This window comes from Carcharodon carcharias, chromosome 27 (genome assembly GCF_017639515.1).
Source record: "Carcharodon carcharias isolate sCarCar2 chromosome 27, sCarCar2.pri, whole genome shotgun sequence".
In the NCBI taxonomy this organism is placed as follows: Eukaryota; Metazoa; Chordata; class Chondrichthyes; order Lamniformes; family Lamnidae; genus Carcharodon; species Carcharodon carcharias.
The window spans coordinates 11,353,496-11,475,391 of NC_054493.1; the positions used below are offsets into that span (position 1 = coordinate 11,353,496).

At 44.1% G+C, this 121,896-nt stretch overlaps 4 protein-coding genes and 2 long non-coding RNA genes across 7 annotated transcripts; 5 read left to right on the forward strand and 1 right to left on the reverse strand.

Moving 5' to 3' along the window:
* Positions 1–4,053: 4,053 nt before the first annotated feature.
* LOC121270620 lies at positions 4,054–8,992 on the forward strand. Its single transcript, XR_005941584.1, has 3 exons — positions 4,054–4,107; positions 4,576–4,687; positions 8,579–8,992. It is a non-coding gene; the product is annotated as an uncharacterized LOC121270620 (long non-coding RNA).
* A 17,946-nt stretch (positions 8,993–26,938) lies between these two features.
* On the forward strand, positions 26,939–30,831 carry LOC121270582. Its single transcript, XR_005941577.1, has 2 exons — positions 26,939–27,053; positions 28,283–30,831. It is a non-coding gene; the product is annotated as an uncharacterized LOC121270582 (long non-coding RNA).
* A 20,760-nt stretch (positions 30,832–51,591) lies between these two features.
* LOC121270579 (gastrula zinc finger protein XlCGF7.1-like) lies at positions 51,592–52,373 on the forward strand. The gene has a single exon (XM_041175952.1). It carries the CDS (start codon positions 51,699–51,701, stop codon positions 52,371–52,373), a length of 675 nt encoding a protein of 224 aa, XP_041031886.1. The 5' UTR covers positions 51,592–51,698.
* A 14,720-nt stretch (positions 52,374–67,093) lies between these two features.
* Positions 67,094–70,328, reverse strand: LOC121270575 (zinc finger protein 737-like). 2 transcript variants are annotated; one of them, XM_041175946.1, is made up of 2 exons: positions 70,231–70,328; positions 67,094–69,614 (listed from the first exon to the last, which is right to left on the reverse strand). In XM_041175946.1, exon 2 carries the CDS (start codon positions 69,273–69,275, stop codon positions 68,421–68,423), a length of 855 nt encoding a protein of 284 aa, XP_041031880.1. In that variant the 5' UTR covers positions 69,276–69,614; positions 70,231–70,328; the 3' UTR covers positions 67,094–68,420. The 2 variants fall into 2 exon arrangements, with proteins under 2 accessions (XP_041031880.1, XP_041031879.1); XM_041175945.1 differs by having other exon boundaries at positions 70,279–70,301.
* Positions 70,039–90,268, forward strand: LOC121270169 (zinc finger protein 664-like). The gene is made up of 3 exons (XM_041175472.1): positions 70,039–70,206; positions 75,196–75,341; positions 89,023–90,268. The coding sequence occupies exons 1-3, from the start codon at positions 70,039–70,041 to the stop codon at positions 89,924–89,926; spliced, it is 1,218 nt and encodes a 405-aa protein (XP_041031406.1). The 3' UTR covers positions 89,927–90,268.
* Positions 90,269–91,987: 1,719 nt separating this feature from the next.
* Positions 91,988–110,359, forward strand: LOC121270581 (zinc finger protein 850-like). The gene is made up of 3 exons (XM_041175956.1): positions 91,988–92,584; positions 93,766–94,906; positions 109,227–110,359. The coding sequence occupies exons 2-3, from the start codon at positions 93,873–93,875 to the stop codon at positions 110,242–110,244; spliced, it is 2,052 nt and encodes a 683-aa protein (XP_041031890.1). The 5' UTR covers positions 91,988–92,584; positions 93,766–93,872; the 3' UTR covers positions 110,245–110,359.
* The last annotated feature ends 11,537 nt before the right edge of the window (positions 110,360–121,896 follow it).

Sequence of the window (121,896 nt, forward strand, 5' to 3'; positions counted from 1 at the left end):
GCCTCCACAACTCTCAGGGGTAAAAATTTCCAGACATTTACTTCCCTCTGAGAGAAGAAATTCCTTCACATTTCAGTTTTAAATGAGTGTCCCATTATTCTGTAACTATGTCCCCTTTTTCAAGATTCCCCCACTAGTGGAAACATCTTATCAACATCTACCCTGTCAAACCCCCTCAGAATCTTGTACGTTTCAATAAGATCACCCTTCATTCTTCTAAACTCTAATGAATAAAGGCCTAACCTGTTTAGCCGTTCTTGATAAGTCAACCCCTTCATCCCAGGAATCAGTCTTGTGAATCTCTTTTGTACTGTCTCCAATGCCAGTATATCCTTTCTTAAATACGGGGACCAAAACTGTACACAGTACTCTAGGTGCGGCCTCAGCAACAGCCTGTAACAAGACTTCTCTATTTTTAAACTCCAACCCCCTAGTAATACAGGCCAAAATTCCATTTGCCTTCTTAATTACTTGCTACACCTGCATGGTAACTTTTTCTGTTTCATGCACAAGAACACCTAGATCCCTGTGTGCTGCACTTTTTTGGAGTCTCTCTCCATTTAAATAATAGCCTGCCTTTTGACTCTTCCTATCAAAGTGCATGACCTCACACTTTCCGACATTAAACTCCATCTGCCAAGTTTTTGCCCACCCACTCAACCTGTCCATATCCCCTTGCAGATTCCTTATGCCCTCATCACAACATGCCCTCCCACCTATTTTTATATCCTCAGCAAATTTGGATACATTGCACTCTGCCCTGCCTCCAAGTCATTTATAAAGATAAATAAAGTAAATAATTGAGGGCCTGGGACTAATCCTTGTGTCTTTCCACTAGCTACATCTTTCCAACCTGAAAGGAAGGTTCTGAAGTGCAATCAGACTGCACTGTTTGGCATTCTTGGTCATTCGCCTTAGCGCTGCACAATGTTTGTGTCGTATAATGGCTATCATGTTTACTTCACACACAGGATGATCCTGCGTTGAAACAACAGAGCTGGCAATGTTGGGAAGATATTCCCTTGGCACTTTAAGGACCCATTGACAACCTAATGTGTGACAATGCATGGTGATGAGCGGAAAGCAATGATGGCTTCCTCTCTGGATGTTCTGGCACAAAGATGAAAGGCATGGAATTGAAGATGAGCTTTGTTTCCCTGTGCACAGATACTGATATGCTGAGTTTTTCCAGTAATTTCAGCTTTTGCTGGAGATGCCAGAGGTACTTTGGATGGCAATTAAATTATGTTTTGGTTGAGATTTCCTACTTCTGCCAGTTCGTTGGTTTAGGAATGTGATTCTCACTTTGAGTGATTCTCACGAAGAGTATGTGAGCAGTCCTGGCTTCAAATCCAGAGCAAACACTCTGGTATTGCCTCCTATAGGCCCTGTTACAGATTGTGCTTTATTCATATGTATGTGGTGCATGTGTTATGCTTGGTTTCCTGGGGTTTGGTTTTGTGAACCTGAGCACACGCTGCAGGGAATCTACCGGCACAATCTGCAGGCAAGAAAATTAAGGTACATTTTTTAAAGGTGTGACCATGTAACTAGACGTTCACTTTATTCCCATTCACCAATTCAGGCGAGCCCAGGCTGGCGGGTTCAGATAGCTGGCATCATGTCTCCAATTGTAATCCTGTCTGAGACAATAGGAGGACTGACAGAACTGGAAACCCACAGCTTCCTTCTCATTTGACCACAGTTTATTTGTATTCTAGGAATTACACTCAGCAGAGTGTGAATCATTTCACCCTCTTCAGCATTCCACTTAATAGGGGGTTAAGGCTCAGGAAAGCCAGACATGCCTGAAACCAACTGCTGGGCAGCAAGTATCAAAGTGACAGTGTCATTTGTGAGTGTATGTTGGGTGGAAATTTGTTAAGAGAGGTAGTGTTTGAGCAGATGTTTGTTTGGATAGAAATGTTTGATGTTAAGCATCTATATTCACTTCACAGGGATGTGAACCAATTAATTTACAATGCCAAAGTGGAGAATTGAAATGACCAGTGATCCAGATCTTAACACTGACTTCCCGGTCCCCGGCCTCCCGTAATGTTCGAAAGCAGCTCAAGATACAGTCAATGAACAGCACCTCATCTTTCGACTGGGCTCTTTACAACCTTTACACTCAGACTGAGTTCAACAATTTTCACTGCAAATGCGTCCCCATTTTGTTTTCCTTTGTATTTGTTTTTTTTTTTCTCGTTTACTGTTTCTTTTTTGTTTTCAGATGGCACTTGTTCATTATTCTGCCATTGACAGGTCCTCCAGGCGTTTCTTTGTTTCACCAAATGCTCTTACAGAGAGCTGAATGGCCTCATTCTGTGGTGTAATAATTCATGAGTATATCTTTACCTCACCCTGAGGCCATGCACCACAAACTGTTTTGTCATATAAGCATTTAGGCAGTAAGGTGCATGCAAAGAGACAGGCAACTGTGCCGGAGTGAGACGGAGACTGAGTGAGTGGTGAATTCGGCTCACAAAGTAAGTTCTGGTAAGTCCTTTTCAGGTTTAACTATAGATTAAGAATCAAGACCTGACATAAGTAAGTTATGTTAGCTTGTTAAGTAGGGAAATGCCTGCAGTAGCAGCTATCTGTCAATCACCTGAAAGCATTTGGTTCAAATGGTGTTGATTATTGTTGCAGGAAGCTAAACTAGCTAGTGATTCATCAGAGGGTCTATAAAAGAGACAGGCTTTTCAAACCACAAAGTCAGTATGGAGTGTGCTAGGAAACAGGTGACTATGTCAGAGTGAGACGGAGACCAAGTGAGCAGTGAATTAGGGCCACATGGAAATTCTGTGCATGGGGAAAGAGGTGTGGTTTACATAGGAATTATTCTAAGTTGGGAACAGGAGCAGCTGAGCAGAAATATGCCTGGGTGTAAACCTCACCTTCGGAGCTGAGTTTCAAAAAATAAATTGAATAGTGACATCACAGTAAAACAGTAAGTTCATTGGTTGTTAGGCAATGTCTTTAAACAGCCGTAAATTAGAGAAACCTATTACTTTTGAAGAAGTAGCGACTTGGATTTGAGTAAGAAACAGTAGGAATAAGAGGAGGTCAGGGCCCTTAACATGAATTAATATAAGTAAACCAATGTAAAATAAGGTTACGACATGCCAGGGCAGCTCGGTCGTGTGGAATGCATGTCCTGTAATATGTGGGAAGTCTTGGACACTACTGAAATTCTGCAGATCCTGGAAATCTGAAATAAAAACAAGAAACGCTGGACAAACTCAGCAGATCTGGCTGCATCTGTGGAGAGAGAAACAGGGTTAACGTTTTGAGTCCATATGACTTCTTCACAAGAAGTGGAAATGATTCACTTGGCTATCATATTCGCTGACACAACAACACAGTGAGACCTGAGAGAGACCATGCAGATACTGCATTTGTGCCAAGGGATTCACTCGCTTTGCCCTCCTGTTAACACTCCAGATTTAAATGCTCAGAGGCTTTGATCCAAAATTCCTACATTCCTACTGACAACACGGAGTTTGAATTTTCTTTGCATGGGAAGAAAAGTCACTTGTTCACACTGCCGACTGAGACTCCAGTGACTTCACATCTAACAATAGGGGTTTGTTCTGCTGTTAATTATACCCGGGAAGGAACATTGGTGGAGGGCCAGTGCACTTTGGTTGCCGTACTAATTGGCTTAATAATTTTATGTCTTGGTCCTGCGGCTCCATTCAGCATCAGATCACAAAACATAAGTTTCCATTGAACAAAATCACAGTTCAATAGCGGTCTGCTTGCCCAGCATTCGCCGCGGGATAGAATGTGCCCTTTTTAAAATTCATTCACGGTATGAATATTTTTAACGCCATTGTGAGATTTGAATTCTTGATCTTGGGGTTACAAACCCAGTACCATAACCACTTGGCTATTTAGGGCAAGCTTATTCACGGTATGAAGGTGGCGCTGGCCCGGCCCGTATTATATCTATCGTCCAATTACCCTAACAAGAGGTGATCCTTGCGCAGGCGCAGTACCGGGCAGTGTAGGAACATGCGCAGTGTGAGCTCAAACTAGAGCATGCGCAGCACCGGCCGCAGCCGTTCGAAAGACTGAGAAATGCCGGAGTACAGGGAGTCGGTGAGTGAGAAGGAATGGAAGCGGCGCAGTTATTGGGGAGCTTAATGAACACCCAGTGGAAGCTTGAAACCGTGAATAAGAAGCTACTGGTTCTGTGGTCGAATCGAACGAGGCGGCGGCAGGTGGGGCCTGCTCTGCCTTTGGAGAGAGGCCCGAGTAAATGGCTGCCATTTGTATGTGGGGGTAATGTGCAGTTGTGCTGCTATCGTGAGCAATGGGCATGCGCCGCTGCCATCTTTCTAGGGGCAATGTGCAGCAATGCGTATGCGCAGTCTTCTGTCCCTGCCCGCAGGAGGAATGTTGTGAATTTCTATCCTGGACCATCAGGGATTGGTTTTGGAAACTCCTTTGCCGGGGTTTAGAAGCGGAGAATTTACACGCAGCAGACACAAGCCAAAAGAAATATTTGTCTCCTCTGAATGCCTGTCCTGGACTGACAGTCATGGATTTTGGAAATTTCTTTTCCAGGGTATTAGAGGCAGAGAATTGACTGACGGGAAACTCAAACCAAACCACATCAAGATCTGACAGTCATGTGATTCATCAGGACCTGAATATCATCAAACTTTTAATGTGGAAGGTAAACGGTTTATCTGTTCTGCCTGTGTGCAAATATTTAAAGTAAGAATAAGAATAATTTACTGGGGGAAAGCCAACTTCAGTGGGGTAAGAATAGATCTGACCAAGGTAAGTTGGAATTTCAAAGAGACTGGATTATAAAAATAGGGAAGTATTTCTAAAACTATACAAGGCACTAGTTAGATCACACCTGGAATATTGTAAACAGTTTTCATAATAACTAGGAGCAGGAGTAGGCAATTCAGCCCCTCGAGCCTGCCCTGCCATTCATTACGATTATGGCTGATCTCATTTCGGCCTCAACTCCAATTTCCCACCCTCTCCCCATAACCTTTCAACACGTTGCTAATTAAACATCTGTCTATTTCCTCCTTAAATTTGTTCAGCGTCCCGGCATCTACTGCACTCTGAGGTAGTGAATTCCACAGATTCACGACCCTTTGAAAAAAGTAATTCCTCCTCACCTCTGGTTTAAATCTACCACCCCTTATCCTAAAACTATGGCCTCTCATTCTAGAATGCCCCACAAGGAGAAGCATTCGCTCCACGTCTACTTTTTCTACCCCTTTAGCATCTTATACACCTCAATTAGATCTCCTCTCATCCTTCTAAACTCTGGCGAGTATAGGTCTAACCTGCTCAGTGTCTCCTCATAAGACAAGCCCCGCATCTCTGGAATTAATCTAATTAAATTCTTATGAACTGTCTCCAATACAACGACATCCTTTCTCAAGTAAGGGAACCAAAACTGTGCACAGTATTCCAGGTGCGGTCTCACCAATGCCTTGTACAGTTGCAACAACACTTCCCTATTTTTATACTCTATTCCCTTAGCAATAAAAGCCAAAATTCCATTTGGCTTCCTTATTACCTGCTGTATTTGCACACTAGCTTTCAGCGATTCATGCACGAGGAGATCCAAATCCACCTGCACTGAAGGATTCTGAAGTTTCTCCCCATTCAAATAATAAGTCACCTTTTTATTCTTCTGACCAAAATCGATAACCTCACAGTTATTCATGTTAAACTCCATCTGCCAACTTCTGGCCCATCCACCTAACTTGTCCATATCCATTTGTAAATCTCTTATTTCTTCATTGCACCTTACCTTCCCACCTATTTTGGTGTCATCTGCAAATTTAGCTATTGTACCTTCTACCCCTGAATCCAAGTCATTAATATAGATTGCAAATAGTTGGGGCCCAAGGACTGAACCCTGTGGCTGTGTAGTTACAGCTTGCCATCCAGAAAAAGACCCATTTATCCCAACTCTTTACGTTCTGGTGGTTAGCCAATCCTCTATCCAAGGTAATATATTACCCCTAACTCCGTGTGATCTTATCTTGTGTATTAATCTTTTGTGCAGCACCTTATCAATGGCCTTCTGGAAGTCCAGATATACTACATCTACAGGATCCCCAATATCCACTTTGCTTGTCACATCTTCAAAGAAATCTAGAAAATTAGTCAAACACGATTTACTCTTTATAAAACCATGCTGACTCTGATGGATTGCATTTTGACTTTCCAAATACCCCATTACTACTTCCTTAATAATGGATTCCAACAATTTCCCAACGACAAAGGTTAAACTAACTGGTCTATGGCTTCCTACTTTCTGCCTCGCACCCCCCCGCTCCCCCGCACTTTCTTGATTAAGGGCATTATATTAGCATTTTTCCAACCACTGAAACCTTTCCAGAATCCAGAGAATTTTGGAATATTATAGCCAATGCATCCACTATCTTGGCTGCCACTTCCTTTAAGAGCTTGGGATGTAGGCTATCAGCTCCTGGGGATGTGTCACCCTTTAATCCCAAGAGTTTGCTCAGTACTTTTTCTCTAGCGATGGTGATTGTTCTAAGTTCCTCCTTCTCTATACCCTCTGCACTACCTGTTAGTGTTGGGCTGGTACTTGTGTCCTCCACTGTGAAAACTGAGGCAAAATATTGATTAAGCGTTTCTGCCATATCTGCATTCCCCACTATTAATTTCCCAGTCTCACCCTCTAAGGGACCAACATTCACTTTAGCTATTCTCTATCCTTTTATGTACTTGTAGAAGCTTTTGCGATCAGTTTTTATATTTTGCACTAATTTTCTTTCATAATTTACCTTTGCTCTTTTTATTTTATTTTAGTAACCCTTTGTTGATCTTTAAAAGTTTCCCAATCTTTGTCCCTTTATCTAAGGAAAGATATGCTGGCATTGGAGGCAGTCCAGAGAATATTCACTAGGTTGATCCCGGGTATGGAGGGATTTTCTTATGAGAAGAGATTGAGAAGGTTGTGCCTGTGCTCATTGGAGTTTTGAAGAATAAGAGATGACCTTATTGAAACATATACGATTCTTAGGGCTCTTGACAAGTTAGGTGCTGAGAGGTTGTTTCCCCTTGTGAGAGAGTCTAGGACCAGGGGGTATAATCTCAGAAGGTTGCCCATTTAAGACAGAGATGAGGAGGAATTTCTTCTCTCAGAGGATAGTATATTCAAGGCTGAGATAGACAGATTTTTAATCAGTAAGAATATCAATGGTTATGGAGAAAAGGCAGGAAAGTAGAATTGAGGATTCTCCGATCAGCCTGATCTCATTGAATAGCGGAGCAGATTCGATGGGGCGAGTGGCCTACTTCTGCTCCTATGTCTTATGGTCTTATGAATCAAAGGTTGGCAGGTGAAACTGTAACTGAGCAATGGACTGCCTTTAAAGAAGAGATAATACTGACAGAAAGACATATTCCCATGAAGGGGAAAGGCACAGTAAATAAATCCACAGCCCCCTCGATGAGAAAAGAGATTGAGATAAAGGAGAAAAAGTGTGCTTATGACACATGTCAGCCGGATAATAAAACCAAGAAGCAGGCTGAATAGAGAAGGTTCAGAGGGATTTGGAAAACCAAATACAAGAAGCAAAGAGAGAGCATGAAAAGAGACTGAAAGCTAACATGGAAATAAATCAAGAAGTCTTCTATGGGCATATAAACAGTAAAAGGTGTTACAAGGAGGAGTGGGGCAATTAGGGACCAAAAAGATGACTTACACATGGATGCAGCATGCATGGATGAGGTATTAAATGAATATTTTGCACCTGCCTTTATCAAGGTAAAATATGCTGCACAGGTGATTGTGAAAGAGGAGATAGTTCAGACCCTTGTGAGGTTTAAAATTGATAAGGAGGAGATATTGGATCGGCTGTGTGATAAAGTTGACAAAGGCCTGGGAATGGATGAGATGCATCCAAGGATACTGAGGGGAAATAAGTGGAAATTGTGAAAGAGCTGGCCATAATTTTCCAGTCTTCCTAAGATTGAGTTGCTGACACAGGGACTGGAGAATTGCAAATGTTACACCTTTGTTCAGAAAAGATGTAAAGAGAAGCCCAACAACTACAGAGCAGTCAGTTTAATCTCAGTGCTGGGGAAGCTTCCAGAAATGGTCATTCGGAACAAATTTAATAGTCACTTGAGCAAATGTGGGTTAATTAAAGAAAGCCAGCATGGATTTGTTAAGGTAAAGTCACATTCAACTAAGTTGCTTCAGGTTTTTGATGAGGTAACAGAAGCCTATGGAGACTGGGTCACTGAGTTTATTCAAGAAATAAATTGATCATTTTTTTGATATTAGGGGCATCAAGGGGTATAGAGAGAAAGCGGGAATATGGCGTTGAGATAGAGGAACAGCCATGATCATATTGAATGCTCTGAGTTTCTATGTTTCTAAAGGACATTCGTGAACCAGTTGGATATTTTGATAATCCAGCAGTTTTCATGGTCACTTTTTCCTGGTGCCAGCCCCATAAATTACTAGATTCATTCAACTCAATTTCACAACCTGCCTTTGTGTTTTCGTGGGTTCTCTCTCACTCCCTTTTTCTGTTTTAAATAAATTTCACAGGGTATTAGGTGGAGAGGATTTGCAGTCGAGCAGCTCAAACCAATCATCACACCAGGATCTGACAGAGTTGTCCAATTTATCATAACCTAAATATCATTGAATTTTGAACATGGAAGGAAAAAGCACCATTCACAGTGGAGGGAAACCGTACACGTGTTCTGTTTGTGGACGAGGCTTCAACCAATCATCTGACCTGGCAAAACATAAATGCAATCACAACGGGATGAAACCGTGGAAATGTGCGGATTGTGGGAAGGGATTCAAATCCCCGTCTGACCTGGAAAGTCATTGGCGCACTCACACTGGGGAGAAACCATTCACCTGCTCCAGGTGTGGGAAGGGATTCACTCGTTCATCCTATCTGCTGACACACCAGCGAGTTCACACTGAAGTGAGACCTTTTAAATGTCTGGACTGTGGGAAGTGCTATAAAGGTTCCATGGAACTGATGTCCCATCAACATGCTCACACTGATGAGAGACCATTCAGGTGCTCTCACTGCGGGACTGGGTTCAGGCGCTCATCTCAACTCACTGTACACCAGCGAGTTCACACTGGGGAGTGGCTGTTCATCTCCCCTGAGCGTGGAAAGGGATTCACTCAGTTATCTATCCTGCTAGCACACCACCGGGTTCAGACTGGGGGGGGGGCGACCATTCATCTGCCTTGAGTGTGGGAAGGGATTCACTCACCCATCCAACCTTCTGAGACACCAGCGAGTTCATACTGGGGAGAGACTGTTCACTTGTTCTGAATGTGGGAAGGGATTTAAGCAATCATCCAACCTGCTGACCCACCAACGAGTTCACACTGGGGAGAGACCATTTACATGATCTGAATATGGGAAGGGGTTTGCTTATTTCTTTACACTGCTGAGACACCAGCAAGTTCACAAGTAATGACAATGACTGGATTTTGCTGTTAATCATATCCAGGACTGAACTATGTTCTTTGGGCTCTTTTTTGGTGATAATAAACTGCAACCCAGTTATGGGGACTAATATTGTCGATAAAGATCAAATAAATTAACTTTGTGTTAAAAACAGTGTCGATTCTTTTTAATATCTCCAACACAAGTTAGTTCTTTTTGAAGGGCTCTCCCTCTCTGCTGTCTCCTCCATCCTCACCCCCAACAAGTGTGAGGAGATCATGGAGCTTCTTTGTCACTAAAATTGAGAAAATTCGATCAGCTGCCTCTGCTGCTTCCCTCCCGTCCACTAGATCATCCGTGATGCCAATGCCCTTGCTGACCCCCAGCCCATTTCTAACTGCCCTTTCCTCTCCAAAATCCTTGTCATCTCCCAAATCTATGCCCATAAACCCTGGGACTCCATGTTTGAATCGCTCCAATTAAACGTTTGCTCCTGTCACAGTATTGAAACAGCTCTTAGCAAAGTCACAAATTGTATCCTACGTGAATGTGACTGAGATTAAACTATCTCCCATTGTCCTTCTCAGCCAGTTTGCAGTCTTTGGCACCATTGACCAAACCACCCTCCTCCAATGTCTCTCCACTGTTGTCCAGCTGGGTGGGATTGCACACTCCTGATTCCTTTCTTATCCGTCCCATTGTAGCCAGAGAATCACCGCAGTGACTGTGATTGTTTGAATTAGATTTTTACATAATCACTTTGTAAGTGATCAGCTGTCAGTGAGCTTTGACAGAAAATTGTTCCATTACCATCCTCACACTGACTGTATCTTACAGACCAAATGATTCTATCTATCCCAGCCTTTCTGGGGAAGATCACCAGAGAAGAGTGAAGACATTACAGTGCACAATCCAAGCTCAGAGTGATACAAACATCTGACAAATCCAATCACAGTGCTGAGTATAGCATAACAACGATGTATTAGTCTGCTGCAGGTTTATCAAGAAAGATTGATGATTATCAATCATAAGAAATAGGAACATTATCAGAACATATTTAAGTGTGAACAAGAATTCATCTTTGTTGTTAAATATTAACTGAATATAACACCTTACAGCTATGTGACATTAGCTCTTCCCTTCTACAGTCTAAAAATCGACAGAATCTTCCACTTGCTTCCATTTGCAGCCCTGATGGTTCAGAAAGCTTCCCTCAAACACGCACATTCCGGCTGATTGATGTTGATTTGTGTAAGATTATTGGTTCAGAGTCAATGCTTTCCCAGGCTCGAAGACCGGTGACCAAATGTTAACCAAACAAACCATTTTGTTTGAGAACCCTGTCCGTAGTGTCAGTGAACTGAAGGGCAGCAATGGGTAAAGAGATGATTATCATCTAATTGGAAAGCTGCCTGCCAGCTTCTCTGGTGGTTTGGATTCAGCACTTTTACTGCCGTGGCCTGGGTTCTTTCTTGGTGCTGTGTGGGCTGTCAGCATGAACCAAAATCCCATATGAAATGAAACTGGGTCTGGCTGCATCTGTGGAGTGAGAAACTGAGTGAATCTCGCAGCTGGATGATCTTTCATCAGAGCTGGAAAAGTCAGAGATGTAACAGGTGAAAAACAATGCAGAGGGAGGGAGTGAAAGGGCAAGATGGAAGGATGTGATCAGTTGCAAGACATGAGACATAGAGATGATGGTGCAGGGCTAAATGTGGGTGGAAATGGGACAGATTTTAATTTGTGCCGTTCAAACTGGCATAAATATCCCTTCAGAACAACCAATCACAGCGGCTCTTTCAAAGCAGCACACTGGACTGAATGGCCTCTTTCTGTGCTGTAACTTTCTATAATTGGTTCATTTTTATCCCCACTCCGACTGCCTTCACAGTCATTCGATCATCTTACAACCCATTACAGCAAAATCCACCTTCCTCCCTCTTCTGACCTCAGGAGACTGAGCAAATTCAGTGAGAAGTTTTCTTGTCATTGAGCATGAGCATGGGATTTGGGATCAGATCTGGAAGGTTTTTATTCCATTTAACCGATAATTAATTTACAGACTGTCAGTTAAAGCCAGGAACAATCAGTATGATTCTAAACTATGTGGGGAAATCCCAATGAATTTTAAATCCATCACCTTAACCAGCCAGCCACTACTACAGTCCACACATAGACTCTAATGATGTCTGTCTAAAATCAGAGAATAGTTACGAGAAAAGGAATATCTGGACCTGTCTGTGCCTCTTCCCCCACCTTTCCCTGGTCACCCTGTCACTTAAAAGCACGGGACAAGAATCTATCCAATTCACTTTTGAATACTTGATGACTGAGCATCCACAGGCATCTGGGGCAGAAAATTTCAAAGATTCACCAGACTTTGAGTGACTCACCTCAGTCCTAAGTGGCCGACACATCATCTGGAGAATGTGAGCCCAGTTCTAGATGCTCCAGCCAGGGGAAAACAGCTTCTCAGAATATCACACTTTGCAAAAAGGAACAGAGGGACAAATGTCACAGACACAGACAGAGAGAATAAGGCATGTCCCAGGAATGATGCAATTTTTACTCACACTTAGATAAGTAAACTTTGATATTGCTTCTGGATGGTTTTGAACCTGAGATTTACACAGAAACAAGTGAAGGCCTTGGCGTTTCGGAGAAATGGAATTCAGCTGCTATTATCAGGAATGCTGTAGAGAGATGTAATCATAAAATGGCATAGCACCATGTATCCATACAATGGCATAAGAGGCCCTTCCATCATCTGATCTCTGTCTCCTTTTTAAAGGGCAAACAAATTAATTGCAATTTTCTTCTCTTTCAAAAAAACCTGTGTTTTTTCTCCTATTCATTTAATTTCCCAATTCCCTTTTGAAAAAGGAGTTTCTGCAGAATCTATGCCTAATTTGCCTTAATTCACAGGGTTTCCCTGACCCAATGACATGAAGATTTAGACTTGGGTTCCGAATATACTTTGATCAGAAAAAATAACTTTTGTAAATTCGACAAGAGATCAATTGCATAATTATATCATGTTCATATGGCAAACATCTCATTATTTCCGAGTTAATTTATACAATCTTATTACTTTTGCTCCACAACCCGTTAATCGAGGGTGTTATATTACAGAGGAAAATGATTGTCAGAGTTTAATAGAGCCCTGCCAAGATCACATGTTCAATACTTTGTTTACTTTATTTGCTTTAAAATATTTTTGTTCTTGGAACAAAATGTTACACAGATTAATATTTGTGCAGCAAACAGGGCAGTGCTCCACTACCAGAATGTTTGGAGGATCCCAATGGTTAGACTGAGAGGCCATGTCACTTGTTGCAGGAAGACAACTGTTGGTTTCACCCTGGTGCCTCAGCTTGTTTAGAATTTCAAGATGTAGAAGTGTCCATCCAGCAAATGTCTTAGGCAGCATTGCTTTCTGCTTAATCATTAGGAACACCTTTCTCACCCTCGGAGGGCAAAATTCAACAAACTTTGCTTAGTATTTGTTCCGATAATCTCTATTTAATATCAATATTTTATCTGATATTGATGTCCTCATTTGTATTGAAATCTCTGAAATATACAGCAACATCGAATTGCAAAGATGACTGCTGGACAAAAGAGCGCCAGTAATCAGGTAATGCAAATCATATGGTGCTCATTTGAAATTGAACACAGTTAGCTTTTAAACAAAATCCAAGAACTTTACTGGGAACAGTTTTGAGAATGATGCTTTAATTATATTTGATCCTTCTGTGTTCCAGCTGAGAAGCTTTCTGGCGCATAAATCACGTCCATGTAGAAGACAGGAAGGAAGCCAGCAGATCTGCACTGCACCTCGGTTTCCACGACTCCCTCGGTCGCTTTTCCTGATACTCTATTCTGAAGACCGATTATTTAAAGGAAAGAATCTGTACGAGCTCTGCCATTTCCTCTTGTTCAATTACAGCATCATTTGCGTCTGTCTTTATGAGCACACTTTACTATGAGACATCTTAGAGATGGTGAGCAACAATGTTTATCTGCATCAAAAACCCATTAACTTCTGTTGTTGACTGAATGAACTGCTAATATGCATGCCAAGTGAAACCAGGCAGGAACATTATCCAAGCTTGCTAATTTAGAGTGAGGAAAATTTGCATAATTCATATTTGCTGTTCCCAGTTGTAGAGAACAGAAAGTCCAGAGTTTAGTTCAGAACTTCCTTCTCCCTAGGTCTGTTCTACCAAGCTGTGTCCATCTGAGTTACATTGATACAGATTCACTCACTCAGTCAGTGATTGGGTCTGACTGAGCTACAACAACAATGGCTGATATTTATCTTGAGCTTTTAACATAATAAAATGTCCCAAGGAGTTTCACAGGAGCCTAAGAACATATTACGTCAGATGACCAAAAGCTTAGTTAAAGAAGTTAAGGTGGGTCTTAAATGAGGAAAGTGAAGTGAAAATGTGGAGAGGTTTAGGGAGGTAAGTTCCAGAGTTTAGTGTCCAAGCAGCTGAAGGCATGGACACCAATGGTGGAGCGATTGAAATTGGGGATGAGGGACATTATATTTAAGTTCATTCATTGGATGCTGGCCTCACTGGCCAAGGCAGCATTTATTGCCCATCCTTAATTGCCCTTGAAAAGGTGATGGTGAGCTACCTTCTTGAGCCTCTGCAGTCCACAGTGCTGTTAAGGAGGGAGTTCCAGGATTTTGCCCCAGCAACAGTGAAGGTATGGTGATATATTTCCAAGTCAGGATGGTGAGTGGCTTGGAGGGAAACTTTCAGGTCAAGATGTTCCCATGTGTTTGCTGCCCATGTCCTTCTGGATGGTGCTGGTCGTGGCTTTGGAAGGTGCTGTCTGAGGAGACTTGGTGAGTTTCTGCAGTGCTTCTTGTAGATGGTACACACTGCTGCTACTGTTTATTGGCGGTGGAGGAAGTGAATGTTTGAGGATGGGTTGTCAATCAAGTGGGTTGCTTGTGGTGGGTGGTATCGAACTTCTTGAGCGCTGTTGGGTCTGCACTCGCCCAGAGATCTGGTAATGGTGCTCCATGTATTTACATATTCAGTTTTGTTGTCATTTTCTCCTTTCTTACTGCAGATTATTTCAGTTCTCAAACCTTCAGTTACAAGTCCCAGCTCCCCAATCCTGCCACTGAATTTCCTTTCTCACTCCACTGTGCTGTTCCTTCAAATCAACCCTGTTGTCTGTCCTGAATGAATCCATTTCACTAACAAATGTTGAAATGTTTGCTCCATACCCACAGGGTTTCATCTGGTTAAAGCCACAAACACAAAGGTCCAGTTTTCTCCTGGAGTTTGAGACAAATCGGCTTTGAAAATGATGCAGAGGTTTCAGCCAATGAGGGAGATCCGGGCGCAGCCCCGCCCCTCATTTGCTCCGATTGGTTGGAGGATCAGCCTCTCCCACTCGGACCTCGACCCCTCTTCCTATTGGTCCAGACCTTCCGTCAATCAGTCCCCAGTTCCAGTGAGCTAGAGCATGCGCAGTGCGGGTGATGGCGGACAGTTGAGGCGGTTGTGTGGAAATTCTCAGCCAGTAAATTACTGCCGGGCGGGTCATGAGGGAGGGAGACAGTGGGATGGGAGGCTTCATAAACACCAGTGCGGGGCTTCTCCCTCCCGGGAACAGGCCCAGGTTAACGGCCGCTATCCTGGGTCAGCGAGTGGAGGATGGTTCACATCAGAGGATGGGGGAGGGGGGACAATAAATAAGAGGTTACACTTTGGGCTCAAATCAATGAGGAATCTGATCTGTGGGAAGGAAGGAAACCCTGGGAGATGGGCGGGGAGGATTCAGAAACACCCGCTGGAGGCCCCAAACCCCCAATAACAACCTGCACTGGAATCCTTACTTTCTGTGCCGCCATCTTGCTGAAGCAACAGAGAGTGGGCGGGGCTACTGGGTCCCAGTGACCAGGAGAGAAAATGATTGATTCATTGATTATATTCTCACTCTGCACAGAGAGGCTTGAGAACTCAACCTAGCCAGAATGGAGGGAAGGAGAAAACTGGCAGTTGGGGAAAGGAATATTGGAGATGGTGTGACGAGTTTGGCAGGCTGACCAACAAAAATTAAAGGACACCCTGCCATTTGAGTCGGTGGGAGGGTGTTGGGTGGGGTGCTGACAGAGCTGTTGGAACACAGAAACACTAGGGGACAGGGTTCTGTGCAATGAGTGGGGTCCAATTTAGGGGACAAACAGTGCGCAGCACCATGCGGCCTAAGATAGTTGGCTTAAATACAGGGAAATCCCATAAATTAAGGGATGGCTGTTCACTCTGAGGTTTGGACTCCAGTACGAGGAGGAGGATGAGGATTTCCTGCTTTGCAGGAAAAAGTGAGGAAAACAGGTTCCATCAAAACTAGAATTGTCTGTTCAGAATTTCTATCCTGCACTTACAGTGATGAGTTTTGTAAACTCCTTTTCCAAGGTATTAGAACAGGTGGATTTACAGACAGGGGGCTGAAACTGAACATCACAACATGATTTGACAAAGTCACTCAATTCATCTTTGAATGTGGAAGAAGAAATGTTTGTCTGTTCTGTCTGTGGGAAAAGATTTCAAACATCAATGTGACTGGAAAAGCACCGAGACACACGCACCCGAGTGAGAGTGTTCCGGTGCACAAACTGTGGAAAGAGCTTTAGCCAGTTATACAGCCTGAAAAAAAACATTACACTGTTCACAGTGAGGAGAAACCATACACATGTTCTGTGCGTGGATGAGCTTCAACTGATTGTCCAACCAGGAAGGAGACAAACATACTGGCATCATGGAGAAACCGTGGAAATGCGAGGACTGTGGTAAACGATTCAATTCTTCATCTTGGCTGGAAATCCATTGACGCATTCACACTGGAGAGAAGCCGTTTAGCTGTTCTGTGTGTGGGAAGGGATTCACTCGGTCATCTGGCCTTCGGTCACACCAGCGAGTTCACACTGAGAAGCTATTCAGCTGCACAACCTGTGGAGAGAGGTTCAAGTCTTCATCCATCCTCACTGAACACCGACGAATTCACACGGGTGGGAGACCATTCACTTGCTTCGTGTGTGGGAAGGGATTCACTCAGGTATTCGCCCTCGAGTCACACCACCGAATGCACACGAAGGAGAATCCATTCAGCTGTACTTCCTGTGGAAAGAGCTTCCAGCAGTCAATCGACCTCAATGAACACCAACGCACTCACACTGGGGAGAAGCCGTTCACTTGCTCCATGTGTGGGAAGGGATTCCGTTGGTCATCCCAACTGCTGACACATCAGCGAGTTCACACCGGGGACAGACCATTCACCTGCTCCTTGTGTGGGACGGGATTCACTCAGTCACAACACCTGCTGAGACATGAGCGGGTTCACAAGTGACTGCAGTGATTGGATTCTGCTGTAATTGCTGTTGTTAATCACATCCATGTCTGATAAACTGACAATATTTGGGTTGTTTCTGCTGTTGTTAACAACCCTATAACTGGCTGCAGTTTAATATTCTGGAGATGTCATAATGTCTCATTTTAAAATTGCCATCTCCAACCTTTCTGCTTAATTCAAGAATTCTCACCAGGAATTAGCTTGCAGTAAAATTAGGAACTTTTGCCACAATCCTAAATTGATCTTTGGTGCAAAATTTACAATTCAATGTCTGAGAGGTTCCACTGATTAACATCACAAATTAGAAAGTGCTGATTAATCCTTGCTAACAATTCTTACCGATTGCCACATTCTTCACAGTGGCACCTCCATTTTGAAATTAAATTATCAAGGAACATGAAACAAAACAGCAAAATATTTTACAGACACATCAATAATAGCTTTATCAATCAACATTGATATTGATAAAGTTTGGAAGTTGCTGAATTCAATCATTTCTGACACAGCAGCAGCAACAACATTTGGTAAAGGTGGAACCCACAACAAAGACTAGTTTGAGACTTACTCAGCAGAGATGACATTTGACATTGAAGCAAAAAGCAAAGCCTACCTGATGCACAACATAAACCCAACAGCTGGAACTGCATAACTTGAAAGTAGCCAAGACAGTTGTGCAAAAGACAGGGAGATGCAGTGTAAATAAACACTGGATCAGCCTACACCAAGAAATCCAAACTGCCTGTGGAATCTCAGTGCTATGTATGATGGGATCAAGAGAGCGCTTGGTCTGACCATCACCCAAGCTGACTCCCTGAAATTGGCAGATGGTGAAGAACTCACTGCCAGAAGTCCTGCTGGGTTGAACACTATTGTGAGCTGTACTCCCATGAGACAGACACCTCCCAGTCTCTGTTTGACTCTCTCCAGCAGCTTCTTGTCATGGGTAAGTTGGGCAAGAAAATTTCATCACTTGAGTTGGAAAAGGCCATTGATTGCTCAGAAAGCAGAAAGGCACCCGACAAGGATGGAATTCCAACTGAACTGCTCAAGCATGGAAAGTCTCATTTACTGCCATACCTTCGTGACCTCAATTCCACAGGACATGCATGATTCAAAAGTCAGCATATTATGCAAAAACAATTGTGGCGAAAGAAAATGCAACAACTACAGGGCCATCTCACTCCTTAATGTCATAGGAACGACCTTCGCTGGGATGATGCTTAAAAGACTTTATCTACTTGCTGACTGAGTGTGTCCAGAAGCACAGTGTGGTTTCTGTGCTGGCAGATCCACAGTGAACATGATCTTCTCCATATGCCAGTTACAAGAGAAAGTTCAATTGGTATTTAATCTAAAATGCTGCCAGCTTCTGTGCTGAGACAAGTGAAATGTTATAAATACTGTGTGAAAGTAAACCTTTAAGTATGAATTACAATTGACTCGTAGCATTGTCAAAGGCACCGAAAAATTGGATTCCTCAAAGATCAGCTTTAGCCTTGAAGTTATGTTTCAGAGATCACAGGCTGTGGGAAGCTCCATCCTCTTTTACTTTTTGTGGTCTAAGGAGGTTGAAGTTTACCTGTGAAAGCTGATTTTATTTGTTTTATTTTTCTTCAGTTTTATTACAGTCATTTGGAAAGGTGCCTGAAGGGGAATGAAAAAAAAGTAACATTGGACAAAGCTGAAAAAAAAAACAGAATTGGAAACGGAAAGTTTAAGATGGTGTTTGGTTCGTCTTTGACCTGAAAGGAAAAATTCTGTAAAGTCAACATAATTGTGCACAATTTGAGAATGTTTGCTCCAACCCCTTTGAAAACAAGCAGAGGAGTTAACCCTCTCCACTGACAACATGATGATGGTTTGAACTAAAGACTTTGCCTTTTAAAGATTTGGTTTCATCCCAATTGTTATCTTTCAAGACAAAGTGCTTGAGGAGGAGAGATAGGGGAGTTATCTCCAAACTGATTGCAAATACTTGTGTATCTGCTGTACAAATAGCATATTATGTGAATATTGAATTGGACAGTAAAGTTTCTCCAGGGCTCCTGAATAAGATAGAATGTTAATTGATGGGATGTCCCAGCTAGAATAAAAGATAAAGAAAATCACAACACCAAGTGGGAATTGGAATAACTCACCCTGGATATAGTTCAATAGAATAGATCAATCTGGTATCCCAGTCCATTCTCGTGAAAGTCAGGAACATATGAATGAGACTCATAAATTGATAGCTTTCTCTTGGAGATACTTGTATTCTTCCCTCTAAACTTTTTTAAAAACCTGAATTTGATAGTCCAGCCATTACGTGAGGCATTGGAACTTGCAGGGCAAGTTAAGTCAAGATCTTCAGACAGAGGACCACCACCACAACCTTTTGGCAGGATTACCTGAAAGCCCAAAAGTGACTTGTATCAGATGGTCCTTGGGGCATTATACTGGGATACCGCTTTGAGTGTGCAGATGTGATACGTTATTGTGGTGTAATTAACATGCAGAAATGCATGGTGAACCTGCACTGAAGACCAGACCCCAGATTCATGTGGTCAGTATGAGGCAACATTTTATATCATTGAGGTATTGACACATAGTCCATAGAGAAACTGCCCTTAAACAATCAGGATAGAATTAAACACACTAGTATCTATCGGGGGAGTAAAATTAAAGTGAAGAGGGATTTTGAATATGGATTTAGAAAATATCCACAAGGTGGATGGCAGTGAACAGAGAGCTGGAGAATCTTTAAACTCTATGCATGAACTTTTGTTTGAACCATATGTATTTATGACATGCCAACATCGTTTTGTGAAAGGGAAATTGTGTTTGACAAATTTACTAGAGTTCTTTAAGGATATAACAAGCAGAGTTGTGAAAGGGGAACTGGTAGATGTAGTGTATTTGGATTTCTAGAAGGCATTCATTAAGGTGCCACATAAAAGGTTATTGCACAAGATAAGAGCACGCGGTATTAGGGGTAATGTATTAGCATGGATTGAGGATTGGTTAACACACATGACAGAGAATTGGGATTAATGGGTCTTTTTCAGGTTGGAAGGATGTAACGAGTGGAGTGCCACAAGGATCAGTCCAAGGGTGTCAATTATTTACAATCTATATGAATGACTTGGAGGAGGGGACAGAGTATTGTATCCAAATTTGCTGATGATACAAATATAGGTGCGAGGGCATGTTGTGATGAGGACATAAGGAATCTGCAAGGAGATATAGACAGTTTGAGTGAGTGGGCAAAAACTTGGCAGATGGAGTGTAATGTAGGAAAGTTTGAGGCCATGCACTTGGTAGGAAAATTCATAGGGCAGACTATTATTTAAATGGAGAGAGGCTCCAAAAAAGTGTAGCACAGAGGGATCTGGGTGTTCTTGTGCATGAAACACAAAAAGTTAGCATGCAGGTGCAGCAAATAATTAAGAAGGCAAATGGAATTTTGGCCTGTATTGCGAGGGGGTTTGAGTTTAAAAATAGGGAAGTCATGTTACAACTGTACAGGGTGTTGGTGAGGCCGCACCTGGAGTACTGTGTAGTTTTGGTCCCCGTATTTAAAAAAGGATATATTGGCCTTGGCGGTATTTCAAAAGAGATTCACTAGACTGATTCCTGGAATGAGGGTTGACTTATCCAGAACGGCTAAACAGGTTAAGGCTTTGTTCATTAGAGTTTAGAAGAATGAGGGGTGATCTTACTGAAATGTACAAAATTCTGAGGGGGCTTGACAGGGTAGATGTTGAGAAGATGTTCCCACTGGTGGGGAATCTTGAACTAGAGGACATAGTTACAGAATAAGGGGACACTCATTTAAAACTGAGATGCAAAGGAAATTCTTCTCTGAGAGGATAGTGTTTGTCTGGGATTCTCTACTTCAGAGAGTTGTGGAGGCTGGATCACTGAAAGTACTTAAAGCTGAGCTAAATAGATTTTTAAAATATTGGGGAGTTGAGGGCTATGAGAAGCTGGCATGAAAGAGGAGTTGAGGCCTGGGGCAGATCAGCCATGATCTTATTGAATGGCGGAGCAGGCTTGAGGGGCCAAATGGCCTACTCCTGCTCCTTTTTCTTTTGTTCTTAATAATTTAGAATTTTTAAAAAAATATTCTTCACGGGATGTGGGCATTGCTGGCTAGGCCGGCATTTATTGCCCAGCCCTAATTGCTGTTGAGAACTGAGTGGCATGCTCAGCCATTTCAGAGTTAACCACATTGCTGTGGGTCTAGAGTCACATGTAGGCCAGACCAGATAAGGACTCAGATTTCCTTTCCCGAAGAGCATTAGTGACCCAAATGGATTTTTTTACATCAATCCTCATTAGACTTTTAATGCCAGATTTTTGATTGAATATATATTTCAACATCTACCATGGTGGGATTCATACCCGGTGCTCAGAGCATTACCCTGGGTTTCTGGATTATTAGTCCAGTGACAATACCACTACACCACTGCAGGTGGGGAGGATGAATCGAAGTCGATAGTTATCACATTTACTGGAAAAGGTTTTAATATTTATTCTTGGTGGCAGCTCAACAGTTTGGTTTGCTGATTCTGATCATTCTTGTAGCTTTAGTGTGTTATCTACGGTATGTAATCAAGAAATTGAGAAAACAAGCTCATAGCTTAGGAATAGCTGGGATAGCTAGAAATCAGCTGTGAGGAATCAATAAGAACACCTTCGGTCTGTCTGCAAGCATGACCCAGACCTCCTTGTCACTTGCCATTTCAACACTCCACCCTGCTCTCATGTCCACATGTCCATCCTTGGTCTGCTGCAATGTTCCAGTGAAGCTCAACGCGAACTGGAGGAACAGCACCTCATCTTCTGACTAGGCACTTCACAGCCTTCCGGAATGAATATTGAGTTCAACAATTTTAGATATGTACTCTCTCCTCCATCCCCATCCCCTTTCCGATCCCTCTTTTTTCCAATAATTTATATAGATTTTTCTTTTCCCACCTATTTCCATTATTTTTAAATGTATTTCCATCCATTGTTTTATCTCTACCTTTTAGCCTATTTCGATCCCTTCCCCCCACCCCACCCCCACTAGGGCTATCTGTACCTTGCTCGTCCTGCTCTCTACCCTTAATGTCACCTATCAGCACATTCCTTAGATAATATCACCACCTTCAACACCTCTTTGTCCTTTTGTCTATGACATCTTTTGACTATCTCCCCCTATCACTGGTCCTCTATCCAGCTCTACCTGTCCCACCCACCCCTCCCTTAAACCAGCTTATATTTCACCTATTTTCTATTTTTACTTAGTTCTGTTGAAGAGTTATACAGACTTGAAACATTAACTGTGCTCCTCTCCGTAGATGCTGTCAGACCTGCTGAGTTTTTCCAGGTATCTTTATTTTTGTTAAGGATATTCTCTTCTCAAGGTGTGGCGATCTGTAAAAAAAATTATTGAACATTATAGGAATAGCTCCCTCCCTCCCTTTCTCGCTTATGAAGAAAGATTCCATAGCAGCTTTCTGGGTGACAAACACAGGACAGACCTGAACTCTCTGCCAAGGACATGTCTCCAGCACAAGCCCTGAAATGGAACATTTCTAACTCCGATACAATTCAATCTCATGCCCATTCGTAAACCATTTGTCTGTGTTAAGGTTCAAACAGGCTCTCAAGCAGAAAAAACACTTTGTACAAGTAAGAGGTTTCAAAGTGATCCACACTCTGGCTTCAATACCCCCACACTCTGGTTTCAATACCCCCACACTCTGGTTTCAATACCCCCACACTCTGGCTTTAATACCCCCACACTCTGGCTTCAACACCCCCACACTCTGGCTTCAACACCCCCACATTCTGATTCCCACCAGTGAACTGTTTAGAGGATAAAAGCAAAATACTGCAGATGCTGGAAATCTGAAAGAAAAACAGAAAATGCTGGAAAAGCTCAGCAGGTCTGGCAGCATCTGTGCAGCGAGAAATAGAATTAACGTTTCGAGTCTGTATGACCCTTCACAGGACAAACCTGTTCTCTCTGTCCAGAAGAGACTGTTCAGAGAAGACTGAATAAGAGATTTCAAAGCGACACATTCTGGCTTCAACACCCACACTCTGGTTCACACCAGTGAATTGTTCAGAGGAGACTGCAGTTACCAGCTACAGAGACCAGCACTCACTCTGTGTCATCTGTTTGTCCCGAGGGACCAGTAAACCATTCTCATCTGCCACAAATTGTATGTTTTTTTTCTTTCCATTATGCATCACTTTCAAATAGTTGCTTCTTAATAAACCAACTGAAAATCACATACCGAGCTCGAGCCCCTTGTTTTTTGGGTAGACTGTGACTCCGGGATCAAAAATCTCCCTGACCACTGCATGCAGTTCCGGTCACCATATTATAAAAAAAGATATTAAGGCTCTAGAGAAATGTGTAGGTTTATATATCAGGAAAGTACTCGCAGACTGGGTCTCCTCTCTTTGAGAAATGAAGGCTCTAAAATGGTGTAAGAGTTTGATAGAGAGGATACAAAGAGAATGTTTCCACTTGTGGGGAGGAGAATGATGAGAGACCATCAATGTCAGATAGTCACCAAGAAATCCAACAGGGAATGTAGAAGAACCTTCTGCATCCAGAGAGTGGTGAAAATGTGGAACTCACTCCACAGTGAGTGGGTGAAGTGAATAGTACAGATGTCTTTCAGGGGAAGCTTGACAAGCATTTGAGATTTTTATGGCTCACTCAGGATTTTCTTCAAAAAGACGTGAACCAATGTAGCAACAGGAGATATTTTGATGGGTGTAAGAGTGTGTGTTTGGATGTCTGTGAGTGTGAATGCTGCTTCTCATTAGCTGCAATGCAAACTTTCCTCTCTCTGAGCAGATAATGTTGCTTGCCTTAGAATCCCATCAAGTGATTTGAGTTTCAGTTCATTTATTGAAAACAGGGACTTTCCCTGTTCTGAGGATGGCATTGACATTGGATTGACATCCAAAGTTACCTATTTTACTGCAGAAACACCTTCAACTGGAAATTTATGAATTAGGAGGAAAGATCCCAGAGAGTGGTTCTGCACAGTACACTGCAGGCCCAACCGCTCAATCACTAAACTGTGTACGTTCCTGAAATAATCCCTGCTGACTGTCCTGAATGAATCCATTTCAACAACAAATGTTGAAATGTTTGCTCCACACCCACAGGGTTTCATTTGTTTAAAGCCACAAACAGAAAAGTCCAGTTTTCTCCTGGAGTTTGAGACAAATCAGCTTTCAAAATAAAAATACCTGGAAAAACTCAGCAAGTCTGGCAGCTCTGTGGAGAGGAACACAGTTAACGTTTTGAGTCCGTATGACTCTTCAACAGAACTAAGTAAAAATAGAAAAGAAGTGAAATATAAGCTGGTTTAAGGGGGCAGGGGAGTGGGTGGGACAGGTAGAGCTGGATAGAGGGCCAGTGATAGGTGGCGATAGCCAAAAGATGTCATAGACAAAAGAACAAAGAGGTGTTGAAGGTGGTGATATTATCTAAGGAATGTGCTAATTAAGGGTAGAAAGCCGGACAAGCAAGGTACAGATAGCCCTAGTGGGGATGGGGTGAAGGGAAGGGATTGAAATCGGCTAAAAGGTAGAGATAAAACAATGGATGGAAATACATTTTAAAATAATGGAAATAGGTGGGAAAAGAAAAATCTATATAAATTATTGGAAAAAAGGGGGATCGGAAAGGGGGTGGGGATGGAGGAGAGAGCTCATGATCTAAAATTGTTGAACTCAATATTCAGTCCGGAAGGCTGTAAAGTGTCTAGTTGGAAGATGAGGTGCTGTTCCTCCAGTTTGCGTTAAGCTTCACTGGAACAATGCAGCAGGCCAAGGATGGACATGTGGGCATGAGAGCAGGATGGAATGTTAAAATGGCAAGCTACAGGGAGGTCTGGGTTATGCTTGCAGACAGACCGAAAGTGTTCTGCAAAGCGGTCACCCAGTCTGCGTTTGGTCTCTCCAATGTAGAGGATACTGCATAGGGAGCAACGAATGCAGTAGACTAAATTGAGGGAAGTGCAAGTGAAATGCTGCTTCACTTAAAAGGGGTGTTTGGGCATTTGGATGGTGAGGAGAGGGGAAGTAAAGGGGCAGATGTTGCACCTTCTGCGGTTGCATGGGAAGGTGCCGTGGGAGGGGATTGAGGTGTAGGGGGTGATGGAGGAATGGAGCAGGGTGCCACGGAGGGAACAATACCTGCGGAATGCCGCCGGGGGGGGTGAAGGGAAGATGTGTTTGGTGGTGGCGTCAATCTGGAGTTGGCGGAAATGGCAGAGGATGATCCTTTGAATGCAGAGGCTGTTGGGGTGATAAGTGAGGACAAGAGGGACCCTATCATGGTTCTGGGAGGGAGAGGAAGGTGTGAGGTTGGATGCGTGGGAGATGGGCCGGATCCGGTTGAGGTGGGTGGAAAACCTCGGTTAAGGAAAAAGAAGACATGTCAGAGGAACTGTTTTTGAAAATGCCATCATCAGAACAGATGCGATGGAGGTGAAGGAACAGAGAATGGGATGGAGTCCTTACAGGAAGCGGGGTGTGAGGAACTGTAGTTGAGGTAGCTGTGGGAGTCAGTAGGCTTGTAATGAATATTGGTGGACAGCCTATCACCAGAAATTGAGACAGGTCAAGGAAGGGAAGTGTCAGAGATGGACCATGTGAAAATGATGGAGGGGTAGAAATTGGAAGCAAAATTAATAAATTTTACCAGGTCCAGACGAGAGCATGAAGCAGCACCGAAGCAATCATTGATGCACTAGAGAAAGAGTTGTGGGAGGGGGCCGGAGTATGTCTGGAACAAGGAATGTTCCACATACCCCATAAAGAGACAGGCATAGCTGGGGCCCATGCGGGTACCCATAGCCACACATTTTATTTGGAGGAAGTGAGAGGAATTTAAGGAGAAATTGTTCAGTGTGAGAACAAGTTCAGCCAGACGGAGGAGAGTAGTGGTGGATGGGGATTGTTCGGGCCTCTGTTCGAGGAAGAAGCGGAAAGCCCTCAGACCATCCGGGTGGGGGATGGAGGTGTAGAGGGATTGGACGTCCATGGTAGCGAGGAGGCAGTTGGGGCCAGGGAACTGGAAATTGTTGATACGAAGTAGGGTGTCAGAGAAATCACGGATGTAGATGGGAAGGGACTGGACAAGGGGAGAGAGAATGGAGTCAAGATAGCGAGAAATGAATTCCGTGGGGCAGGAACAGGCTGATACGATCGGTCTACCAGGACAGTCCTGTTTGTGGATTTTGGGTAGGAGGTAGAAGTGGGCCATCCAAGGTTGGGAGACTGTGAGGTTGGAAGGAAGATCTCCAGAGGAGATGAGGTCAGTAACAGTCCTGGAAACAATGGCTTGATGTTCAGTTGTGGGGTCATAGTCCAGGGGGAGATAGGAGGAAGTGTCTGCGAGTTGACACCCAGCCTCTGCAAGGTAGAGGTCAGTGCACCAAACAACAACAGCATCTCCCTTGTCAGCAGGTTTGATGACAATGTCAGGGTTGGACCTGAGAGAACGGAATGCAGCAAGTTCAGAAGGAGACAGGTTAGAGTGGGTAAGAGGAGCAGAGAAATTGAGACGACTAATGTCACATTAACAGTTCTCAATGAAAAGATCAAGAGAAGGTAAGAATCCAGAGGGAGGGGTCCAGGTGGAGGGTGAATACTGGAGACGGGTAAAAGGATCTGTTGAACAGGGAGAGGACTCCTGCCCAAAGAAGTGAGCACGGAGACGAAGGCGGCAGAAGAAGAGTTCAGCATCGTGCTGAACCTGAAATTCATTGAGATGAGGGCACCAGGGTATGAAACCAAGTCCTTTGCTGAGCACTGAACGTTCAGCATGGGAGAGGGGAAGGTCAGCGGGTATGGTGATTACACAGCCTGGGCTGGGATTGCAAGACGCGATGGGGACAGAGGGACAGGCAGGGGTGGAGGGTCCTGGATGGGTGTTGGTGTTGATAAGTTGTTGGAGCTTGCGTTCCTTTGCACATGAAAGAAAATGATGCGGAATTTCAGTCAATAAGGGAAGTTCCGCCCCTCATTCATCCTGATTGGTTGGTGGACCATCCACACCAGCTTGGTCCTCCAATGCCGCCCCTTCGCCATATTGGTCCAGAGGTACCGTCAATCAGCCGGGCATTGTGATCTGGAGCATGCGCAGTGCACTTATGCACGGGACGTGGAGCCGCTGGTGAGAAACTGCCGGAGGAGCGGAAGGGATGGAGCCGGAAGAAAAGTGTAGGTCCCAAACCCGCCCTCCCCACAGTAACAAACAGAGGCAGTCGTGTCAAATGTAAAGCGGATGAGAAACAGCCGAGTGTGGAATAGTAATGGAGCCGGTGGGTTTGTACCAACCCTTCACATACCCCGGATGGAGGCCTCAAATCCCAGATAAGAAGCTTCCTCTCTCGTGGTTGTAGCAAAAAATAGCGATTGTTCCTCGGTCACAGGCCCGAGTTAACGGCCGCCATCTTAATAAGGTCAATATTGAGCAGGGCGCATGCGCAGTCATCCCCTGTCCCTGTCAGCAGGAGGAGAGGATTTTGTGAACTTCTATCCTGGACTCACTGGGATGGGCTTTCGAAACTCCTTTCACAGGGTGTTCGAAGGGGAGGATTTACACACAGCAAACTCAAACCAAAAATGAGGTTTATCTCTTTTGATAGAGGTTTTTAAAATTCGGAATGGGGTGGTCTATCCAATACTGGGAGCCTTCTTCAGCTCTCTGCCCAAAGGCAGCTCTGACTGACAGCCTCACGATCTCCATCACGGGTTGGGGAAGGAGGCAGGTCCAGAATCCACCCCAGTCAGAATGGGGATTTAATCCTGTACTGTTGGCACCAATCGGATCCACACTAGTCATCCAGCTGCCCATGGAATCCATGTTGTTGTGGCAACAGACACTTATACATGCACGTTGTCACCTGGAGCTATGGATAGTCATGGGAGAGGCTCCAATTTCTTTCCATCTCATGCAGCTGACCAGAAACCTCTCCCATTGTTATTGTTTGCCATTGGTATATGTTGGCAGGATTTACAGGTTGACACTCAATCTGTTTGGCTGAATAATAAACGCACCACCCTTGGCCATCAAATCTTGGGGTGGGACTTGAACCTGGAGCTTCAGGCTCAGAGGCAGGGACACTTCCACTGCACCACAATCTCCTGAAAATACAATAGAGACTAATAAATCCGACAGGGAAATAGGAGATCTTTCTTTCCTCAGGCAGTAGTTAAAATGTGGAACTCCCTACTACTGGAAGTGGTTGACACAAATAACTTAAGATGCTTTCAAAAGGAAACTAGATGAGAACATGAGAGAAAAGATAAGCTGAAAGGCTGAGATGAGGTTGGCAGAACAGCAGGAGACTCGTGTGGATTGGAAACTCTCTCAGCGACTGGATGGGCCAAATGGCCTGTTTGTTTAATGTATATTATATGTAATTCTTTGTAAACTCATCTTACAGGGTGTTAGAAGAGGAGGATTTGTAGTCAGGAAAAACAAAACAAACCTCATGTCAAAACCTGAAAGTCATTTGATTCATCAGGATTTGAAGATTTGTACATCTGAAGGGATTTAATTGACTGCCTCAGCTGGAAACTGGTGAGAGGCTATTCACCTGCTCCTCCTGTGGGAAGGGATTGATACAGCTGGTAAACATGCTGACAAGACAGCTCACAATAGTGAGAGGCTGTTCACCTGCTCTGTGTGGGAAGAAATTCATGTGTTCATCCAACCTGCTGGCACACCAGCTCGATCACTTTGATAAGGAGCCTCTTCAATGTTCTGACTCTGAGAAAAGCTTTGAAATCTCCGAGGAACTGACACCAACACCAGCAAGTTCACACTGACAAGAGACCGTTCAGCTGCTCCCACTGCGGGAAGAGGTTCAGGCTGTCCTCCCGCCTCGCGGAGCACCAGCTCCTTCACATCTACAGGAGGCCGTTCAGCTGCTCTCCCTGTGGGGAGTCGTTCAGTGAGTCAGTGCATCTCACTGAGCACCAGCCAGTTCACACCAAGGACAGGCCGTTCAGCTGTTCCCAGTGTGGGAAGAGATTCACTCAGTCCTCCCATTACACTGAGCACCAATTGGTTCACTCAGAAAAGAGACCTTTTAAATGTACTGAATGTGAGAAGACCTTTAAAAGAAGCATTAATCTGCTGAGATACCAGTGTATTCACACTGGGGAGAGGCCGTTCCTCTGCTGCGTCTGTGGGAAGAGATTCACTCATTCATTCCACCTTATGATACATAAGCGAGTTCACACTGCAGAGAGACCATTCACCTGCTCCCTGTGTGGGAAGGGATACAGTCGGTCATCTGAACTTATGATACACAAGCGATTTCACACTGGGGAGAGACCGTTCAGCTGCTCCGAGTGTGGGAAGGGATTCACTCGTTCAACCCACCTTTCAATGCACAAGCGAATTCACACTGGGGAGAGACCATTCCCTTGCTGTGTGTGTGGGAAGAGATTCACTCAGTCATCCACCCTGCTCACACACGAGAGTTCACACCGGAGAGAGACCGTTCACCTGCTTCGTGTGTGGGAAGAGCTTCCCTCGTTTGAGCCTCGTGTTGGTACACGAGCGCATTCACACCGGGGAGAGGCCGTACATTTGCCCCGTGTGCGGGAGGGGATTTACTTGTTTACACCACCTGCTGAGACACCAGCCTGTTCACACCGGGGAGAGGGCGTTCATGTGCTCTGTGTGTGGGAAGTGTTTCACTGAGTCGTCCAGCCTCCAGAAACACCAACGCATCCACACTGGAGAGAGACCGTTCACCTGCTCCATGTGTGGGAAGAAATTTGTTCAGTCATTTGATCTGGTGAGACACGAGTGAGTTCACACCAGGAAGAAGCTGCTCACCTGCTCCATGTGTGAGAAGAGATTTACTCGCTCATCCAGCCTGCTGAAACACCAGCAACTTCACATGTCACCGACAAAGTTGGATTGTGTTGTTGCTGCTGTAGATCATGTCCAGGACTGAACCTTTTCTCCTTTCTAATTCCAGATTATTTCAATTCTCAGACCTTCTGTTACTCTCAAGGACAATTCCTAGCTCCCCATACCTTCCCGAGTATTTTCCCTAGCCTTGGGATCCAGGGAAGGTATTGGTAACACACGTGGGATCACTAAACACAAAACCCAATCTATTATTCACTTTCAGGTACTGGAATTAGTGTGTGTCCCACAGCATCTCTCTCACCTTTGAACATCACACCTGTAAAGGAGGTTTAATTTAGATCCTCATAAACTTAACAGGAACCAGCAGACTCTGTTAAACTGTTAGTGTGCTCCTGTATTGCTCTGTATTTTGCCTGTAATGGAAAATGCCTGAATCCTTTGTCCCAGTGGAACCTTTGCTGTTATGAAATGTGGGAGAATATTAATGAGTCTCTCATCCTTGCCCATGTCTGCTGCAATTGTGTAGACAGTAACACAGCCTTGTGCTCACACCCAGAACAATGCACAGATATCCTTGTGTTTATGGTTTGAGCAGGGTCAGATCACGGATGTAATGAACAATTATAAATATCTCCAGTGTAGCTGCAGCTTTTTAGATCAGAGCTGGGGAGAAGAGAGCTCTGAATCCACTGTATTATCTGTTCTCTGGATCAGGTAACTACATTTTTTCAATATAACTGTTTTATTCAAGAAATACATTCACAGCTCAAAGACTGAATTGTAACTTACAGCAAGAAAATTCATAAAATTTAATATAGATATATAATCTAGTTAAAAACATGGGGAATATGTGACAATCTGTCATAACAAAAATCGGCAAACAAATGCAGCAAGTAACAGGGAAGCTGTGAACGAGATATTAGAGGAAGGAATATTGAATTAAAATTATGTTAAAATTACAGACCAATCCACCATTCCTATATTACAGGCTCTGAAGTATATAAATGATGACATTTATAATTACTTCATAGAGGATTGGAACCATGTAAGGAATTACTCTGTCTGTATGATTGCAGTGCTGTTAATAAAGTCAGGAAAAGACAATCTGATGTTGTGAGATTGATTATCTGGTGTCTGAAACCACAAGATTCAACATTTAGAGTCAACAAGATGAACAAGGAAACACATCACAGCCCAATACTCCAGCTCGATATTCCCAGGAGAAAGTCTGTTATCGAACACCTCGAGTGGACAGAACAGAGGAAGATCCCAAATGTAAGAAACCCTCCAATCATTTGTAAATATCTTTCAAATGTCAACAGGTTCCAAATGTCAGTCTCCATTACATTGAAGTTAATGGAAGGTGAGAGCAGTTGAAGGTTCCATATTGAAATGCACCTTCTTGTTATTGCCTTACATTGGTAGACCCAAGAATATCACACAAACATTTTAAATCCTCCTACCATAATTATCACAGTCATTTTCAGATTGGAAACTTAAACCTGCTGTTTCACTCTCAATCAGGAACAGATCACAGTTTTACATCAATCTCTAATTTGACAGCACGTGTCCAGCATTCACAGTTGTTCTTCCTGACTCTAAACCCAGTTGTAAAGCTAGGAGCTCCGAACCATGGAAGAGAGCGGCAGGGACACATTTCTTACACACCTCAGGATTAACCCATAAGTTCAGTCCTGGATGTGATTAACAGCAGCAATAAGGACACAACACAAACCCAGTCGTCACTAGTGGACTTGTGATAGTGTCAGCTGGTGGGATGAATCAATGATTCCCTTCCCACACATGGAGTAGGTGAATGGCCTCTCCCCTGTGTGAACTCGCTGGTATTGCAGCAGGGTGAATGCCCGAGAGAATCCTTCCCACACACAAAGAAGATGAACGGCCTCTCTCCAGTGTGAGTCCGTTGGTGTCTCAGCAGATCACTGCTGTTTTTAAAGCTGTCCTCACAGTCAGAACATTTAAAAGTTCTCTTATCAGAGTGAACTCGCTGGTGTCTCAGGAGGTTGGATGAATGAGTGAATCCCTTCCCACACACGCAGCAGATGAATGGCCTTTCGCCAGTGTGAACCCGCTGATGTTTTGTGAGATCAGATGATGTCTTGAACCCAGTCCAACATTGACAGCATCTGAATGGTTTCTCGTCAGTGTGAACACGTTGATGGCGCATCAGTTCCCTGGAACTTTTATAGCACTTTTTGCAATCTGGGCATTTAAAAGGTCTCTCATCAGAGTGAACTGGCTGGTGTTTCAGCAGGGTGGATGAATCGGCAAATCCCTTCCCACACTTGTGGCAGGTGATCGGCCTCTCCCCAGTGTGAACTCGCTGGTGTGTCAGTAGGTTGGAAGAACTGGTAAATCCCTTCCCACACTTGGAGCAGGTGAAGGGCCTCTCCCCAGTGTGAATCCACTGGTGTTTCAGCAGGGTGGGTGACCTAGTGAATCCCTTCCCACATTCAGAGCAAGTGAACGGTCTCTCCCCAGTGTGATTTCTCTGGTGTGTACGTAGGCTGGATAACTGAGTGAACCCCTTCCCACACTCAGAACACATGAACGGCCTCTCCCCAGTGTGAATGCATTGATGAATTTCCAGGTCAGATGGGTAATTGAATCCCTTCCCACAGTCCCCACATTTACACGGTTTCTCCATGACATGGGGGTCCTTGTGTCTCTCCAAGTTGGATGATCAGTTGAAGTCTCGTTCACACAGAAAATGTGTATGGTTTCTCCCCACTGTGTATGGTGTGCTGTTTCTTCAGACTGTTCACTGGATTGCTCTCACTTGGATGTGTGTGTCTCGGATATTTTCCAGTCACACTGATGTTTGAAATCTTTTCCCACAAACAGAACAGACAATCATTTCTCTTTTCACATTAAAAGTCTGATGATATTCAAGTCCTGATGAATTGAAAGACTCAGATCTTGAAATGATGTTTGGTTTGAGTTTCCTGTTTGCCAATCCTCACCTAACAATACCCTGTAAAAAGAGTTCACAAAAGTCATGATGTCAGTCCAGGATAGAAATTCAGAACAGACAATTCAAGTTTCTGTGTAACATGTTTTCCCTCAAAGCTGTAAAACCCCATCCCACAACCCATCTTCCCTGTGCAGATTCCAGTTAAGTTTCTGTCCTCCTTTCCCAGTTTTCTCTCTCCCTCTCCTCTGGCTGGGTCCAGTTCTCCAGCTCTTGTGTGCAAACTGAGAATAAAATCAATTAATCAATCATTTTCTCTCCTGGTCACTTGGACCCTGAAGCCCTGATTACCCAATGTCCCCTCACCAAGATGGCCAGGGAGGCACCCGGCTGGCTGAACAAGACCTGCCCTCCTCTCTGAAATGGCAACCGGTAGTCTGGGTAACCTGGGCATGTCACCAGGAAGGGAGCCCCACCTCCCATGTCTGCCTATTTCTTAGGCAGTCGATCTGGAGCAAAACAAAAACAGAATTACCTGGAAAAACTCAGCAGGTCTGGCAGCATCGGCGGAGAAGAAAAGAGTTGACGTTTCGAGTCCTCATGACCCTTCAACAGAACTGGGTGAATATAAGGAGAGGGGTGAAATATAAGCTGGTTTAAGGTTGCGGAGGGGGGGGGGGGGGGGGGGGGTGATCTGAAGCAAGGATGACTTGTTTCCACTCTGGTTTGATGGGTTCTGAAAAGGCTTATAAGTCCAATGCCTGATCTGCAGACACTGCTACATGCAGGACAGGTAGTGCCTAAAGGGTTGGGTAGATGGATGATTTGGAGGTTTGTGCACTCTCTCAATTGCCTCAACTTCACCTCTGTGTGTTCCCAACCAAGTTTCTCAATGTATTCAATGCCTTCCCAAATGAGCCTTCTCCGTTTTAACCAGTCACGATCCATGAGTTGGTGGGGATATCTGATCTCTTCAAGGGTGTGTTAAGGAGATAACAAGAGTGTTTCTGCTGACCTCCTGAGAGTCTCCTGCTGTGACTTGAGTTCCGAGTACAGCAGTTGCTTTGAGTGTCTGGTGTCAGGAATACGAACAACATGTCCCACCCAGCAGAGCTGGTTTAGAATGATCAGCGCCTCAGTGATGGGCAAGTTGGCTTGGGAGAGGACGCTACTGTTGGACCGCCTTTCTTGCCACTGGATTTGGAGGATCTTGTGAAGGCATCGCTGGTAGGACTTCTCCAGTGCTCTGAGGTGCGTGATGTAGGTTGTCCAAGTCTCCAAAGCGTTTAGGAGCACAGGGATCACTGCTGCCCAGTAAACCAGAACCTGAGTCTCGGGTTTGACATCCTGGTCCTCAAATACTCTGTTCATCATTCGGCTGAAGGCTGAGCTGGAACATTAGAGGTGATGATGAATTTTGTTGTCCATGTCTGCCTTCATTAAGAGGAGGCTCCCAAGATACAGAAAATGGTCCATATTTCAAGCGTTCACCTTTGTTCTTCAGCGATGGAGGGGGGAGTGGGGTGGGGGTGCTGGTAGGTAGTAAAAAGATAATGGGAGATCCAACAACTCATGGACACCAACATGTGTGGTTTCATCAGTGCTGTCAAGACAATCTATGACCGAAGCACTCAAGGTCAAGGGCCAACCTCCCTGAGAGCCAAGCATGGAGGAAGCTCATCAAGGACAGAGAGTCAGCCAGTGCTCACTGGAGAGAATATTCTGAAGAGCTCCTCAACCAAGACACTGCCTTCCACTTGAATGTCCTCAACTCCACTCCTCAATAACCGTCTGGCTCAGCCTCAGTGCTGTCACATCCAGTACGAAAATGAAAAAACAATTGACAGCTGAAAACAACAAGACTTCTAGAGCAGATGGAATCCCTGCTGAAATTCTGAAACAGGGTGGTGTTACACTCCTGGCATGGCTGCACAACCTCATATCCCTCATCAGCGAAGAGGAGTCCATGTCGGGGAATCTCTGGGACACTGCGATTGTGACTATATTCAGGAAGGGAGATAAGTCCATTTGCAGTAATTACAGAAAAGTCTCCCTGCTGCCTGCCACAGGGAAGATCATTGCAAGGATCCTCCTCAATCACCTCTTAATGGCCAACGAGCTCCTTCCAGGTTCACAGTGTGGTTTTCCCCCATCAAAAGGCACCACAAACATGATCCTTACTGTGTGGCAAACCCAAGAAAATTGCAAGGAACAGCACCAACAGCTGTACTTGACCTTTTTTGTCATCACAAAAGCCTTTTACACAGTCAAACTGTGACGTTTTATCCCGTATCCTCTTTGAATTTGGCTGTCCTCAGAAATTTGCCACTATCTTCTGCCTACTCCACAATGACATGAAAGCCGTGAATCTGATCAACAAAACCACCAGACTGTATCTCAGTGAAGACTGGGATCAGACAAGGCTGTGTCATTACACTAACCCTCTTCTCCATTTTCCTCTCTGCATTTCACCTTGAGCAAATTACCCATGGGCATGGAGAGCAGATGGAAAACCTACACCACCTTCAAAACAAAACCAGAATTAGTCCAAGCTCAGACATTGAGCTCCAGTGTGCCGATACCAGATTTTTATGTTAAATCCACCCAACTGCCTTGATTCCATGACCGTTAATACTCTCTTGCTTCACAAGTGTCCAGCAATGTGTTATTTATTTTCAATTGTCTGAATCTCAACAGAATTCCAGATTTCCACTATATTTTCTGTGAAGTGATTTCTGACATTGTTCCTGAACAGCCGAGTCTCAGTTACACAAATAAATATCACCAATTTGTGCATTTAAATGCTAACAATTATGTTACGCTTAAATAATTACACAACAAAATTTAAAAAATACATAATGTTACTGGATGCTGGAAATCTGAAATAAAAACAAAGTTCTGGAAATTCTCAGCAGGTTTGGCAGCTTCTGTGAAGAGAGAGAAATAGATTTAACATTTCCAATCCAATATGATTCTTCGTCAGAACTGAGTATTTCCAGCATTCTGATTTCATTTTAAACACATAATTGATGTAAACTTTATTGTCCTTAAAGGTATCTGGATGTAAATCTGATTTCAGACCTTCCTCTGAACAGTTTTCAAACTGACTCCAGCTCATTGTCCTTCACTAAAGACCCGAATGGAAAACACTCAGCACAAGATGGCGGCGGCCGGTTGCCCGGGTAACCCGGGCCTGTCGCCGGGGAAGAAGCCCCGTCCTCAACCTCCCTTCCTTCGCCAAGATGGCTGCTCTGTGTCCAGCTCCCTGAACAAGGCCCGCCTTCCTCTCCCAAGATGGCGGCGGCCGTTACACTGCTCCCAGTGCGCTGGTGCAGTGTGGTGTGCACTCTGAGCATGCTCAGTGTCAGTCATGGTGACTGAGTGAGGAGGAGCGGACGGTTCGGGCGGCGGGAGGAGATTGTGAGCACAGGGTAGGAATGGACACCGAGGCTGGACTGGGAACTGGAGCAACTTCTGGGGTAGGCCCCAGGCCCCGTGTTTACCCCGCGGTGACAGGCCCAGGGGGAGGGAGCGATGGAGCCGGCGGCTGGACGGGGAGGGTTTGGAAACACTTTGTGGATCCGCAAACCCTGAGGAATAATTGTCAGCTCCTGGTTTGCAGCTGCGGGGCTTCTCCCTCCCGGGAACAGGCCCAGGTTAACGGCCGCCATCCTGGGTCAGTGAGTGGAGGATGGTTCACATCAGAGGATGGGGGATGGGGGAGGGGGGACAGTAAATAAGAGGTTACACTTTGGGCTCAAATCAATGAGGAATCTGATCTGTGGGAGGGAAGGAAACCCTGGGAGGTGGGCGGGGAGGATTCAGAAACACCCGCTGGAGGCCCCAAACCCCCAATAAGACTCATTGATTTTATTGTCAGTCTGCAGACAGGAGCTGGAGAACTGAACCCAGGCAGAGGAGAGGGAGGGAGAAAACTGGGAGTGGAGGAAAGAAATGGTGGAGATGGGTTTGGATTTCAGTCCAGGAAGGAGGGAGAGTGTGTGGGACAGGAATTTACAGCTTTGGGGGAACAAGAGAGGAAGAAATGTTCCATAGAAACTAGAATTGTCTGTTTTGAATTTCTATCCTGGGCTGATAGTGATGACTTTGGCAATCTCCTTTTACAGGGTCTCCCGTGCTCACAGCAAAGCCCTTTTACGGTGTATTAGAAAGGGAGGATTTATAGACAGGTAAATCAAACCAAACTTAAATCAAAATTTAAGAGTCACTCTGTTCATCAGAACTTGAGTATCATTGGCCTTTGAGTTTGGAAGGTGAAATATTTGTTCTGTCGGAAAAGATTTCAACCATCAGACTGACTGGAAAACCACCAAGTCACACACAGTGAGTGTGTTCCAGTGCACTGACCGTGGAAAGAGCTTTAACCAGTTACACAGCTGAAAAAACATCTCACCATTCACAGTGGGGTGAAATCACGCACATGATCTGCATGCGGATGAGACTTCAAATGATCATCTAACCTGGACAGACACAAGGGCACCCACACCATGGAAAAACTGTGGAAATGTGAGGACTGTGGGAAAGGATTCAATTACCCATCCCATCTTGAAATTCATCGACGCAGTCACACTGGGGAGAGGCCGTTCACCTGCTCCGTGTGTGGGAAAGGTTTCATTCAGTCACAACACCTACTATCACATCAGCGTACTCACTCCAACAAGAGACCTTTAAAATGTTCTGACTGTGAGAAGAGCTTTAAAAGCAGAAACCACCTGATGCAACACCAACACACACACACTGGAGAAAGACCGTACATCTGCTCCGTCTGTGGGAAAGGATTCACTCAGTCATCCACCCTGATGAGGCACCAGCAGACTCACACTGGAAAAAGGCCATTCACCTGCTCCGTGTGTGGGAATGGATTCATTCAGTCATCCACCTTGCTGAGGCACCAGCGAGTTCACACTGGAGAGAGGCCATTCATTTGCTCTATGTGTGGGAAAGGATTCACTCGGTTAAGCACCCTCACTTCACATCAACGTGTTCACACCAATAAATGATCTTTGAAATATTGTGAATGCGAGAAGGGTGAGTGAGATGCAGATGCACCAACACATTCATGGTGGGTAGAGGCTGTTCACCTGCTGTGTGTGTGGGGAGGGATTCCCTCAGTCACAACACCTGGTGAGGTGGCAGCAAATTCACATGTGATTACAGGAGTGGGATTCTGCTGTTAATCATTTTTTAAAAATTCATTCACAGGATGTGGACTTCGCTGGCTGGGCCAGCATCTATTGTCCATCCCCGGTTGCCCTCAAGAAGGTGGTGGTGAGCTGTGTTTGTTTGTTATTGCTGATGTTAAACTCCAACCCTATTATAGAGCGTATTAATATCCTTGATGAATGTGAGATAAATCTGTTTTAGTGGAAATGCACAGAGTGTTGTGTTCCATATTTCTCCAATATAAGAGGAGATTAATGAATGTCCTGTTGCCAACTGCTTCATTTTTGGGGCCTTTTCTCCTTTCTAACTCTAGATTATTTCAGTTCTCATAACTTCAGTTACTCTTATGGACAAGTCCCTGCTCGTCATACCTTCCAGAGTGTCTCTCCTAGCCTTGAGATCCAGGTAAGGTATCGGTAACACACCCAGGATCACTAAACACAAAACCCAGCCTGTGAATCACTTTTAGCTTCTGGACTTCCGTGCATCCTACAGCATCTCTCTCACCTTTGATGTGTGAATAGAGCATCAAGTCTATAAAGTCTGTTCTGAAGAAGAGTCATATGGACTCAAAACATTAACTCTGTCTTTCTCTCCACGGATGCTGTCAGACCTGCTGAGTTTTCCAGCAATTTTTGTTTTTGTATCAAGTCTGTAAACTTGGTTTAAATTGAAATCCATTCAGTAAATATATTTTTACAGGAGCCTGCAGGCTGACGAGACTCTGTTAGGCTGTCAGTGTGTTCCTGTACTGCTCTGTATTTAACAGGAGCCTACAGGCTGATGAGACTCTGTTAAACTCTGTGCGCTCCCACACTGCTCTGTATTTTGCCTGTAATGGAAAATGACTGGATCTTTGTCCCAGTGGAACCTTTGCTGTTATGAAATGTGGGTGAATATTGATGAGACTCACATCCTTGCTCATGTCTGCTGCAATTGTGTGGAAAGGGGATGTGTAAAGAGCTGGACTTTGTTTTGAGATGTGAACCAAGGAAACAATATCTCTGTGTGATAGTGACACAGCCTTGTGCTTACACTGAGAACAATGCATAGATACCCTTATGGTTATGCTTTGAGCAAGGTCAGATCAACAATGTAGTGAACAAGTTAAATATTGTTATCTCCAGTGTAGCTGCAGCTTGTTAGATCACAGTTGGGGAGAAGAGAGCTCTGAATCCACTGTATTATCAATGTTCTGCAGATTGGAGAACTGTTTTTTTTAGTATCATGGAATTTTATTCAAGAAATGCATTTGCAGCCCAAAGGCTGAATTACTGTGTAACTTACATCATAAAATTCATACATTTCCTAAGAACTCAAGTTAAAAACATGGAAACGTGACAATCATGTGTTAATAACAATAGACAAACAAATGCAGCAGGTAACAGGGAAGAGATACTTAGAGAAGGAATATTGAATTAAAATTATATACACCATTCCTATATTACAGGCTCTGAAGTATATTAATGATGACATTTATAAGTATTTCATTGAGGATTGGAACCGTGTAAGGAATTACTCTGTATGATTGCAGTGCTGTTAATAAAGTCAGGAAAAGACAATCTGATGTTGTGAGCTTGATTATCTGGTGTCTGAAACCACAAGATTCAATATTTAGAGTCAACAAGATGAACAAGGAAACACATCACAGCCCAATACTCCAGCTCGATATTCACAGGAGAAAGTCTGTTATCTAACACCTCACATGGACAGAACAGAGAAAGATCCAAACTGTAAGAAACCCTCAAATCATTTGTAAATATCTTTCAAATGCTGACAGATTCCAACAGTCAGTTTCCATTATTTTGAAGTCAATGGAAAGTAAGAGAGGTTAAAGGCAACTTCTTGTTGTTATTGCCTTACATTGGTAAACTCAGGAATGTCACACAAACTTTTTAAATCCTCGCACCATAAATATCGCAATCATTTTCAGATTGGAAACTTAAACCTGACGTTTCACTTTCAGTCAGGAACAGATCACAGTTTTACACCAATCTCTGATTTGACATTTCCAGCATTCACCATTGTTCATCCTGACTCTGAATCCAGTTGTAAAGGAGCCATTTGTTCCGTGTCTAGGATCTCCGAAACATTGGAAGAGAGTGGCTGGGATACAATTCTCACACACCTCAGGGCTAACCCTCAAGTTCAGATCTGGATGTGATTAACAGCAGTTGTGACAGCACAATCAAGTCCGTGCAATCACTTGTGAATATGCTTCAGAAGGGGGATGTCTGAATGAATCCCTACACACACACACAGCAGGTAAAAGGCCTCCCAAGTGTGCGTTCATGTGTCTGCAGGTGTTGTGACCAAGTGAATTCCTTCCTAATTCGGAGCAGATGAATGTCTTCTCTCCACTGTAACTCTGTTTTTGTCTCATGAGATCAATGCTATATTTAAATCTCTCCTGACAGTCAGACATTAACAAGTTCCATATTAGACTGAATAAGCTGGTGTCTCAGCAGGCTGGATGAAGAAGCGAATCCCTTGCCACTCTCAGAGCAGGTGAACAACCTCTCCCCAGTGTGAATATGCTGGTGTTCAGTGAGGTGAGATGATTGCCTGAATCCAGTCTCACAGTGAGAGCACCTGAATGGCTTCTCATCAGTGTGAACATGTTAATGGGATATCAGCAATAACAGAATCCAACCCTTGTAGTCATTTGTGAACTCACTGGTGTCAGCAGGGTAGATGACTGAGTGACCCCCTTCCCACACACGGAGGAAGTGAATGACCTCTCCCCAGTGTGAGCATATTGGTATTTTGGCAGATCATTGCTGCTTCTAAAGCTCTCCTCACAGAACATTTGAAAGTTCTCACATCAGAGTGGATAAGCTGATCTCTCAACAGGCTGGATGAATGAGTGAATCCCTTGCCACTCTCCGAACAGGTGAATGGCCTATCCCCAGTGTGAGTGCTCTGTGAATCTGGCATATCCCCAGTGTGAATATGCTTGTGTTCAGTGAGATGAGTTGACCGCCTGAACCTAGTTCCACAGTGAAAGCACATGAATGGTCTCTCCTCACTGTGAACACATTGATGACCTGACAATTCCTCAGAACTTTTAAAGCATTTTCTGCAGACAGAGCATTTAAAAGGTCTCTCCCCAGTGTTGACCCACTGGTGTTTCAGCGAGTTGAATGAATTAGTGAATCCCTCTCCTCATGCACAGCAGGTGAACGGCCTCTCCTAGTGTGAGTGCGCTGGTATCTCAGCAGATTCTTTTGACTTTTAAATCACTGCTCACATTCAAACCATTGGAGAGGTCTGTAATCAGTGTGTCAAAAGGTGGGCTGACTGAATGAATCCCTTCCCACACTCGGAACAGGTGAACACTTCTCACCAATGTTACTTTGTTGATGAATATCCAATTCAGATGGGTAATTGAATCCCTTCCCAAGGATCCCACATTTCCACAGTTTCTCCAGGATTTGGAAGTCCTTGTGTCTCTTTCCGTTGCATGTTAAGTTAAAGTATCATCTACACACAGAACACGTGTACGGTTTCTCTTCACTGAATGATATGATATTTTTTCAGGCTTTGTAACTGGTGAAAGCTCTTTCCACAGTCAGGGCACTGGAACACTCTCACTCGGGTGTGTGCTTCTTGGTGCTTTTCAGGTGACACTGGTGTTTGAAATCATTTCCCACAGACAGAGCAGAGAAACATTTCTCCTTCCACATTCAAAGGCCAATGATATTCAGGTCCTGATGAATCGAGTGATTGTCAGATCTCGACATGGTGCCTGTGATGACTTTCTTGGTAGGAACTCCTCCCCTTCTAACCCCCTGTAAAAGGGGTTTACAGAAGTTATCATTGTAAGTGCAGTTTGGAAATTCAGAACCAATAATCTTAGTTTCTATGGAATATTTTTCCCCTTTATTTCCCGCAAATCTATAAATCTCTGTCCCACACACTCCTCTCTCTCTCTCTGCTCATTGTTCCAGATACAGTCTCCAGTCTCTTTTCTCCTCTCCAGATTCTCACAAATGATTGATGGGGTCGGATTCCGCTGTTATTGCTGCTGTTAATCACATCCAGGACTGAACCATGTACATTCTGGCATTTGGGGTTTATTTCTTATGTTTATGCCCCTATAAATGGTCATTTTTAAAATATTTGTTCATGAGATGTAGGCATTGCTGGCTGGGCCAGCATTTCTTGCCCTTCCCTAATTGCCCTTGAGAAGGATGATGATCACCTGCTGCCTTGAACTGCTGCAGTCCAGGTGGTGTAGGTACACCCACAGTGCTGTTAGGAAGGGAGTTCCAAGATTTTGACCCAGCAACAGTGAAGGAATGGTGATATATTACCAAGTCAGGATGGTGAGTGGCTTTGAGGGGAGCCTCCAGGTGGTGGTGTTCCCAGGTGTCTGCTCTCCTTGTTCTTTTAGATGGTAGTGTAGATTGTAAATGGCTGAGGGCCCAGCACTGATCCCTGTGGAACTCCATTCGTGACATCTTGCCAGTCTGAAAAAGACCCATTTATGCTTACTCTCTGTTCCCTGTTAGCTAACCAATCCTCTATCCATGCTAATGTGTTACCCTGTACACCAGTGATCTTCACTATTTTTCAAGCAAGGGTCACTTAAACAAAAAATCTGCAACGTGAGAGTCATGTCGACTACTTTACTAAATTATCGTTGCTTACTACATGATGTTATGAAACAGAGTAATGCATGTAACTAAAACAAAATCATATATTGTACTTAATAATAAATATACATGTATTTATTTAAAGTTGTGGTTGTGTTCCTGAAAATCACAACTTCAACTCAAACGACTTTAAGTGGATAATTGGTTCCCAATGGAATCAATGTTAAAACTGTAGTTAGGTTCTGTGGGAATTTCCTTATCAGGAAATAAAACAAATATTGAAACATTATACCCTCTAAGTTGCAATGTTCTATATTGCTAAATTCCTACATTGGTAAATGAAATCGCTTTTATATTTTTCAACTTATTTTATTTTGATTGTAAAATGTAACTTTTTAATTCAGTTACCTCCTGCCTGCCACCACCCCAGCTTCCTGAACCTCCTGCTCTCTGATCCTCCTGGTCGCTGCAAATACATTGGAATACTTGGATGCACAAATCTCGCTGCTTTTCTATTCACACTGGTGTTTGAAATATTTGCCCTCAGATGGAAGAGGCAAACATGTTTCTTTCTAGACTGATAATATTCAGATCCAGATGAATTGAATGACTGTCAGATTTTGACATGCTAATTGTTTTGAGTTTAATGTCCAAAATCCTCCTCCCTAATACCTGTAAACGGAGTAAACAAAAGTAATCACTGTAAGTTCCGGACAGAAAACCAGAACTGATAATTCTAGTTGTCAAAAATATCCTTCTCCCTCTCAAACTATAAATCTCTGCCTCCCACACACTCCCTCCACCCGATTGTTTGTAAACCCAATTCATCCTACTATCCCTCCTCCTGCTTTTTCCCATTTCGCTTCCTCTAATAGGCTCAGTTTCATACTCACCTCTTGCCCTCCCCAATATGTCACCCAGGTGTCTAAATCTTTATTCCTGAAATTAACAAAGTGCTTTGCTAAGGGGGCGTCGCAATCAATCCCACATTTACTTTGTTGTCACTGCGTCCCCACGCCCACTTGTCATCCCAGTCCCAGGAGTTTGGCGACCGGGCTCCGGATGGGTAATGGCGGTCGAATCTCCCAACATCGCCCGCGCTTTGGAAACTGATCTATCTGCCACGCGGGAGGGCGGTCCAGGCTTGCGCATGTCCAAGGCAGCGGGGAAGCTGCGCATGTGCAGTGGAAGGCCCGCTCTTGTCTTCCATGTAGTGGTATTGATCAATGGAAAATGTTGAAGGACCGGAAGGCCTTTGATCTTCCAGCCAATCAGAGCGCTGGCTTTGTGTCGCTGCAGATTGAGATTCACAGAGCCTGAAACCTCCTCTTGTGTCCAACATCCGTGAGTAAAACACTTTCTCTTCTTCCTCTTTTCTAATTCTGGGGGTAAATTGTTGACTTACGGGAACTCATAGAGTCGTAGAAGTCCACAGCGCAGAAAAAGGCCCTTCGGCCCATTGAGCTTGCGCCAGCCAAACAAGTACCTAATAAGTACTAACTCAGTTCTGTCGAAGGGTCATGAGGACTCGAAACGTCAACTCTTTTCTTCTCCGCCGATGCTGCCAGACCTGCTGAGTTTTTCCAGGTCATTCTGTTTTTGTTTTGGATTTCCAGCATCCGCAGTTTTTTGTTTTTATCTCTGTGTTGAAGTACCCATTCTAATCTCTCTCTCGCTGAACTTACTGCACTCCATTCTCTCAGGTCCAACCCTGACATCGTCATCAAACCCGCTGACAAGGGTGGTGCTGTTGTTGTCTGGCGCACTGACCTCTACCTCGCGGAGGCTGAGCGTCAACTCACAGTCACTTCCTCCTACCTCTCCCTGGACCATGACCCCACCACTGAACATCAAGCCATTGTTTCCAGGACTGTCACTGACCTCATCTCCTCTGGGGATCTTCCTCCTACAGCTTCCAACCTGTTAGTTGCCCAACCTCGGACGGCCCGCTTCTACCTCCTACCCAAAATCCACAAACAGAACTGTCCCGGTAGACCAATCGTGTCAGCTTGCTCCTGCCCCACAGAACTCATTTCTTGTTATCTTGACTCCCTTCTCTCTCCCCTTGTCCAGTCCCTCCCCACCTACATCCGTGATTCCTCTGACATCTTGCGTCACATCAACAATTTCCAGTACCCTGGCCCCAACCGCTTCCTCTTCACCATAGACGTCCAATCCCTCTACACCTCCATCCCCCACCAGGATGATCTGAGGGCCCTTAGCTTCTTCCTCGAACAGAGGCCCGACCAATCCCCATCCACCACTACTCTCCTCCGTCTGGCTGAACTTGTTCTCACACTGAACAATTTCTCCTTCAACTCCTCTCACTTCCTCCAAATAAAAGGTGTGGCTATGGGTACCGCATGAGCCCCAGCTAAGCCTGTCTCTTTATGGGGTATGTGGAACATTCCTTGTTCCAGTCCTACTCCGGCCCCCTTCCACAACTCTTCCTCCGGTACATCGATGATTACTTCGTTGCTGCTTCGTGCTCTCGTCAGGACTTGGAAAAATTTATTAATTTTGCTTCCAATCTCCACCCCTCCATCATTTTCACGTGGTCCATCTCTGACACTTCCCTTCCCTTCTTTGACCTCGCAGTCTCAATTTCTGGTGATAGACTGTCCACCAATATCCATTACAAGCCTACCGACTCCCACAGCTACCTTGACTACAGCTCCTCACACCCCGCTTCCTGTAAGGACTCCATCCCATTCTCTCAGTTCCTTCGCCTCCGTCGCATCTGTTTCGATGATGCTACCTTCAAAAACAGTTCCTCTGACATGTCCTCCTTCTTCCTTAACCGAGGTTTTCCACCCACGGTCATTGACAGGGCCCTCAACTGTGTCCGGCCCATCTCCCGCGCATCCGCCCTCACGTCTTCTCCTCCCTCCCAGAAACCTGATAGGGTCCCCCTTGTCCTCACTTATCACCCCACCAGCCTCCGCATTCAAAGGATCATCCTCCGCCATTTCCGCCAACTCCAGCATGATGCCACTACCAAACACATCTTCCCTTCACCCCCACTGTTGGCATTCCGTAGGGATTGTTCCCTCCGGGACACCCTGGTCCACTCCTCCATCACCCCCTACTCCCCAACCCGCACCTATGGCACCACCCTATGCCCACGCAAAAGATGTAACACCTGCCCCTTCACTTCCACTCTCCTCACCGTCCAAGGGCCCAAACACTCCTTTCAAGTGAAGCAACATTTCACTTGCATTTCTCCTAACTTAGTCTACTGCATTCGTTGCTTCCAATGCGGTCTCCTCTACATTGGAAAGACCAAACGTAAACTGGGCGACCGCTTTGCAGAACACCTGCGGTCTGTCCGCAAGAATGACCCAAACCTCCCTGTCGCTTGCCATTTCACCACTCCACCCTGCTCTCTTGCCCACATGTCTGTCCTTGGCTTGCTGCATTGTTCCAGTGAAGCCCAACGCAAACTGGAGGAACAACACCTCATCTTCCGACTAGGCACTTTACAGCCTTCCGGACTGAATATTGAATTCAACAACTTTAGGTCTTGACCTCATCCCTCCATCCCCACCCCCTTTCTGTTTCTTCCCCCTTCCTTTTGTTTTTTTCCAATAAATTATATAGATTTTTCTTTTTCCCACCTATTTCCATTATTTTAAAATATTTTTAAATCTTTTATGCTCCCCCCACCCCCACTAGAGCTATACCTTGAGTGCCCTACCATCCATTCTTAATTAGCACATTCGTTTAGATAATATCACCAACTTCGACACCTATGTGTTCTTTTGTTTTGCTGTCTGTGACATCTTTTGATGATCTGCTTCTATCACTGCTTTTGCCTACAACCACACCACCCCCCCTCCACTTCTCTCCCCCCACCCAACCCCACCACCTTAAACCAGCTTATATTTCACCCCTTCCTGGGATTCGCCTAGTTCTGTCGAAGGGTCATGAGGACTCGAAACGTCAACTCTTTTCTTCTCCGCCGATGCTGCCAGACCTGCTGAGTTTTTCCAGGTAATTCTGTTTTTGTTTTGGATTTCCAGCATCCGCAGTTTTTTGTTTTTTGTTTTTATACCTATTCTAATCCCATTTTCCAGAACTAGGCCGGCTCTGGTACGCCATGGCATCCAAATACATCTTAAATGTTATGAGTTTCAGGCAGTGAGTTCCAGATTCCCACCACCCTCTGGGCGAAAAAATTCTTCCTCACATCCCCTCTAAACCTCCTGACCCTTACCTTAAATCTATGCCCTCTGGTTATTGATCCCTCCACCAATGGGAAAAATGCCTTCCTGTCTACCCTATCTATGTCCCTCATAATTTTATACACCTCAATCATGTTCCCCCTCAATCTCCTCTGCTCCAGGGAAAATACCCCAGTCTATCCAATCTCTCCTCATAACTAAAACTCTCCAGCCCAGACAACATCCTGGTAAATTTCTTCTGCACTCTCTCTAGCGCAATCACATCCTTCCTATAATGCGGATTCCAGAACTGCACACAATACTGAAGCTGTGGCCTAACCAGCATTTTGTACAGTTTCAGCATAACGTCACTGCTCTTATATTTGGCTAATAAATGCAAGTACCCCATTTGCCCTCTTAACCACCTCGTCTACCTGTCCTGCTACCTTAAGGGATTGGTGGACATGCACACCAATGTCCCTCTGATCCTTGGTACTCCCCAGGGTCCTACTATTCATCGTGTATTCCCGTGCCTTGTTTGTCCTGCCCAAGTGCATCACCTCACACTTATCCGGATTAAATTCCATTTGCCACTGATCAGCCAATCTGAGCAGCCTGTCTATATCCTCCTGTAATCTGAGGCTATCCTCCTCACTATTTATCACCCTGCCAATTTTTGTGTCATCCGCAAACTTACTGATCAACCCTCCTATATTCGAGTCTAAATCATTTATATGTACCACAAACAGCAAGGGACCCAACACCGATCCCTGTGGAACCACATTGGACACAGGCATCCAGTCACAAAAACACCCCTCGACCATCACCCTCTGCATCCTGCAGTCTTTAAAGGCTTCTAGAAATATATAAAAAGGGAAAGAGTAGTGAAAGTGAGTTTCAATCACTTAGAGGGTGAAACTGGGAAATTAATAATGGGAAAAAAGGAAATGGCAGAGTTTTTGAACAAGTATTTTGTATCTGTCTTACCGTAGAAGACACAAAAACATCCCAAGAATAGTAGAGAAGCAGATGCAAGAGGGAAGGAGGAAATTAATCTCTAGAGCAAAAGTACTAGGAAAACTAATGGGGCTAAAGGCTGACACGTTTCCAGGATCTGATGGCCTGCTTCCTCGGGTCTTAAGGGAAGTGTTTGCAGAGATAGTGGGTGCATTGTTTCATCAGCTTTGAAAGTGCCCTCGACTTTGGAAAGGTCCCAGTGGACTAGAAAACCACAAATGTAACACCTCTATTCAGGAGAGGTGGGAAATAGAAAGCAGGAAACTACAGGCCACTCAGTTTAACATCTGTGATTGGAGAGCCAATAGATGTCTCATATTTGGATTTACAAAAGGCATTCAATAAGAGGCCACATAAAAGGTTACGACACAAGATACGAGCTCATGGTGTTGGGGGTGATATATTAGCATGGAAAGAGGATTGGCTAGCCAACAGGAAATAAGGAGTTGGGGTAAATTAGCCAGTTTCAGGTTAGAAAAGTGGAGTCCAGCAGGGATCAGTACTGGGGCCTCAACTATATACAATACATATTAATGACTTGGATGAAGGAACTGACTGTATTATTTCTGGTGATACAACAATATGTAGGAAAGCAAGTTGTGAAGAGGATACAAAGAGTCTGCAAAGGGATATCGATAGGTTAAGTGAATGGACAAAAAAGGGGCCGATTGTGTATAGTGTGGGGAAAATATGAGCTTGTTGGCTTTGGCAGGAAGAATAGAAAAGAATATTATTTAAATAGAGAGAGACTGAAGGATGCTGCAGAACAGAGGGATCTGGGTTTCCCTGTGCAGAAAGTGCAAAAAGTCAGCATGCAATTACTGCAAGTAATTAGGAAGTGTCATGAAAGTATCATATTTTTCCAGAATATTAATGTGGGATATTGTAAAGTAGACTTTTGTTTGTGTGGATGGTTCTGTCTGTGTGACTAATTTAATTGAATTAGAGATGGATAAACTGCAAGGTTGAAATTATCAAGAGTTAGGTGTAAAAAGGTCACTTGAAATGCTAATGAGTGAGCTCGGGTAAAGTCAGCAGATATGGTACGAATGAAATTTGCATTCTTAGTTCAGGGGAAAAGTTGTTGGATTTTAATGAGACGTGATAAGGTTTTTACGACTGGCAAAATAAATAGAACAAGATTATTACATTGATTTTTCCTAAAAGTGCTGAGCATAATGATAACAATTTTTATTATGGGAAAAGTAGATTCCAAAGACATGGGGGAACAATGGGATTTAGAAATCTAATAAGGAAAATATATTTAAAGAAGAATGGAAAGCTGTGTGGGGGCATGGCTGTGCGAGAACTGAAAGGTACACCATGTAAAACAGAATTGGGGAAATGCCAGTTGGGGAAATTTGCAGAAGTCTGCTGTTTCAGTAACCAAAATTGTGTTAAAAGCCTTTGGAATTCCACTGTAGAGTGGGTGCTCGTGGTAACCTTGCTGGATTGTCTCAACAAATTTATAATCTATTTTGGACTGTTGCCTTAAAGGGGGTGTGTAGTTGTGAACAAAAACAAAAATACCTGTAAAAACTCAGCAGGTCTGACAGCATCTGCGGAAAGGGATGCAGTTGACGTTTCGAGTCTGTAAGACCCTTCATCAGAACTAAGACATATAGAAATTAGATGAAACATAAGCTGGTAGAAGGGGGTGGGACAGGAGAGCTTGAAAGAGGGCCAGTGATAGGTGGAGGCCAAGAAAAGACTGCCAAAGATGTCAGAGACAAAAGGACAAAGGGGTGTTGATGGTGGTGATATTATCTAAAAGATGTGCTATTGGGATATTAAGGGAAGCCAGCTAGTGGCAGATGGCCCGAGTGCGGATGGGGTGGGGGGAGGGGATCGAAATGGGCTAAAAGGTGCAGATGAAACAATAGATCAAAATAAATTTAAAAATCGGAGGGAAAAGAAAAAAATAGTTATAAAAAAAATGATAAATTATTGGAAAGGGCGGGATTGGAAAAGGGGTGGGGATGGAGGAGAGAGTTCATGATCTAAAATTGTTGAACTCAATATTCAGTCCGGAAGGCTGTGAAGTGCCTAGTTGGAAGATGAGGTGCTGTTCCTCCAGTTTGCGTTGAGCTTCACTTGAACATTGCAGCAGGCCAAGGACGGACATGTGGGCATGAGAGCAGGATGGTGTGTTGAAATGGCAAGCGACAGAGAAGTCTGGGTCTTGCTTGCGGACAGACTGAAGGTGTTCCGCAAAGTGGTCACCCAGTCTGCATTTAGCCTCTCCAATGTAGAGGAGACCGCATTGGGTGCAGCGAATGCAGTAGACTAAATTGAGGGAAGTGTTGGTCTTTATTGCAAGGGGAGTGGAAAGGAGTGTTTGGGCCCTTGGACGGTGAGGAGGGGGGAAGTAAAGGGGCAGGTGTTGCACCTTCTGTGGTTGCATGGGAGGGTGCCGTGGGAGGGGGTTGAGATGTAGGGGGTGATGGAGGAGTGGACCAGGGTGTCCTGGAGGGAACGATCCCTGCGGAATGCTGCCAGGAGGGTGAAGGGGAGATGTGTTTGGTGGTGGCATCATGCTGGAGTTGGCGGAAATGGCAGAGGGTGATCCTTTGAATGCGGAGGCTGGTGGGTTGATAAGTGAGGACAAAGGGAGTAATTATGAGTTGTATAGTTGTGAGCCTGGTTAATTAGGAATTTTGGGAATTGTTATATTATTTAACCATGTAACTTTTAATCTTATGTATGTATTTTTATTCTTTGTTAATAAATATTTTCATTTAATTTGTAAAATTGCTAAAGGGGTTAGTGGACTTATTACTTCTGAATTCAATGCACAAACCTTCTCATAATTAATACAAATTGCAAAATCATTGTGATAGCAATGCTGAGCTTCCCCTGTGGATTTGGTCAGCCTGGCAAATACCACCTGCTGTATCATAACAGAAGGCAAATGGAGTGTTGGCCTTTATTGCAAGGGGTGTGGAATATAAAAGGGAAGTCTTCCTGCAGCTGTACAGAATATTGGTGAGACCACACCTGCAGAACTGTGAACAGAGGAGGGATATGCATTGGAAGCAGTTCACGGAAGGTTTTCTAGGCTGATTCCAGGGATGAAGTGGTTGTCTTACAAGGAAAGGCTGAGCCAATACAGAGGTAATCTTATTGAAACATGCAGGTTTCTGAGGGGGTTTGACAGGGTGGATGTTTCCTCTCATGGGGGAATCTAGAACTAGAGGGACACAGTGTAAAGATAAGGGGTCTCCCATTTAAGACAGAGATGAGGAGGAATCTCTTCTCTAAAAGGGTGTTTAGTCTTTGGAATTCTCTTCCACAGAGAGCAGTGGAGGCTGGGTCATTGAATAAATTCAAGGCTGAGTTAGACAGATTTTGATTGAAAAGGCAGTCAAAGACTATGGGAGACAGGCAGGAAATTTTAAGTTAAGGCCACAATCAGATCAGCCTTGATCTTATTAAATGGAAGAGCAGGCTCGATGAGCCAAATGGCTACTCCTATTCTTATTTCTTATGATCTCTCTGTCGAGGACAGGAAGCAGTGAGTGTTGATCAGCATCAATTAACACCCTCAGGAGACTTGGGAGGGTGCATAATAGGTACAGCAGAGTGCAAATGGAGGGAGAGTGCGGGGGACAGGGATTTACTGATTTTGGGGAATGAGAGAAAGAGGTGTTTTCCATAGAATCTAAAATCATCTGTTCTGAATTTCTGTCCTGGACTGACAGTGATGACTTTTGTAAACTCCTTTTACAGGATTTTAGAAGGGAACAAATTGCAAACAGAAATCTCAAATCAAACATAACATCAAGATCTGACAGAGTCTCTCAATTCATCAGGACCTGAATATCATTGGCCTTTGAATCTAGAAGGAGAAATGTTTGTCTGTTCTGTCTGCTTCAAACCATTTTAAACATCAGTTGACTGGAAAAGCACTGAGATACACACACCCCAGTGCACTGATTGGAAAGAGCTTTAACCAGTTGCACAGCCTGAAAAAAACATTGCACCATTCACAGTGAGGAGAAACCATAGACGTGTTCTGTGTGTGAATGAGGCTTCAACAGATCATCAAACCTGGAGAGGCACAAGGACACTGGCACCATGGAGAAACCGTGGAAATGTGGAGACTGTGGGAAGGAATCCCGTTCCCCATCTGAGCTGGAGATTCATCAACGCATTCACACTGGGGAGAGGCCGTTCACCTGCTCAGAGTGTGGGAAGGGATTCACTCATTTAAACAACATGCGGACACACCAGCGAGTTCACACTGGGGAGAGGCCATTCACCTGCTCCGTGTGTGGGAAGGGATTCACTCACACCTGGAACCTGCGGACACACCAGCGACTTCATACTGGAGAGAGGCCATTCACCTGCTCTGAGTGTGGGAAAGGATTCAGTCGGTTATGCAGCCTGCAGACACACCAACGAGTTCACACTAGGGAGAGGCCATTCACCTGCTCTGAGTGTGGCAAGAGATTCACTCAGTTATCCCATCTGCTGACGCACCAGCGGGTCCACACTGGGGAGAGGCCGTTCACCTGCTCCGAGTGTGGGAAGGGATTCAGTGAATCATTCACCCTGCTGATACACCAGCGAGTTCACACTGGAGAGAGGCCGTTCACCTGCACTGTGTGTGGGAAGGGATTCACTCAGTCGTCCAACCTGTTGACACACCAGCGAGTCCACACTGGGGAGAGACCATTCATCTGCTCCATGTGTGAGAAAGGATTAATTCAGTTATCTCACCTGCAAAGACACCAGCGAGTTCACAAGTGATTACAGGAGTTGGATTCTGCTGTTATTGCTGCTGTTAATCACACCCAGGACTGAACCATGTTCATTCTGACAGTTGTGAAGTGGGAGGGTCGGGGGGTTTCTTTCTGCTGGACTGGCCGGTCTCACAACTTTGCTTCCGGTGGGCTGATGCTCTTTGAGCCTTGTTGCGAAAATCTAGTTGATATTTGGTGTTTGGAAGGTAAAAGAGATCTAGTTTGTATTTCTGTTTGGAACCCCCTCACTGCCTCAAACGCATGCTCCACTGTTACAGAAATGGGCTGTGGTGGTTAGAAGGTTCTTTTGTTTTATTTATCTGGCATTTCTCACAGAAGGAAACTACAAAGGTATGAGGGGCAAGTTGGCTGTGGTAGATTGAGAAACTACATTAAAAGGTATGATGGCAGACAGGCAATGGCTGGCATTTAAGGAATTAATACAGGAACAAAAACCCAACAGGAAAGTTGATGCAATAGTGATTAATAAGAGAAGCTAAAGATTACATTAGATCAAAGGAAGTGGCCTAAAACATAGTAAGCCTGAGGATTGGGAGATATTTAGAATTCAGCAAAGGAAGACCAAGAAACAGATAAATAAAGAGAAAATAGAATATGAGAACACACTGGTGAGAAACATAAAAACTGACCATAAAATCTTTTTTATGTGAAAAGGAAAGGATTAGCAAAGACAAGTATGGGCTCATTACAGGTGGAGACAGGAGAATTTAAATGAGGAATGTGGAAATGGCAGAGAAACTAAACAAATGTTTGTCTGTCTTCATGGAGGAAGATACGGAAATTGCCCCAAAGATACTAGAGAACCAAGGAATTAGTTAGCATAGGACCTGAAAGAGGTTAGTATTACTGAACATGCACCAGAGAAATTAATGGGACTGAAAGTTGATAAATCTCTGGGATCCAATGATCTACATCCCAGAGTGTTGAGGGAGGTGGCTGTAGAGGTAGTGGATACATTGTTGGTCATCTTCCCAAATTCTATAGTTTCTGCGATGGCTCCTGCAGATTGGAAGGTGGCAAATATAACTCCACTATTTACGAAAGGAGGGAGAAAATGGGGAATGACAAATCCGGTAGTCTGACTTCAGTAGCAGGGGAAATACTAGAATCAATTATAAAGGATGTGATAGCTGGTTACTTAAAAAATAATGATCTGATTGGGCAGAATCAACATGGATTTGTGAAAGGGGAATCATGTTTAAACCTGATGGAGTTTTTTGAGGATGTAACTAGCAGAACAGATAAGGGGGAACCAGTCGATGTGGAGTTTTTGGATTTTCAGAAAGCTTTCGATAAGAGGTTAGTAAGCAGAATTAGAGCACATGGGATTGGGGGAGCTTTACTGGCATGGATTGAGAATTGGTTAACAGACAGAAAACAGAGAGTAAGAATAAATAGGACCTGGGCATCATTGTTCATGAGCCACTGAAAACTAACATAGAGATGCAGCAAGCAATTAGGAAAGCACAAGGTGGCCTTTGTTGCAAGAGGATTTGAGGAGGGGAGTAAAGAGGTATTGCTGCAATTGTATAGAATCATGGTTAGACCACACCTGAAGCATTATGTACAATTTTGGTCACCTTACCTAAGGAGGGTTATACTTGCCATAGAGAGAGTGCAACAGAGATTCACCTGATTCCTGAGATGGCAGGATTGCCCAATAAGGAGGGATTGAGGAGACTGGGCCTATATTCTTTAAAGCTTAGAAGAATGAGAGGTGATCTCATTGAAACCTACAAAATTCTACAGGACTTGACAGGGTCGATGCAGGAAGGATATATCCCCTGGCTGGGTGTGTCTAGAACCAGGGACACAGCCTCAGAATAAAGGGAAGACCATTTAGGACTCAGATGAGGAGGAATTTCTTCATTTAGAGGGTGAAGAACCTTTGGAATTCTCTACCTCTGAGGGCTGTGGAGGTTCAGTCATTGAGTACATTTAAGACAGAGATTGATAGATTTTTAGATATTGAAGGCATCAGGGGATATGGGGAGAGTGCAGGAAAATGGTGTTGAGACAGATGGTCAGCCATGATCTAATTGAATGGCAGAGCAGGCTCAATGGGCCGAATGGCCTATTCCTGCTCCTATTTCCTATGTACTTAGAAGACAGTTACAGATTTGGTCTTGTGTACGTTGCAGTTCACTTGGAGTTGGTGAGGGGAAAAGAAGCTGGAAGATTTGCCTAGCTTGGAGCTAGAGGAAGAAACCTTGAATGATCCTGATAGTGAAAGGCAGTTAGCCTTGTGGCAGAAAAGAGTCAGCTTGAATATTGAGCTTTGAAAGAGCTGTGAAGAAGCTGTGGGAGCAGCATGGGGAAAAGCAGTCAGTCTGTCCAAAGTCAGGGTAAGAAGGCAGTGAGGCTCAAGCCTGAGTGGAGGAATCCACAGTTGTGAGGTCTTAAAGAAATTTTGACAGGTAGATTGGCAAAAAGCTGCTGGAAAGATGCCTAAGAAATCTTGTAGCTTGGAAGAGTAGGTGGAATACTGAGGAGGAATCAAAGTGAATTCCAGAGGGCTGTGGCACATGGGTTGGTTTCAGGAGAAGTGAATTAACCTTCAGGATCTCATAACATATAAAGGAACTCTTGGTGGAACTAAAAATTAGAACCGGGTTTATAACTTTAGTATTTATATAACATGGTGTTAAGTGGTAGTGCTTACTGCATTTAATTCTTTTACATACAGGAAAGTTTATTTTTTTCAAAATGTCAAATATTGTGTCATAATTCATTCAGCTAATTAGTGGGTGTTCAGATTTTTCTTTAAACATTAACGGTCCCTATCAGGATTGTAACAATATTGGGGGCCCATTTGGGATTGCGAATCCACAGATTGGTAAGGGTGCGCTAGGTTTTGCTAAGGTTTAGGTTAACAATATTTCAGAATGAACCTTACCACATTCATTGAGAAGCAGAATGGTTTTGCTAATTGCTAAGACGTCTTCAGGGAGATGATTTATCCCTGGGTGTTTTGAAACAATGAGTAAAGGTGAGGTTGATGGAATTAGCAAAACAGTGGTTTTTGGATTTCAAAGCGGGGACTTAAAAAGCAGAAATAGTTGATGCAAAAGCACTGCATTTGGAATTAGAAGAAGAAAAGCTTCATTCAGATAACAATCCAGATGAGTTACCTAGAATTCAATTGCAGATCAAAAACTTGAATGAGAATTCCAACGGGATAGAGAAAATCAAAATCTCGAAGATGAAGCAGAGGAAAAGGAAAAAGAAAGAGGAAAAAAATTGGAAATGCTGAGGCTTGAACTAGAATTCCAAACAGAAAAATTAGAAAGGGAAGAAAGAGATAAGGCAAGAAACAGAGAGCTTCAAAGAGAGAAAAAAAATTAAACATTATGAACTGGCTAAAGAAAATCTTAAGCGGTGAAAGAGAAACTAACTGTTCAGACAATGAGTCCACTGTGAGTTATCATTTTGCAAGGAATATTTGCCTAGTGCCTAAATTTCACTGAAGAAGGCATTGGAGAGATTTTGCCTTGTTTGGAAAATTTGTTGCAAAGTTAGGGTGGCCAAAGAAGGCATGGGCTTTTATTTTGCAAAGGGGTTATTGGGAAAGGCAATGGATGTTTATTCAAGTTAAGGTTCAAATTATGAGACTGTTCAAACTGTGGTGCTTAATGCATATGAGCTTGTTCCCAAATCATATCTATTAAAATTTTGGACCTTGTGAAAAGACAAACCCAGCCCTTCATAAAATTTGCTACGTAAAAAAGAAATGATGTTTGACAGGTGATTTTGAGCAATGAAAATTTTGAGAATGTGGATTAAATAATCTAAATGGAAGAATTTAAAAACAGTATTCTTACACACCCGGTGCACTGTACGTTTTTACTATAAGAAAAGCTGCTGTTTTAGCTGATAGCTATGATGTGACTCACAGACACCTTAGTGACAACAAACCACTGGTCGCAAACCCATAAGAGCTGGAAAATGAAATGATATGAGAATGAACAGGATTCATTCCTTCTAATCTTCTAATGTATTTACCATGGGTGAAAATAGAGATATGAGGGATTAAGAAGGGGAAGTCACTACATTTTTGTCCAAGAAAGGGCCTGGAAAGCTTGTTATCCCGAGAGACACTGGCTCGATTCAAAGCTTATTATTAGCAAAAGACTTAGACTTTTGTTTGAAACATTCACTGAGTAAAAATGTATTAATACGAGGTATTGATGGGAAAATAAAAGCAAAATGCTGCAGATGCTGGACATCAAATGCAAAAACAGAAACATAGAAACATAGAAAATAGGAGCAGGAGTAGGCCATTCGGCCCTTCGAGCCTGCTCCGCCATTCATTATAATAATGGCTGATCATCCAACTCAATAGCCTGCTCCCGTTTTCTCCCCATATCCTTTGATCCCTTTCACCCTAAGAGCTATATCTAACTCCTTCTTGAAAACATACAATGTTTTGGCCTCAAATATTTCCTGTGGTAGCGAATTCCACAGGCTCACCACTCTCTGGGTGAAGGAATTTCTCCTCATCTCAGTCCTAAATGGCCTACGCCGTATTCTCAGATTGTGACCCCTAGATCTGGACTCCCCCACCATCGGGAACATCCTTCCTACATCTACCCTGTCTAGTTCTGTTAGAATTTTATAGGTTCCTATGAGATCCCCTCCCCTATTCTTCTGAACTCCAGGGAATATAATCCTAACTGACTCAATTCCTCTTCATATGTCAGTCCCACCATCCCAGGAATCAGTCTGGTAAACATTCGCTGCACTCCCTCTATAGCAAGAACATCCTTCCTCAGATAAGGAGGCCAAAACTGCACATAATATACCAAGTGTGGTCTCACCAAGGCCCTGTGTAATTGCAGCAAGACATCCCTGCTCCTGGACTCAAATCCTCTTGCTATGAAGGCCAACATACCATTTGCCTACTTTACCGCCTGCTACACCTGCATGCTTACCTTCAACGACTGGTGTACAAGGACACTCAGGCCTCGTTGCACATTCCCCTCTCTCAATTTATAGCTATTCAGATAATAATCTGCCTTCCTGTTTTTGCTACCAAAGTGGATAACCTCACATTTATCCACATTATGCTGCATCTGTTATGCATTTGCGCACTCACGTAGCTTGTCCAAATTACCCTGAAGCATCTCTGCATCCTCCTCACAGCTCATCCTCCCACCCAGCTTTGTGTCATCTGCAAATTTGGAGATATTACATTTAGCTCCCTTATCTAAATCATTAATATATATTGTGAATAGCTGGGGTCCCAGCACCGATCCCTGCGGTACCCCACTAGTCACTGCCTCCCATTTGGAAAAAGACCTACTTTTCTACTCTTTGTTTCCTGTCTGCCAATCAGTTTTCTATCCATCTTAATACATTACCCCCAATCCCATATGCTTTAATTTTACATGCTGGTAAAACTCAGCAGGTCTGGCAGCATTTATGAAGAGAGAAACAGGGTTAATGCTTCGAGTCTGTGTGACTCTTCTTCAGGTGAACATGGTGAAAGAGACCAATGGAAATCATGTTGGAGAGAACCCCTACCCCTTGCGTATTCATAAGGCATAGATGATATATTTGCTATATTTGAATTTGCAGTTGCATGCAAGATTTTCCTTACACACCTTAATGGGTTCCAGCTAGTGCTCAAATTTACCTTTGAAATGGAGCAGTCACATGAGCTCCCATTCCTCATCGTGGTTGTTGAGATACTTGCTAATGGGTGCTCTACTACCATCTACTGCATGTCTACCTTCACTGGTCAATATATGTGTTGTGATTCCGACATTTCCATGCCCTATAACATTGACCTTATGTGCAACCTCATAAACAGCTCTGTTTCAAATTCTTTGGCAGAATTAGAATCAGTGAGTGGGACTGGCCCACAGTCTGAGTCAGTGTTTAAGGACAGGAGGAGAGAATCTGTGGAGGAGAAAAGAATAAGTAGGAGACTGGACACTGAATCTGGAACAATGAGCAGAGAGGGAGAGGAGTGTGTGGGACAGAGATTTATTGATTTGGGGGAAAGGGGGGGAAATGTTCCACAGAAACTAGAATTGTCAGTTCTGAATTTCTATCCTGTGTTTACAGTAAACTCCTTTTACAGGGGTTACATGGGGAGGGGTTCTAGATGGGAACGTCATAACAAATATCATGTCGAGATCTGACAGAGTCACTTGATTCATCAGGACCTAAATATCATCAGTCTTTGAATGTGGAAGGAGAAATGTTTGTTCTGTCCATGGGAGAAGATTTCAAGCATCAGCCTGACTGGAAAAGCACCGAGACACACACACACGTACACACGATTGAGAGTGAACTGACTATGGAAAGAGCTTTAACCAGGTGCACAGCCTGAAAAAAGAATCGCACCATTCACACTGGGGAGAGACTGTACACATGTTGTTTTGTGTGTGTAAGGCTTCAACTGATCATCCAACCTGGAGAGGCACAAGGACATTGGCACCTTGGCGAATCTGTGGAATTGGGGGACAGTGGATTGGGATTCATTTCCCCATTTGAACTGGAAACTGATCACTGCAGTCAGAATGGGGAGAGGCCATTCACCTGCTCTACGTGTGGAAATGGATTGACTCAATTATCCAGTAGTGTTGACACACCAGCATGTTCACACCGGAGAGAGATCATTCAGATGCTCTGTGTGAGAAGAAATTTGCCTACTCATCTGACAAGCTGGCGATGAGCAAGTTCACACTGAGGAGATTCCAGTTCCCTGCTGTGTGTGGGGGAAGGGATTCACTCAGTCAGGCCAGCTTCTGACATACCAGCGAGTTTACACTGGAGAGACACTGTTCATCTGCTTTTTGTGTGGGAAGGGATTCACACAGTCATCCAGTTTGCTGATACCCCAGTGAGTACACAAATGACTGTAGGCATTGAATTCTGTTATTGCTGCTGCTAGTCACATCCAGGATTGAACTTGTGGGTTAATCGTGAGGTGTGTAAGAAATGTGTCACAGCCGCTCTCTTCCATGGTTCAAAGCTCAGAAGGCTCCTTTACAACTGTGTTTAGAGTCGGGAAGAACAGTGAATGCTGGAAACATGCTGTCAAATCAGAGATTGGTGTAAAACTATGATCTGTTCCTGACTGAGAGTGAAACAGCGGGTTTAAGTTTCCATTCTGAAAATGATGATTATTATGGTACGAGGATTTAAAGTTTGTGTGATATTCCTGAGTCTACCATTTTAAGGCAATAACGAGTTGCATTTGTGTATGGAACGTTTATAAGCGCTTTCTCACCTTCCATTGACTTCAATGTAATGGAAACTGACTGTTGGAACCTGTCAGCAATTGATTCAAGGGTTTCTTATAGTTGGGATTTTTCTCTGTTCTGTCCACTCGAGGCATTAGATAACAGATTTCCTTCTGTGAATATCGAGCTGGAGTACTGGGCTATGATGTGTTTCCTTGTTCATCTTGTTGACTCTAAATGTTGAATCTTGTGGTTTCAAACACCAGATAATCAAGCTCACAACAACAGATTGTCTTTTTCTGACTTTATTAACAGCATTGCAATCATACAGACAGAATAATTCCTTACATGGTTCCGGTCTTCTGAGAAGCACTTGAACGATGAAACTTATATGTACTTCAGGAACTGTAATATAGGAAAAGTGTATTGGTCTGTAATTTTCATTCAATATTCCTTCTTTTTATATCCCATCCACCACTTCCCTGTTGAATGTGTTTGTCTATTTCATATTATTACGTGATTGTCACATTTTCATATTTTTAACTTGATTACTTAGTCTATAAATGAATTTTCTGAGTTTTTTGATGTAAGTTACATTGCAGTTCAGCCTTTGGGCTGTGAACATATTTCTTGAATAAAATATTATTATATCAAAAAATACGTACCCAATATGGGGAACAGAGGATAATTCAGTGGATTCAGAGCTTTCTTCCAGCTCTGGTCAAACAAGCTGTGGCTAAACTGGAGATATTTATATTTTAACTTGTTCACTACATTCGTGATCTGACCATGTTCAAACTATAACCATAAGGATATCTGTGCATTTTTCTGACTGTGAGCACAAGGCTGTTAATACATTTGCTGAGTCAATTTCAATTTAAACCAGGTTTACAGACATGATGCTCTATTCACACATCAAAGGTGCGAGAGATGCTGTGGGACACACACACAGTGTCCAGTAGCTGAAAGTGTTTAACAAACTGAGCTTTAGGTTTAGTGAACCTGGATGTGTTACTGATGTCTTTCCTGGATGCCAAGTGCAGGAGGGACAGTCTGGAAGGTATGGGGAGCTGGGATTTGTCCATGAGAGGAACTGAAGGTAGGAGAGCTGAAATAATCTAGAGTTAGAAAGGGGGAAAGGTCCAAAGATGGAAGCGTCAGTAAAAGGATATCAATTACTTTCCTTTTATCCTGGAGAATTTAAGAGGATAACTGGAGCACTGAGTGCAGTTTTGGTCTCCGTATTTAAGGAAGGAGGAGGTCTTGTGGTGCAGTGGGTAACGTCCCTGTCTCTGAGCCGGAAGCTCTGGGTTCAAGTCGCACTCCAAGACTTAGCCACGGAAGCTGTGTTCATCACACAGCCAAACAGCTTGGGTATCAACTTATAAACTCTCCCAACTCACACCGATGGCAGATGGAAAGAGAGGGAGGGAGTCCGTGTCACCCATGTGGTGGAAAGAAGATTGGAGTCTCTTCCATCACTATTTCTAGCTCCATACTACAACATGTATGTTAAAGTGTATGTTGTCATAGCAACTCAGACTCCTTAGGGGGGCAGTTTGCTGGATGTCTGGTGTGGATCCGATTGGTACAAACAGCATGGAGTTTGATCCCTGTTCCAGCTGGGGTGGATTTGGGACCTGCCTCCTTGCCCTGTGCAGGGTGGAGATCAGCGTGCTGCTTTCAGGCAGAGAACTGAAGAAGATGAAGATTTACTGAAGGATATAGTTGCATTGGGAGGCGGTACAGCACTATATTGGTTCCTGGGATGAAAGAGTTGTCTTATAATGAGAGGCCTATATTCTCTATAGTTCAGGGGAGTGAGAGGTGATCTCACTGAAACATACAAGATTCCAAATGGGCTTGACAGGGTAAACACTGGGAGGTTGTTTCCCCTGGCTGGGGAATCTAGGAGATGGGGGCACACACTCCAGTTAATTTAGAATTGAGGTGAGGAGATATTTATTCACATGAAGACGTGAATGTTTGGAATTTTCTTTCCCCAGATGGTTGTACATGCTCCATTGTTGAACATATTTAAGACTGAGATAGACAGATTTTTGGTCTCTCAGGGAATCAAGGAAATGGGGAGTGGGCGAAAAAGTGCAATTGAAGCCAACGATCAGCAATGATTGTATTAAATGGTGGAGCAGGCTTGATGGGCCATATGGTCTGCTCCTGCTCCTCTCTTATGATTTTATGACTTGCAGTCTGCTTCCCCCAAGACTGATACATTTGACCAATGTGCAGAATATTAAACTCGAGGACAGTTATAGGAGGTATTAACATCAGCAAAAACAAACAAAGGACTTGATTAACAGCAATATCCAACCTCTACAATCACTTGTGAACTCGCTGGTGTGTCAGCAAGTGAGACGATCGAGCAAATCTCTTCCCACAGACAGAGCAGGCGAATGGCCTCTCCCCAGTGTGAACTTGCTGGTGTCTCAGCAGGTTGGAAGACTGAGAAAAGTGCTTCCCACACACAGAGCAGGTGAATATCTTCTCCCCTGTGTGAACCCGTTGGTGTCTCACCAGGTTGGATGAAGAAGTGAATCCCTTCCCACACATGGAGCAGGTAAGTGGTCGCTCGCCGGTGTGAACTCGCTGGTGTTGAATGAGGTGAGATGACTGTCTGAATCTCTTCTCACATTGAGAGCAACCAAATGGTCTCTCATCAGTGTGAACAAACTTGTGTTTCATTAGATCCGGTGAGATTTTAAAGCCTTTCCCACAATTAGAACATTTAAAAGGCCTCTCAGCAGTGTGAACTCGCTGGTGTAACTGAAGGCTGGACATCAGAGTGAATCCCTTCCCACATGTGGAGCAGGTGTATGGTCTCTCCCCAGTGTGAGTGCGTCGATGAGCTTCCAGCTGGGATGGGCAAATGAATCCCTTCCCACAGTCCCCACATTTCCATGGTTTCTCCATGGTGCAGGTGTCTTTGTCTCTCTCCAGGTTGGACAATCAGTTGAAGCTTCATTTCTATTCAGAACACGTGTCCAGTTGTTCCTTGCTGTGAAGGGTTCAATGTTTTTTTCAGGCTGTGTAACTGGTTCATGCTGTTTCCACAGCCAGTTCACTGGGATACTCTCACTCAGGTTTGTGTGTGTCTTGGTACTTCAGTTTGCATACTCTGTTTGTAAATCCTCCCCTTCTAATACCCTGTAAATTAAATTTATACAGTTTATTATTGTAAATACAGGACAGGTATTCAAAATCGACTATTCTAGTTACAATGGAACATTCTTTCGTCTCTCAATTTCCATAGAATTGTGCTTAATTGCAACTGCCCTCTGAAATGGCCTAGCCAGTCACTCAGTTGTGTCAAAACACACGACAGAGAAAAACACTATGGGCATACCGACATCAAATTACCTTCAGCAGTGCAAGAAGGCGGCTCAGCACCGCCACCACAAGGGAAATCAGGAATGGGTAACAACTGCTGTCCTTGCCAGCAATGCACGCACCCCATGACTGACCTAAAAGAAACCACAAATATGAAACCTATGAGTTTGTTTTCGTGAGTCATTGTGAATGGAGTTTATAAAATCCATCACAGTCAGCCCTGGACAGAAAGTCACAACATTCTCTTTCTGCGCCGATAAGCGCGCATGATTCCTGCTACAAAGCTCCGCCCTTCTGGACTCACACATGGCCCAGATACACCAATCGGCTTCTCTCTCTCGGACAGCGGAAGCGGTTAAGAAAGGGACATGAAGCCGCTCCCACTCATTCCTGCAGATGGATATTGGGGGTGGGGTGGAATTGAGTCCTTCCTTTCAACCACCCGTAAGTAAATAACTATAAACTATCGGGGCTACCCAGCATCCGCCGCGGTGGAGAATGCCCCCTATCCACACCCCAGGAGAGCAACACGCAGGCGCAGTGATGATGATGGATAAACCCTTGTTTGCCGCATTTGCAGCCGGTAAGCGGCAAAGGGAGATATGGACCAGGCGGATGGGTAGGGAGGTATCAATAACACCCAGTGTCGGCTGCCAGCACCGAACGAGAACCTGCAGTCCGGCGTTTGAGGTTCCGGCTTTTCCTGGGAAAAGGCCCAGATCAACGGCCGCCATCTTGTTTTAGTAGGTAGGAGAGCGCATGCGCTGCAATCTTGGTGACGCAACAAAGGGTGGGCGGGTATTCAGGGTCTCAGTGACCCGGAGAAAAATTAATAAATAATAAAATCAACCCAGGCAGAGGAGGGGAAGGGAGAAACTGGGAGTGGAGGAAAGAAATGGTGCAGATGGTGAGACGGGTTTCGATTTCAGCCCAAGGTGAAGGAGACTGTGTGGGATGGGGACTTACAGCTTTTGGGGAACAAACGGGAAAAATATGTTCCACAGAAATTAGAATTGTCTTCTGAATTTCTATCCTGGACTTACAGCGATGACTATTGTAAATTCCTTTTCCATGTCATTAAAATGGAGGATTTGCATACAGGAAACTCAAACATCATGTCAAGAGTAGACAGAGTCACCTCAGTCATCAAGATCTGAGTATCATCAGCCTTTGGATGTAGAGGAAGAAATGTTTGTCTCTTCTGTCTATTGAAAAGTATTACAAAGATCAGTGTGACTGGAAAAGCACTGGGACACACACATCCAAGTGAGAGGGTTCCAATGCACTGACTATGGAAAGAGCTTTAACCAGTTACACAGCTTGAATAAACATCACGCCATTCACAGCAGACAGAAAATAAACTGTACGGATGTTCTGTGTATGAATGAGGTTTCAACTGACTGTCCATTGGAGAGACACAAGGACACTAACACCATGGAGAAACGATGGAAATATGGGAACTGTGGAACCGGATCCATTTCCCCATCCCTGCTGGAAATGCACTGGCGTATTCACACTGGGGAGAGGCGTTCACCTGCTCTGACTGTGGGAAAAGATTCAGGAGTTCATCCAATCTTAATACCCACCAGCGAGAGGCCATTCACTTGTTCCATTTGTGGGAAAGGATTCACTGAACCATCTGTTCTGCTGACACACCAACTTGTTCACAGTGCTCAGAGACTGTTCAAACGTTCTGACTGTGAGGGGAGCTTTAAAGGCCCAACAGATCTGCTGAAATACCAGCGAATTCACATGGGGGAGAGACCTGCTCAGAGTATGGGGAGGGATTCACACGAACATCCCACCTTCAGAAGCACCAAGTTCACTCCATTAAGAAACATTTTAAATGTTCTGACTGTGGGAAGATATTTAAAAACAGAAACCAAATGATGCAACATCAGTGCTCACACACTGGGGAGAGGCCGTACACCTGTCCCGTGTGTGGGAAGGAATTCAAATATCCATTCCTTCTGCTGACACTCCAGTGAGTTCACATCAGGGAGAGGCTGTTCATCTGCTCTGTGTGTGGGAAGGGATTCAGTGTGTCATCCAATCTGCAGAGACACCAGGATGTTCACAAGTGACTGCAGGGGTTTGAATTCCACTGTTATTACCGTGGTTAATCACCTCCAGGACTGGACAATGTTCATTTTGATAAGAGGTGTTTGTTTCTGCTGATAATGATCCCTATAACTGGGCTCGTGTTTAATATTCTGGATAAATGTTAAATAAATCAGGTTGGTGTCACAGTGTGTGGAGTATTTGTTTTCTCCAGGATAAGAGGAGACTAATTGAAATCCTGTTCTCGACTATTCCATTTCTGGGTCTTTTCTCCTCTGTTCAAGAAAGATTTGTATTTCTGTAGAGCCTTTCATGACACCAGGATATCTCAAAGCATTTAACAGCTAATGAAATTTCTTTGAAGTGCAGCACATGTTGTAATGTAGGAAATACAGCAGCTCATTTATGCACAGCAAGATCCCATGGAGAGCAATATGATCAGACCCAGAAAAGCTGTTTGAGTGATGTCGATTGAGGGATCAACATTGGTCATGACACTGGATAGAGCTTCTCTGCTCGTCAAAATAGCAGCAATGGATCTTGTATACCCATCGATTGAAGGTCTCATCTGACAGTGCAGAGCTCCCTTGGTACTGCAACGGAATCTTTATCTTTCCATCTACATGACATGATGGACGTGCAGCAAATCAAACTGTTGGGGATGGGGGAGCCTCATATGGTTCACTTTTACTGATGGCTGAAGAGACCAATCTGTGAGAGGCAGGTTCTGCCACAAGTGTCAGATGTGAAGTGGTTCTCTGGTGGGGTTGTGGGTTGTTGTTTTCAGTGTTGGTGCCTGTTGCCAAGTTGCTGCAGTCACCAGGGATGAGAATGGCTGAAGATAGAAAGGTCTGAAAATCTTTTGGTGACAAAGAATCATGTAATTTAGCAGTTTTTATGATCTGCAATAAATTCAAATTCTTCTAGCCACTTCAAATGGGTGGAATTATTCAACTTCAAGTGGGTAGAACCTGAGTTTTCCTTTAGTTTACCTTCTATTACCATCAAAACTGTGACCCATGCCTTTGTATCAAGTCACCAGAGGGAGATGAGCATTCAATGCAGTTAGTGCCTGTAATACAGGATGAAGTCCATACTAACAACAACATGAGCTTGCTGGGTTATGTACATGCGGAGTGAAGCAAAGGATTATGTCAGTGTGTCACCAGCTATTTTCCAATGTGCCACCGTTTTAACTCACCAACATCTTCGAGGGCAATTAGGGATGGGCAACAGATGCTGGTCTTGCCAATGATGCCCACATTGCATAAACAAACATCTATACAATAAAATTCATGAAAATTAACGTGATCCCAGGCGCCAGTAAAAAAGCAATAAAGCAGCACTGTAACATTCAGCATATAATTGTTAAAATCCACATCATAGATCAACATATCAATATGAAAGTCTGTATTTTTAAAGTACTTGCTAAAAATATTATTTTACACATTCGTAAGTTAAGCCAACTCAGTGAAACTCCTCACACCCCCATCCTCCCACACACACATTGTAATCAGCCGCTCCGTCACCAACACCACCCCCCCCCCCCCCCCCCCCCCCCCCATTACACACAAACACACACCCTTCTTTCCAAATCCCACCCACTCACTCGGAAGTCCCATTCACCAACCACACCTCCCAACCCATTTAGCAGTTTCTCTTCCCAACACCACCCCCCCCAATTCACTCAGCAGCCCCTCTTCCCAACCTACACCTCTACCCCAACTCATTTAGCAGCCCCTCTTCCCAACGCCCCCACACACTCACTCGGCAGCCAGGCCTTTCCAAGAGCCTGATAGCAATACAGAGCCATTGTGGGCCCCCATCGAACCCTTCATGAGCAGGTCACCACGACTGAAAACTGGCACTGATTCACGATAATCAGCCGAGACTCGGGTTCCACTGCTCCTAGCCGGTTAGCTAGTCCTGTATCAAAGCAAATCCCTTCACAGGTCAGGGACTCTCATTCGAACTTGATTCAATGAACAACTCATATTATAAACAAAGAATGTACCAGTCTGAAATAGTCAGTTGTTAAATTAATTTTAGAAAACTAATTAATCTAATCAGGGTTGTTCAGAGTCTATTTTCTGCAAGTACTTTATTTATTGAATTATACTATTCACAATAAGCTGCTGTTTCCAAATGTTCCAGAGAACAAAAGACTTCTGTCTCAGGCTCGACTCTGCTGCTTCCCCGTACCCCATCCCCAACCGGTTTGCATGTAGATGTAGTCTTTTAAGCATGACCCTAGCGAAGGTCTTCCCTGTGACACTGAGAAGTGAGATGCCCCTGTAGTCTTTGCTTTTATTTGTGGTGATGATTTTTGCACACATATCGGGTTGAAGGGATCATACCTTCCAATAGAGACAGAGATCGTGAAAGTGGCAGCAGATGGGACTTTCTGTGCTTGAGCAGTTTGGCTGCAATTCCATCCTTGCCGGGTGCCTTCCTGCTTGCTAAGCAATCAATGGTCTTTTTGAGCTTATCCAACTCAACCCTGACAGGAAGCTGTGGGAGAGGGTCAAATGGAAACTGGGAGATGTCCATCTCATGGGTGTACAGCTGACAATAGTGTTCAACCCAGCAGGACATATGTTTACATCTGTTGGTAAGTACTTCACCATCTGTCGATTTCAATTTCAGGGGGCAACTTTGGTGATGGTAGCACCAAGTGTGCTCTTGATCACATCATACATAGCACGCAGATTACCATTGTAACAGGTGGTTTGGATTTCATGTAGGTTGATCCAGAGTTTATTTGCACATCATCACCCTGTCTTTTTGCACAACTGTCTTGATACTTTTAAATGATGGAGTGTTCTATGCTGTGCATCTGGTGGGCTTTGCTTTTTGCTTCAATGACAGATGCCTTCTCTGCTGAGTGAGTCTCAAACCAGCCTTTGTTGTGGATTCCATCTTAACCAAATGTTGCTGCTGCTGTGTCAGAACTCAGCGACTTCCAAACTTCATCAATATCAATGTTGATTGATGAAGCTTTTATTGATGTGCCAGTAAAATCTTTTACTGTTTTGTTTATGTTCCTTAACTTAATTTCATAATGGAGGTGTCACTATGAAAAATGTGGAAGTCATTAAGAATTGTCAGCAAGGATTAATTAGCACTTTCTAATTGGAGATGTTAATCGGAGGAACCTTTCAGACACTGAATTGTAGATTTTTCATCAAAGATCAATTTAGGATTGAAGTAAAAGTTCATAATTTTATTGTAAGTGGGTTCTTGTTGAGATTTCTTAAACAAAGGGGAAAGATCACAGATGGTGCTTTTAAAAAGGGACATTGCAGACCCAAAAATCAGTGACACCTCCGGACCATTCAACTTCAGTCAGTTATAGGATTGTTAATAACATCAGAATACCAATGCTGGATCTGATTCACAGCAGCAAAAATAGCAGAAACCAATCCCTGCAGTCATTTATGAATTTGCTGGTGTCTCAGCAGGTGTTGTGACTGAGTGAATCTCTTCCCACACATGGAGCAAGTGAACGGTCTCTCTCCAGTGTGAATTCTCTGGTGTATCGCCAAGTTGGAGGACTTTGTGAATCCCTTCCCACACACAGAGCAGATGAATGGCTTCTCCCCAGTGTGAGCTCGCTGATGTTTAATAAGGCTGGATGAACACCTGAACCTTTTTCCACAGGAGCTGCAGGTGAATAGCTTCTGCTCAGTGTGAGCCTGCTGGTGGTTCTGGAGGCTGGATAACCGAGCAAATTCCTTCTCACACAAGGAGCAGGTGAACGGCCTCTCCTCAGTGTGAATTCGCTGGTGTGCAGTGAGGTTGGATGAAGATCTGAATCGCTTTCCACAGTAAGTGCAGATGAATGGCTTCTCCTCAGTGTGAATAAGCTGGTGTGTCAGCAGGTGGGATGACCCAGTGAACCCCTTCCCACACACCGAGCAGGCGAACGGCCTCTCCCCACTGTGAATTCGCTGGTGTGCAGTGAGGTTGGAAGAAGATCTGAATCTCTTTCCACAGTAAGTGCAGATGAATGGCTTCTCCTCAGTGTGAATAAGCTGGTGTGTCAGCAGATGGGATGACCCAGTGAATCCCTTCCGACACACTGAACAGGTGAATGGCTTTTCCACAGCGTGAATGTGTTGGTGGTTTTTCAGCTGGGATGGATAATTGAATCCTTTACCGCAATCTTCACATTTCCATAGTTTCTCCTGTGTGCTGGCCCCAGTGTGACTGTGTTGATGAATTTCCAGAAGGGATGGATAATTGAATCCTTTACCACAGTCCCGACATTTCCATGGTTTCTCCATGGTACCAGGGTGCTTGTGTCTCTCCAGGTTGGACAATCAGTGAAGCCTCATCCACATACAACACTTCTACAGTTTCTCCTCACTGTGAATGGTGTGATGTTTTTCAGACTGTGTAACTGGTTAAAGTTCTTTCCAGTCAGTTCACTGGAACGCTCACTTGGGTGTGTGTGTCGGTGCTTTTCCAGCCACACTGGTGTTTGAAATCTTTTCCAATAGACTGAACAGAGGAACATTTCTCTTTCCACATTCAAAGGCCAACAATATTCAGAGTGAGTCATCCAAATTGTGATATGATGTTTGGTTTGAGTTTCACATCTGCAAATCCTTCCTTCTAATATTCTGTAAAGGGAGTTTACAAAAGTTATCAAAACAGACAATTGTAGTTTCTATGGAACATTTCTTCCTCTCTTGTTCCCCCAAAGCTGTAAATCCCCATCCCACACGCTCTCCCTCCTCCCTGGGCTGAAATCCAAACCCATCTCACCAGCTCTTTCCTCCAGTCCCAGTTTTCTCCCTCCCTCTCCTCTGCCCGGGTTCAGTTCTCCAGCTCCTGTCTGCAGACTGACAATAAAATCAATGAGTCTTATTGGGGGTTTGGGGCCTCCAGCGGGTGTTTCTGAATCCTCCCCGCCCACCTCCCAGGGTTTCCTTCCTTCCCACAGATCAGATTCCTCATTGGTTTGAGCCCAAAGTGTAACCTCTTATTTATTGTCCCCCCTCCCCCATCCTCTGATGTGAACCATCCTCCACTCGCTGACCCAGGATGGCGGCCGTTAACCTGGGCCTGTTCCCGGGAGGGAGAAGCCCCGCAGCTGCAAACCAGGAGCTGACAATTATTCCTCAGGGTTTGCGGATCCACAAAGTGTTTCCAAATCTTCCCCGTCCAGCCGCCGGCTCCATCGCTCCCTCCCCCCGGGCCTGTCACCGCGGGGTAAACACGGGGCCTGGGGCCTACCCCAGAAGTTGATCCAGTTCCCAGTCCAGCCGCGGGTTCCATTCCTACCCTGTGCTCACAATCTCCTCCCGCCTCCCGAACCGTCCGCTCCTCCTCACTCAGTCACCATGACTGACACTGAGCATGCTCAGAGCGCACACCCACACTGCACCTGCGCACTGGACTCCGACAATCATTGATAGGAGACTTTCCGCAGCGCGGGGCATTCTGGATAAATAATCCGCCATTGAATTGGCAACACAAAATAGTATCCTTAGTAAATGCCTACCACAATATTTAGTCCAGAAATCTGAGGTTATTGTGATCAAAGCCCTTCAAACCGTCACTGATTGAATCAGGAACTATTGTGAAACCTCCTTGGGTTGGAACTCCTTCAGGGAAACCCATTTCTCTGGCAAAAAAAAACACAACAAGGAAACCACTCACCCACCACTCCAAGCTCCGAATGATTTGGGATATTGCTGGTAAGTGTCCGGGGCAATTTGCTATTTGTAAGGTGAAGGTACATCAACAGCAGGAGTTAGTGAAGAAGGTAATAACCAGGCAGACTGACTCACTAGGAAAGCTCCTGGGATGTGCTTGGGATCCACCCAAAACTCCACCATTGGCACCAATATGACAGACTCCAGTTAAACCTGATTTTAAAATTTGTCAGGATCCTGATGTGACTATAGTCAAAGAGGCCATACACCATAGGAGACTTTACCTCATCCCTCACAGCAAGTAAGGACTCACTCATCTGACATGACGAAGTTTTTCTATTACATGGATGGCCCTAATTTGACTTGAGTCACACCTCAATGGCTCAGAAAAGGATTCATTTTGTTCATGGGTCAAATTGGGGACATGTTTCTCTTTTTCAAGTCATCTATATGTCACAATTACTTTTGGTGGCAGAGGATGCACTAGGGTGCACCAGGATGTCCATCATCACCTGAATCTGTGTCTCATCTGTGTCCAAATCAATCCAGATCTTCAAAATTTAAGGTTCCAATGGACACATCCCACCTCAATGATGTTCCTGGGAAGCATTGCAGATTGATTACACAGGTCCATTATGCACATAAAAGGAGGGGATTAGGATATCATGGTAATTATAGATATGTTTACTCGGTGGATTTAAGATTTCTTGGTATGTAATAATGATGCAATCACTACAGCCAATATCTCATGGGAATAGATCTTTACCAGATGGGGCTTTCTGAAAAGGATAGAGTGATATTGATTCTCATTTCACAGTAGAAGTAATGAAACAGGTCTGTCATCTTATGGGTGTGTAATACATTTCCACATCCTCTACCGCCCAACTTCCGGTGGGATGCTCAAGAGCTTTAATCACTCTGGATAAACAACACTGACAAAAGCTGTCATGGAGGAAGCCTATTCAACACCTCCAGGGAGAACAACCCCATCCGTTACATCATCTCCTAAATGGGAGATGAAGTAATGTTAAAAAAAACATTGTGAAAAGAGGTAGGGCTAGGAGGCTATTTGGGGAGATCCATATGATGTTCAGGATAATTGGGAGAATAAAATCTTATATTATTTAATTGGAAATGAGGAAGGGAAGCACAATATCCAAGTTACTATGGAGATCAGAGTAAACAGTACAAAATGAAAAGATCAGATAACTACATGGGAAATAAACACCTGTGTTTGATTTTACCGAACAGGGATTTGATGTGGATGGTCATTGTGCTGCTGGACTGTGTCCAGGTTGAAGCCCTATGCATTTCCCCCAGATTGTCCTTTCTGAGCTCCAGCCAGATGATGCTAAACACTCAATTGAGAAAGACAAAAATCTACAACAATGTGTTTAAACCAAAGTTGATTTATTCCACATTCAAACAGAATATTAAACTCATGCCCAATGATGGGATTATTACCATCCGAGACAAACCCTGACTCTCACAAGGAATGTGGTTCAATCCTGCCTGAGATTAACAGCAGATTCCAACCTCCACAGTCAGTTGTGAACTCGCTGGTGAGTCAGCAGAGTGGATAACTGAGTAAATCGTATCCCACACATGAAGCAGATGAACAGACTTTCTTCGACGTGAGAGTGTTGGTATGTCAGCAGATCATTTTTACTTTTGGTATTGAAATGTTGTCTTATCAGTGTGAATGTGCTGGTGTCTTCACAGATGAGATGAAGTAATGAATCCCTTCTCGCACACAGAGCAGGTGAATGGCATCTCTCTGGTGTGAACTTGCTAGTGTATCAGGAGATGGGGCGACTCAGAGAATCCCTTCCCAAACTCGGAGCAAGTGAAGGGTTTTTTCCAAGTGTGAACCAGCTGGTGTATCAATAGGTGGGATTAACAAGGAAATCCCTTCCCACAATCGGAGCAGGTGAGCGGCCTCTTCCCGGTATGAACTAGTTGGTGTGTTAGCAGGTTGGACAATTGCCTGAACCCCTACCCACACTGAGAGCAGCTGAGCGACCTGGAACAGGAGTGAATGTGTTGGTGCTTTTTCAGCCCACAAGATCTTCTCGCAGCCAGAACATTTGGACTCTCTCGTCATTGTGAAGCTGCAGGTATCTCAACAGGGCAGAGAAATTAAAGAACCCCTTCCCACACTTGGAGCAGGTCAATGGCCTCTACCCAGTGTGTCTGAGTCGATGAGTCTCCAGCTGAAATGAGTGATTAAATACCTTCCCCAAGTCCCCACATTTATCTGGTTTCTTCTCAGTGTGACTGTGCATGTATCTCAACAGGCCAGATGAATGGCTGAAGCCTCGTCCACACACAAGGCATGTGTACGGTTCATCCCCGCTGTGAACAGTGTTTTTTCCTTCCACATTCAAAGGCTGATACTGTCCAATTTTGACTTGATATTTGTTTTGAGCTTCCATCTGCAATCCTTCCTTTCTAATACCCTGTAAAATGAATTTAAAACAGGGCAAAGGGAGTGAGGGAGAACGCACAAAAGCATAGACAGGTAATGAAACTGAACTGAATGAATTTAGTCATTTGTGGAGCAAACACGAGGAAAAAGTGACCATGAAAACTGTTGGATTGTAAAACCTAACTGGGTCATTGCTGTCCATCAGGGTAGGGAACGTGCCACCCACTATTGACCTACAATAAGACTGAGGCCTCAACAGAAGCAGGCAGAGAGGTAGAAGGTTTAGGGCTGTGGTGTGGGAATCATACTGAAGGAGAGGGGTCTTATGCATTGACATGTTGACAAGAACTTAGACATGACCTCCTAAAACTGTGACTTCCACCCACTTTAAAGACAATAACAGCAGATGCATGTGGAAACCTTCATGTTCTTTTCAAGTCACACACACCATCCTGACTTGGACTCTCTGTTTCTTCATCATTGCTGGGCGAAAATCCTGCAATCCCATACCTAACAGCATTGTCAAAGTGCCTTCAGCACAAAGACAGCTGTGGATAAAGAAGGCCCACAATCAGCTTCGTGTGGAGCAGGTTGGATTTCACGGGATGTGGGCATTGCTGGCGTGGCCAGCATTTATTGCCCATCACTAATTACCCTTGAGAAGGTGGTGGTGAGCCATCTTTTTGAGCTGCTGCAGTTTATGTAGTGTAGGCACACCACACTGCTGCTGGAAAGGAGTTCCAGGATTTTGATCAGCTGATAGTGAAGGAATGGTGATATAGTTCCACATCAAGATGGTGAGTGGCTTGGAGGGAGAATTGCAGGTGGCAGTGTTTCTTGAGTCTGCTGGCCTTGTCCTTCTAAGTGATAAAAGTCGTGTGTTTGAAGGTGCTGTTGAACAAAACTTAGCGAGTTGCTGCAGTGCATCTCATAGATGATACACATTGTTGCCACTCTGCAACGGTGGTGGAGGGAGTGGATATTTAAGCTGGTTGGTGGAGTGTCAATCATGCAGTCAGCTTTGTCCAGGATGTTGCCAAGCTTCTCGAGTGTAACTGGAGCTGCATTCATCTGCTATATTTGCTGGCCTTGCTGGCAAAAACCCACACCCCAAGAATTAATTTGAAAAACTAAATGGAAATTAATTAAAAGCCTATACTGAAATTATTGCTCTGAAGAGAATACTTGTTTACTTTGTAGGGGCTGTGTCAGTTTAGCAACCGAACATCTCAGAGGAATCTATCTCCCCTGGCAGTCCACACATTGGGAATTTTGAGGCTTAACTGGTCTGAAAACTACACAGAAGATTTTCCCCCATCCCCATTCCTTTTCAAACTGATAGAACAATAAAGATCCACTCAAGAGGCCAGGGACAGGCAAGGGCATCCAATTCCAATCCTGAGGCAAATACTGGAAATATTATAAAAACAAAAAACTGCGGATGCTGGAAATCCAAAACAAAAACAGAATTACCTGGAAAAACTCAGCAGGTCTGGCAGCATTGGTGGAGAAGAAAAGAGTTGACATTTCGAGTCCTCATGACCCTTCGACAGAACTAGGTGAATGCAATGGAAATATTATGTTGTTTAAACAGAATATGTGCAGCGAGAACCGAAAAAGAATTCCATTCTGTTGAGTTTTTGCCAGGATGCAGGAAAACACTTACCTGCAGCTGCTGATTAATGGTGGCTACCCCTCCCACAAATCTCCGCGCCTCAGAAACCGCTCTATCCAACTCGCTCCTTTCTCCAAGCGCTGAGAGTGCGCATGCTCCCCAGGGCCAGCCGCGGGGCATTCTGGGTGGCTCCTTTGTTGTGAGTCGGACTCGGTGGAAACGGGAGAAGAAACCGGGAAGCGGCGGCGAGGATCGGGGAGGCGCTGCAGCATCGCTTTAATGGGCAGCCCCGACCCCCGACCCCCAGCCCCCCAACCCGGGGAGATCACCGCACGGCCGCTCTCATTCGGCCTCTGAGAGCCGCACTCGCTGTACCTGAGGCTGCGCTCGCCCCCGCTCAGTTTCTCCATTGAATCCTGTTTCTCTCCTTGTTTTTCCCAACTCAGATTCACCGCCTTATTTTCTTTTCTTCCTCTGAGCCCCTGAACTCCATCTGACAGGGTCATGTTGGAGAGCGGGCATTGACTGTCGTGGGAAACAACAGCAAGAGGAGCTCAGAGGCCGGAGGAGCAAAGGGAGCAGCGAGTTCAGTCACCAATCGAGGGGGGGGTGGAATTGAGGACTGGACCCTGAGTCAGTCAGTCAGGTGAGTCAGAGTGAACCCCTGGGGAATCATTCATCTCTGAAAAATTAAATGAGTATCTCTTTTATCAACAAAACAATTTAACATTTATCAGTTTATTTTTTAAAAATTCTTTGTTATCTCAATCCTAGGACATCCCTGCAGGAATTCCTCAGGACAGTATCCTGGGCCCAACCATCTTCACTGCTTTATCAATAACCTTTTTTCCATCGTAAGTCAGATTTGGGAATATATTGCCGTTCCTTCATTGTCGTTGGGTCGAAATCCTGGAATTCCCTTCCTAACAGCGCTGACACCACATGAACTACAGCAGTTCAGCGAAGTGAACAGGAAGATTTGCTGACAGGAAACTCAAACCAAAGATCACGTCAAAATCTGACAGATTCACTCAATACATATCATTGAACCTTTAATGTAGAAGGAGAAATGTTTTAACCAATTGCACAGCCTGAAAAAACATCTAATCATTCACAACAGAGATAAACTGTGTACGAGGTTTGGGCTGACCATCCAACATGGACAGCCACAAGGACACCGGCACCATGGAGAAACCATGGAAATGTGGGGACTGTGGGAAGGGATTTGGTTCCCCATCAAAGCTAGAAATTCATCAACGCAGTCACACTGGGGAGAGGCTGTTCACCTGCGCTGTGTGTGAGAAGGGATTCACTAGTTCATCCAACCTTCTGAGACACCAGCACATTCATACTGAGCAGAGTTCAGTCATCTGCTCCGTGTGTGGGAAGGCAATCGGTCATTCATCAAACTTTCAGAGGCACCAGCAAACTCACAGTGGAGACAGGCCATTCACCTGCTCCGTATGCGGGAAGGGATTCACTCAGTCATCCTACCTGCTGACACACCAGCTCATTCACACGAGGGAGAGACCGTTCATCTGCCTCTTATGTGGAGAGGGATTTAACCGATTATCCAGGCTTCTGAATCACCAGAGAATTCACATTGGGGACAGCCCATACACCTGCTTTATCTGTGGCAAGGGATTTAATCGGCCTTCCAAACTACTGACACACCAGCGAATTCACACTGGGGAGAGGCCATTCACCTGCTCCATGTGCGGGAAGGGATACACCAATTCATCTGATCTGTTGACACATCAACGAGTTCACACTGGCAAGAGGCCATTCACATGTTCCTTGTGTGGAAAAGGATTCATTCGGTCATCCCACCTTCTGACACATCAACATGTTCATACTGATCAGAGACCTTTTAAATGTTCTGAGTGTGAGAAGACCTTTAAAAGTGAAAAGGATCTGCTGCCACACCAGCGAGTTCACACTGGGGAGAGGCCATTCACCTGCTCCGTGTGTGGGAAGGGCTTCACTCAGTCATCCACCCAGCTGACACATCAGCGAGTTCACAAGTGACTATGGGGATTGAAATCTGTGGTTACTGTTGCTGTTAATCCTGTTCAGGATTAAATTCTTTCATTCTGACAGCTGGAGTTTGTTTCTGCTGAAATATAATTGTGCAAAGATGGGTGGCAGCTCAGAAGACTGGACAGAATTTTAAAAAAGAAAAGGATGACTGAAAGATTAATAAAGAGGGAAAAATTCGAGTATGAGAGAAAACTAGTTAGAAATATAAAGACTGATAGTAAGAGTAAATATTGATATTTAAAAATGAAAAGTTTTAACAAAGTGAAGGTTGCTCCTATAGAAAGTGAATCTTGGGAGTTATTAATGGAAAGTAAGGAGATGGCAGATTAATTAAAGAGGTATTTTGCATCGTCTTCACTATAGAGGGTACAAGTAACTTGCCAGAAATGGCTGTAAATCAGGAATTGGAAGGGAGGGAGGAACTCCAGAAAATTACAATCACCAGGGAAGTGGTATTGAGCAAATTGTTGGAGCTGCGGGCTGACAAGTCCCCCTGGCCTGATGGATCCTCAGGTCTTAAAAGAAGTGGCTAGTGAGATAGTTGATGCATTTGTTTTAATTTTCCAAAATTCATTAGATTTGGAGAAGGTTCCATCAGATAGGAAAAGAGAAAATGTAACGCCTTTATTCAAAAAGGGAGGGAGACAGAGAGCAGAAAACTATAGGCCAGTTAGCTTAACTTCTGTCACAGGGAAAATGTTAGAAGCATTATAACAGGGCACGTAGATAAATTCAAGGTAATCAGGCAGAGTCAACAAGGTTTTGTGAGAGGGAAATCAATTTATTGGGGCTCTTTGAGAAGTAATAGGTGCTGTGGAGAAATGAGAACTGGTGGATGTACTGTACCTATATTTTCAGAAGGCATTTGATAAGGTGCCTCATTAAAGGTTATTGCGGAAAATGAAATCTCATGGTGTAGGGGGGGTAACATATTGATATGAATAGAAGATTAGCTAGCTAACAGGAAGAAGAGAGTAGGCATAAATGGGTCTTTTTCTGATTAGCAGGATGTGACGAGTGGTGTGCCACAAGGATCAGTGCTGGGCCCTCAACTCTTTACAATTTATATAAATGATCTGGATGAAGGAACCGATGGTACGGTTGTTAAATTTGCTGATGACACACAGGTAGGAAAATAAATTGTGACGAGGACATAAGGAGGCTACAAAAGGATCCAAACAGGTTAGGTGAGTGAGCAAAGATCTGGCAAATGGAGTATAATGTGGGAAAATATGACGATGTCCATTTTGGCAGGAAGAATTAAAAAAATGAGCATATTATTCAAATGATGAGAGATTGCAGAGCTCTGAGATTCAGTAGGATCTGGATGCCCTGTTGCATGAATCACAAAATATTAGCATGCAGGTGCAACAAGCAAAGCTGAAAGAATGTTGTCAATCATTGTGAGGGGAATTGAATACAAGAGTAGGGAGGTTATGCTTCAGTTATACAGGGCACTGGTGAGCCCACATCTGGAGTACTGTGTGTGGTATTGGTCACCTTATTTAAGGAAGGATGTAAATGCATTGGAAGCAGTTCAGCGAAGGATTAGTAGATCAATACCAGGAATAGGCAGGTTGTCTTATGAGGAAAGGTTGGACAGACTAGTCTTGTATCTGTTGGAGTTTAGATGGGTAAGAGGCAACTTGATTGAAACACATAAGCTTATGAGGGGCCTTGTCAAGGTGGATGTGGAAAGGATGTTTTCTCTTCTGAGAGAATCTTGAACTAGGGGCCACTGTTTAAGGGGTCGCCCATTTAAGAAAGAGATGAGGAATTATTTTTTCTCTCATAGGGTTGTGAGACTTTGGAATTCTCTTCCTCAAAAGGCAGTTGAGGCAGAGTCTTTGAATATCTTTAAGGCAGAAGTAGATAGATTCTTGATAAGCAAGGGGTGAAAGGTTATCAGGGTAGGCAGGAATGTGTAGTTGAGATTACAATCAGATCAGCCATGATCTTATTGAATGGCAGAACAAGTCTGAGGGGCCAAGTGGCCTACTCCTGCTCCTAATTCGTATGTTCGTATATAAGTACATAAACCATATCAATGGGCTGCTGTTTAATATTCTGGATAAATGTCACATAGCATGTTAAACTTTGTTTTTCACACATTGTTGTACAATTTTGTCTTTCCCATCTGAGTGTTTAACATCACCTGGCTGGAGCTCAGAAAGGACAATCTAGGGGAGGATCATACGACAGGAACAGAACTTTAGCCTGAACACAGTCCTTCAGCGTCACACTGAGAGGGAAAAATGACACTTTGGTCTTTCTCATCTCTCTTCACTGACAACAAAACCCACATGTGGGTAAGTCGTGAGGTGTTTAAGAAACATGTCACAGTCACTTCTGTGCAGTACATACAGCCTAAAGATGACCAAGGTCAGGCTGTGTGGAGTCCAAGGCCACATAGAAAAATGGATGGAAAAATATAAACTCCCTGTAAATCTAACCCTTTGATTTCTGTTTGAAATCATCGTGGTTCAACGCTCCCAGGCACCGAGTAGAAGGCTCCTTTACAACTGTGGTTGTTCAACCTGAGTCAGGCAGTCTGGGAACATGCTTTTAAATCAAAGGTTGATGTAAAACTGTGCTCTGTTCCTGACTGAAACTGAAATGGTAGGAATAAGTCTCCAGTTTAAAAATGACTGCGGTGATTATTCTGTTAAGTTTTTAAGGTTTATTAGTGACAGTCCTGAGTCCACGACTTTAAGCCAATGTCAACAACAACTTGTGTTGACATCGCACCTTTAACATAGTAAAAAGTAGCTAAAAGTAAATAGTGTAAAGTCTGTCTTAAAATAACACATGGAGGAATTCACAGGATCCTTTTAACTCCTGGCACAATTATACCACAGACATCTGATCTCCAGATAAAGAAGGACCTGCACCGTGTTTTCAAGAATTCCCTGCTATATTGATGTGTGTTTGTGTTAGATCCTAGGATTTTGTTGCAGTCTTCCTCAGTATTAACTGTACTTCCCAATTTGGTAATCGATTAATTCATGTTAGGGGGAAATAAAGGAATACAGTAATGGTCAAGGGACTTGACTTAAAATATCCCAGCATGCAAAACCACAATTGCTAAGTAGTTAACGTTTAAAGTTCAGGCTGGGACAGAGAGAATGCTGAACCTTGCACATTCTCAGGGCTTGCGAGCATCAGCAAGGCCATATTGGACAAAGAAGAATGTAAATATGATAGATTGGGAGTTTTGGGAGTTAGACTGGAGTCAGAGGATGGCAATAACATAGACTAAGTGTGCTCTTCAACAGATAGGGGAAGGACAGATGGTCCCAGCTTAGATAGGAAGGCAGGTCTCTGCCTGGGTGAAGGTGGGGTCTGATGATGCATGTACTTTTGTACCAGGAACTTGTCTGTTTAACATAAACCTATATGTTGACGAGATCGAAATCTGGAAATTGTTCTTGTACGTGACCAATAATGTATAAATATGATGAACACTTGTAGTTTAGCAGAGTACTTTCTCAAGCTACATTGAGATGGTGCCCTCCTTGCAATTGCTCGAATAAATGATCATAACCTGTACCTGAGTCTCCTGTGGTCCGTGCATCAAAGACACCACAACAATTCATAAATACATCAGATCATCACTTCCTCGTGTCATTGTACACTCTGCTACTGAATTAAAGATTTAACGAATTGTGCAACAAAGTTTTGTTAACTGGTAATTCCTATCTATGATTTACTGAAATTCTGCTCCCAAATTTTAAAATTGGCTTTCTGATTTCTGAGTCCAAATTGTTTATGTAATTTGTGAATAACAGTGGGCCCAGCATTGCTTCCTGTGGAGCATCAATTCCCATCTTTTACCAGTCTGAGTCACTTTGCTTAACCTCTTCTCTCTGTTTTCTGTTTTGTAACCAGCTTGTTATTCATAACAGTGTGTACAACCTACAGGGTAACCAAGATCAGGCTGTGTGGTGTGAAGGGCCAGGCAGCAGAATGGATGGAAAAACAGCTACAAAACAGAATTCAGAGGGTTAGATTTACAGGGAGTTTGGAGCCATCTTTTCATCCATTCTGCTCTGTGGCCTGACCTTCACCCAGAACATCAATATAAGGGGGTTTATCCATAATATCGATAGGAAAGTAGGGGCTGCAATTATGCAAAGATGTCCTGTATTGTCTAAAATCTCCCACCAGGGCTGATCACCAGGGTGGCCACAGACCGCTCAATATCTATTGATGGCTTAACTTTTTGTTGTTGCTTCTGTTCAAGATGTTGTCCTTTATAGATTAAGGTTCAGAGAAAGTGCTGGAATTAGATAGTCAAAACTGCTTTGAGTCCCTGGAGTGTAATGTTTACTTGAATTTCTATAACTATTTGGTCCTGACAGACACTGATACTTTATCCCCAGTCCTAGTCAGTAGTCGGGTTGGCGGTGTGAGGCAAAACCTGGTCCACCTGATCGATAGGAAGTGAATTCATGTGGGTTTGTGTGTGTGTGTGTGTGTGTGTCAAACCAAGTGGAAGGTCCAATGTCCTTTGTAACAACACGAAGAGTCTTTTTTCCAGATCCCTTCCTTTCCCCTCACTATTATCCTCAGTTAGTTTAGAAAATCCTTCTGTACATCATCTTCCAACATGCTACTGTCTCCACTAAATACTTCCATCGGTCTTACTAGCAATGGGATCACTGATATCACAGGAATCAGTTCTGAAATGCTGTCATTCTGATTTTAAGTCTTCCTGGCGTAAGACATTGATCCAGATCTTCCCACCTAACACCAATCTATATTCCCATCTGAGTTCCAGATTTTAATGTGATTGTCCCATATGTTTAGCATCTGTGAGAGATGATGGGAATGCAACCTCAGAACTTTGGCGAGATCAGATGAGATGATCTGCTGCACTCCATCTGATGGCTGAACAAGCCAATAATGTAAAGGCAAAAGTGCCTCGTACGAAGGCATTCCTCACTCGTGTTGTGGGATGATCTCTGCTGATAGTAGCCTCGTACGAAGGCATTCCTCACTCGTGTTGTGGGATGATCTCTGCTGATACCTTGATTGTGTTGGAGTTTCTGAAACCACATGTCACCGTGGTGGTGAACTCCTCCCCACAGCTGGTGTTTCCAATTGCATCAATCATAAGTTAGCTTCCCACTTGTCATGATTAATGTCGAGGGCTTTCATGTCTCATCTTTGAAGCTTTGATGTGATTGTGCAATATAGAAAACATATCTAACTCCTTCAAACCCTGTTTCAGCACATTCCCTTCACACGTATTACAACAGATTGTCTTTGAGATCAGTTTTTCCTTTACATTCTGCGTTGTTCTGAATGATGACAGTATTAATCTTCTCCCTAACCTGTTCTAACCCTCCTGCCTGTTCAGTTATTGAAACCAAGGACTCCCCTTGTTGTGACATTCCCTGTCTGCTCAGTTATTCCTTTAAGTTTATGCCTCGTTTCACCATGTTCCCAAATTTCAGTAATAAATGTTGAAATGTTGAAACCCCACAGGGTTTCATCTGTTTAAAGCCACAAACAGAAAGGTCCAGTTTTCTGCTGGAGTTTGAGACAAATCAGTTTTCAAAATGATGCAGAGTTTCAGCCAATGAGGGAGACCCGGGCTCTGCCACGCCCCTCATTCACTCCAATTGGTTGGAGGGCCAGCCGCACCACCTCGGTCCTGTAGTCCCGTCCCCTCCCACCATTGGTCCGGAGCTGCCGTCAATCACCTGGACATTGTGACATAACCATGTGCAGTGTGGCTGCTGGAGCAGGATATTAGTGCGCAACACAAAAACAGAATTACCTGGAAAAACTCAGCAGGTCTGGCAGCATCGGCAGAGAAGAAAAGAGTTGACGTTTCGAGTCCTCATGACCCTTCAACAGAACTAGGTGAATCCAAGGAAGGAGTCAAATATAAGCTGGTTTAAGGTGTGTGGGGGGTGGGGGTGGGGGTGGGGGGGGTGCGGTTTGGGTGGGGGGAGAGAAGTGGAGGGGGTGGTGTGGTTGTAGGGACAAACTAGCAGTGATAGAAGCAGATCATCAAAAGATGTCACAGACAACAGAACAAAAGAACACATAGGTGTTGAAGTTGGTGATATTATCTAAACAAATGTGCTAATTAAGAATGGATGGTAGGGCACTCAAGCTATAGCTCTAGTGGGGGTGGGGGAGCATAAAAGATTTAAAAATATTTAAAAATAATGGAAATAGGTGGGAAAAGAAAAATCTATATACTTTATTGGAAAAAAACAAAAGGAAGGGGGAACAAACAGAAAGGGGGTGGGGATGGAGGAGAGAACTTAAGACCTAAAGTTGTTGAATTCAATATTCAGTCCGGAAGGCTGTAAAGTGCCTAGTTGGAAGATGAGGTGTTGTTCCTCCAGTTTGCGTTGGGCTTCACTGGAACAATGCAGCAAGCCAAGGACAGACATATAGGCAAGAGAGCAGGGTGGAGTTTAAAATGGCAAGCGACAGGGAGGTTTGGGTCATTCTTGCGGACAGACCGCAAGTGTTCTGCAAAGTGGTCGCCCAGTTTACGTTTGGTCTCTCCAATGTAGAGGAGACCACATTGGGAGCAACGAATGCAGTAGACTAAGTTGGGGGAAATGCAAGTGAGATGCTGCTTCTCTTGAAAGGAGTGTTTGGGCCCTTGGATGGTGAGGAGAGAGGAAGAGAAGGGGCAGGTGTTACATCTTTTGCTTGGGCATGAGGTGGTGCCATAGGAGGGGGTTGAGGAGTAGGGGGTGATGGAGGAGTGGACCAGGGTGTCCCGGAGGGAACGATCCCTAAGGATTGCCGACAGGGGGGGTGAAGGGACGATGTGTTTGGTGGTGGCATCATGCTGGAGTTGGCGGAAATGGTGGAGGATGATCCTTTGAATGCGGAGGCTGGTGGGGTGATAAGTGAGGACAAGGGGGACCCTATCATGTTTCTAGGAGGGTGGAGAAGGCGTGAGGGCGGATGCGTGGAAGATGGGCCGGACACGGTTGAGGGCCCTGTCAACGACCATGGTCACCCCCCCTGTCGGCAATCCTTAGGGATCGTTCCCTCCGGGACACCCTGGTCCACTCCTCCATCACCCCCTACTCCTCAACCCCCTCCTATGGCACCACCTCATGCCCAAGCAAAAGATGTAACACCTGCTCCTTCTCTTCCTCTCTCGTTTAAGGAAGAAGGAGGACATGTCAGAGGAACTGTTTTTGAAGGTAGCATCATCGGAACAGATGCGACGGAGGCGAAGGAACTGAGAGAATAGGATGGAGTCCTAACAGGAAGCGGGGTGTGAGGAGCTGTAGTCGAGGTAGCTGTGCGAGTCGGTAGGTTTGTAATGGATATTGGTGGACAGTCTATCACCAGAGATTGAGACAGCGAGGTCAAGGAAGGGAAGGGAATTGTCAGAGATGGACCACGTGAAAATGATGGAGGGGTGGAAATTGGAAGCAAAATTAATAACGTTTTCCAAGTCCCGACGAGAGCATGAAGCAGCACCGAAGTAATCATCGATGTACCGGAGAAAGAGTTGTGGAAGGGGGCCGGAGTAGGACTGGAACAAGGAATGTTCCACATACCCCATAAAGAGACAGGCATAGCTGGGGCCCATGCGGGTACCCATAGCCATACCTTTTATTTGGAGGAAGTGAGAGGAGTTGAAGGAGAAATTGTTCAGTGTGAGAACAAGTGCAGCCAGACGGAGGACAGTAGGGGTGGATGGGGATTGTTCGGGCTTCTGTTCGAGGAAGAAGCTAAGGGCCCTCAGACCATCCTGGTGGGGGATGGAGGTGTAGAGGGATTGGACATCCATGGTGAAGAGGAGGCGGTTTGGGCCAGGGAACTGGAAATTGTTGATGTGACGTAAGGTGTCAGAGGAATCACGAATCTTTTCTTCTCCGCCGATGCTGCCAGACCTGCTGAGTTTTTCCAGGTAATTCTGTTTTTGCTTTGGATTTCCAGCATCTGCAGTTTTTTTGTTTTTTTGTATCAGTGCGCAAATGCAGTCCCGCCTCGAGTTTGGAGCATGCGCAGTGTGAGTGAGGGCGAAGGAAAGCTGCTTGTATGTCAGGTCCGCAGCCGGTAAGATAAAAGGCGGAATTGAGGGAGAGATGCAGCCGGCGGGTGGACGGGCAGGTTTCGTAAACACCTTGAGCCGTTCTGAAGCCAGAATAACCAGCTACCGGTTCCTCGCTGGTATCTGTGGGCGGCAGTTGCCCCGATCCTCGTCTCTCGGTGAGAGAGCAGGGGTAACGGCCGCCATCTTGTGCAGCAGGGCGCATGCGCGGTTATCCCTGTCAACAGGAGGAGAGGATATTGTGAATTTCTTTCCTGGACTGACAGGGATGGATTTTGGAAACTCCTTTTACAGGGGGTTACAAGGGGAAGATTTACACACAGCAAACTCAAATCAAGAGAATGTTTGTCCCTTCTCAGTTTCTACCCTGGATTTATAGTGACGGTTATTGTAAACTTACAGGGCACTGGAAGTGGAGGATTGACAGACGGGAAACTCAATCCAAACATCACATCAACATCTGACAGAGTCACTCAATTAATCAGGACCTGAATATCATCAACGTTTGAATGTGGAAGTGAAACAGTTTGTCTGTAGGCAAAGGTTTCAGGTAAGTATGAGAATAATGAACTGGGGGAAAGCCAATTTCGGTGGGGTAAGAATGGATCTGACCCAGTTAAGTTGGAATCAAAAGTTGGCAGGTGAAACTGGAACTGAAAAATTCGCTGCCTTTGAAAAAGAGGTAGTTCAGACACAGTCAAGCTATATTCCCACAAGGCGAAAGCAGTCCAGAGCTCTCACAATGACAAAACAACAAAGATTAAGATGAAGAAGAAAAAATGTGCTTCTTGCAGATGTGTGGTGTAAAATAGAACCAAACTGAATAAAGAAAGTTCAAAGCAGAATTGGAAAATCAATTAAGAGAAGCAAAGAGAGAGTATGAAAAGAGATAGGCATGTAACATAAAAACTAAAATGTTTTCTGTAGGCATACAACTAGGTAAAGGGGGATAAAGGTATGGGTGGGGCTGATTAGGGACCACAAAGGGGATTTACACATAGAGGCAAGGGGCATAGCTGAGGTATTAAACTAACAATTTGCACCTGCCTTTACCAAAGAAAAAGACATTGCACAGGTCATGATGAAAGAGGAGATAGTTGAGACCCTTGAAGGGTTTAAAATTGATGAGATATTGGATAAGCTGTCTGTACTGAAAGACAAGGTACCAGGATGGTTTCCATCCACAGATACTGAGGAAAATGACAGTGGGAATTGCTGAGGCACTGGCCATAACTTTTCAGTCTTCCTTAGACTTGACTCAGAGGATTGGAGAATCGCAAATGTTCCACCCTTGTTCAGACAGGGTCTCAGGATAAGCTCAACAACTACAGGTCCATCTGTTTAACTTCTGTGGTGTGGAAGCTTCTAGAAATAATAATTCAAGACAAAATTAATAATGGTGAATCATGTTTATCTAAAAGAAAAACAAAGTGCTGTAAAAACTCAGCGAGTCAGGCAGCATCTGTAGAGCGAGAAACAGGTTAATGTTTCGAGTCCGATATGATACTTTTTCAGAACCAACTTATCTAACTTCCTTGAGATTTTTGATGAGGTATCAGAGATGGGGTGATGAGGGTATTCCTGTTTATGTGGTGTAGATGGACTTCCAAAAGGTGTTTGGTAAAGTGCCGCACAACAGGTCTGTGAAAAAAGTTATAGCTCATGTGATCAATGGGACAGTAACAACATGGATAAGGAATTGGCTGAGCGCCTGGAAGCAAAGAGTCATGGGTAATGGCTGTTTTTTGGACTGGATGAAGATTTATAATGGAGTTCGCCAAGGATCAGCATTAGGAGCTCTGCTAGTTCTGATATGTGTTAAAGACTTAGACCTTGGTGTACAGGGCACAGTTTTAAAATTCACAAACATTGCAAAACTTGTAAGCATTATGAACTGCGAGGACGATAGTGTGGAACTTCAAAAGGACGTAGACAGGGTGGACAAGCGGCAGATGAAATTTAATGCAGAGAAGTGTGACATCATTCATTTTGGTCAGAAGAATGCTGGGAGACAATAGAAAAGAAAGAATACACGTCTAAAGTTGGTACAGGAACAGAGGGACCAGGATGTATCTGTGCATAAATCATTGAAGTGGCAGGGCAGGTTGAGCAAGCAGTTCATAAAGCACACAGTATCCTGGGCTTTATTAATAGGGACATTAAGTACAATAGCAAGATTGTTATGTTAAATCTGTATACAAGGCTGGTTCGGCCTCGACTGGGTCCATTTCTGGGCACCACACTTTGGGAAGGATGTGAAGGCATTAGAGAGAGTGCAGAAAAGATTCATGAGAATGAAGCCCCTCATCCCTGGAACCAGTTACAAAGATAGATTAGAGAAGTCCAGACTGTTCTCCTTGGAGAAGAGAACGTTGAGAGAAGATTTGATAAGGGTATTCAAAGTCATGAGGGGCCTGGATAGAGTGAACAGAGAAAAGCTGCTCTCATTGGTGGGAGGATGGAGAGTCAGAGGACACAGATTGAGGGGAATTGCGGAAAGAAGCAATGGAGACATGAGGAAAAACATTTTCACACAGCCAGTGTTTAGACTCTGGAATGCACAGCCTGAGAGTGTGGTGGAGGCAGATTCCATCGAGGCATTCAAGAGGAAATGATAGTATTGTTTGGAAAAGAAGAATGTGTGGGGCTACAGAGAGAAGGCAGGGGAGTAGCACGAGATGGATATCTCCTTCAGGGAGCCAGAATAGACACAAGGGGCCGAATGGCCTCCTTCTGTGCTGTAACTATTCTGTGATCCTGAAGCAGTGTGACTGGAAAAGCACCGACACACACAAATCCTGGTTAGAGCACACCTGGAGAACTGTGTTCAGTTCTGGGCAGCAAACCTTAGGAAGGATAGAATGGCCTTGGAGGGAGTGTATCACATATTTACCTGAATAATATCCGAACCTGAAGGGTTAAATTACAAGGCGAGATTGCACAAAAGAGTCACCGAGACGTTATGATATAGAGGAGACCATTTGGCCCATTGAGTCCATGCCAGCTCTCCAGAGCAATCCCGTCAGTCCCATTTCCCTGCTCTATCCCTGTTTTCTTGCAGGTTTATTTCCAAGTGTTCATCCAATTTCCTTTTGAGATCATTCACCAGGTCCATTGCCACCACCCCTCATAGGCAGCAGGTTCCAGCTCATTCTCAGGGGGCCATTATTCTGTGGAATTCTCTTCCCCGAGACCAGTGGGGCTGGGTCATCGAATATATTCAAGGCTGAATTAAATAGATTCTTGATTGACAAGGGAGTCGAAGGTTATAGGGGGTAAATAGGAAAATAGAGTTGAGGCCACAAGCAGATCAGCCATGATCTTATCAAATGGTGGAGCAGGCTGGAGGGGCCAAATGGCCTATGCTGCTCTTAATTCATACGTTCGTATGTATGGAAACATACAGTCCTGCCAGAGAGAGGGTGTTCAGCAGTTGAAACCAGTGAAGACTCTGATCTCGGTGAAGGAAGGAAACCCTGGGAGGTGGGCCGGGAGGATTCAGAAACACTCGCTGGAGGCCCCAAACCCCCAATAAGAGCCTGCAGGTCCTGCGTTTGCAGCTCTGGGGCTTCTTCCCAGGAGCATGCCCAGATTAACGGCCATTATCTTGGTTCATCTGGGAGCAGACGCATGTATGGCCACCTTGATGATGCAACAGAGAGTGGACGGGGCTTGAGGGTGTCTGTGACCAGGAGGGAAAATGATTAATTCATTGATTTTATTGTCAGTCTGCAGAACAGGAGCTGGAGAACTGAACCCAGGCAGAGGAGAGAGAGGGAAAAAACTGGGAGTGGAGGAAAGAAATGGTGGAGACGGTGAGATGGGTTTGGATTTCAGCCCAGGGAGGATAGAAGAGTGTGAGGGATGGGGATTTACAGCTTTGGGGGAACAAGAGAGAAAACAATATTCCATTAAAACTAGAATTGTCTGTTCTGAATTTATATCCCGGACTGACAGTGATGACTTTTATAAACTCGTTTTCCAGGGTATTAAAAGGGAAGGATTTGCAGATGTGAAACTCAAACCAAACATCTTCTGACAGTCACTCGATTCACCAAAACCTGAATATCCTCAGATTTTGAATGTGGAAGGAGAAATGTTTCTCTGTTCTGTCTATGGGCAAAGATTTTGAATTTCAGTGTGACTGGAAAAACACCAAGATACACACTTACACCTGAGTGAGAGTGTCTCAGGAACTGACTGTGGAAAGAGCTTTAACCAGTTAAACAGCCTGTAAAAGCATCATATCGTTCACAGTGAGGAGAAACCATACACATGTTCTGTGTCTGGACAAGGTTTCAACTGATCATTCAACCTGGAGAGACACAAGGACACCCACACTATGGAGAAACCGTGGAAATGTGAGGACTGTGGGAAAGGATTCAGTTACCCATCCCTGCTGGAAAACCATTGGGGCAGTCACACAGGGGAAAGGCCATTCACCTGCTCTGTGTGTGGGGAGGGATTTACTCAGGCATCTGGCCTTTGGTCAGCGAATTCATACTGAGAAGATATTCAGCTGCACTTCCTGTGGAAAGAGGTTCAGGCACTCTTCAGCACTCACTGTACACCAACGCACTCACACTGGGGAGAGGCCATTCACCTGCTCTGAGTGTGGGAAGGGATTCACTCAGTCATTCCACCTTCTGACACACCAGCGAGTTCACACTGGAGAGAGGCTGTTCACTTGCTCTGTGTGTGGGAAAGGATTCACTGGGTCATCCCACCTGCTGTCACACGAGCAAACTCACATTGAGGAGAAGCCATTCAGCTGCACTTCCTGTGGAAAGAGTTTTAGACAGGCATCCTCCCTCATCTTACACCAGCGAGTTCACACTGGGGAGAGACCATTTCGCTGCACTTCCTGTGGGAAGAGTTTCAGACAGTCATCCAACCTCACTGCTCACCAACGCACTCACACTGCAGAGAGACCGTTCACATGCTGCATATGTGGGAAAGGATTCAGTCAGTCATCCAACCTCAATGCACACCAGCGAGTTCACACTGGGGAGAGACCATTCACTTGCTCGCCGTGTGGGAAGGGATTTGCAAAGTCTTTCAACCTGCTGACCCACCAACGCACTCACACTGAGAAGAGGTCATTCAAATGCTGTGTGTGTGGGCAGGGATTCACTCAGTCATGATGCCTCCTGAGACATCAGCAAGTTCATAATTGACTGCAGGGGTTGGATTCTGCTGTTCTTGCTGTTTTTAAGCTTGTTTAGTATTGATAGTCTGGCAATATTTTTTTCTGCTGATGTTAACAACCCTAAAACTGGCTGGAGTTTAATATTCTGGAGATGTCACTGATTTTCAGGGCTGCAGTGTCCCTTTTTAAAAGCACCATCTGTGATCCTTCCCCTTAATTTCAAGAACTTTCAGTCGGAACCCCTTGACAATAAAATTATGAACTTTTACTACAGTTGTAAATTGATATTTGGTGAAAAATCTCCAATTCAGTATCTGAAAGATTTAACTGCAGGGATCTAAATATTTTTTTTCATTGCCAATGGGAAGAGGATAACCAGGGAAAGAGTTGGGCCTATTAGGGACCAATGGGTCTTGACATCTTGACCAACATTCAAGGCTATGGGCCAAGTGCTGGTAAATGGGATTAGGTAGGTAGGTCAGGTGTTTTTCACATGTTGGTGCAGACTCGATGGGCCGAATCTGTGACTCTGCGAAGATTTCAGGTGTGACTAGAAAAATGCCGAGACACACAAACCCTGGTTAGAGCACACCTGAAGAACTGTGTTCAGTTCCAGGCAACAAACATCAGGAAGGATAGAATGGCCTTGGAGTGAGTGTAGCACATACTTACCTGAGTGATCTGAGCTCCAAGGGTTAAACTACAGAATGAGATTACACAGAAAAGTCACAGAGTCATTTTGGCACAGAGGAGGCCATTAGGCCCATTTGAGTCCATGCCAGTTCTCTGGAGTAATCCAATCAGACCCATTCCCCTGCTCTATCCCTGCATCCTTGCAGGTTTATTTCCCTCGAACATCTATCCAATAAGATTTTGAAATCATTCATCATGTCCATTTCTGCACCCCCCTCATCGGCAGCAAGTTCCAGGTCATTATCACTCACTGCATAAAAACATTCTTCCTCACATCTCCCGTACCTTTTACCCAAAACCTTAAACCTGCGTCATTGAGTCCTTGGACGATCAGCTGATGGGAACAGTTTTTCTTTATCTGCCTTATCTAAACCTGTCATAATCTTGTACACCTCTCAATCTCTGCTCAAACTCCTTTGTAGGAACAAGCGTGGTAAATCTCCTCTGCACTTTCTCAAGGACCTTCACATCCTTCCTAAAGTGAGGTGACCAGAACTGGATGCAATTCTTGAATTGTGGCCTAACCAGAGCTTTGCAAAGATTCAGTATAACTTCCTGTTTTTGTACTCAATATCACTATTTATGTAGCTCAAGATCCAATTGGCTTTGCTAACTTCTCTCTTAAAACATCCTGTCACCTTCAGAGATCAAAGCAATGAAGCCCCAGGTCCCTCTGTCCATGCTCACTCTTTAGAACTGTGCCATGAATTATATCTTCCCCCTCCCTATTCCTCCTGCTAAAATACATCACCTCACTGTGAGGGTTGTAATCCCTGGAATTTAAAAGATGAAGAGGTGATTTGATCAAAGTTTTCGGGATATTAATTGGAACAGACAGGGAGAGAAACTATTTCCACTGGTTGGGGAATCTAGGATGAGTGGGCGGAGTCTAAACATAGAATCAGGTTCCAGCACGTTTTCAGGGAGAGAGTTCCAGATCCTGACAACTCTCTGTTGAAGCACTTCCCTGTTTCTGTACTCAGTACCTCTATTTATGAAGCCCAAGACCTCATATGCTTCCCTGACTACACCTCAATCTGCCCTGCCATAAGAAATCAGTCCCACAAATGCTTTAATCATCACTTGTACTCACAACGCCTATTTAGTGATACAAGATTTAAAATAGTTCCTGTAATATGTGCCCTACCATACACCTGTCCCCAAGGTTATGTCATCCCATCTACAAGAACCTCGATCTTTAGATGATAAGGGAATTATCCAGGAATTTCATAAGTCAGAACGCAGGGAGAGAGAGAGGTGGACTATGATCCCGGTGTTAAGGCAGTTTTTGGAAAACACTGTGATTGTCCCTGTGATAGTGACACCAGTAAAAGGGGTGGAGGGAAGAGAGGGATCAGTGACTGGGCTGGAATAGGGGCCATGGTTGGCACGGCCGCTGGGAAGCACTTAGACATGGAGAATATGTGGGAACAGGACGAGGCTGTGAGGCAGCAATGGACAGGAATCTTCAGTAAAAGAAATAAAAGGCAGAGAGATGAAATCCTGGAACAACAAGGAGTGAAATCCAGAAAAGAGATGGTGGATGGACTGATCGAGAGAAAGGAAACGGTCAGTGAGATCATTCAGCAGAATAAGATTGAGGTGAAGTCAGAACATGTCTAAAGCTGTTCCCTGTGTGATGTAAGGAGAGTTTTTATTGGATCAGGTACAAGGCCAGGAGGACATTGAAAAACAATAGAGTCCAACAATAGAGAGCCCAAAGGGTCTGGAAGGGGGATGTGTTAATAAACTCAGGGAGTCACAGGCTGCACAAACTTCAAGTGTGACCCCAGACCCATTTTAAATCAGTGAACAAATAAATCCTGGATTTTACTGCGACTCTTTTCCATGTCCCAGCTCCTGTAAATACTGACTGGAAAGGGACCAGAATCTCAGGACGTTCCACACCACCGACTGCTCATGTGGAAGTGATCTCCGATCAGATTAATGTACTTCTGATGTGAGTATTTAATAAAGTGTCTGAACTGCTCATTGTGCTTCCTGTCCAATATGCCCCCCAATATGGATCTTCCGTTTTACCAACTGGGAAAAAAATACCTGTTCACTGATTGGCCTGGATGGCAGCAGGATTATCCAGAATCCCCTGTGGGTCAGAAAGTCCTCTATCAATGAGAACAGGCGCCCAGAGCGCCAGCGTGGGGGTGGCCCAGACTGTGCTCGGAACATGCTCAGTGCGGCTGGTGGAGATGGACTGAGGTGCAACAGGAGGCTGGAGGAGATTGTGGACATACGGGAGGAATTGGGGCCAGGGATGGGCCAGAAGTCGATGATCCCAGATAATCCTGTAGGGCTGGAAACAACCACAATGTCGGTCAGTGACCACAGGGGTGGTGGTGAACAAGACTTGGTGTGAGTAAGGACATGAGCAGCCGTTTTGAATGAACTCCAGTTTCTATGGAGCCGAATCTGGGAGGCCGACAAGACGCACATTGGAATAGTCCAGTTTAGAGGGAACAAAGGAATGGATGAGTTTCAGCAGCAGATGGACTGAGGCAGTGACACAGCTAGGTGATGTTACTGAGGTGGAAATGGGTGGTTTTAGTGATTTGTAGTCCGAAGCTCAGCTTGGGCTGAAATGTGACAACAAGATAGTGAACAGTCTGGTTCAGCCTCAGAGAGCTGCAAGAGGGATGGAGTTGGTGGTGAGGGAGTGGAGACAATGGCTTTCATCTTCCCAACATTTAAATGGAGGAAGTTTCTGCTCATCCAGTACTGGATGTCAGACAAGTCAGGACGGTGTGTGAGTTGGAGGTGATGGTGTTCACTGACTCCTGTTACCCTGGTCCTTCTAGGTGGTGGAGGTTAAAGGTTTGGGAGATTCTGCCAAAGTTCTGGTTGAGCTGAAGATGTATTAAACACATCTTCACCCCCTGCACCTCCCACCTCTCTCTCTCCTCCCATGGAGCCAGAGTCTTGTATAGCCCAGACCAGGTGGCAGGTTCCATTCCCTGAAGGACATTAGTGAACCAGTTGGGTTTTTATGACAATCCAGCAATTTTCATGGTCACTTTTCCCTAGTGCCGGCCCCACAAATTACCAGATTCATTCAGCTCAATTTCACAACCTGTTTTTGTGGGTTCTCTCTCACTCCCTTTTTTCTGTTTTAAATCCGTTTCACAGGGGATTAGAAGGGGAGGATTTGCAGTCGGGAAACAGAAACAAAACATCACAGCAGAATCTGACAGTCGCCCGATTTATCATAACCTGAATATCATTTGATTTTGAACATGGAAGGAAAAAGTACCATTCACAGTGGAGAGAAATCGTACATGTGTTCTGTGTGTGGACGAGGCTTCAACCAGTCATCTGGCCTGTCAAGACACAAGCGCAGCCACACTGGGGAGAAGCCGTGGAAATGTGGGGACTGTGGGAAGGAATTCAGCTTCCCGTCAGAACTGGAAGAGCATCGGCGCAGTCACACTGGGGAGAGGCCGTTTACCTGCTCAAATTGTGGGAAGGGATTTACTCTTTCATCCAACCTGCTGAGCCACCAGCGAGTTCACAGTGAAGAGAGACCTTTTAAATGCCCAGACTGTGGGAAGGGCTTTAAAAGTTCCTGTGAGCTGATGTCCCATCAACGTGTTCACACTGATGAGAGACCATTCAGGTGCTCTCACTGCGGGACTGGCTTCAGGCGATCATCCCAACTCACTGTACACCTGCGAATTCACACTGGGGAGAGGCCCTACACCTGCTCCACTTGTGGGAAGGGATTCAGTCAGTCATCCAACCTGCTGAGACACCAGCAAGTTCACATGGGAGAACGGCCATTCACCTGCCCCCAGTGTGGGAAGGGATTCACTCAGTTATCTAGCCTGCTGAGACACCAGCAAATTCACACTGGAGAGAGGCCATTCATCTGTCCTCAGTGTGGGAAGGGATTCACTACCTCATCCCACCTGCTGACACACCAGCGAGTTCACACCGGGGAGAAGCCATTCACCTGCCCACAGTGTGGGAAGGGATTCACTCAGTTATCTTGCCTGCTGAAACACCAGAAAATTCACACTAGGGAGAGGCCATTCATCTGCCCTCAATGCGGGAAGAGATTCACTACCTCATCCGAACTGCTGACACACCAACGAATTCACACTGGGGAGAGGCCATTCATCTGCCCCCAGTGTGGGAAGGGATTCACTACCTCATCCAAACTGCTGAGACACCAGCGAGTTCACACTGGGGAGAGGCCGTTCACCTGCCCCCAGTGTGGGAAGGGATTCACTACCTCATCCAACCTGCTGAGACACCAGCGAGTTCACAAGTAACGACAGTGGTGGGATTTTGCTATTAATCACATCCAGGACTGAACCATGTTCATTGGGATCTGTTTCTGCTGATGTTAATAAACTACAGACCACTTAGAGGGGCAAATATTATGGATAAATTAGTCAAATAAATTAGTTAGATGTTAAAGACACAATGTGTTGAATCTTTTTAATATCTCTAACACAAGTTCGTTCTTTTTGAAGTGCTCTCCCTCTCCCTGCCTCCTCCATCCTCACCCCCAACAACCAGTGTGAGGATCTCATGGAGCTTCTTTGTCACTAAGATTGAGACAATCCGATTAGCTGCCTCTGCTGCTTCCCTCCCTTCCACTCGCCCTCCCTAAAGTTCCCCATTACCCGAGCCCTGAACTCACATCTTTCTGTCGTTTTCCTCCCGTCTCCCCTCAGGCCCTCTCAGAGCTCATCTTGTCAATGACACTCACCTCCTGCTCCATGAACGCTACACCCACTAAACTACTGATCACTCAACTTCCCCATGTTCACTGACTATGTTAATAGTTTTCTCTCTCAGGTATTGTCCCTCTCTCCTTCAAATCTGCCATCATTATATCCTTCTCAAAAAACAAATCCTTGACCCTACCATCCTTGCAATCTACTGACCCATCTCCAGCCTCTCTTTCCTCTCCAAATCCCTGCCTATCTTTCCAAGAACTCCATGTTGAATCCCTCCAATCAGGTTTCTGCCCCTGCCACAGAACTGAAACAGCTCTGATCAAAGTCACAAATGACATCCTATGTGACTGTGACAAAGATAAACTCTCCCTTCTCGTCCTTGACCTGCCTGCAGCCTTTGACAATGTTGACCACATCATTCTGCATATTCACCTCTCCCCTGTCGTCCAGGTGGGTGGGGCTGCTCTTTCCTGGTTCCATTTGTCTCTAGCATATCATAGCCAGAGACTCACTTGCAATGTCTTTCCTTCCCACTCATTCAGTCACCTCTGGTCTCCTCTTATTTCTCATTAACCTGCTCCAAACAATGACATCATCTGAAAACACCATCACTTATCACATTTACACTGACAGCTCCCAGCTCTGCCTCACCACCACCTCTCTCAACTTCTCCACTTTTGGTAAATTATCAGACTGTTTGGTGGATGTGCAGAAAATTTCCTCCAATTAAATATTGGGAAGACTGAAGTCATTCTTTGAATGACTGGTAGAAGCAGATTTAGTCGTAACTTTCAAAAGTGATTTGTACTTTTATTTAATAAGGAAAGATTTGGCGGCAGTCGGAAAAGAGCAGGGGAGTGCGACAGATTGGTAACATTTTCAGGGATGGTACAGGCACAATGGGTTGAATGGCCACCATCCATGCTCTATGATTCTATCATATGTTTATTATGAATCTTTATATTATTATAGATGACAGAATCTCCTAATAGTACAGCAGAGAAGGAGGCCGGTTGGTCTATTGAGTCTGTGCTGACAAATTCAACGACCTATCCAGTTAGTCCCACTCCCCCATTTATCCTTGCATCATTTCTCCTTCAAGAATTTATCCTTTTGAAGGTCACTCTTGAACCTGTATCCATCAGGTGGTGAATTCCAAATTCTTACCACTTGTTACTGAAAAGATTTCCTCATGATGCTAGTGTAAAAGCAAAATATTGCGGATGCTTGATATCTGAAATAAAAACAGAAAAAGCTGGAAAAACTCAGCAGGTCTGACACCACCTGTGAAGAGAGAAACAGTGTTAACATTAGCATTTCGAGTCCGTATGACTCTCCTTCATTGCACAATATCAAATATAGGATAGCCTGTTCTCTAGTCGGTTCCTCGACATTCTGGTCTAAAAACCATCTTGTTTACTCCAGGAATTCATCCACCACAGTATTATTGCGAATTTAGTTTGCCTAGTCTATATGCAGCTTAAAGTCACCCATGATTACCGTAGCATCCTTTTTACATACATCTCTAATTTCCTGTTTAACACTGTCCCCTACTTTATCACTACTGTTTGGAGGCTTGTGGACAACTCCAACTAATGTTTTCTGCCCTTTGTTGTTTCTTAGCTCCACCCAGACTGATTCTAGATCTAGATTTTCTGAGCCAATATCCTCTCTCACTACCGCACCGATTTCATCCTTAACTAACAATGTGACACCACTTCCTTTTCCTTTTTGCTTGTCTGTCCTAAATATCAAGTACCCTTGGATATTCAGTTCCCAGCCTTGGTCACCCTGCAGCCATGTCTCTAATCACAGTCATATCGTACCTGTTTACATCTATTTGCACTGTTAATCCATCTACCTTATTGCAAATGCTCCATGCATTCATATACAGTGCCTTTAGACTTGTCTTTTTAACATTTTTTATACATCTCTTTTTGTATTATGGTCCTATTTGCTGCTAGATCTTGTTTCCTCTGCCTTCCATTTTTGCTTTCTACTTTTCTATCCTTCACTCCTAGCTTTGTTTCCCTCTCTTGTGTCTCCTCGCTCAGTTTCCCATTCCCCTGCCAGTCTAGTTTAAACCCTCCCCCACATTACTAGCAAATACCACTGCGAGGATACTGGTCCTGGTCCTGCTGGGGTGCAACCCATTCAGCTCGTACAGATCCCATCATCCCCAGAATCAGTCCCTATGCCTCAGGAATCTAAATCCCTCCCTCCTACACCATCTCTCCAGTTTTGCATTCATCCAGTCTATTCTCCTATTTCTCATCTCACTAGCACATGGTACTGGGAGTAACCTGAGATTACTACCTTTGAGGTCATGTTTTTTAATTTATTTCCTAGCTCCCTATATTCTGCTTTCAGGCCCTCATCCCTCTTGTTACCTATGTTGTTGGTACTGATATGGACCATGACCTCTGCCTAATATATGATATAGTAATATATCATATATTAATATAATAATTTTTTAAAGTTCAGTCAAGGGATGTGGCTTCACTGGCTCTGCCAGCATTTATTCCCAATACCTAGTTGCCCTTGAGAAGGTGGTGGTGAGCTGCCTTCTTGAACTGCTGCATTCCATGCAGTGTAGGTACACCCAAAGTGCTATTAGGAAGGGAGCTCCTGGATTTTTATCCAGCGACTGAAGGAATGGCGATATATTTCCAAGTCAGGGTGTTGAGTGGTTTGGAGGGGAACTTCCAGGGGGTGGTGTTCCCATACATCTGCTGCCCTTTTCCTCTGAGATGACTGAGGTTGTGGGTTCGGAAGGTGCTGTTGGTGGACAGGCTTTGGAGAGTCAGGAGGTGAGTTACTTGCGGCAGGATTCCCAGCCTCTGACCTGCTCTTGGAGCCACAGTATTTATATGGCTGGTCTAGTTCTGTTTATGCTCAATGGTAACCCCCAAGATGTTGATCATGGGGGATTCAGTGAAGGTAATGCCACTGAATGTCAAGGGGTGATGGGTAGATTCTCACTTGTCGGAGATGGTAATTGACTGGCACTTGTGTGTTGCGAATGTTACTTGCCACCTGTCAGTGCAAGCCTGGATAGTGTCCAGGTCTTGCTGCATTTAGAAATGCACTGCTTCAATAGCTGCGGAGTCACGAATGGTGCTGAACATTGTGCAATCACCAGTGAACATTCCCTACTTCTGACCTTATGATGGGAGGAAGTTCATTGATGAAACAGCTGATGATGGTTGGGCCTAGGACAATACCCTGAGAAACTCCTGCACTGATGTTGTGGAAATGAGATGATTGACCTCCAACAACCACAACCATCTTCCTTTGTGCTAGGGTATGAATCCAACCAGTTTCGAGTTACCCCCCTGATTCCCATTGACTCCAGTGTTGCCAGAGATCCTGATGCCACACTTGGTCAAATGCTGCCTGGATGTCAAGGGCGGTCACTCTCACCTCACCTCGGGAGTGCAGCTCTTTTGTCCATGTTTGTACCACGGCTGTAATGAGGTCAGGAGCTGAGTGACCCTGGCGGAACCCAAGCTTAGCATTAGTGAGGAGGTTATTTCTTAGCAAGTGCTACTTGATAAAGAAACAGGCCCAATCTTGATGTAGTGATGAAAATTTTTGTTTACCAATTAAGCTTTGAGTGTGATGGAGGAGGTGGGGTCAATAATTAAGAGGTTACACTTTGGGCTCAAATTAATAAGGACTCTGACCTGTGGGAAGGAAGGAAACCCTGGGAGGTGAGCAGGGAGGATTCAGAAACACCACTAGAAGCCCCAAACCCCCCAATAAGACTCAGTAATTTTATTGTCAGTCTGCAGACAGGAGCTGGAGAAATGAACCCAGGCAGAGGAGAGGGAGGGAGAAAACTGGAATGGAGGAACGAAATGGTGAGATGGTTTGGATTTCAGCTGAGGGAGGAGAGAGAGTGTGTGGGACGGGGATTTACAGCTTTGGGGGAACAAGAGAAGAAAAAATGTTCCATCAAAACTAGAATTGATTGTTCTGAATTTCTATCTTTGAATGACAATGATGAGCTTTGCAAACAAGTTGAAACATAACCAGTGGGAAGCTCCACCCTCTTTAACTCTTGTTGGTCTAGCAAGGTTGAAACTTTTGTTTAACAGTAAAAGGTAACTTTTTAAATTTTAATTTTTTGTCAGTTTTAATACAGTCATTTGGAAAGTTACTTGAAGAGCAAATCAAACAAAACAAAATTTGGGAAAAAGATTGAAAAAGAACAAAAGATTTGGAAAAACAAAATTAAAAATTGTAGCTTGATTCACCTTTGATTTGAAAAATAAGTTATATAACAATTATGGTCCCATCTGCCCTCTCAGTTGGTGTAGAAGTTCCCATGATGTTATTCCAAAGAACAGGGGAGTTCTCCCTGATCTACTGCTTCATATTTTTCCTCAACATACATTACTGAACAGATTATCTGGTCACAGTCACATTTCTATTTGTGGGATCTTGCTGTGCACATTTTGGTGACTGCATTTCCTACATTACAACAGGGACTACACTTCAAAAGAACTTCATTGGCTGTAAAGCACTTTGAGTCATTCTGAAGTTGTGAAAGGCACTATATAAATACAAGTCTCCATTAACAAAGGAGAAAAGGCCCAAAAATGGAACGGTCGGTAACAGGACATCAATCAGTCTCCTCCTACTTTCGAGAAATCAAGGGCTCGAACACTGTGTGTTTGTCACAAAGCTGATTTAGTTAACCTATATCCCAAATATTAAACTCCAGCCCAGTTGCAGAGATTATTAACATCAACTGAAACAAACTCCAACTGTTAGAATGAACATGATTCTATCCTGGATGTAATTTGCAGTATCAATTACAGCAGAATCCATCCCCTGGAGACTCTTGTGAACTCGCTGGCATGTCAGCAGGCTGACTTAGTGAATCCCTTCCCACACACGGAACAGATGAACTCTCCAGCATGAATGCGCTGGTGAATCGTCAGATCCATTTAGCTTTTAAAGCTCTTCTCACGGTTAGAACATTTAAAAGGTCTTGTGTCAGAGTGGTGAGTTGGTGTGAGGCGAGTGAGTGAGCTGAGTGAATCCCTTCCCACACTAGGAGGAGGTGGATGGTTTCTCACTGGTGTGTCAGCAGGATGGATGAATGAATGAACCTATTCCCGCTCTTGGAGCAGGTGAGTGGTCTCTATCTGATATGAGTTCTCTGGTCTTTATATAAACTTGATAACTGAGTGAATGCATTCCCACATTCAGAGCAGGTAACCGGCCTCTCCCCAGTGTGACTGTGTTGATGAATTTCCAGCACAGACTGAGTTCTGAATCCCTTCCCATAGTCCCCACATTTCCACGATTTCTCCAGGTTGGATGGTCAGTTGAAGCCTTGTCCACACACAGAACTTGTGTACAGTTTCTCCCCACTGTGAATGATGTGATGTTTTCTCAGACTGTGTAACTGGTTACAGCTCTTTCCATGGTCAGTTCACTGGAACACTCTCACTCTGGTGTGTGTGTGTCTCAGTGTTTATCAATCACACTTATTTTTAAGATCTTTTTTCCATAGACAGAATGTTGCTCCTTCCAAATTTAAAGGCTGATGATAGTCAGGTCCTGATGAATTGAGTGACTGCCAGATTTTGATGTGATGTTTGGTTTGAGGTTTCTGCCTGTAAATCCTCCCTCACTGCTACCCTGTAAAAGGAGTTAACAGTGTCAGTGTCATGATCAATGCAAGATAGAATTCACCTGCTGTGGGTTTGGGAAGGGATTCACTCAGACATCCAACCGGGTGAGACACCAGCGTGTTCACAAGTGACTGCAGGGATTGGCTTCTGCTATCATTGCTGCTGTTCATCACATCCAGGACAGAACCATGTTCATTCTGAGAGTCAGTGTTTGTTTCTGATAGTAATAGCCTCTCTAACTTGCCTGGAGTTTAATATTCTGGATAAATATGAAATCAATCAGATTTGTTTGGAAACTATTGTTCTGGATTTTTGTTCCCACCTGAATGTTTAGCATCACCTGGCTGGAGCTCAGAAAGGACAATCTGGGGGAGGATCATACAGCAGGAACAGATCTTCAGCCTGGACACAGTCCAGGAGCACAATAACCATCCATATATTGTCCCTGTTGGATAAAATCAAACACAGTATTTATTCTCCATCTGGTTATCTGACTTTTCCATTTTGTACAGTTTAGGCTGACCTCCATGGTAACTCAGATATTGTGTTCCTTTCTCTCGTTTCCAATTCACTAATATAACATTTGTTTTTCCCAATCTATCTAGAACATCATATGGACCTTCCCAATTAGCTTCCCGACCCCACCCCTCTCCACAAGGTTTTTAACATGACTTCATCTCCCATTGAACAGTTAATGTTATGGGTGGAGTGGTTCTACCTGGAGGTGTTGAGATGGGCAGCACCATTGTCTCCACTGCCTGTAGCAGGGAGGATGCTGAGGTTTGTTGGAGGTCCTGGAGAAACTGGTCCTGATTCTGTCGAGTAGCAATAGGGAGTGGGACCCCATGGGGGATTCACAATCTGGATTGACCGACCTGTCATGAGCTGAAATGGGCTGTGACCAGGGAGGTGAACAGGAGGAGAGTGAATGGTCATTTAGACACCAGGAAAGACGGTAACCCAGTCTTTGGCCTTGACCAGATCATCATCTCTCTCCATGACAGCTTTTTTCAGTGTAATTTCTATAGAGTGATTAAAGCTCTCGACCATCACACCCACAAGATGACACAGCTGCTGCATTACTTCTGCTGTGAAATGAGAACCATTATCATTCTCTATCCTTTTCAGAAAGTCCTATCTGGTAAATATCTGTTCCCACAAAATTTTAGCTGTCGTGACAGCATCATTTTTACAGACAGGGAATCCTTCAATCCACCAGGTAAACATATCTATAACTATACCAGTCCCCTCCTTTTACTGTGAGTAGTGGGCCTGTATCATCAATCTGCAATGTTTCCCAGGGAACATCATTCATATGGGACATGTCCATTGGGACCTTTCATTTCACAGGGCCGGATTAATCTGGGCATAGATGATACACAGGATCAATTGCATCTTCAGCTACCAATAGTAATTATGAACATATCAAGAGCCCTGAAGGGAAACATGTCCCCAGTTTGATCACCAAACAAAATTCATTACTTTCTAAGGCATTGAGGTGTGACCCAAATCAAATTAGAGCCATCCGAGTGATAGAAAATTCATCATGTAGGACGACTGATTCCTAACTTGCTGCGAGGTTAGAAGGAACCTTTTTCCTATGGTGCACAGCCTCTTTGACCACAGTCGCATCAGGGTCAGGGTCCTGACAAGTTTTTAAATCAGGTTTAACTGGAGTCTGTCATACTGGTGCCAGTGATGGAATTTTGGGTGGATCCCATGGAATCCTCTCTGGAGATGCTCTCCCCGTGAGTCAGTCTGCTTGGCTATTGCCATCACCCTCTTCACTAACTGCTGCTGCTGATGTACCTTCACCTTACAAATAGCAACTTGTCTTGGATACTTACCAGCAGTATCCCAAATCATTTGGAGATCAGATTGGTGGGTGAGTGGTTTCCTTTCTGCTGTGAAGTAGCTGCATTTTTTTTTTTGCTCGAGAATTAAGTTTTCCTTGAGGGAGTTACAACCAAAGGAGCTTTCAGAAAAGATGGTGATTCTGTCAGTAGCGGTTTGAAGAGCTGTGATCACAATAACCTCAGCTTTCTGGGCTAAACATTATGCTGGGTATTTAATAAGGATAGTACAGCTGTCATAGGGAATCAAAGATGCAGCTCAAGCCTAATACTTTCATAAAATCCACATAAATCCCAGATGAGTTCAACAGTGTATTGGCTTTAAAAGGTCAGTTGGACATGGCCTCTTTCACCTGACAAGTATCTGGGGTCTTTCATACTGGAACATCCCAACCAATTGGTATTTGTGAGGTTGCAGAGTATTAATATCTTTGATTTGTAACTCCATTATTCATTAGTCTATCACATCAGAGATAGTGCCTTAACTTGGTGCTTAATTAATAATGTCAATGAAGTCTATTGGGTATGTGGAATTGTTGAAATAAACTGTATTGGGTCCTCTTGTGTGCTTAACTAACCAGTGAATCCCAAATGGAAGCAATATACTGAAAATCTGCAATGAAAATGGAAGGTGCTGGGAAAATGCAGCAGGTCTGACAGCATCTGTGGAGCGAGAAACAGAGTTAATCTGACTTCTTCGGAACTGAAGAGGGGCAGACATAGAGCAGGTTTTATGCTGTTGAAAAAAATGGGGTGAACAAAAGAGAAGGTCAAGGATAGGCTAGAGGGTGGGAGAGATTAAATGACAAATATGTCATGGAACAAAAGGCAATGAGAGTGTTATTGTTTCTAATAAAGAAACAAAGCACAGTAAGTTTTAATGTCAGAACACAGGACAAAAGACTGTCCAGTTCTGTTTTGAAGAAGAGTCATATTGGACTGGAAACATTAACTCTGTTTCTCTCTCCACAGATACTGCCGGACCTGCTGAGTTTTTCCATACTTTCTGTTCTTAATTCAGTGAACCATTAATATTTGCTCTGTGCACAGGGGTGCGTGTGCCTGAGAAGTGTCCAATTGGAAAACCCTTTCCATTCACCTCTTGCATTACTGCAGCAGATAGATATCGTTTTGACAGTGGCAATAGGGCTGTGGAATTAAGTGTATAGATCTTCCAAAGAGCCTGCACAGGCATGGTGGGCCAGGTGGTTTCCATCTGTGCTGGATTATTCAATAAAACAGCGAATATTCGGTATCAGGAGATGCAGAGAGAAAGATAGAGCAACCAGAGACTGTGGGATTGAAACCAGACGGTGTATTCAGTATCAGGAGATATAGAGAGAAAGATAGAGAAACCAGAGACTGTAGGATTGAAACCAGGCAGAGTCAATACCTTCAGGAAGGAAGTGGAAAAAGTTTTTAAATCTCAGTGTATTTCTACAGGAGAGCAGTTGTTTACATCACTTTAAGGAATGGAACATAGCAGCGCACAGGTTTGCAAACATTTACATATTTTTAAAAAATTAGTATATCTTAATTGCGAAACAAGGTTATTTGCTACTTTGTGTTCGGATATTTCAATGGCTCTGCTGTAACCCAACATCCCCTGCGGGTGTGCCTATGCTATATACACACTGCAGGAGACTAGTGCGCAGGCGCAGTACTTAACTATTTGGAACATGCGCAGTCTTACTTTGCTCGGAGATGTACGAGTGAGGGAGAGGCTTTTGGTGATGGGTGAGAGCGGGCAGGGCGGAGGGAGAAATGGAGCCGGGAGGTGGGAGGGAGAGGTTTCATAAACGTCCAGTGTAGGCCTCAAGCCCCGAATAAGATCGTGCAGGTCCCGTATATGCAGCTCCGGGGCTTTTTCCCAGGTCTAGGCCCAGGTTAACGTCCGCCATCTCGTTTCACGATAACAGTGCGCATGCGGGTCCATTTTGGTGACGTAACACAGTGTGGGCGGAGCGCCAGGTTGCTGGTGCCCAGGAGAGAAAAATCACCGATTTTGCACCCACTCTGCGCACAGGAGCTAATGACAGGCCGAGATTAGCGGGATGGGCAATATGCTGCAGGGTGCATGAGTGGCCATCTGAAGAACATAAAAATGGGAACATCAGAATTAGGATCAGGCCATTCAGCCCATTAAGTCTGCAACCCCACTTAATAAGATCATGGCTGATCAGCCTTGAATATATTCAATGACCAGCCTCCACTGCTCATTGGGGAAGAGAATTCCAAAGACTGACAATCCTCAGAGGGAAAGAAATTTCTCCCCCTCAGTGTTAAATGGGAGATCCTTTATTTTTGCACTGTGCCCCCTGGTTCTAAATTCCTTTATGAGGGAAAACATCCTTTCAGCATCCACCCTGTCAAGCTACCTTGGAATCTTGCTTGTTTCAATAAAATCACCTCTCATTTTTTTAAACTCCAATGAATATAGCTCAACCTTTCCTCATAAGACAAACACTCTCATTCCAGGAATCAGCCTAGCAAAGCTTCTCTGAGCTGCTTCCAATGCACATTTGTCCTTGCTTAAGTAATCCTGGGCAAGAGAGGGGGAGAGAATGGTGTGAGTTTCTATCCTGGACTGACAGTGTGGATTTTGGAAACTCCTTTTACAGGGGGTGAGAAGGAGAGGATTTACACACAGCAAGTGGAAATCAAGAGAAATATTTGTCTCTTCTTAATGTCTATCCTCAACTGACACATAACTTTTGTAATCTCCTTTTACAGGGAGTAGAAGATTTGAAAACTGCCATATTTTGCTCTGACTCCGGTGCTTCTGATAGCTTTACAGCCGCAGGCTCCAGCAGGAGATTTTAAATTTGAAAACAGTGACATTGTTTCAGAGGTGAGTATTATTGGACATTCACCTACAGCTTAGAGTTTCTTGTGGTGTGTTCTGGCTCCATGGCTCTGGGGCTGGGGTTGCTCCTTTGATGTGGATCTGAACCCATGTCCATCCATTGCTCTTTCACCTCTGCCCTCCCTAATCACCTCTCTGCCATTGTCTCACTTTGTCTGCCTCTAATAATGCATTTCTTTTAACCATGTTTGGAATTTTCCTGTTATTTCTGTCAGATGTGTCTAAATGAGGTTTCTCGTGCTGGTCATCCCCCTGCCATTCACTGCTGATTTACCAGCTTTATCTTCCCATGGTCTGGAATTGTTTCCCTGCATTAGAGATCATTTCTCTTCTGCTTCTGAGCTTATATTGACCATCAAATTCTGCTCCATTTTTATTCCTTGTAATTCATTCTGCACATCCTGAAATGTTAACTCTCTTTCTCTTTCTACAATTACTGCCTGAACTGCTGTGTATTTTCAGCATTTTCTCTGTTTATTTCAGATTCCCAGCAGCCGCAATTTTTTGTTTTATTGCCGGTGTTGGTCACAGAATTGAGCCTAGAATCAGAGATGGATCAATTAAGAACTGATTTATATCGGGGTGGGTGTTCCTTCCAGAGGTTGGTCCCTGGCCTCGAGTGTAGGTCCTTTCTCATGCAATCCTGGAATGATTACAAAACGGTTGGAGGCTACTTAGCCCATTGTTCCTTTGCTGGCTCTCTACAAGAGCAAATCAGCTCGTCCCACTCTCCTGCCCTTTCGTTTCAGCCTTACTTTTTTCTCAGGTGCTTATTCAATTTTCTTATCAAAGCCTCTGCTGCATCAGCTTGAGCTGGAGTGGAAATGGAGGAGAAGCTGCTGGGTTTAACCCTGAGTACGATGGAACCCAGTCAGGCCCAGAAATTTCCAATGTAAAATTGTCAAGAAATAGATTCTGGGGAATTCAGGTTGTTGAGCGGACCCTGTCTGTCTGTACCATGTAAAATAGTGTTGTTTTAGGAACAAGTATTTCTCTAATGTTTTTAATCTATTTTACATATACATATTTTAAAATTTTTTGGGGGGGGATTTGTTGTCACTAACAAGACCAGCAGCATATATTACCCATTCCCAGTTACTGTGGAGAAGATGATATTTGACCTTCTTGAACAGCTGCAGTGAAGGTGCTCCCACAATGCTGTTAGGTCAGGAGTTACAGGTTATTCACCCAGTGATGATGAACAGTGAAATATGTCCAATATACATATTTGTATTTATACTGTGCCTCTAAAGAGTGTCTGAAAGGAGGAAAGTGAGGTAGACAGCAGCAGAGATTTAAGGAGGAAATTCCAGAGCTTGGGGCCTAATAACTGAAAGAATGGCCAACACTGATGGAGTGATTCAGATCAGGAATGTTCAAGTTAGATGAGTTACAGGGATCTTAAAGGTTGTGTGACTGGAGGAGATTACAGAGATAGGGATAATCACAGCCATGCAGGTAAACAAGGATGAGAATTTTCAAATTTAGGTGCTTCTTAACCCAGAACCTTTGTACCTTAACGAGCACAGGAGTGATGTGTGAGTAAGACTTTTTGCGAGTAAGCACACGGGCAAGATTACAGGGAGGTTGAATGTGGGAGTCTGGCCAGGACTGTGTTAGGATAGTTAAGGCTAGAGGTAACAAAGGAATGAATGACAGTTTCAGCAGCAGATGAACTGAGACTTACATCGAAATAGATGTTGCTGGTGATGATCCAGACATGCGGTTGAAAACTCATCTTGGGGTGAAATATGACACCAGGGGTGTGAACAGTCTGGTTCAGCCTCAGACTGTTGCCAGTGTTATGACATGGCAGATGATGTGTGCCAGGCAGACCAAATCCAAGAGGGAAACTTGGTCGCACTATCACAACGGTTTTACAATTTGTATTTATTACGAGATGTGTGCACTGAATTCAGAAGTAATAGGTCCAACAAGACCCTCAGCGATTTTTAAAAAATGCATTAAAATATTTATTAACAAAATAAAAGATGCCAAGAACAAACATTTATTTCAATTACTACTATAATAACTCCTAAAATTCCTAATTAACCTGAACCCCAGGTGCACTCCCTTTAAAGCAACCATTCACAATAAATTTCAGATTTAAAGCATACTCAGCAAGTTAACGCAATACCCTGGACAGTGGAGTTCCAAATGGCTTTTCTCCGGCTTTTATTGCAGTGATTCAAGAAGGCAGGTCACCACCACCTTCTCAAGGGCAACTAGGGATGGACAATAAATGCTGGCCCAAGCCAAAAAAGCCCATATCCTGTGAATGAATAAAATAAACACAAAGTTTTGTTGCATAGCAGACTTATGCACACATGCTGGAGGTTTCGTAAAGGCTATTTCACACACTCTGGTTAGATGTTACATGGCCTTCTCACACATAAACTTTCATTCTCCTTTACAAATGTTTCTATCTTTTTAATATGTAAATTCTGTTGTTCCATATGTCTTTGAAACTGTATCTTCCTCATAACATAAAACTTTAATGTTGACAATATATTATCAGTAACCTTTGGGAAAAATAAACACATTCCTTAGCCTTGCTTATCTGGCTACTTGCAAACAGACGATAATCCCTTTGAAATCCAAATATCCCTTCACTTATCTAAAAATGCAAGTGCCCTTCATTCCTTACATGCGAAGCCAGCGTCCATGTTTACTCATTAACATGTCAAGCTCCTAGCTTCTTTTGATGATTTAAAGTCTGCTTGACTACAAAATGTAATTAAATCACACACAGACCTAACTATACTTACCCCCATAAACCTACTTCACAATAACCCAGAAAAATATTATGAAAATTAGATGTTAGTTTCATGACACCAGGGTGAGGTTTGAAGTTGGTGGCTGGGGAGTGGAGTTTGTAGTGGGGACTGAAGACAACGACTTTGGTTTTTCCAATATTTAAATGGAGTAAATATTTGCTCATCCAGTACTGGATGTTAGAACAAGTAAATATGGTGTGTGACTTGGCGGAGAACCTGGAGGTGGTGGTGTTCACATACACCTGCTTCCCTGGTCCTTCTAGGTAAGGAGGTTGAGGGTTTAATGTTTCTGTCAAAGTCCTGGTCAAATTGTAGATATGCAAAATCCCTCGCCTTTGCCGCAGCCTCAGCACATCTCTCTCTTTCTCTCTCTCTCCCATCTCTCCTTTGCCATTGAGGGCAGTGTCTTATGTAGGTCCAGGCTGGATGACAGGTTCCCTTCCCTGAAGGACATTTGTGAACCAGTTGGATTTTTTGATAATCCAGTAGTTTTCATGATCACTTTTTCCTGGTGCCAGCCCCACAAATTACCAGATTCATTCAGCTCAATTTCACAAACTCCCTTTGTGTTTTTCTGGGTTCTCTCTCACTCACTTTTTTTCTATTTTAAATCAGTTTCACAGGGTATTAGAAGGGGGGGATTTGCAGTCAGAAAATTCAAGCCAAACACCACATCAGGATCTGATAGTGTCGTCGAATTTTTCGTAACCTGAATATCATCAGATTTTGAACATGGAAGGAAAATGCACCGTTCACAGTGGGGAGAAACCGTACACATGTTCTGTGTGTGGACGAGGCTTCAACCGATCATCTGGCCTGTCAAGACACAAGCGCAGTCACACTGGCAAGAATCCGTGGAAATGTGGGGACTGTGGGAAGGCGTTTAGTTACCCTTCTGACCTGGAAACGCATCGGCGCAGCCACACTGGAGAGAGGCCCTTCACCTGCCCTGAGTGTGGGAAGGGATTCACTCAGTCATCCAGCCTGCTGAAACACCAGCGAGATCACAATGGGGAGAGGCCATTTACATGTTCTGAGTGTGGGAAAGGATTCACTCAGTTGTCCAATCTGTTAGGACACAAACGTGCTCACACTGGGGAGAGGCCATTCACTTGCTCAAAGTGTGGGAAGGGATTCACTCAGTCATCCCACCTGATGGCTCACCAGCGAGTTCACAATGGAGAGAGACCGTTCACATGCTCTGAGTGTGGGAATGGATTCACTCAGTTATCTGACCTGCTGAAACACCAGCGAATTCACACTGGGGAGAGACCATTCACCTGCTCAGTGTGTGGGAAGGGATTCACTCAGTCATCCCACCTGCTGAAACATCAGCGAGTTCACACTGATCAGAGGCCTTTTCAATGTCTTCGCTGTGAGAAGTGCTTTAAAAGTTCTGCCGAGCTGATGTCCCACCAACGAGTTCACACTGACGAGAGACCATTCAAATGCCTGGATTGCGGGAAGTGCTTTAAAAGTTCCGGGGAACTGGTGACCCATCAACGTGTTCACACTGATGAGAGACCATTCAGGTGCTCTCACTGTGGGAATGGGTTCAGGAAATCATCTCAACTCACTGTACACCAGCGAATTCACACTGGGGAGAGACCACTCACCTGCTCCAAGTGTGGGAAGGGATTCAATAATTCATCCAATCTCCTGAAACACCAGCGCATTCACACTGGGGACAAACCTTTCACCTGCTCTGAGTGTGGGAAGGGATTCACTCAGTCATCCCACCTGCTGAGGCACCAGCAAGTTCACAAGAAATTATAGTGATTGGATTTTGCTGGTAATCACATTGAGGACTGAGTCATATTCAGTTGGGTCTGTTTCTGCTGATGTTCATAAACAACAACCCAGTTATAGGGGATAATATTCTGGAAGGAAATCAAATAAATCAGATTTGTGTAAAACACAGTGTGTTGAATCTTTTTAATATCTCTAACAGAAGTTAGTTACTTTTGAAGGGCTCTCCTTCTCCCCAATCTCCTTCATCCTCACCTCCAACAAGAAGTGAAGCTGGAACTTCTTTGTCACTAAGATTGAAACAATCTGATCGTCTGCCTCTGCTGCTTCCCTCACTCCCACTAGCCCACTGGGCCAAACTGTCTCTAAAGTTCCTCTTTGCATGAGCACTGAACTTGAATCTTTCTCCAGTTTCTCTCCTATCTCCTGTCAATCCCTGTCGGAGCTCATCAGGTCCATGAGATCTGCCTTTTGCTTCCTTGACCCTATTCACACTAAACTGTTGACCGTCCAACTTCTGCATGTTAGCTGATATCTCTGTCTCTGAAATTCACCGTCAGGTTTCCTGTTGTGGGAGAATCTAGAACTGCGGGGGGGGGGGTGGGGGGGTCACTGTTTAAAAATAAGGTGTCGCTCATTTAAGACAGAAATGAGGAGAATTTTTTTCTCTCAGATGGTTGCGAGTCTTTGGAACTCTCTTCCTCAAAAGGTGGTGGAAGCTGAGTCTTTGACTATTTTTAATGCAGAGCTAGATCGATTCTTGATTAACAAAGGGGTGAAAGGTTACCAGGGGTAGGCAGGAATGTGGGGTTGAGGTTACATTCGGATCAGCCATGATCTTATTGAATGGCGGAGCAGGCTCGAGGGGCCAAGTGGCCTCCTCCTTCTCCTAATTCATATTGATCATCCTAAAAGAAAACCCTTGACCCACTGTCCTTGCAAACTACCAGCTCATCTCCAACCTCCCTTTCCTCTCCTAAGTTCTTGAACTTGATGTCCCCCAAGGATCTATCCTTGGCCCCTCCTATTTCTCATCTACAAGCTGTCACTAGGTGACATCATCCAAAAGCACCATGTTAGTTTCCACGTGTACACTGACAATGCCCAGCTCTACCTCACCACCGTCCCTCTCTATTCCTCCACTGTTACTAAATTATCAAACTACTTATCCGACACCCAGCACTGGATGAGCAGAAATTTCCTCCAGTTAAAAATTAGGAAGACAGAGCCATTGTCTTCAGTCACCAATACAAATTCCGTTCCCTAACTACCGAGTCCATCCCTCTTCCTGGGAACTGTCTGAGGTTGGACCACACTGTCCAAAATCTTCGTGTCAGATTTGATCCCAAGATGAGATTCTGACCACATATCTACACCATCACTAATACCCTTATTTCAATCTCCATAACATCGCCTGTCTCCACCCCACCCCAGCTCATCTGCTGCTGAAACCCATGTTCATGTTACTTTTGGACTTGACAAATCTAATGCATTCCTGACCAGCCTCTCACACTCACCCCATCCCTACACGGAAACATGAGATCATCCAAAACTCTGCTGCCTATGTGCTTTCTCACACCAAGTCCTGTTCACCCATCACCCTCTATGCTCACTGACCTACATCGGCTCCTGGTCAAGCAATGCCTCGATTTTAAAATTCGCTTCCTTGTTTTCAAATCCCTCCATGGCCATTTCCCTCCCTATCTCTGTAACCTCCAGTCACACGCCCTCTGATGTATCTGCTCTCTTCTCATTCTGGTCTCCTTATCATCCCTGATTTTAATGGTTCCACAATTGGTGGCAGGGCCTAGGCAGGAAGCTCTGAAATTCCCTCTTTAAATTCTCCATCTCTCTGATTGAAGATTCTTATTCAAATCTACCTCTCCAATCATTGTTTTGGCGATCCACCTTAATGCTGCCCTATGTGTCAACATTTTCTTTATGAATCTCTCCTGAAGCACCTTGGGATGTTTTACTACATTAATCCCGCTATATAAATACAAGTTGTTAGTGTTTCACGGCAGCCAGTTGAACAAAATAAGATTCCGCAAACACCAATCAGACCGAGTGACCAGTTAGTCCAGTTTTTTTGGTGGTGTTAGTTAAAACACGAATGTTGGTTGCACTGCACCAGTTGAACTCTCCTGTGGACAGTAAATGGAGCTGAAAGTTCTTGTGTTCTTTTAGAACCTTTCACGTCCTCAGAACAGGGGGGAGGTAGTGGTGCAGTTGTACTGTCACTGGACTAGTAATCCAGAGACCTAGGGTAATGCAGATGATGGAATTTGAATTCAGTACAAATCTCTGGAATTAAAAGTCTGATGATCATGAAACATTCAGGGAAGGAAATCTGCCGTCCTTGCCTGGTCTGGCCTACATGTGACTCCAGACCACAACAATGTGGTTGACTTTTAAATGCCCTCTGATATGGCCTAGCAAGCCACTCAGTTGTATCAAGTCAGCTAAAAACAAGTCAGCACTGTGGGTGTACCTGCACCACATGGACTACAGCGGTTTATGAAAGCAGCTCACCACCACCTTCTCAAGGGTAATTAAGAATAGGCAATAAATGCTGGCCTCACCAGCAATGCCCACTTCCCGGAATGAATTAAAAAATGCACTAATAATCATGATCATAACATATTAATAATCGGAATTCTATTACATCATTGATCAGGTTCCTGTTATATGAATGATCACAGTGCAATTACTTTAAGATTCAGGATCCCAACACATTAATAATCAGGATACTATTACATTAATAGTCTGGTGGCTATTGCATCAACAATCAGGATCTTATTGTATAAATAATCAGTGTCCTATTACATTAATAATCAGGCTTCCATTACATTAACAATCAGCTGCCTATTGCTTCAATAATTAGGAAATGACTGCAATTATCCAGAAGTTAATGCATTAATAATCAGAATTATTTCAATGATAATACAAAGATAGGTAGGAAAGTACATTGTGAAGAGGATGTAAGGAGGCTACAAAGGGACATAGATAGGTTAAATCAGTGGGAAAATATCTGGCAAATGGGGTATAATGTGGGAAAATGAAATTGACCATTTTGGCATGAAGAATAAAAAGAAGCATATTCAGAATCACACAGTGCAGAAGAGGCCCTTCGGCCAATCGAGTCTGCACCGACACGTGAGAAACACCTGACCTACCTACCTAATCCCATTTACCAGCACTTGGCTCATAGCCTTGAATGTTATGATGTGCCAAGTGCTCATCCAGGTACTTTTTAAAGGATGTGAAGCAACCCACCTCCACCATCCTCCCAGGCAGTGCATTCCAGACAGTCACCAGTCTCTGGTTAAAAAAGTTTTTCATCACATCCCCCCTAAACCTCCTGCCCCTCACCTTGAACTTATGTCTCCTCCTGACTGACCCTTCAACTAAGGGGAACAGCTGCCCCCTATCCACCCAGTCTATGCCCCTCATAATCTTGGACATCTCAATCAGGTCGCCCCTCAGTCTTCTCTGCTCCAACGAAAACAACCCAAGTCTATCCAACCTCTCTTCATAACTTAAATGTTTCGTCCCTGGCAACATCTTGGTGAATCTCCTCTGCACCCCCTTCAGTGCAATCACATCCTTCCTGTAATGTGGTGACCAGAACTGCACACAGTACTCCAGCTATGGCCTCACCAAGGTTCTATACAATTCCAACATGACCTCCCTACTTTTGTAATCTATACCTTGATTGATAAAGGCAAGTGTCCCATATGTTACCCCACTAACATGCCCCTCTGCCTTCAGAGATCTATGGACACACACACCAAGGTCCCTTTGTTCCTCAGAACTTCCTAGTGTCATGCCATTCATCGAATACTTCCTTGTCAAATTACTCCTTCTAAAGTGTATCACCTCACATTTTTCAGGGTTAAATTCCATCTGCCACTTATCAGCCCATTTGACCATCCTGTCTATATCTTCCTGTCGCACAAGACATTCAACCTCACCCAGCCAATCTTTGTGTCATTCACAAACTTACTAATCCTACCCCCCACATAGTCGTCCATGTCGTTTATATAAATGGTGAATAATAGGGGATCCAGCACAGGTCCCTGTGGTACACCACTGGACACTGGCTTCCAGTCACTAAAGCATCCTTCTGTCATCACCCTCTGTCTCCTACAGCTAAGCCAATTTTGAATCCACCTTATCAAATTACCCTGTATCCCATGTGCATTTGCCTTCTTTAGAAGCCTCCCACATGGGACCTCGTCAAAGGCTTTGCTGAAATCCATATAAACTACATCAACTACACTACCCTCATCTACACACCTGGTCACCTCCTCAAAAAATTCAATCAAATTTGTTAGGCCTGACCTCCCTCTGACCAAGTCATGCTGACTATCCCTGATCAAACCTTGCTTCTCCAAGTGGAGATACATTCTCTCCATCAGAATTTTCTCCAATAGTTTCCCTTGGCATCATTCGTATCCAGAAATCTATCAATTTCTGTCTTGAACATGCTCTATGACTGAGCTTCCACAGCCCTCTGGGGTAGAGAATTCAACAGGTTCACCACCCGCTGAGTGAAGAAATTCCTCCTCATCCCACTTTTAAATGACCTGTCCCTTATTCTGAGATGGTGTCCCCTTGTTCTAGGCTCGTAAGCCAGGGAAAACATATCATCCACATTTACCCTGTCATGCCCTGTAAGAATTTTGTAAGTTTCAATGAGATCACCTTTCATCCTTAAAAACTCTAGAGAATACGGGCCCATTTTCTTCAATCTCTCCTCATAACACAATTCCACCATCCCAGGGATTAGTCTGGCGAGCCCTCATTTCACTCCCTCTATGGCAAATACATCCTTCCCTGAAAAAGGAGTCCAAAACTGTAAACAATACTCCAGATGTTCTCTCACCCAGGCTCTATACAATGGTAGCAAGACATGTTTACTCCTGTCCTCAGAACCCATTGTGATGAAGGCCACCATACCATTTGCCTTCCTAATTGGTTGCTGCACCTGCATTCTAGCTTTTAGTGACTCATGAGTGAGGACACTCAGGTTCCTTTGAACATCAACACTTCCCAGCCTCTCACCATTTAAGAAAAACTCTGCCTTTCTTTTTTTCTACCAAAGTAGATAACTTCACTCTTATTCTCTTGATATTGCATCTGCCATGTTCTTGCCCAAGCATTGATCCTTGCAGTACCCCACTAGAAACATCTTTCCATCCTGAGAATGATGCATTCATTCCTACCCATGGTTTCTGTCTGTTAACCAATTCACACTCAATCCCAAATGCTCTAACTTTGTTCACTAGCTTCTTGTGTGGGACCTGATCAAAAGCATTCTGAAAATCCAAATCATCCACAGGTTCCCCTTTATCTATACGGCAAGTAACATCATCAAAAAAACTGCAATACATTTGTCAAACGTGATATTCCTTTCATAGATCCATGTTGATGCTGCCCGATCATATTATTATTTTCCAAATGTCCACTTATCACGTCCTTTATAATAGAGTCTAACATTTTCCCTATTACTTATTGTTATGGAACACCGGATGGTAAATGCTGAGCTGCTCAAATCCCAGGAGGAAGCTTGAAACAGCTGCCACAACTGTTTTACCATTTATATTTTATTTCGAGATGTGTGCCTTGAATTCAGTAGTAATAAGTCCACTGGGATATAGAGGCTTTTTTTTTACAAAAGTAAATTAAACATTTATTAATATAAGAAAGGATTTTAAGCACATACATAGGTCGACAAATTACTAGTATAATAACTCCTAAATCCCCTAATTAATCTGGCTCCCAGTTACACCTCTATTAAGGCAACAATAAAACAAATAGAATTAAACAGACACAGGCAATATACACAATACCCTGGGCAGTGATATTCAAAGTGAGTTTTCTTAGCTTCATTTCCTGTAGACAACAACTTAATGCACAGAGGTTGGAGACTTTTCACACTTGCATTACATATTAGAATGCCTTCTCCCTCACATATAACCTCATCTCCTTTATACATATTTTTCTCTTTTTAACAGAAATTCCATTGTTCCAATTTGTCTTCGCAACTTTACTTTTCCCATAATATAAATCTTTCAAACTATCAGTAACCTTTGGGAAAAATAAATACACTGTTTGGCTTAGCTTCTTTTAACAAGGTGTAACGTCCTACCATCTCTTTGAAATTCAAACGATTCACTACCTAAAAATGCAAGCTTTTCTCACACGTCACATTCTAGAATTTTGGCCATGTTTACGAATTTAGCATTTCAAACCAAGTATCCCTTTAGGTAACTCAAAGCCTCCAGTCCAGCTGTCTCCAATTCAATTAAATCCACCCCCAACCCTGAAACACACACACACACACATCCACATAGAGAAACTAATCCAAACCCCACTATTAACTTACGTTTACAATACGTCACAAAAAAATCTGAAATTATTATATTTTCATGAAACTGATGTCAAACTAACAAGTCTGTAGTTCTCAGTTTCCTCTCTCCTCTTCTTAAATAATGGGGTTACATTTGCTTCTTTCCAGTCTGCAGGAATCTTTCAAGAATCTATAGAATTGTTAAACATAACCATCAATACATCAACTATCTCAAGGATGCAGCTCATCTGGTCCAGGGGTTTATCAACCTTTAATCCAACTCATTTTTCAAGTACCATCTCTTATTAATACTAATTTATTCCAGTCCCTCATTTTCACTCATCCCTTGGTTCCCTATATTTCTGGGAGATTTTCTGTATCTTCTTCCATGAAGCCAGACAGAAAGTAATTGTTTAATTTCTCTGCCAGTTCCCTATTCTCTATCATAAATTCTCCTGTCTGCACCTATAATGGACCCATATTTGTCCTTTTCACATACCTAAAGAAGCTTTTACAGTCACTTTCATGTTACTCCCTAGCTTGCATCATATTCTCTTTTCCCATTCTTTATCAGATTCTTGGCCATCCTTTGCTGGACTCTGAATTGTTCCCAATCCTTGCGGTTACCACTTTTCCTGGCAAATTTATAAACCACTTCCTTTGATCTAATGCAATCTTTAACTTTTGTTAGCCACGGTTGATCCACATTTCCTGTTGGGTTTTTGTGTCTTAGAGGAATGTATATTTCTTGTTATCCATGTCATACTTCTTCAAATACTAGCCATTGCCTGTCTACCATCAAATATTTTAATGTATTTCTCCAATCCACTATTGCCAAATTGCCCCTCAGACCTTCATAATTTCCTTTGTTCAGATTTAGGAACCTAGTTGCCGAATGAGTGATATCACTTTCAAACTTAATGTAAAACTCTAACATCTTAATGCCACTATTTCCTAATGGCTGCTTTACAGCAAGGTTATTGATTAACCCTTTCTCATTAGGTAATATTAAATCTAAAATAGCACAATCCCTATTTAATTCCTCAATGAACTGCTCCACAAACTCATCTTGTACACACTCCAGGAAGACATCCTCCGCAGTGTCAATGCTAATTAGGTTTACCCAGTCCATACATAAATTGAAGTTGCCCATTATTATTGTTTTACCATGCAACATGCAGCTTTAATATCCTGATTAATACCGTGCTCAACATTATCACGACAATTTGGTGGCCTGTGAACACCTCCCACCAATGTCTGCTGCCCTTTGCTGTTTCTTAGCTGCACCCAAACTGATTCCTTCCTGATCCTTCTACCTAAGATCCTCTCTCACTAATGTACTGACCTTTTCCCTTCTTAAAAATGCTACCCAGCTCCTTTACCCCTCTGCCTATCCTTCCAAAATGATGAATATCCCCGAATATTCAGTTCCCAGTCCAGGTCACCCTCTAACATAGTGTTCTGGGAAAGATGGGCATGGATTTGGGAGATGATAAGGACTTTGGAGAGGAAAAGCTGGCTAGAGATGGGGTGGTAGTTTGCAAGGACAGTGGGGTTAATGGAAGTTTGTTTGAGGAGAGGGTGATGATGGCAGATTTGAAGGGCAGAGGTGCAGGACCTGAAGGGAGAGAACCATTAGCAATGTTCACAATGGGAAAATTTGGTGATCGGCAGTTTAGTGGGAATATGGTCTATGGACCAGGAGGTGGGTCTCATGGACAAGATGAGCCCTAAGAGGGCATGAGGTGAGTTAGGAAAGAAACTAAAGAAACTTTAGAGACAATTTGGCCCGAAAGGGAGGGAAGCAGCAGGGGCAGCTGATTGAATCTTAGTGACAAAGAAGCTCCATGAACTGCTCTCACTTCTTGTTGGAGATGAGGATGGAGGAGATAGCGGAGAATGAGAGCACTTCAAAAGGAACTAACTCACGTTAGAGATATTGAGAAGATTCAACACACTGTATTTAAAACAAAGCTGATTTATTTGATGTTTATCCGCAATATTAACATCTATAATTGGGCTGGAGTTTATTAACATCAACAGAAACAGATCATAATAGAGATTGTTCAGTCTTGTTGTGATTAACAGCAAAATCCAATCAGCATAATCATTTGTGAACTCACTAGTATCTCAGCAGGTGAGATAAATATGCATTTCCCTTTCCATGTTCAGAGCTGGTGAATGGCCTCTCCCCAGTGTGAATTCGCTGGTGTACAGTGTACGGTGAATTGATCGCCTGAACCCAGTCCCGCAATGAGAGCACCTGATCGGTCTCTCGTCAGCGTGAATATGACCAACAGTTCCCAGGAACTTTAATATCATTTCCCACAATCTGGCATTCAAAAGGTCTCTCCCCAGTGTGAACCTGCTGGTGTGGCAGCAGATACAATAAATTAATTAATCTCTTCCCACACTTGGAGCAGCATGAACTGGCGTGTTTAGAGGTAGGATGAATGAATCTTCACAGTCTGTGTATTTAAAAGGCCTCTCCCCAGTGTGAACCCATCGGTGTCACAGCAGGGTGGATGACTGAGTTAATCCCTTGCCTCATTCAGAGCAGTTGAATGCCCGCTCCCTGTGTGAGCTCGCTGGTGTGCCAACAGGTTGGAAAACTGAGTGAATCCCTTCCCACACTCAGTGCAGGTGAACGGCCTCTCCCCAGTGTGAACTTGTTGGTGTGTCACCAGGATGAATGGCTGAGTGAATCCCTTCCCACACTCAGGGCAAGTGAATGGCTTCTCCCCACTGTGAACTCGCTGGTGTCTGAAAAGATGGGATGAGGTAGTGAATCCCTTGCCACTCTCGAAGCAGGTGAATGGCCTCCCCCGAGTGTGAACACGCTGGTGTACCATAAGTTGAGATGATTCCCTGAACCCAGTTCCGCAGTGAGAGCACCTGAATGGTCTCTCATCAGTGTGAACTTGCTGGTGTCTCAGAAGGTGGGATCACTGAGTGAATCCTTCCTGACACACACAGCAGGTGAAGGGTCTCTCTCCAGTGTGTCTGCACCGATAAGTTTCCAACCTAGATGGGGTAATGAATATCTTTCCACAGTCTTTACATGTCCATGGCTTCTCCCTGTTGTGACTGTGCTTGTCTCTCGACAGGCCAGATCATCGGCTGAAGACTTGTCCACACACAGAACACGTGTATGGTTTCTCTCCACTGTGAATGGTGCTTTGTCCTTCCAATTTCAAAATCCAATGACACTCAGGTTGTCAATAAATTGGCAACTCCATCAGACCCTGTTGTGATGTTTGGTTTGAGTTTCCCGACCGCGAATCCTCCACTTCTAATACCCTGTGAAATTGATTAAAACAGAGAAAAGGGAGCGAGAGAGAACCCACAAAAACACAAGGACAGGTTGTGAAATTGAGCTGAATGAATCTGGTAATTTGTGTGGTCGGCACGAGGGAAAATAACCATGAAAACTGCCGAACTCTCACAAAACCCAACTGGTTCACTAATGTCCTTCTGGGAAAGGAACCCGTCACACAGTCTGGGTCTACTCATGACACCAGTCTCTACGGAAGGAGAGAGGGAAAGAAAGAGTCAGGGGGGCGGGGAGCGAGGCGGGGGGTTAGCTGGAGAGAGAGAGATAAGTGGGGGAGAGTTGTGAGAGGCACGTTTTGAAGGAGACAAATTTTATATATCTACAACTCGATGAGAAATTTAACAGAACCTCCTAAATCCTCAACCTCCACCGCCAAGAAGGACCTGGGTAACAGGTATACGCGAACATCATCACCTCCAATTTCTCCTCTAACTCACAAACCGTCCTGATTTGTTTGACATCCAGTACTAGATGAACAGAAATTTCCTCCAATTAAATATTGGGAAGACTGAAACCAGTGTCGTCAGTCCCCGCTCCTAACTCCATTCTCTAGCCACAGACTTCATCCCTCTCCTTGCCAACTGTCTGAGTCAGAACCAGACAGTTCACCAGTTCGATGTAATATCTGATCCCAAGTTGAGCTTCCAACCACCTATCTGGATCATCACCAACACCGCCAATTTACACCTCACTAACATCACCCGATTCTGCCCTGGTCTCAGCTCATCTGCTGAAACTCTCATCCATTTCTTTGTTACCTCCAGTCTTGACTATCCAAACACACTCCCAGCTGGCCTCCCACAGTCAATCTCCCCATAATGTTGAGGTCTTGAAACTCTTATGCCTGAGTGCTAACTCGCACCAAATGTTGTTCACCCATCACCCCTGTCCAACAAAGGCTCCTGGTTGAGCATCTAATTTTATCATCAATCAGAGTAAACATGCAAGTCCCGTGTGTCCATAGTCACTTACACGAGGTCAGCCCACTGGATGGAACCTCGGACACCCTGAGCTTGATCCCCGGTGTCTCCAGTCCCAAATGCCCCTAACATCAGAACGCCTCACTTTTATACCCTGTCGTGATCCAGCTCTGGCCCCTGACTCTTTGGCTTCCTTGCTGGGTTTTGGTAGAAAATGAAGTAATGACAGCTGGAATTTCTCTAATCTGTGATTTACAATTACACATTCCCTGATTCCCATCAGTTACTTCATTTCAGTAATTTTCTCATTAACACTAAACTACCTTGCCTACTATTAATTCTGTTATTTCTCATAGAACTACAATTATCTGTATAAACATTACATATTATAATTTAATCTATTTTATTCCTCACTCTGGTTTAAGTTTCTAATATGGTTAACAGACAAACTGTCCTTTCCCTGATCTGATTAGAGTTTTCAATGAGTCGATTCTGTGGAATGGAATGTCTTAACAGTGTTGCCATGGTGACCTGTCTGCAGTGAAGAGCCTGTTTGAGTTTCTAACTCAGACTAAACTTCTCTATCCCATAATACATATTGTTTCAGGCATTCTGAGTTATTCAGTCCAGCTGGTCCTCTCCTTGTCCCTTTAATGGTGGAGAACTGGGCCATCCTGTCTGAAAACACATCCCGCCCTGTTCATGTTGAGAATTGCGGGTTGGATAATTCTCTCACACTGATTCCTGTGGAAAAATTGATCAACCTGTGTGCTGGAACAGATATTGGGGTTCATTGATTAGTTAAGCACAAAGAGTACCTGGTAGAGTTTGGTCCAATAATTCTACACATTTCATATACCCTATTGACATTATTAATAAAGAGTCAAGTTACGGGAGTATCCCCAGTGTGATAGTGCAGATGGATTATGGAATTATAAGGCAAATACATTACTCTGCTGCAACTTCACAACTACTAATTGGCTGGGAAGTTGCAATAAGAAGAAGCCCCACATATTTGTAAGGTGGGAGAGGCTGTACCCAGCAGATCCCCTCCCTCTGGTAGGGGCAGG

What these genes read in the sequence shown, in the direction of transcription:
- LOC121270579 (XM_041175952.1), top strand. Translation starts at nt 51,699, where the DNA reads ATGGAGAAACCGTGGAAATGTGGAGACTGTGGGAAGGAATCCCGTTCC.
- LOC121270575 (XM_041175946.1), bottom strand. Translation starts at nt 69,275, where the DNA reads ATGGAGAAACCATGGAAATGTCGGGACTGTGGTAAAGGATTCAATTAT.
- LOC121270169 (XM_041175472.1), top strand. Translation starts at nt 70,039, where the DNA reads ATGGCGGCCGTTAACCTGGGCCTGTTCCCGGGAGGGAGAAGCCCCGCA. An exon ending in CCCGGGCCTGTCACCGCGGG is followed by an intron (nt 70,207 to 75,195) that starts GTAAACACGGGG and finishes TCCATCTGACAG; the next exon opens with GGTCATGTTGGAGAGCGGGC. An exon ending in ACCCTGAGTCAGTCAGTCAG is followed by an intron (nt 75,342 to 89,022) that starts GTGAGTCAGAGT and finishes AGCCTGTAAAAG; the next exon opens with CATCATATCGTTCACAGTGA.
- LOC121270581 (XM_041175956.1), top strand. Translation starts at nt 93,873, where the DNA reads ATGGAAGGAAAAAGTACCATTCACAGTGGAGAGAAATCGTACATGTGT. An exon ending in AGACACCAGCGAGTTCACAA is followed by an intron (nt 94,907 to 109,226) that starts GTAACGACAGTG and finishes CACCGTTCACAG; the next exon opens with TGGGGAGAAACCGTACACAT.